We start from the raw sequence: 102,675 nt of genomic DNA, 5'->3' as shown, positions 1-102,675 counted from the left end.
TCCCAGATTAGGAAATGTTCCATGTACGTGTAATCGCAGATTCACAGTGGGAAATTCAACAGTCGGGTAAATGCAATTAAATGCTTGAAGGACATGGCCCTCTGAAAAGGTTTAAAGAGGATTACGACAGACAGTGATACGATGTAAATCTGGTTGGTATTATTCTCATTTGATTGCCTAAGGTTGTTCTTGGGTGCAAGAGAGGACGAATAGTGTATTATTTCTCAATCATTAGGTTTTCTATGAGAAAACAGTAAAAGAATAGTAAAATGACAAACTGTTCATCGTGATATTTTTTACCACTGGTATGTAATCCCTGTATGTAAACCTATGCATCTTCCATGAGGTCTTGACCATCATGGCACAGAAGGTGCATTTGTTTGCCCTGTGGCCTCAGGTTGCAGGTTCAAGACCCACTTGTTATGTAATGCAGTAACAACAAAGAATAAACATCAGAGCTCGCCTAAGTGGATAACCAAACTTCAAAAACATTGATCACAAGTTTCAATGAAAATTAACATTTTAATATAGTTCAAATGAATATATAAAAATAACATAAACACATGAACAGGGTTAAAATAAAACGAATTTACATTGTGACAACACAGAATGGCATCACATACATATGCGATTATCCACTACCCGACAACAGTATGCAGTAGGACACAGTCTGCAGTCATTTCTCTTGTTGTGTGTTGCCCACCACTCATACCCTCTCATGCTTTCAAAACACTCCCTTTTGAGACAAATATGCTGCTCACATGAAATCTCAAAATGGAAAATGGTTTACGAAAAAAACACCTGACAAAATACTGTATATAATGTACAGAGTAAACACGGCTTTACTCCAAAATAAAATAAAGGCCAGTTTCCGTCCATAGGTTAGAAGAATGTAAAATGTTAAAGCATAATGTAACAGGAGAAATGTTTCATCTTTCTGTGATCTACTTTATGTAAGTACGCAGTTATACAACAAATACTGCAATCCACAGTGGGAAAGTATCATGAATTGCTATCGATTAATTACTCTCAATTGTATATGTACACATAGATGTATTGTGGACTACTTTGAGTGTAAAGGGAATTCAACAGTTAAGATACTATCCACAATAAAGTAAAATGCTTTTCAATATCTGAGGTTCAAACACATACTGTATCCCAACAATATCCTTTATAAGACATTTTCTCTGAGTTGCACTGGCGCATGACACAATTTGTGAAACTTGCTGCTATTCTACAGCTGTAAATCATTGTGTCAGTGACATTGAACAGCGATTACACACTTAAATGTTTAAACAACAAAAGGCCCCATATATTAAGTTTATATATGTCCATATTAAATGATAAACACTAGTTTGACTCATTCATTTTGAATGGAATAGGTATTTATATACAAACTAAATGAACTTATACAATGTATATAGTCTTAAAGTATATTTATATTTCTGTCAATGAAATTTTAAGACTTCCAAAGTCTTATCAAAAACATAAAATATATTAAGTCAGTTGCTGACATTCCCGTGAACTACAGTATCAATCAAAAGTGGACACACCTCCTCATTCAAGGATGTTTCTTTAGCTGGGCTATGTTCTACTTTGTAGAATAATAGTGAAGACATCAAAACTATGAAATAACACATATGGAATCAAGTAGTAACCAAAAAAGTGTTAAACAAATCAAAAAATATTTTATATTTGAGATTCCTCAAAGTACCCACTCTTTGCCTTGACAACTTTGCACACTCTAATATTGTACAATGTAGAAAATAGTAAAAATAATCAAAAACCCTTGAACGAGTAGGTGTGTCCAAACTTTTGACTGGTACTGTAGATGATACTTAAATCAATGATTTTACAATCTAGTTCTTATCGAAAGTAACATCAACCTATTTCTGAGGTATTCACCTCACTCAATCTTGGCACTTGTTTACACATTACACAAACCCAACTGCTCAGTCTTCTCTTTCAGCCAGAGAGAAAAGCAAGTCTCACACACAGCCAATCATCCTGCACTCACACAAACATCACAACTGGAGCTTAAATATAACATAATCGCTGTGCTTTCATATGACACACAAAACAAGCATAAGGCCAAACATGATGAACAGAGAGAACTCAAACTCGGTCTATTTCAGAGAGATGACATTCAGTGCTTCAGTGGTCTGATTCAGTAAGGCTTTCATCAGCCCCCCTCTTTTGTGGACACCCACGCATGCTGACGAACACACACACGCGTTCTCCATTAGAATGACTCTGCCCCCCCCCCCCCCCCCCCCACACAGTCTTGCATAACAACAACAATGTCCCTTGAGGCTTGTGTTGTTTTTTTCTCCTACATTCCAGTAATAATTTCAGCAGTATTTTCTTAAGAAGAAAAAACCTTCTACATCATCATCCAATTATACTGTATATCAGACCCAGATGAATGCTGAGTTGAAGTGTTCTGGGGTTATCTTACTGGGAAAAACATTAGAAAGCTGGACTCTTTAGCACCGTTCATACCAAACCAGACCCTGTAATACCCCAGGTCATACACAGACCTGGGTCCGTTCCTGGGTCAGATAACCCACAAAGTCTCCCCTCAGTCCTCAACTATAACCCAAGACACCGAACAACAATATCCTTGGTTTGTTATGAAAACGGCTTGTTGCTGTGACTACTTGAGACTACCCAGTTTCTTGGGTGTGCCCAGTTTCTTGGTCTGCCACAGGTGGGGGGCGATGGTGATGGCGTCTACACTAGCCGACATGGTCTTGGCTGGGATGTGGCTGAACTGCTTCCTGTCCGAGTTGTACTTGTACAGTCCCTCAATCATCTTGGCCGTGATGCTCTTTGGCCCGATGCCCGCCAGCTTGGTGATCTCCTCCGTCTCTGGACAGTAGGAGTACACCGAGCGGAACTGGCAACCCGTGTCCCGGAATAGAACCAGGAAGTTGTTGGCCCCCGACCTCTCCATTTCCTGAAAGAGACCGGGAAGGCAAACAAAGGAACAAAACGTGAAGTGAAAGAGTGAAGTAAAATGAGAGAAAGTAGCAGAGTGTACATCAAACGGCCTACATCTATTATCTTGTTCTTCTGCTCTTCGTTGACCTTGCCTGCCAGGCAGCAGTGGGCCAGTGCATTCTGGATGATATGCTTGTTGGACTTGGCACTGGGCTCCTTGTACAGCTTTGGGCCTGAGGGAAAAAGCAGATACCAACATAAGGTATGCAGTGACATACTAAGAGAAAGTCAGAACACAGCCTGTTCTACACATGGACCAGAGAGCTCCAGTATACTGCAGTAGTTTGGTCTCCTTTTGAAAGCAGAATACTGTGATTGTAGTGGAGCTGTCCGTACCTGTGTACTCTTGGTTGGAGGGAGTGGAGGAGGTTGTGGAGTCGTTCTCCCAGTCCTTCTCTCCGTTACGAGACGGGCAGGATGACAGATTGCCCTCTGCAGAGTCTGGCCTCGCAGAGTCTGGTCTGGCCTCGCAGAGTCTGGTCTCGCAGAGTCTGGCCTCGCAGAGTCTGGCCTCGCAGAGTCTGGTCTTGCAGAGTCTGGCCTCGCAGAGTCTGGCCTAGGGATTTACACACACACATAAACAGTACATTGACACACACACACACACACACAGACACACACACACACAGGAACAAGAAAACACACATGCCAGAACACACAGAATAACAGACACACGCAGACACGTTCACAAAAAACAGAGACCGACAGAGACAGACAGACATAGAGACAGCACAGAGACAAAAACACAGACATATACAGAGACAAACACAGACAGACAAAGAGAAACAGGGTCAGACACTGTGACACAGTTCTCCCAGGCAGCCCTCCCTGTTCCCTCCTATTAGATCCTGCACAGTGATGTCTCCGTGGCTGGGATCAGATCATAAGCATGTGCAGTGGAGCAAAGCAAAGCTACAGTTCAGTCCTACATTCTGTCTGCTAGGATATTGAGGAGAGACTGCAGTAGGCTACAGCAGCTTTAGGCAACAGTACAGTAACAAGACCCACAGTATCCCACTGCAGCAGGCAGCCTCATGTCCCAGGCCCAGGCTTAGTCATGTCCTGGTTGGGGTTAAGGACTTCGCATGCTTTCCTGATGAAACAGTTCTGTAGAGTTTTGTGACGTTTTTGGACTTCGGTGAGTTTTTTCCCGGCTGTCTGGGCAAACAAAACATTTTCTGGAGGCAAGCCGAAGTTCGGAGCCGAAGTCTATGCTGCTTTGTCGGCGATTGGTTAACAGTAGGGATTCTTCAACAACGTTTTTGTTGTCATTCGACAAGAGATGACTCGTTTTCATTGAAAAATATTGCAACAAACATTAGTTAGATGTAAAATTGCGTGACTAAGATCTCCTTGGAAAAAACGCCAAAATGAATGACAGATTTATTGAGTTCTTAGATTCATTCTGACTATTTTCAGGAAATGTATGGCTATGGCGTCTCAAAATGGACAAACAGTACTATTGCCGTTTTTCTATCATTTTTCAAGTGAATGTCTTTTAAGAGAGTATGCGAGCACACTCGTTCGGTTAGGCTAGGCGCCAGCCGAACTGAGGCATGCTGACGCCTTTAGTGTGTAACCTAGCTTGAAGTCTCTGCATACAAAACAAAGGGACTGTGATCATTGTGATGTGATTCTGGGGGACAGCTGTGATTCAGAATGAGCCTGGCTGTGGGAGTCAGTGCCTTGGATGGGAAAGCGTCTGCCTGCTGCAGCTTGGATGGCTCTGGGTTTAGTATATAGAGGCAACAAGAACACACATCAGCTAAATCATGGAGCAGCTAGTCTGGAGCAGTCATCATGGAGCAGCTAGTCTGGAGCAGTCATCATGGAGCAGCTAGTCTGGAGCAGCTAGTCTGGAGCAGTCATCATGGAGCAGCTAGTCTGGAGCAGCTAGTCTGGAGCAGTCAGTCTGGAGCAGTCATCATGGAGCAGCTAGTCTGGAGCAGCTAGTCTGGAGCAGTCAGTCTGGAGCAGTCATCATGGAGCAGCTAGTCTGGAGCAGTCATCATGGAGCAGCTAGTCTGGAGCAGCTAGTCTGGAGCAGTCATCATGGAGCAACTAGTCTGGAGCAGCTATCATGGAGCAGCTAGTCTGGAGCAGTCAGTCTGGAGCAGTCATCATGGAGCAGCTAGTCTGGAGCAGTCAGTCTGGAGCAGTCATCATGGAGCAGCTAGTCTGGAGCAGTCATCATGGAGCAGCTAGTCTGGAGCAGCTAGTCTGGAGCAGTCATCATGGAGCAACTAGTCTGGAGAAGTCATCATGGAGCAGCTAGTCTGGAGCAGCTAGTCTGGAGTCTGCAGTCATCATGGAGCAGCTAGTCTGGAGCAGCTAGTCTGGAGCAGTCATCATGGAGCAAGTCTGGAGCAGTCTGGAGCAGTCATCATGGAGCAGCTAGTCTGGAGCAGCTAGTCTGGAGCAGTCATCATGGAGCAGCAAGTCTGGAGCAGTCATCATGGAGCAACTAGTCTGGAGCAGCTAGTCTGGAGCAGTCATCATGGAGCAACTAGTCTGGAGCAGCTATCATGGAGCAGCTAGTCTGGAGCAGTCAGTCTGGAGCAGTCATCATGGAGCAGCTAGTCTGGAGCAGCTAGTCTGGAGCAGCTAGTCTGGAGCAGTCATCATGGAGCAGCTAGTCTGGAGCAGCTAGTCTGGAGCAGTCATTATGGAGCAGCTAGTCTGGAGCAGGTATCATGGGGCAGCTAGTCTGGAGCAGCTAGTCTGGCGCAGTCATCATGGAGCAGCTAGTCTGGAGCAGTCATCATGGAGCAGCTAGTCTGGAGCAGTCATCATGGAGCAGCTAGTCTGGAGCAGGTATCATGGGGCAGCTAGTCTGGAGCAGCTAGTCTGGCGCAGTCATCATGGAGCAGCTAGTCTGGAGCAGGTATCATGGGGCAGCTAGTCTGGAGCAGTCATCATGGAGCAGCTAGTCTGGAGCAGGTATTATGGAGCAGCTAGTCTGGAGCAGTCAGTCTGGAGCAGCTATCATGGAGCAGCTAGTCTGGAGCAGTCATCATGGAGCAGCTAGTCTGGAGCAGCCACTGTGGAGCAGCTAGTCTGGAGCAGTCCTCATGGAGCAGCTAGTCTGGAGCAGGTATTATGGAGCAGCTAGTCTGGAGCAGTCAGTCTGGAGCAGTCATCATGGAGCAGCTATCATGGAGCAGCTAGTCTGGAGCAGTCATCATGGAGCAGCTAGTCTGGAGCAGTTATCAATTAAGTAGCTAGTCTGGAGCAGGTATTATGGAGCAGCTAGTTTGGAGCACTTATTATAGACAGCTATCATGGAGCAGCTAGTCTGGATTAGTTATCATGGAGCAGCTATCATGGAGCAGCTAGTCTGGAGCAGTTATCATGGAGCAGCTAGTCTGGATTAGTTATCATGGAGCAGCTATCATGGAGCAGCTAGTCTGGATTAGTTATCATGGAGCAGCCTCAGAGCAGTGAGTGCTACAGCAGATAAAGAGCAAGGTCGGTGAGGCATAAAGCAGAGCGGAGGCAGGAAGCTAAAGTACTGAGGGGAATGATTCTGCTGTTTTAAAGTAGGTAATTGGTCATCACTCAACTGATACAGCGTGAACGTGAAATAACATATATTATCAATCAATCAAATGTATTTTATATAGCTCTTTTTACATTAAACACATGTGTTCTCTATGGCACAGTTCATACTTAGAATTGATGTTGGTATACTGTATGTGTCTTGCTCAAACATTATCAAAACATATATGTGAGTTCTTTAAATATTCTGTCTGATGGGTTTTTTTTTTGCAAAGATATTACCTCAAGTAAAAATGGCATTGATTGATCAATCTGGTCTGTGCAGTAGCAGAAACATAAAAGCTAGATAAAAGTCTAGGCCCTCAGCTGATCTAGGGAGGCAGGGGATTTACTAACCTTCCCTTTCTCTCTTTGGGAGAGCTTAAAAAGAAAGAGAGATGGCCTCTCACAGTGCCTAGTTTACTGCTTCTGGGGGGTCTGTGCAAAACAGAGGGGAAAACAGAGAGAGGAATAGAGCGAGGAGGAGGAGAGAGAGAGGAAGATTAAGATGCAGAGGTTAAGATGCAGAATGAAAACAATTTTGGTTGCATTACATAGAAAGGTCATAAGACACATTAATGTCCTCTTGAAGGAGTATTCAAGCTCTTGATGCTCTGTAAGGCCTTTGTTGTTTCGTAGCCAGCCTGGGTGCCAGTCTGCTTAACTCAACTCCTTTGAGATTGTCATGCCAAACGAGTTGGCTAAACCGGGAACGGGATAACTGTACTGTCTTTTTAATCAGCCAATAGCTGACCTCACCTGGGGGTCCTCTTATCTCCTGCATTGCTGTCGTTGTCTGCCAGGTTGAGGGAGGCCAGGGACATGCTGGAGACTGAGTACCCACGCGGTCGAGTGCCTGGACGATGTAAACACAGACATGTTTGAGTGTGTGTGTGTGTGTGTGTGTGTGTGTGTGTGTGTGTGTGTGTGTGTGTGTGTGTGTGCACTAAATACACATCTACAGTGCCTTTGAAAAGTATTCAGACCCTTTGACTTTTTCCAAATGTTGTTAGTTTACAGCCTTATTCTAAAATGTATTAAATGTTTTTTCCCCTCATTAATCTACACACAGACCCTTTACTCAGTACTTTGTTGAAGTACCTTTGGCAGCGATTACAGCCTCAAGTCTTCTTGGGTATGAGACCACAAGCTTGACACCTGTATTTGGAGAGTTTCTCCCATTCTTCTCTGCAGATCCTCTCAAGCTCTGTCAGGTTGGATGGGGAGTGTTGCTGCACAGCTATTTTCAGGTCTCTCCAGAGATGTTCGATCAGGTTATAGACCGGGCTCTGGCTGGGCCACTCAATGACATTCAGACACTCCCGTGTGGTCTTGGCTGTGTGCTTGGGTCGTTGTCCTGTTGGAAGGTGTACCTTTGCCCCAGTCTGAGGTCCTGAGAGTTTTGGAACAGGTTTTCATCAGGGAACTCTCTGTACTTTGCTCTGTTCATCTTTGCCTCGATCTTGACCAGTCTCCAAGTCCCTGCCGCTGAAAAACATCCCCACAGAATGTTGCCACAACCATGCTTCATCGTAGGGTTGGTGCTCTTGGTTTCATTAGACCAGAGAATCTTGTTTCTCATGGTCTGAGAGTCTGTAGATGCCTTTTGACAAACTCCAAGCGGGCTGACATGTGCCTTTTACTGAGGAGTGGCTTCCGTCTGGCCACTCTACCATAAAGGCCTGATTGGTGGACTGCTGCAGAGATGGTTGTCCTTCTGGAAGGTTCTCCCATCTCCACAGAGGAACTCTAGAGCGCTGTCAGAGAGACCATCGGGTTCTTGGGCACCTCCCTGACCAAGGCCTTTCTCCCCCTGATTGCTCAGTTTGGCCAGGCGGCCAGCTCTAGGATAAGTCTTGGTGGTTCCAAACTTCTTCCATTTAAGAATGATGGAGGCCAATGTGTTCTTTGGGACCTTCAATGATGCAGACCTTTTTCTGTACCCTTCCCCAAGTCTGTGCCTTGACACAATCCTGTCTCGGAGCTCTACGGACAATTCCTTCAACCTCATGGCTTGGTTTTTGCTCTGACATGCACTGTCAACGGTGGCACCTTATATAGACAGGTGTGTGCCTTTCCAAATCATGTACAATCAATTTGTAGAAACGTCTCAAGGATGATCAATGGAAACAGGATGCACCTGAGCTCAATTTCGCATCTCATAGCAAAGGATCTGAATACTTCTGTAAATAAGGTGTTTCTGTTTTTTTTTTGTTTAAATACATACAAAAAAAATGTAAAAATCTATTTTTGCTTTGTCTTTGCCCTTAAGAAAGGTGGACTCCAATCCAGTTGTAGAAACATCTCAAGGATGATCAATGGAAACAGGTTGAACCTGAGCTCAATCTTGCATCTCATAGCAAAGGGTCTGAATACTTATGTAAATAAGGTATCGGTTGTTTTGTTTGAATACATTCTTTATTTATATAAAAAATATATATATTTTCACTTTGTCTGTGCCCTTGAGAAAGACACTTAACCTAATTAGCTCCAGGGGTGCCGCACTACTATTGCTGACCCTGTAAAACAACACATTTCCCTGCACCTGTCCTGTGAATGTAACAACACAAAAATGTATTAGTCCCCACAAGGAAAAAGGCTATTTTAGAGTTAGGGGTTACATTTAGGGTTACAATTAGGGATAGTTTTAGTGTAAAGGAAAATAGGATTTTGAATGGGAATACATTTTTGGGTCCCCACAAGGATAGTAAAACAAACACTTGTGTGTGTGAGAATCTATTTGTATACTATTTGTAGTATGTGTGTGTTACCCGTGGCTCTGACGGGGGGCTTGGGTGACTCCATGACGTCCCTGTGGATGGATTTGGGGCGGGGCTTCTTTTTGAGACTTCCATGACGGGGCCTGACATCCATATCCTCCACCTGCTTCAAATGCTTCCTCCTCATGTACTCGTTCTTTATGTAATCTTTCCTCTGCTTGTCGTCCTCTCGCTTCTGCTGCTCCTCCTCCGCTTTCAGCCTAGGGAAAAGGGAGCAAAGAGATGAAGCTTCAATACTTCTGTGGGATTAAATAAGAGAAGTTACTAAGGTGTGGATTTTCACTGACTACAGTGAAGTGGAAGTTAAGATTTTTTATTTAACGAGGCAAGTCAGTTAAGAACAAATTCTTATTTTCAATGACTGCCTGTTCAAATCAAATGTATTTGTCACATACACATGGTTAGCAGATGACAGATTTTGTACCTTGTCAGCTCGGGGATTTGAACTTGCAACCTTCTGGTTACTAGTCCAACGCTCTAACCTACCCCTCAGTGAACAGTGGGTTAACTGCCTGTTCAAATCAAATGTACACATGGTTAGCAGATGTTAATGTTCAGGGGCAGAACGACAGATTTTGTACCTTGTCAGCTCGGGGATTTGAACTTGCAACCTTCCGGTTACTAGTCCAACGCTCTAACCACAAGGCTACCCTGCTGCCCCGAGATTCACCCCTCAATGAATAATGGAGGGTCTGGTTTTCAGACTCCCTAATAGCAGTTTTCAGTCCCCTTATTAAAGGTAGTTTTCAGACTCCCTAATAGCAGTTTTCAGTCCCTTAATAGCAGTTTTCAGTCCCCTTAAAGATAGTTTTTCAGACATCCTAAAGGTAGTTTTCAGACATTCTAAGGGTAGTTTTCAGACATTCTAAGGGTAGTTTTCAGACATTCTAAGGGTAGTTTTCAGACATTCTAAGGGTAGTTTTCAGACATTCTAAGGGTAGTTTTCAGACATTCTAATGGTAGTTTTCAGACATTCTAAAGGTAGTTTTCAGACATTCTAAGGGTAGTTTTCAGACATTCTAAAGGTAGTTTTCAGACATTCTAAGGGTAGTTTTCAGACATTCTAAAGGTAGTTTTCAGACATCCTCAGGGTAGTTTTCAGACATTCTAAAGGTAGTTTTCAGACATTCTAAGGGTAGTTTTCAGACATTCTAAAGGTAGTTTTCAGACATTCTAAGGGTAGTTTTCAGACATTCTAAAGGTAGTTTTCAGACATTCTAAGGGTAGTTTTCAGACATTCTAAGGGTAGTTTTCAGACATCCTCAGGGTAGTTTTCAGACATTCTAAAGGTAGTTTTCAGACATTCTAAGGGTAGTTTTCAGACATTCTAAGGGTAGTTTTCAGACATTCTAAAGGTAGTTTTCAGACATTCTAAGGGTAGTTTTCAGACATTCTAAGGGTAGTTTTCAGACATTCTAAGGGTAGTTTTCAGACATCCTCAGGGTAGTTTTCAGACATTCTAAGGGTAGTTTTCAGACATTCTAAGGGTAGTTTTCAGACATTCTAAGGGTAGTTTTCAGACATTCTCAGACAAAGGTAGTTTTCAGACATTCTAAGGTTTTCAGACATTCTAGTTTTCAGACATTCTAAAGTTTTCAGTAGTTTTCAGACATTCTAAGGGTAGTTTTCAGACATTCTAAAGGTAGTTTTCAGACATTCTAAGGGTAGTTTTCAGACATTCTAAGGGTAGTTTTCAGACATTCTAAGTTTCAGGTAGTTTTCAGACATTCTAAGGGTAGTTTTCAGACATCCTCAGGGTAGTTTTCAGACATTCTAAGGGTAGTTTTCAGACATTCTAAGGGTAGTTTTCAGACATTCTAAAGGTAGTTTTCAGACATCCTAAGGGTAGTTTTCAGACATTCTAAAGGTAGTTTTCAGACATCCTAAGGGTAGTTTTCAGACATTCTAAGGGTAGTTTTCAGACATTCTAAGGGTAGTTTTCAGACATTCTAAAGGTAGTTTTCAGACATTCTAAGGGTAATTTTCAGACATTCTAAGGGTAGTTTTCAGACATTCTAAGGGTAGTTTTCAGACATTCTAAGGGTAGTTTTCAGACATTCTAAGGGTAGTTTTCAGACATTCTAAGGGTAGTTTTCAGACATTCTAAGGGTAGTTTTCAGACATTCTAAGGGTAGTTTTCAGACATTCTAAGGGTAGTTTTCAGACCGGGCATAAGAGTAGAAAGGATACAAGGCCTTGAAGGTGCAGACTGACCGTGCTTCCTCCTTCCTCTGCTCCTGCTCCAGCTCCTGCTGCTGTTTCTTCTCCTGTTTCTCCTTCTCTCTCCTCAGCCTCTTCTCCAGCAGAGCAGCCCTCTTCACCGCCATGTCCTCCTCTCCCTTCCCATCGTCCTGGAGGGGTACGGGGTGGACACAGAGTCAGAAATAGGTTAGAAAACATTTCAGAATTTAAATGGCTGCCATGTTGACACCAAAGTTCAACTTAGAGTGGAAATTGTAATCTTCTTTTCATGGAACGTTCGGTGCCAACATGAAGGCTAGTTTACTTTGTTTTTTTGTTGCTCCAGAGACTAAATGAGATCAGACAGCATTGTCACATCCTCTCACTTCAAAGATCCCTCATTAAGATCAGTCAAATGTTTGTCAGGGGGAATTCAGGCATCCATTCCATCATGTCAGATGCATATGACCAATTTGAACCAGTTATAACATGTTGTGCAGTTGTGACTAAATATTTTGTTTTCTGGGATAAGGACATGTGTGCTTCTACATCTGCAGTGCTCTCTGGGTTTTACGCTGGGTATCTGTATAGCACTTTGACAACTGCTCATGTAAAAAGGACTTTAGAAAATAAATGTGATTGATTGAGTTGTGTCTGTTGAAAGTTGATGGTAGCTTCCAGAAAATACACTGAGTAGCTGTTAGCTAACCCATCTGCAGTGGTATACTGTACAGTAGCTCAGTTGGCTCCATTCTCGTAGCATAGCTCTGCTGACTCCATTATCCTACAGTAGCATAGCTCTGTTGGCTCCATTATCCTACAGTAGCATAGTTCAGTTGGCTCCATTCTCCTACAGTAGCATAGTTCAGTTGGCTCCATTCTCCTACAGTAGCATAGTTCAGTTGGCTCCATTCTCCTAGCATAGCTCTGTTGGCTCCATTCTCCTACAGTAGCATAGCTCTGTTGGCTCCATTATCCTACAGTAGCATAGCTCTGTTGGCTCCATTATCCTACAGTAGCATAGTTCAGTTGGATCCATTCTCCTACAGTAGCATAGCTCTGTTGGCTCCATTATTCTACAGTAGCATAGCTCTGTTGGCTCCATTATCCTACAGTAGCATAGTTCAGTTGGCTCCATTCTCCTACAGTAGCATAGTTCAGTTGGCTCCATTCTCCTACAGTAGCATAGTTCAGTTGGCTCCATTCTCCTACAGTAGCATAGTTCAGTTGGCTCCATTCTCCTACAGTAGCATAGTTCAGTTGGCTCCATTCTCCTACGGTTCCGGGTTGGAGCGAGCGGTCGCATCTACACTTCGGTCCGCATCTACACTTCGGTCCGCAGGTAGTATAACTTTTCATTACATTTTCATTACATTTCATTATAGTACAACGGTTTGATTTGTCTAATCTTAGCAATTTCTTCTTAGCTAGCTACATAGGCGTCTTTGTATCAAAGATAATTGCGTAATTATCGTATTTCGTCGTCCTAACGTCCTAACGTAGTCTACACTGCTATCTGCCCAGCAGCTAGCTAATCGTCCACCGTCTACCAGCACTGTAGAAACTATTACACTCAACTGAACGACTCGATTAGTGTAGTGTTAGCTAGCTACATAGTTGTCTTTGCTGTCTTCGTATCCAAGATAATTGTGTAGTTTAGAGTGTGTAGACTTAGAGTGATTATCTTAATTTACCGAGGTTAGCTAGCCAGCTATTTGTCGTCCTTAACGTAGGAGATACTGCTAGCTAGCTAGCCAACAGCTAGCCAACAGCTAGCCAACAGCTAGCCAACATCTACCGAATAGAACTTCAACAACCCGGTCAACATTCCGCTCCGCTCCACAGGTAGTATCACATTTTCATTTCACTTCATTACAGTACAACGGTTTGATTTGATCGTAGCTAGCTAGCTACATAGTCGTCTTTGTATCTATGACAATTGTGTAGTCTAGAGCGATTTTCTAGGTTAGCTAGCCAGCTATTGTCGTTCTTTTAACATAACGTAACATAATCAACACTGCTAGCTAGCCAGCTAGCCCCCAAATAGCAGCACTGTAGAAACTATTACACTCGACGGAACGACTTGATTAGTGTAGTGTCAACAACGCAGCCACTGCCAGCTAGCCTACAAAGTCAACAACGCAGCCACTGCCAGCTAGCCTACTCCAGCAGTACTGTATCATTTCAATCATTTTAGTCAATATGATTCTTGCTACGTAAGCTTAACTTTCTGAACATTCGAGACGTGTAGTCCACTTGTCATTCCAATCTCCTTTGCATTAGCGTAGCCTCTTCTGTAGCCTGTCAACTATGTGTCTATCTATCCCTGTTCTCTCCTCTCTGCACAGACCATACAAACACTCCACACCGCGTGGCCGCGGCCACCCTAATCTGGTGGTCCCAGCGCGCACGACCCACGTGGAGTTCCAGGTCTCCGGTAGCCTCTGGAACTGCCGATCTGCGGCCAACAAGGCAGAGTTCATCTCAGCCTATGCCTCCCTCCAGTCCCTCGACTTCTTGGCACTGACGGAAACATGGATCACCACAGATAACACTGCTACTCCTACTGCTCTCTCTTCGTCCGCCCACGTGTTCTCGCACACCCCGAGAGCTTCTGGTCAGCGGGGTGGTGGCACACCGGGATCCTCATCTCTCCCAAGTGGTCATTCTCTCTTTCTCCCCTTACCCATCTGTCTACCACCTCCTTTGAATTCCATGCTGTCACAGTTACCAGCCCTTTCAAGCTTAACATCCTTATCATTTATCACCCTCCAGGTTCCCTCGGAGAGTTCATCAATGAGCTTGATGCCTTGATAAGCTCCTTTCCTGAGGACGGCTCACCTCTCACAGTCCTGGGCGACTTTAACCTCCCCACGTCTACCTTTGACTCATTCCTCTCTGCCTCCTTCTTTCCACTCCTCTCCTCTTTTGACCTCACCCTCTCACCTTCCCCCCCTACTCACAAGGCAGGCAATACGCTCGACCTCATCTTTACTAGATGCTGTTCTTCCACTAACCTCATTGCAACTCCGCTCAAGGCTTCGACCACTACCTTGTATCCTTTACCCTCTCGCTCTCATCCAACACTTCCCACACTGCCCCTACTCGGATGGTATCGCGCCGTCCCAACCTCCGCTCTCTCTCCCCTGCTACTCTCTCCTCTTCCATCCTATCATCTCTTCTCTCTGCTCAAACCTTCTCCAACCTATCTCCTGATTCTGCCTCCTCAACCCTCCTCTCTTCCCTTTCTGCATCCTTTGACTCTCTATGTCCCCTATCCTCCAGGCCGGCTCGGTCCTCCCCTCCCGCTCCGTGGCTCGACGACTCATTGCGAGCTCACAGAACAGGGCTCCGGGCAGCCGAGCGGAAATGGAGGAAAACTCACCTCCCTGCGGACCTGGCATCCTTTCACTCCCTCCTCTCTACATTTTCCTCCTCTGTCTCTGCTGCTAAAGCCACTTTCTACCACTCTAAATTCCAACCATCTGCCTCTAACCCTAGGAAGCTCTTTGCCACCTTCTCCTCCCTCCTGAATCCTCCTCCCCCTCCCCCCCTCCTCCCTCTCTGCAGATGACTTCGTCAACCATTTTGAAAAGAAGGTCGACGACATCCGATCCTCGTTTGCTAAGTCAAACGACACCGCTGGTTCTGCTCACACTGCCCTACCCTGTGCTCTGACCTCTTTCTCCCCTCTCTCTCCAGATGAAATCTCGCTTCTTGTGACGGCCGGCCGCCCAACAACCTTCCTGCTTGACCCTATCCCCTCCTCTCTTCTCCAGACCATTTCCGGAGACCTTCTCCCTTACCTCACCTCGCTCATCAACTCATCCCTGACCGCTGGCTACGTCCCTTCCGTCTTCAAGAGAGCGAGAGTTGCACCCCTTCTGAAAAAACCTACACTCGATCCCTCCGATGTCAACAACTACAGACCAGTATCCCTTCTTTCTTTTCTCTCCAAAACTCTTGAACGTGCTGTCCTTGGCCAGCTCTCCCGCTATCTCTCTCAGAATGACCTTCTTGATCCAAATCAGTCAGGTTTCAAGACTAGTCATTCAACTGAGACTGCTCTTCCCTGTATCACGGAGGCGCTCCGCACTGCTAAAGCTAACTCTCTCTCCTCTGCTCTCATCCTTCTAGACCTATTGGCTGCCTTCGATATTGTGAACCATCAGATCCTCCTCTCCACCCTCTCCGAGTTGGGCATCTCCGGCGCGGCCCACGCTTGGATTGCGTCCTACCTGACAGGTCACTCCTACCAGGTGGCGTGGCGAGAATCTGTCTCCTCGCCACGCGCTCTCACCACTGGTGTCCCCCAGGGCTCTGTTCTAGGCCCTCTCCTATTCTCGCTATACACCAAGTCACTTGGCTCTGTCATAACCTCACATGGTCTCTCCTATCATTGCTATGCAGACGACACACAATTAATCTTCTCCTTTCCCCCTTCTGATGACCAGGTGGCGAATCGCATCTCTGCATGTCTGGCAGACATATCAGTGTGGATGACGGATCACCACCTCAAGCTGAACCTCGGCAAGACGGAGCTGCTCTTCCTCCCGGGGAAGGACTGCCCGTTCCATGATCTCGCCATCACGGTTGACAACTCCATTGTGTCCTCCTCCCAGAGCGCTAAGAACCTTGGCGTGATCCTGGACAACACCCTGTCGTTCTCAACTAACATCAAGGCGGTGGCCCATTCCTGTAGGTTCATGCTCTACAACATCCGCAGAGTACGACCCTGCCTCACACAGGAAGCGGCGCAGGTCCTAATCCAGGCACTTGTCATCTCCCGTCTGGATTACTGCAACTCGCTGTTGGCTGGGCTCCCTGCCTGTGCCATTAAACCCCTACAACTCATCCAAAACGCCGCAGCCCGTCTGGTGTTCAACCTTCCCAAGTTCTCTCACGTCACCCCGCCCCTCCGCTCTCTCCACTGGCTTCCAGTTGAAGCTCGCATCCGCTACAAGACCATGGTGCTTGCCTACGGAGCTGTGAGGGGAACGGCACCACAGTACCTCCAGGCTCTGATCAGGCCCTACACCCAAACAAGGGCACTGCGTTCATCCACTTCTGGCCTGCTCGCCTCCCTACCACTGAGGAAGTATAGTTCCCGCTCAGCCCAGTCAAAACTGTTCGCTGCTCTGGCCCCCCAATGGTGGAACAAACTCCCTCACGACGCCAGGACAGCGGAGTCAATCACCACCTTCCGGAGACACCTGAAACCCCACCTCTTTAAGGAATACCTAGGATAGGATAAAGTAATCCTTCTCACCCCCCCTTAAATGATTTAGATGCACTATTGTAAAGTGGCTGTTCCACTGGATGTCATAAGGTGAATTCACCAATTTGTAAGTCGCTCTGGATAAGAGCGTCTGCCAAATGACTTAAATGTAAATGTAGAATAGTTTAGTTGGCTCCATTCTCCTACAGTAGCATAGGTCAGTTGGCTCCATTCTCCTACAGTATAATAGTTCAGTTGGCTCCATTCTCCTAGCATAGTTCAGTTGGCTCCATTCTCCTACAGTAGAATAGATCAGTTGGCTCCATTCTCCTACAGTAGAATAGATCATTTGGCTCCATTCTCCTACAGTAGAATAGTTCAGTTGGCTCCATTCTCCTACAGTAGCATAGTTCAGTTGGCTCCATTCTCCTACAGTAGAATAGTTCAGTTGGCTCCATTCTCCAACAGTAGAATAGATCATTTGGCTCCATTCTCCTACAGTAGAATAGTTCAGTTGGCTCCATTCTCCTAGCATAGTTCAGTTGGCTCCATTCTCCTACAGTAGAATAGATCATTTGGCTCCATTCTCCTACAGTAGAATAGTTCAGTTGGCTCCATTCTCCTACAGTAGCATAGTTCAGTTGGCTCCATTCTCCTACAGTAGCATAGTTCAGTTGGCTCCATTCTAGCATCGCTCAGCGGTTTACTACTCTAGCAGTACACACAATTACTGTCCCAGACCCAGAAGAAGTCATGGTTCATGAGTCATCCCATAGTTCATGTTGTGCCAGACACACAGTTCTGCATGAACATTATTCTGTCCTGTTGCTTTTACATTGCTTACACTGTACATGTAACTTTAATATTTTATGATTATAACAAAAATGGATCAATGAACGCATTCAACATTTTAGAGTCGTAACATGCTAAATACAGTACTTGTACCGTCATCTCACAATTCTGAAATTCCTACCTTGTAGAAGAACCCACAGCATATTTTCTGGTCCTCTCCGTACAGCTCTCCACTCAACTCCAGACCCTGTCCTCCCAGAGGCTTCAGTGCGGACATTGGTACTTCTATCAGATCTCTACTGGGCTGGGACAGCACCTCTGCCAACTTCTCCGTCCTTCCATCTCTCCTCTCCTCCTTCCCTTCCTGCTCTCTCCCTTTAGTGGGCGAGGAGGGATGCGCGCCTGCACTCCTTATTCCCGCCTCTGCTACCTCTGGCTGTGTCTCAGGCTGCTCATTTTGGTTCTGGGGCTCCTCTGCTCCCCCTGGGGCCCCTCCCTCCTTGCCCTCTTCTGTGGCCCCAGGACCCTCATCATGTCCCAGGTAGGCAAAGGAGGTGACCTGGGTCTGGCTCGGGGAGAAGCGTCTCAGCCTGGGCAGACTGTCCACGGACGTGGGGGTGTTGAGCATCCGTCTTAAGGGAGTTACCTTGAGCTCGCTGGGGCGTGGGGTACGGGGGGTGTGAGGGGTGCTGGCGTGGAAGGAGGCTGGTCGGCGTTTGAGGCCGCCAGGGGAACGGTGGGGGGCGCGGGGGGAACCACCGGCAGAGGACAGGATGGGGGACAGGGACCCCACGGACCCCCGGCCGGCTACGCTGTTTCGCCGGAGCTCCCGTAGCTGCCTGTAGAGAGAGTAGAAATGTGGATTTACATTTTTGCAATGATAACTAACCAAGCGATAATAGTATTGCGATAATTGATACCACAATTAATGAATGATGAAAACACATGGTTTTAGTCTAAATATCATGCCATTCTAATGCACAATTAATGTGTATTGATTACTATACCTGTATGTGGGTGTGTGTGTCTGTGTCAGTGGTACCTGTGTGGTGAGGGCGCTGGAGGAGGTATGACCCAGGACTGTTGCTGTTCCCTCATGGACATGATCCTGTCCTGCTGCTGAGCCAGCCGCTGCATCTCTGTCTGCAGGAACCCCAGGGACGTGTTCAGCCTCTCGATGGAGCTCGTGTACTCAGCCACGTCCACCTCTCCAGCCACTAACCCTGGAGCAAGACACAGCGGACACGCCTACTTTATAAGGTGGGTATCACACATGTTTACAACGGTACACATACTGAAGTACGACTGCTCTCTAGCCTGGCCCTCTATCATTTTGTAATAATGGTCAATGGTCAATGTCGAGACAAAATTGGCAACAGAACAAACAGAGCTGGGACCAGGCTAGATTTTATTGAACATTTATTTTTATTTTGAGTCAAAGATGAGACTAAGATGTATTTTTCAGATGCTCCAAAGAGTGGAAAATCAAAGTACATGGCAAAGGTTTTGATTTGATCAGGAGCTATAGTGGCGACCCACCTGCACCCTCCTCGCAGGGGGACTTGGGAGCGGCTCCATCGGGCTTGCACCTCTCCGCCTGGCCCAGACTGCCTGACGGGGTGAGCAGGGGGTCTGGGGAGGATTTGTCCAGGTCTGGGCCCCCAGGGAGGGGGCTGGTGGGAGAGGGGGTTATCCCTTTCCGTCTCACCACGTTGAGGAAGGCTGTCCTCCCCATCTTCTGACGATGCCGGGTGAACGCTGCCTCCACCTGAAACAGTGACAAAAATGGTTGATTATTTCAGCACATTTTTAATAGCCAATGAACATGCTGGCTTGGCATGCTAAATTATCCAACAAGATGATGGTTCAAATGAAGTGATTTCTGACTGATAACTAACTCTAATCATTTGATTGGACTGCTCATTTAAAAAATCTAGTAGACTGTTGTTTTGTTCTTTGTCTGACACAATACCCAGTCACCTAAGTAAATGGTGCACTACTTTTGAACAGAGCCCTATGGAAATAGGGAATAGGAACCGTTAGGGAATAGGATGCCAGATGCCGGAGGGAAGACGCTCTCGGAAGCTGAACTAGCCTATACCTTCTTCTTCTGGGCCTCGATGGCTCTGCGTTTCTCCTCCAACTTCATCTTCAGGTGCACCATCTCTGACGACAGCAGGTGGGTGTGGTCTTTGGTAGAGGGTGTGGCCGGGCTCTGGGCTGGGTGGGCGGGGCTTGAGCCCTGTAAGGGGCAGAGAGAGAGAGAAACACAGAGTAGGAAAAGGGACGTTGAGAGAGAAAGAAAGGGAACAGAGTAATAGATCAGAGAAACAGTTTCTCTACTGACCTCAGGTGTGGCAGTTTGTGCGGGGGGCGTGTTCGGAACATTGAGCTCCGAGCTCTCGGGGGTGGTCCCTCCACTGCTCCGTCCCTCAAGCTTACGAAACTTCTGCTCGGCGAAGCTGGTCATGCGAACCACGCCTCCGCCTGAACCGCCAGAGGACGAGGCAGGGCTGGGCACATGGGACAGGGGGGCGGGGGGCACCGAGCTGGGGCATGGGCTGCTCCTCTCTCCCCTGCCTCCGTTCCTCACCCCCCTCTCTCCATCCCCCTCTGGTAGGGGACAGGATCGGGTCATAGCCTCATAGTCAGGGTCTATATCAGAGTAGTCCCTGAGGGAAGAGTTGTCCTCCTCCAAACTCTCCTGGATGTCCTCCGTCCTCACGTGGATCCCTGTGTCCACCTCATCCGTAGAGGCTGAGTTGAGGTCGGCCTCGTCCGCCCGGGCCTTAGCCGATCCTGGGTAGTCGTCAGGGTCGTCGCCTGGGTCTGGAGGTTCGGCTCCATCATGTAGGAAGAAGCCGTTGGCCCCGGGCCCCAGGCTGCCGTGGGGCCTCTCTGTGTCGTGGATGATCTTCAGGGCCTCCTCGATGCTGGGCGGGGTTGACGGGCTGACCGGGCCACTGCCGCCCTTGCCGTTCTCTGGGAGAACGCCATTGGAATATCTAGATTACCAGACATGTATGATAATTTATTAGACACTTATTCATAGCATCTAACAGTTAACATGTATGTAACATATTTACATTCAATATGTGTCCCCCATGCAGACATTAAAACCTGCAACAGATCCATCAGACGTACCTGCTCTGGCTCCTGTGTGGCTGAGTCTGCCCACGCCCCAGTGCTTTATGGGAGTTGTAGTTACGTGAGTCTCTGTCGTAGTCCTCCTCAGGTATGTGTCCAGCACTGCAACCCTGACCGTTAACGCTGACCAGCTGAAAGGGAAGTTGGTGCCTCATGCCCCCCCGAGGTGTGTGGTGAACTTTGAACCCCCCCAGGCCCTCTGTGCTGGCAGAGCGGGTCATGCCTCGGAGGGAAGGACCCCGACAGGGAGGGGCGCTTGGGTCCCCGTCCAGAGGAATCTCAAAGGAGATGCCCCGAGACCGTCTCTCCTTAGGCCACGTCCCAACACAGCCGTCCACATAGCACATGGACGCTGACCTCTTGATCACACCTGCCAGGAACAAGGAAAATGATTCGCTTGGTTCACACAGAGTACCAGTAGTAGTTCAGAGTCGTCAGCCAGATATGATGAAGGAGTGTTTGTGATTCTGAGGAAAGGGGTAGGTAGTTCCTGTGTTCTTACCTGCAGCAGCAGAGTCTGGTTGAAGCCTGAGAGAGCAAGGGTGAGAATTTTACCATAAAGCTCAAGAGCATATACCTCCTGTAACTGCTAAGTTGAACTATGCTGGACCTTTCACAACATTGTTCAATACGAGAAAATTAAATAACTACAGGTGATTATATTAATTCAATATTAATTCATACCTGTCGTGTTTTGGGCTGTCAGGTCTGTCCCCAAAGTCCTTTTTGGCTGGGCTACACATAGGACCCATAGTCCTGGATGAATGGGCAGGATCACAGGCTGGGTACAAACAAACACTAATCATTCTTCAGGATCCTCAAGTCAATAAAGGTACGTGACGTGATCTGAGTTCTGGTGAAAACTGAAATATAATGTGATATGCAAATGAAGTTGATTTATCTTCATAATGCCAACCATCATCATCCTTTTTGGCTTTCAAACACCAATATCCTTACCTTGTGGGTCAAAGACTCTGGGCTGTACAAACGTAGGCTTCACCACTTCAAACCACCAGAACAGCTCTGCCATAAACACCAGGTAGTTGTTCTGCAACAGGACAAAACACAGCATAAACACCAGGTAGTTGTTCTGCAACAGAACAAAACACAGCATAAACACCAGGTAGTTGTTCTGCAACAGAACAAAACACAGCATAAACACCAGGTAGTTGTTCTGCAACAGAACAAAACACAGCATAAACACCAGGTAGTTGTTCTGCAACAAGACAAAACACAACATAAACACCAGGTAGTTGTTCTGCAACAGGACAAAACACAGCATAAACACCAGGTAGTTGTTCTGCAACAGAACAAAACACAGCATAAACACCAGGTAGTTGTTCTGCAACAGGACAAAAAGACATAAAACACAACATAAACACAGCATAAAGGTAGTTGTTCTGCAACAGAACAAAACACAGCATAAACACCAGGTAGTTGTTCTGCAACAGGACAAAACACAGCATAAACACCAGGTAATTGTTCTGCAACAAGACAAAAACAAAACAACATAAACACCAGGTAGTTGTTCTGCAACAGAACAAAACACAGCATAAACACCAGGTAGTTGTTCTGCAACAAGACAAAACACAACATAAACACCAGGTAGTTGTTCTGCAACAGAACAAAACACAGCATAAACACCAGGTAGTTGTTCTGCAACAGGACAAAACACAACATAAACACCAGGTAGTTGTTCTGCAACAGGACAAAACACAACATAAACACCAGGTAGTTGTTCTGCAACAGGACAAAACACAGCATAAACACCAGGTAGTTGTTCTGCAACAGGACAAAACACAGCATAAACACCAGGTAGTTGTTCTGCAACAAGACAAAACACAACATAAACACCAGGTAGTTGTTCTGCAACAGGACAAAACACACACACAAGTTAAATAGGGGGAAAGGAAATGTAATACATCCAAATAAATGCATTTGTCCAGAAGGTGTCTCTGTTGAGACAAGTCACAGACGAGGCAACATACTGTATAGTGGCTGGTAGATCAATGATGAGGTCAGGGATAGCAGGTAAAGCTGCCTCCAAGCTACCCTGGTTGCTAAGTAACTGAGTGTGGGTGTGTGTGTTATTGGCAGCCTCAGATTTCTCCGTTACCTCAACATCTAGTGTATAGTGGAGAAAACTGATAAATATTAGAGTGTGCCATAGACACACACAACAGAGTATAATATGGCTTCATTCATTTAATGATTCATCCATTTCTTCAGACTGGGCCTCTGTCTCTATGGAATGGAGGGTCTTCATTGACCACAACCTCCCCGCAAACTAAGACTGGACTGAAGATTTCAAAACATTGTTGCTTGGATATTCCCCTTTGGATTGTCAAGAGCTTTTAGACATTGAGTTTAGAGTGTAGGACACCCACCCACACTGTGGTGGTCTGGTTAGGGGTTTTGGAGAAAGTTGGGCCAGTAGTGAGTTGGCTCCATGCCAGGGTCTTTAGCTGCTCTTCAGGACACGTTCTGTCACTATCTGCCCCTCCGAGACGCTTGTTGCACTGTGACCAGTCTATACACACCCAGTGGTGCATGGTGTGTGTGTATACACGACAGGCCAAAGAGGGCCATGTGCCCCCTATTGGTTGTGTTTGTCTCACTAAATAGGAGGTTGGTACAAACACACACACACACACACACACACACAGTCTAAGGAAAGGACATAGTGTGCCAACAGGCAGGACCAGAATCCCAATTGGTTCTGACTAATGTTCCTATACTACATGTTACGTATTCTAGCAGTCTATAACCACATTGCATGGTTATATTACATGGTTACATTGCATGGTTACATTACATGGTTACATTACATGGTTACATTACATTACATGTTTACATTACATGTTTACATTACATGGTTTACATGATTACATGTTTACATTACATGTTACATTACATTACATCACATGGTTACATTACATAGGTACATTACATTACATTACATGGTTACATTACATGTTTACATTACATTACATGTTTACATTACATGGTTACATCACATAGTTACATTACATTACATTTTACATTACATAGTTACATTACATTACATGTTTACATTACAAAGTTACATTACATGGTTACATAACACATTCTGTATGAATGAGCAGTAAATCAGAACTCATTATGTATTATTTGTAGCACATAAATAATCAACAGTTCTGTCATCCTCTGATAGAAAAGGGCAAAACAACAGAGAGGCTGTGAGACAGTGAGAGGCAGGGAAAGACAGGGAGAGACAGGCATTACAGACATTAGATAGTTTACATTACATGGTTACATTACAGGTTTACATTACATGTTTACTCTGTTACATTACAGGTTTACTTACATGTTTACTTGGTTACAAAGGTTTCATTCTGTTTTTGGTTTAATTACATGTTTACATTACATAGTTACATTACATGTTTACATTACATTACATGTTTACATTACATGGTTACATTACAGGTTTACATTACATGTTTACATTACAGGTTTACATTACATGTTTATTTGACTTTGCGGAACAGTTTCAGTATGGCAAAATTTACCCCTGTTTACACACATGGTTTACACACATGTTTACATTACAGTTTACATTAAGGTTTCATTACTAACTCTAACAGGTTTCATTATGTTTCATTACCAACATGTTTCATTATGTTTATCATTACTAACTCTATGTTTCATTACCAACTCTATGTATTCATTACCAACTATATGCATCATTACATATCTCATTACATGTATCATTACTAATGTTTCTACATGTTATCATTACATGTTTAATTCTATGTATCATTACATTAACTCATTATGTATTCATTACTAAGGTTTCTATGTATCATTACCAACATTCATGTTTATCATTACCAATTATATGTTTACATCATTACTAATTCTATGTTATTCATTACATTAATGTTTACTATGTTTCATTACAGGTTTAACTCTATGTATCATTACTAACTCTATGTATCATTACTAACAGGTTTACTATGTATCATTACCAACTCTATGCATCATTACCAACTCTATGCATCATTACTAACATTCTATGCATCATTACATTAACTCTATGCATCATTACTAAGGTTTCTATGCATCATTACTAACTCTATGCATCATTACTAACTCTATGCAGCATTACTAACTCTATGCAGCATTACTAAGGTTTACATACAGCATTACTAACATTCTATGTACAGCATTACATGGTTAACAGGTTTCTATGCAGCATTACATTAAGGTTTCTATGCATGCATTACAGGTTTAACTACTATGCAGTTACATTACATGTTTATTACTCTAACTACATTATGTTTACATTCATTACTAATGGTTACATTAACTACATTATGTTTCATTACAGGTTTAATTACATGTATCATTACTAATTCTATGTTTCATTACTAACATTCATGCATTCATTACATGTTTAATTCTATGCATCATTACATTCTATGTATCATTACTATCTCTATGCATCATTACTATCTCTACATGTTTACATCATTACTATTTACTACATGCATCATTACTAATGTTTTACATTATGCAGCATTACATTAACTTCTATGCAGCATTACATGTTTAACTCTATGCAGCATTACTAAGGTTTATGCATGCATTACTAACTCTATGCAGCATTACTAACTCTATGCAGCATTACCAACTCTATGCAGCATTACTAATGTTTAACTCTATGTATCATTACTAACTCTATGTATCATTACTAACTCTATGTATCATTACATATGGTTACATCATTACTATCTCTATGTATCATTACTATCTCTATGTATCATTACTATCTCTATGCATCATTACTACATCTCTATGCATCATTACTAACTCTATGCATCATTACTAACTCTATGCATCATTACTAACCTATGTCAGCATTATTTAAACTCTATGTTCATCTGTGTTTTATGTTAGCACCCTGCCCTATGCAGCATTACTTGTGGTAACTGTTTTTTGTTTTTGTTTATTTTTGGTGCAGCTTTTTGTGTTTTACCTAACCTTTATTTGCCATTTTTTGTATTTTAGCATTACTAACTCTAACTCTATGTATCATTTCTGGGTTAACTCTATGCAGCATTACTAACTCTATGGAGACCCATTACTAACTCTATGCATGTTTACATTACTAACATTACATTATATGCATTCTGCATTACTAACTCTAACTCTATGTATCATTACTAACTCTATGCATCATTACTAACTCTATGCAGCATTACTAACTCTATGCAGCATTACTAACTCTATGCATCATTACTAACTCTATGCATCATTACTAACTCTATGCATCATTACTAACTCTATGCATCATTACTAACTCTATGCATCATTACTAACTCTATGCAGCATTACTAACTCTATGCAGCATTACTAACTCTAACTCTATGCATCATTACTAACTCTAACTCTATGTATCATTACTAACTCTATGTATCATTACTATCTCTATGCATCATTACTATCTCTATGCATCATTACTAACTCTATGCATCATTACTAACTCTATGCATCATTACTAACTCTATGCAGCATTACTAACTCTATGCATCATTACTAACTCTATGCAGCATTACTAACTCTATGCAGCATTACTAACTCTAACTCTATGTATCATTACTAACTCTATGCATCATTACTAACTCTATGCATCATTACTAACTCTATGCATCATTACTAACTCTATGCATCATTACTAACTCTATGCATCATTACTAACTCTATGCATCATTACTAACTCTATGCATCATTACTAACTCTATGTATCATTACTAACTCTATGCATCATTACTAACTCTATGCATCATTACTAACTCTATGTATCATTACTAACTCTATGTATCATTACTAACTATATGCATCATTACCAACTCTATGCATCATTACTAACTCTATGCATCATTACTAACTCTATGCAGCATTACTAACTCTATGCAGCATTACTAACTCTATGCAGCATTACTAACTCTATGCAGCATTACTAACTCTATGCATCATTACTAACTCTATGCATCATTACTAACTCTATGCATCATTACTAACTCTATGCATCATTACTAACTCTATACAGCATTACTAACTCTATGCAGCATTACTAACTCTAACTCTATGCATCATTACTAACTCTATGCAGCATTACTAACTCTATGCAGCATTACTAACTCTATGCAGCATTACTAACTCTATGCATCATTACTAACTATGCATCATTACTAACTCTATGCATCATTACTAACTCTATGTATCATTACTAACTCTATGCATCATTACTAACTCTATGCATCATTACTAACTCTATGCATCATTACATTACTAACTCTATGCATCATTACTAACTCTTTGTATCATTACTAACTCTATGCATCATTACTAACTCTATGCATCATTACTAACTCTATGCATCATTACTAACTCTAACTCTATGCATCATTACTAACTCTATGCATCATTACATTCTATGTATGCATCATTCTATCTCTATGCATCATTACTAACTCTATGCATCATTTACTAACATTACTAACTCTATGCATCATTACTAACTCTATGTATCATTACTAACTCTATGCATCATTACTAACTCTATGCATCATTACTAACTCTATGCATCATTACTAACTCTAACTCTATGCATCATTACTAACTCTATGCATCATTACTAACTCTAACTCTATGCATCATTACTAACTCTATGCATCATTACTAACTCTATGCATCATTACTAACTCTATGCATCATTACTAACTCTATGCATCATTACTAACTCTATGCATCATTACTAACTCTATGCATCATTACTAACTCTATGCATCATTACTAACTCTAACTCTATGCATCATTGCTAACTCTATGTATCATTACTAACTCTATGTATCATTACTAACTCTATGCATCATTACTAACTCTATGCATCATTACTAACTCTATGTATCATTACTAACTCTATGCATCATTACTAACTCTATGCATCATTACTAACTCTATGTATCATTACTAACTCTATGCATCATTACTAACTCTATGTATCATTACTAACTCTATGTATCATTACTAACTCTATGCATCATTACTAACTCTATGTATCATTACTAACTCTATGTATCATTACTAACTCTATGTATCATTACTAACTCTATGTATCATTACTAACTCTATGCATCATTCCTAACTCTATGTATCATTCCTAACTCTATGTATCATTCCTAACTCTATAAAGGTTCAATTCACAATACCCCCTTTCAGCCATTTGTCCACACATACCCCTCAACGAGATCTATAGCATCACTCTACCTCCAATGTCAACCCTCCATATCCCTCCCTACCTAACCCAGGCCATGACCCCCCCGGGTCCCTCGTTGTTACCCCTGCCCCCCTCCTGTCTCCCCAGCCCCCTTCCTGTCCCCCCAGACCTCCTCCCTAGTCCACAGCCTCCCTCTCTGTCCTGTTCCCCTGGTTCTACCTTGATGGAAGAGTGGGCATAGAGCCTACCTTGTTGGAAGAGTGGGCATAGAGCCTACCTTGATGGAAGAGTGGGCATAGAGCCTACCTTGATGGAAGAGTGGGCATAGAGCCTACGTTGATGGAAGAGTGGGCATAGAGCCTACCTTGATGGAAGAGTGGGCATAGAGCATGTCCTCCAGGGAGAAGTGGCAGCAGTGGTTGAGGTTGTCCCTACAGAACTCCTGCACCAGCTGCAGATTGTACAGACTGTCAGCCATCGACATGGTCTCCTTCAGACAGATATCTGGAGGGTGGGGAGAGGAGAGAGCACAGGGGCGGAGTTAGAGTTTAAGGGTTTGTTTTCAAATATATCCGAAAAGCTTCAGCAATGCATCAATGGCTTGCTTGTTTGGGGTCACTTAGAAATGTCCTTGTTTTTGAAAGAAAAGCACACAAAAAATGTCCATTAAAATAACATCAAATTGATCAGAAATACAGTGTAGACATTGTTAATGTTGTAAATGACTGTTGTAGCTGGAAACGGCTGATTTTTTAAATGGAATATCTACATAGGTGTACAGAGGCCCATTATCAGCAACCATCACTCCTGTGTTCCAATGCCACGTTGTGTTAGCTAATCCAAGTTAATCATTTTAAAAGGCTAATTGATCATTAGAAAACCCTTTTGCAATTATGTTAAAGCAATAAAACTGGCCTTCTTTAGACGAGTTGAGTATCTGGAGAATCAGCATTTGTGGGTTCGATTACAGGCTCAAAATGGCCATAAACAAATACCTTTCTTCTGAAACCCGTCAGTCTATTCTTGTTCTGAGAAATGAAGGCTATTCCATGCGAGAAATTGCCAAGAAACTGAAGATCTCGTACAGCGCTGTGTGCTACTCCCTTCACATAACAGCTCAAACTTAGCTATTCTCTCTCTTCTCTGTGTGTGTGTTAGCTATTCTCTCTCTTCTCTCTGTGTGTGTGTTAGCTATTCTCTCTCTGTGTGTGTGTGTTAGCTATTCTCTCTCTTCTCTGTGTGTGTAATAGCTATTCTATCTCTTCTCTCTGTGTTAGCTATTCTCTCTCTCTCTGTGTGTGTTAGCTATTCTCTCTTCTGTGTGTGTGTGTTAGCTACTCTCTCTCTTCTCTGTGTGTGTTAGCTATTCTCTTCTCTGTGTGTGTTAGCTATTCTCTCTCTTCTCTCTGTGTGTGTTAGCTATTCTCTCTGTGTGTGTTAGCTATTCTCTCTCTTCTCTGTGTGTGTTAGCTATTCTCTCTGTGTGTGTTAGCTATTCTCTCTCTTCTCTGTGTGTGTGTTAGCTATTCTCTCTCTTCTCTCTGTGTGTGTGTTAGCTATTCTCTCTCTTCTCTCTGTGTGTGTGTTAGCTATTCTCTCTCTTCTCTCTGTGTGTGTGTTAGCTATACTCTCTCTTCTCTGTGTGTGTGTGTTAGCTATACTCTCTCTTCTCTCTGTGTGTGTGTTAGCTATTCTCTCTCTTCTCTCTGTGTGTGTGTTAGCTATACTCTCTCTTCTCTCTGTGTGTGTGTTAGCTATTCTCTCTCTTCTCTGTGTGTGTGTTAGCTATTCTCTCTCTTCTCTCTGTGTGTGTTAGCTATTCTCTCTCTTCTCTCTGTGTGTGTGTTAGCTATACTCTCTCTTCTCTCTGTGTGTGTGTTAGCTATTCTCTCTCTGTGTGTGTGTGTTAGCTATTCTCTCTCTTCTCTGTGTGTGTGTTAGCTATTCTCTCTTCTCTCTGTGTGTGTGTTAGCTATTCTCTCTCTTCTCTGTGTGTGTTAGCTATTCTCTCTCTTCTCTGTGTGTTAGCTATTCTCTGTAAGACTGAGATCATGGTGATAATGGAGGTTCCTGTCAGCTGACAGGAATTTCAAGGTCAGGGGTCACTGTCACTGTTGTCTGCATGTCTAATGAAAAAAACAATATTGCTGTTGATGGTACTTTGACAACATCAATGATTTTAATTAATAAATGCAACGAGTCCATTTGGAATCCCTTTACAGCTGTTATCTGAATACATGGACACAACAGTTGGCTGTAAATTATTTTTCTATTTTAAATAAATGTTGTGATTTTCAAAGGGGAAAAACACATGTGGTTGTGTAATGTCAGGGTCAGGGGAAAGTTCATACCGTGGGGAAATTCCCTCTTCAGTTGTCTGTGAGTCTAATGGTTGAAACAATGTAGCTATTGATGCTACTAGTACTATTGATGCTACTGCTACTGGTATCTTTTTCATTTACAAGTAATCATTTTCTTGAGCCCTGAGGTAATTCTGTTCCCAAACAGTCCCTCTCTAATACTTCAACAGCTGTTGGATGCATACTGTCACCTTATAGCTATCATATTGTCCAGCAAATATATTGTTTGCTGTGATTGAATGCCATATTTTCTAACTGTAAAGCAGACCAACTAGAGAAGGCTACAGGTATGAAGTGATAGAATTACCCTCCTGTATGGTACCTTCCAGTCTGATGGACGTTACTGTAAAGCAGACCAACTAGAGAAGGCTACAGGTATGAAGTGATAGAATTATCCTCCTGTATGGTACCTTCCAGTCTGATGGACGTTACTGTAAAGCAGACCAACTAGAGAAGGCTACAGGTATGAAGTGATAGAATTACCCTCCTGTATGGTACCTTCCAGTCTGATGGACGTTACTGTAAAGCAGACCAACTAGAGAAGGCTACAGGTATGAAGTGATAGAATTACCCTCCTGTATGGTACCTTCCAGTCTGATGGACGTTACTGTAAAGCAGACCAACTAGAGAAGGCTACAGGTATGAAGTGATAGAATTATCCTCCTGTATGGTACCTTCCAGTCTGATGGACGTTACTGTAAAGCAGACCAACTAGAGAAGGCTACAGGTATGAAGTGATAGAATTACCCTCCTGTATGGTACCTTCCAGTCTGATGGACGTTACTGTAAAGCAGACCAACTAGAGAAGGCTACAGGTATGAAGTGATAGAATTATCCTCCTGTATGGTACCTTCCAGTCTGATGGACGTTACTGTAAAGCAGACCAACTAGAGAAGGCTACAGGTATGAAGTGATAGAATTATCCTCCTGTATGGTACCTTCCAGTCTGATGGACGTTACTGTAAAGCAGACCAACTAGAGAAGGCTACAGGTATGAAGTGATAGAATTACCCTCCTGTATGGTACCTTCCAGTCTGATGGACGTTACTGTAAAGCAGACCAACTAGAGAAGGCTACAGGTATGAAGTGATAGAATTACCCTCCTGTACGGTACCTTCCAGTCTGATGGACGTTGTGCAGTAGAAGTGAAGGAGTGCAGCCAGGGCACAGCCGTCTGTGTTGTCCTTCAGCAGATTGTCCACCAGGGGGCGGGATGGAGCTGCCCTCTGCTGGGCATACTCCCTCCTGTAGCGCGCCTGCAGCCATCACAACAACAACACGGAGAGATGACGGTCAGTGACAGTTAATGTATGGAATCAGAGTAAGGAGAGGGACGTATGGATGTATATAAAGGATCCTCACACTCAAATGTACACAAGCACTCTTTGTCATGCACAGATGCACTGTCACAAACACACAGACGCACACACACACGCACGCACGCACGCACACGCACAAGCACACACAGAGTAGTTTGTAGAGACATTGACGGATCGACCAATACCATCTTTACTAGGCTACGATGCCATCATTACTAGGCTACGATGCCATCATTACCAACGATGCCATCATTACCAGGCTACGATGCCATCATTACTAGGCTACAATGCCATCATTACTAGGCTACGATGCCATCATTACTAGGCTACGATGCCATCTTTACTAGGCTACGATGCCATCTTTATTAGGCTACGATGCCATCTTCACTAGGCTACGATGCCATCATTACTAGGCTACAATGCCATGTTCACTAGGCTACGATGCCATCATTACTAGGCTACGATGCCATCATTACTAGGCTACGATGCCATCTTTACTAGGCTACGATGCCATCATTACTAGGCTACGATGCCATCTTTACGAGGCTACGATGCCATCTTTACTAGGCTACGGTGCCATCTTCACTAGGCTACTATACCATCTTTACTAGGCTACGGTGCCATCTTTACTAGGCTACGATGCCATCTTTACTAGGCTACAATACCATCTTTACTAGGCTACGATACCATCTTTACTAGGCTACGATGCCATCTTTACTAGGATACGATGCCATCTTTACTAGGCTACAATACCATCTCTACTAGGTTACTTGACATTGTCCTGTACGGCATAGATGCTGTATCGTTGTTGAATGCAAAAACAGTCAGGCAAACAGGCTACACATCCACTGGGATGTGAGAACACTGAGAACACGACCATAACCAGGATTAGATTCTGTACTGTAACTACACCAAGGTCTTACTGTTCATTGATTGACATATTGATCTACATGAACCATTAGCACCAGATCAATCTACTGTTCTACAGTACCCTACAGGTATAAATCTACTGTTCTACAGTATCCTACAGGTATAAATCTACTGTTCTACAGTACCCTACAGGTATAAATCTACTGTTCTACAGTATCCTACAGGTATAACTCTACTGTTCTACAGTACCCTACAGGTATAAATCTACTGTTCTACAGTATCCTACAGGTATAAATCTACTGTTCTACAGTACCCTACAGGTATAAATCTACTGTTCTACAGTATCCTACAGGTATAAATCTACTGTTCTACAGGTATAAATCTACTGTTCTACAGTATCCTAGAGGTATAAATCTACTGTTCTACAGTACCCTAGAGGTATAAATCTACTGTTCTACAGTACCCTAGAGGTATAAATCTACTGTTCTACAGTACCCTAGAGGTATAAATCTACTGTTCTACAGTATCCTAGAGGTATAAATCTACTGTTCTACAGTATCCTACAGGTATAAATCTACTGTTCTACAGGTATAACTCTACTGTTCTACAGTATCCTACAGGTATAAATCTACTGTTCTACAGTATCCTACAGGTATAACTCTACTGTTCTACAGTATCCTACAGGTATAACTCTACTGTTCTACAGTATCCTACAGGTATAAATCTACTGTTCTACAGTATCCTACAGGTATAACTCTACTGTTCTACAGTATCCTACAGGTATAAATCTACTGTTCTACAGTATCCTACAGGTATAAATCCACTGTTCTACAGGTATAAATCTACTGTTCTACAGTATCCTACAGGTATAAATCTACTGTTCTACAGGTATAAATCTACTGTTCTACAGGTATAAATCTACTGTTCGACAGGTATAAATCTACTGTTCTTCAGTATCCTACAGGTATAAATCTACTGTTCTACAGTATCCTACAGGTATAAATCTACTGTTCTACAGTATCCTACAGGTATAAATCTACTGTTCTACAGTATCCTACAGGTATAAATCTACTGTTCTACAGGTATAAATCTACTGTTCTACAGTATCCTACAGGTATAAATCTACTGTTCTACAGTATCCTACAGGTATATATCTACTGTTCTACAGTATCCTACAGGTATAAATCTACTGTTCTACAGGTATAACTCTACTGTTCTACAGGTATAAATCTACTGTTCTACAGTACCCTACAGGTATAAATCTACTGTTCTACAGTATCCTACACGTATATATCTACTGTTCTACAGTATCCTACAGGTATATATCTACTGTTCTACAGTATCCTACAGGTATATATCTACTGTTCTACAGTATCCTACAGGTATAAATCTACTGTTCTACAGTATCCTACAGGTATAACTCTACTGTTCTACAGTATCCTACAGGTATATATCTACTGTTCTACAGTATCCTACAGGTATATATCTACTGTTCTACAGTATCCTACAGGTATAAATCTACTGTTCTACAGTATCCTACAGGTATAACTCTACTGTTCTACAGTATCCTACAGGTATAACTCTACTGTTCTACAGTATCCTACAGGTATAAATCTACTGTTCTACAGTATCCTACAGGTATAAATCTACTTTTCGACAGGTATAAATCTACTGTTCTACAGTATCCTACAGGTATATATCTACTGTTCTACAGGTATAAATCTACTGTTCTACAGTACCCTACAGGTATAAATCTACTGTTCTACAGTATCCTACAGGTATAAATCTACTGTTCTACAGGTATAAATCTACTGTTCTACAGTATCCTACAGGTATAACTCTACTGTTCTACAGTATCCTACAGGTATAAATCTACTGTTCTACAGTATCCTACAGGTATATATCTACTGTTCTACAGTACCCTAGAGGTATAACTCTACTGTTCTACAGGTATAAATCTACTTTTCGACAGGTATAAATCTACTGTTCTACAGTACCCTAGAGGTATAAATCTACTGTTCTACAGTATCCTACAGGTATAAATCTACTGTTCTACAGTATCCTACAGGTATAACTCTACTGTTCTACAGTACCCTAGAGGTATAAATCTACTGTTCTACAGGTATAAATCTACTGTTCTACAGTACCCTAGAGGTATAAATCTACTGTTCTACAGGTATAAATCTATTGTTCTACAGTATCCTATAGGTATAAATCTATTGTTCTACAGTACCCTAGAGGTATAAATCTACTGTTCTACAGGTATAAATCTACTGTTCTACAGTATCCTACAGGTATAAATCTACTGTTCTACAGTACCCTACAGGTATAAATCTACTGTTCTACAGTACCCTACAGGTATAAATCTACTGTTCTACAGTACCCTACAGGTATAAATCTACTGTTCTACAGGTATAAATCTACTGTTCTACAGGTATAAATCTACTTTTCGACAGGTATAAATCTACTGTTCTACAGTACCCTACAGGTATAACTCTACTGTTCTACAGGTATAAATCTACTTTTCGACAGGTATAAATCTACTGTTCTACAGTACCCTACAGGTATAAATCTACTGTTCTACAGTACCCTACAGGTATAAATCTACTGTTCTACAGTACCCTACAGGTATAAATCTACTGTTCTACAGTACCCTACAGGTATAAATCTACTGTTCTACAGGTATAAATCTACTGTTCTACAGGTATAAATCTACTTTTCGACAGGTATAAATCTACTGTTCTACAGTACCCTACAGGTATAACTCTACTGTTCTACAGGTATAAATCTACTTTTCGACAGGTATAAATCTACTGTTCTACAGTACCCTACAGGTATAAATCTACTGTTCTACAGTACCCTACAGGTATAAATCTACTGTTCTACAGTACCCTACAGGTATAAATCTACTGTTCTACAGTACCCTACAGGTATAAATCTACTGTTCTACAGTACCCTACAGGTATAAATCTACTGTTCTACAGTACCCTACAGGTATAAATCTACTGTTCTACAGTACCCTACAGGTATAAATCTACTGTTCTACAGTATCCTACAGGTATAAATCTACTGTTCTACAGGTATAAATCTACTGTTCTACAGGTATAACTCTACTGTTCTACAGGTATAAATCTACTGTTCTACAGTATCCTACAGGTATAACTCTACTGTTCTACAGGTATAACTCTACTGTTCTACAGTACCCTAGAGGTATAACTCTACTGTTCTACAGTATCCTACAGGTATAAATCTACTGTTCTACAGTATCCTACAGGTATAACTCTACTGTTCTACAGTATCCTACAGGTATAAATCTACTGTTCGACAGGTATAAATCTACTGTTCTACAGTACCCTAGAGGTATAAATCTACTGTTCTACAGGTATAAATCTACTGTTCTACAGTATCCTAGAGGTATAAATCTACTGTTCTACAGTATCCTACAGGTATAACTCTACTGTTCTACAGTATCCTACAGGTATAACTCTACTGTTCTACAGTACCCTACAGGTATAAATCTACTGTTCTACAGTATCCTACAGGTATAAATCTACTGTTCGACAGGTATAAATCTACTGTTCTACAGTACCCTAGAGGTATAAATCTACTGTTCTACAGGTATAAATCTACTGTTCTACAGTATCCTATAGGTATAAATCTATTGTTCTACAGGTATAAATCTACTGTTCTACAGTATCCTACAGGTATAAATCTACTGTTCTACAGGTATAAATCTACTGTTCTACAGGTATAAATCTACTGTTCTACAGGTATAAATCTACTGTTCTACAGTACCCTAGAGGTATAAATCTACTGTTCTACAGGTATAAATCTACTGTTCTACAGTATCCTACAGGTATAAATCTACTGTTCTACAGGTATAAATCTACTGTTCTACAGTATCCTACAGGTATAAATCTACTGTTCTACAGGTATAAATCTACTGTTCTACAGGTATAAATCTACTGTTCTACAGTACCCTAGAGGTATAAATCTACTGTTCGACAGGTATAAATCTACTGTTCTACAGGTATAAATCTACTGTTCTACAGGTATAAATCTACTGTTCTACAGTACCCTAGAGGTATAAATCTACTGTTCTACAGGTATAAATCTACTGTTCTACAGTATCCTACAGGTATAAATCTACTGTTCTACAGGTATAAATCTACTGTTCTACAGTATCCTACAGGTATAAATCTACTGTTCTACAGGTATAAATCTACTGTTCTACAGGTATAAATCTACTGTTCTACAGTACCCTAGAGGTATAAATCTACTGTTCGACAGGTATAAATCTACTGTTCTACAGTACCCTACAGGTATAAATCTACTGTTCGACAGGTATAAATCTACTGTTCTACAGTATCCTACAGGTATAAATCTACTGTTCGACAGGTATAAATCTACTGTTCTACAGGTATAAATCTACTGTTCTACAGGTATAAATCTACTGTTCTACAGTACCCTAGAGGTATAAATCTACTGTTCTACAGGTATAAATCTACTGTTCTACAGTATCCTAGAGGTATAAATCTACTGTTCTACAGGTATAAATCTACTGTTCTACAGTATCCTAGAGGTATAAATCTACTGTTCTACAGGTATAAATCTACTGTTCTACAGTATCCTACAGGTATAAATCTACTGTTCTACAGGTATAAATCTACTGTTCTACAGGTATAAATCTACTGTTCTACAGTACCCTAGAGGTATAAATCTACTGTTCTACAGGTATAAATCTACTGTTCTACAGTATCCTACAGGTATAAATCTACTGTTCTACAGGTATAAATCTACTGTTCTACAGTATCCTACAGGTATAAATCTACTTTTCTACAGGTATAAATCTACTGTTCTACAGGTATAAATCTACTGTTCTACAGTACCCTAGAGGTATAAATCTACTGTTCTACAGGTATAAATCTACTGTTCTACAGTACCCTAGAGGTATAAATCTACTGTTCTACAGTACCCTAGAGGTATAAATCTACTGTTCTACAGGTATAAATCTACTGTTCTACAGTACCCTAGAGGTATAAATCTACTGGTCTACAGTACCCTAGAGGTATAAATCTACTGTTCTACAGTACCCTAGAGGTATAAATCTACTGGTCTACAGTACCCTAGAGGTATAAATCTACTGGTCTACAGTACCCTAGAGGTATAAATCTACTGGTCTACAGTACCCTAGAGGTATAAATCTACTGGTCTACAGTACCCTAGAGGTATAAATCTACTGGTCTACAGTACCCTAGAGGTATAAATCTACTGGTCTACAGTACCCTAGAGGTATAAATCTACTGGTCTACAGTACCCTAGAGGTATAAATCTACTGTTCTACAGTATCCTAGAGGTATAAATCTACTGTTCTACAGTACCCTAGAGGTATAAATCTACTGTTCTACAGTATCCTAGAGGTATAAATCTACTGGTCTACAGTACCCTAGAGGTATAAATCTACTGTTCTACAGTATCCTAGAGGTATAAATCTACTGTTCTACAGTACCCTAGAGGTATAAATCTACTGGTCTACAGTACCCTAGAGGTATAAATCTACTGTTCTACAGTATCCTACAGGTATAACTCTACTGTTCTACAGGTATAAATCTACTGTTCTACAGTACCCTACAGGTATAAATCTACTGTTCTACAGTATCCTACAGGTATAACTCTACTGTTCTACAGGTATAAATCTACTGTTCTACAGGTATAAATCTACTGTTCTACAGTACCCTACAGGTATAAATCTACTGTTCTACAGTATCCTACAGGTATAACTCTACTGTTCTACAGGTATAAATCTACTGTTCTACAGTATCCTACAGGTATAAATCTACTGTTCTACAGGTATAACTCTACTGTTCTACAGGTATAACTCTACTGTTCTACAGTATCCTACAGGTATAACTCTACTGTTCTACAGGTATAACTCTACTGTTCTACAGTATCCTACAGGTATAACTCTACTGTTCTACAGTATCCTACAGGTATAACTCTACTGTTCTACAGTATCCTACAGGTATAAATCTACTGTTCTACAGGTATAAATCTACTGTTCTACAGGTATAACTCTACTGTTCTACAGTATCCTACAGGTATAACTCTACTGTTCTACAGGTATAACTCTACTGTTCTACAGTATCCTACAGGTATAACTCTACTGTTCTACAGTATCCTACAGGTATAAATCTACTGTTCTACAGGTATAACTCTACTGTTCTACAGTATCCTAGAGGTATAAATCTACTGTTCTACAGTATCCTATAGGTATAAATCTATTGTTCTACAGTACCCTACAGGTATAAATCTACTGTTCTACAGTATCCTACAGGTATAAATCTACTGTTCTACAGTACCCTACAGGTATAAATCTACTGTTCTACAGTATCCTACAGGTATAAATCTACTGTTCTACAGTATCCTACAGGTATAAATCTACTGTTCTACAGTACCCTACAGGTATAAATCTATTGTTCTACAGTACCCTACAGGTATAAATCTACTGTTCTACAGTATCCTACAGGTATAAATCTACTGTTCTACAGTATCCTACAGGTATAAATCTACTGTTCTACAGTATCCTACAGGTATAAATCTACTGTTCTACAGTACCCTACAGGTATAACTCTACTGTTCTACAGTACCCTACAGGTATAAATCTACTGTTCTACAGTATCCTACAGGTATAAATCTACTGTTCTACAGTATCCTACAGGTATAACTCTACTGTTCTACAGTATCCTACAGGTATAAATCTACTGTTCTACAGGTATAAATCTACTGTTCTACAGTATCCTAGAGGTATAAATCTACTGTTCTACAGTATCCTACAGGTATAACTCTACTGTTCTACAGTATCCTACAGGTATAAATCTACTGTTCTACAGGTATAAATCTACTGTTCTACAGTATCCTACAGGTATAACTCTACTGTTCTACAGTATCCTACAGGTATAAATCTACTGTTCTACAGGTATAAATCTACTGTTCTACAGTATCCTAGAGGTATAAATCTACTGTTCTACAGTATCCTACAGGTATAACTCTACTGTTCTACAGTATCCTACAGGTATAAATCTACTGTTCTACAGGTATAAATCTACTGTTCTACAGTATCCTAGAGGTATAAATCTACTGTTCTACAGTATCCTACAGGTATAACTCTACTGTTCTACAGTATCCTACAGGTATAAATCTACTGTTCTACAGGTATAAATCTACTGTTCTACAGTACCCTACAGGTATAAATCTACTGTTCTACAGTATCCTACAGGTATAAATCTACTGTTCTACAGTATCCTACAGGTATAAATCTACTGTTCTACAGTATCCTACAGGTATAAATCTACTGTTCTACAGTACCCTACAGGTATAACTCTACTGTTCTACAGTACCCTACAGGTATAAATCTACTGTTCTACAGTATCCTACAGGTATAAATCTACTGTTCTACAGTATCCTACAGGTATAAATCTACTGTTCTACAGTATCCTACAGGTATAAATCTACTGTTCGACAGGTATAAATCTACTGTTCTACAGTATCCTACAGGTATAAATCTACTGTTCGACAGGTATAAATCTACTGTTCTACAGTACCCTACAGGTATAAATCTACTGTTCTACAGGTATAAATCTACTGTTCTACAGGTATAAATCTACTGTTCTACAGGTATAAATCTACTGTTCTACAGGTATAAATCTACTGTTCTACAGGTATAAATCTACTGTTCTACAGTATCCTACAGGTATAAATCTACTGTTCTACAGGTATAAATCTACTGTTCTACAGTATCCTACAGGTATAAATCTACTGTTCTACAGGTATAAATCTACTGTTCTACAGTACCCTACAGGTATAACTCTACTGTTCTACAGTATCCTACAGGTATAACTCTACTGTTCTACAGTACCCTACAGGTATAAATCTACTGTTCTACAGTATCCTACAGGTATAACTCTACTGTTCTACAGTACCCTACAGGTATAAATCTACTGTTCTACAGTACCCTACAGGTATAAATCTACTGTTCTACAGTATCCTACAGGTATAAATCTACTGTTCTACAGGTATAAATCTACTGTTCTACAGTATCCTACAGGTATAACTCTACTGTTCTACAGTATCCTACAGGTATAACTCTACTGTTCTACAGTATCCTACAGGTATAAATCTACTGTTCTACAGTACCCTACAGGTATAAATCTACTGTTCTACAGTACCCTACAGGTATAAATCTACTGTTCTACAGTATCCTACAGGTATAAATCTACTGTTCTACAGTATCCTACAGGTATAAATCTACTGTTCTACAGTATCCTACAGGTATAAATCTACTGTTCTACAGTATCCTACAGGTATAAATCTACTGTTCTACAGTACCCTACAGGTATAAATCTACTGTTCTACAGGTATAAATCTACTGTTCTACAGTACCCTACAGGTACACATGTGGTGTCCTGCAGACGGAGATACACTGAGTGTAAAAAACATGAAGAACACCTGCTCTTTCCATGACATAAACTGACAGAAACTGAACAAAAGGACTCAAATGACAAACAAGATTCTCTGGTCTGATGAAACCAACATTGAAGTCTTTGGCCTGAATGCCAAGCGTCACATCTGGAAGAAACCTGGCACCATCCCTACGGTGACGCATGGTGGTGGCAGCATCATGCTGTGTGGATGTTTTTCAGCAGCAGGACTGGGAGACTAGTCAGGATCGAGAGAAAGGTGACTGGAGCAAAGTACAGAGAGATCCTTGATGAAAACCTGCTCCAGAGCGCTCAGGACCTCAGACTCAGGACCTCAACCCAATCCAACATCTCTGGAGAGACCTGAAAATAGCTGCGCAGGGAACACTCCCCATCCAACCGGACAGAGCTTGAGAGGATCTTCGGAGAAGAATGGGAGAAACTCTCCAAATACAGGTGAGCCAAGCTTGTAACGTCATACCCAAGAAGATGTGAGGCTGTAATCACAGTCAAACGTGCTCTCAAGAAAGTACTGAGTGAAGGGTCTGAATAATTATGTAAATATGATATCAGTTTTTACTTGTAATAAATGTGCAAAAAAAATGACAAAAAAAAATGATTTTCTCTTTGGCATTATGGGGTATTGTGTGTAGACAGATGAGGAAAAAATACTATTTAATCAACTTTAGGATAAGGCTGTAACGTAACAAAATGTCAAGGGGTCAGAATACTTTCCCAGTAATGCTAGTTCGTGCTAGTTTGACCACCAGGGGGCATCTTTGAGAAGCATTTGATAGCCTTCAATCGTGGCTGTACTAGAGATTTTAAAACCTTTTTTTGTAAGAACATAGTATATGGGACTGATTTTAAGAAATTTTGCTTAATTACTTGGCTTAATATTATGGTGTTTCTATTCCAAGAAAAACGGCGTGGCGGTCGGGAGTAGGCTTGACTATTAAGCTAAAGAATCCCCGTGTCATGTGGGCACGCAGGAGACCGGGGTTCAATTCTCCAACGGGGAGGAAGGAGTAGGCTGTCCTTGTCAGTAAGAATTTGTTCTTAACTGAATTTCCTACTTAAATAAAGGTTACACTAAGAGCATAACATTTCTAATTGTAGTCTAACCAATACCCAAACAGATATTCAGTGAAAATAAAATCTCATTGATTTTTCAAGACCAGTCCCCATGCTTGTCTCAGAGAAGTGCGAAACGGTGCTAAAATAGTTGTAGGCTTCTGCTTCAAATCCTATTGTTTCTAACTTCAATATGCTCTTTAAATAAATAAGACCGACACCACATTTAACAGCACATTACTCAACACTAGTGACTCATGTCGCCTTCGGTAGGCCTACAGTATATCGAAAAATATGACGTGACTCTCCGCCAATAATTACATATAGAGGATTCTAAATTAAAACCAAAAGCCGCCTCATGGGTCTCCCGGTGGCGGCCGACACGGGTATCTGTAGCAACGCATTTTTTGCGGTGACTTAGATACATCCACAAATTATCAAAATACAGAGAGGTGTTGGTAAAGGTATATTGTCCTGCTAATAGCCCATAATGGGCTATTATAATACTGTACATGGTGTCCAGGTCAGGATAACCAAAACATTTCTTTATTAAAGACTATCAGAAAGAATGTTGGTACTTATTATTTTGATGCAAAGCCATGAATGCGTGAGTCACTCAGCTTTATGTAGGTGCCACTATATGACTGTGCCATCAACTTGATAATATATAATGATATTTTGGAAGTTATTTCGTTAAAAAAAAATGAAAGTGAGCGATTGTAATCTGAATAAAGGCCAAAATAATATTTGTAAAGGCCAAAACATTTATTTCTGTTTTTAGAGGGAGAGAAACCTGGGCCAATTGTGTACCACCCTATGAGACTCCCAATCACAGTCAGATGTGATACATAATAACACTTTTTGTGGTATTATTTGTTTTGTCTTTTCTGGTAGATTAAACTAAATTGCAACCAATCAAGGCAAGTAAGACAGCCAACCCTAACTTAGAAATACATTTGATGATAGAACTCTTACCCTACCCTCCTTCCAGGCAAGTCTATTGTCCAGCTACCTGCTAATAGCCATAATGGCGCTGTACAACGTGACCGTGTGTGTTTGAAAGAGTATTTTCTACAATTTGTTTACCTTCATTAGACAACTTTGTTCCAATATTTCTGTAATTCAGTGATATTCATTCCCATAGAAATTCGTTATGGATCAATAACTAAATAAACATTGGCATTGTGAAAGAGTATTTTTATAATTATTTTATTAACGAAAGCATAAAGATGCCATTATTAGTTACATTGTTTTAGTTTGAACGTGCAAACTGGCACTAAGAACAGGGGAAACATTTCCCTAGTCAGCGCCAATTTTAGTGCAATGCCCCTTAAAGTGTTGCTATGTCATATCCAGTGTGGCAGGGTGGGGTTCCACCCCCCTCCCCCATGGGCTAGGTCTGTCTTCTGTGCGCGGCGCTGCGGCCCATCCCGTGCCCCCTGCCCTCAGGCCTAGGAAGGCACAGGTCTACAGAGAGGAGAGAACCATCAGGCCTACAGAGAGGAGAGAACCATCAGGTCTACAGAGAGGAGAGAACCATCAGGCCTACAGAGAGGAGAGAACCATCAGGTCTAGGAAGGGTCAGGCCTACAGAGAGGAGAGAACCATCAGGCCTACAGAGAGGAGAGAAGCATCAGGCCTACAGAGAGGAGAGAACCATCAGGCCTACAGAGAGGAGAGAACCATCAGGCCTACAGAGAGGAGAGAACCATCAGGTCTACAGAGAGGAGAGAACCATCAGGCCTACAGAGAGGAGAGAACCATCAGGCCTACAGAGAGGAGAGAACCATCAGGCCTACAGAGAGGAGAGAACCATCAGGTCTACAGAGAGGAGAGAACCATCAGGCCTACAGAGAGGAGAGAACCATCAGGTCTACAGAGAGGAGAGAACCATCAGGCCTATGAAGGCTCAGGCCTAGGAAGGCTCAGGCCTACAGAGAGGAGAGAACCATCAGATCTACAGAGAGGAGAGAACTATCAGGTCTACAGAGAGGAGAGAACCATCAGGTCTACAGAGAGGAGAGAACCATCAGGTCTACAGAGAGGAGAGAACCATCAGGCCTATGAAGGCTCAGGCCTAGGAAGGCTCAGGCCTACAGAGAGGAGAGAACCATCAGGTCTATGAAGGCTCAGGCCTAGGAAGGCTCAGGCCTACAGAGAGGAGAGAACCATCAGATCTACAGAGAGGAGAGAACTATCAGGTCTACAGAGAGGAGAGAACCATCAGGTCTACAGAGAGGAGAGAACCATCAGGCCTACAGAGAGGAGAGAACCATCAGGTCTACAGAGAGGAGAGAACCATCAGGTCTACAGAGAGGAGAGAACCATCAGGTCTACAGAGAGGAGAGAACCATCAGGCCTATGAAGGCTCAGGTCTATGAAGGCTCAGGCCTACAGAGAGGAGAGAACCATCAGGTCTACAGAGAGGAGAGAACCATCAGGCCTACAGAGAGGAGAGAACCATCAGATCTACATAGAGGAGAGAACCATCAGGTCTACAGAGAGGAGAGAACCATCAGGTCTACAGAGAGGAGAGAACCATCAGGTCTACAGAGAGGAGAGAACCATCAGGCCTATGAAGGCTCAGGCCTAGGAAGGCTCAGGCCTACAGAGAGGAGAGAACCATCAGGTCTATGAAGGCTCAGGCCTAGGAAGGCTCAGGCCTACAGGTCTACAGAGAGGAGAGAACCATCAGATCTACATAGAGGAGAGAACCATCAGGCCTACAGAGAGGAGAGAACCATCAGGTCTACAGAGAGGAGAGAACCATCAGATCTACATAGAGGAGAGAACCATCAGGCCTATGAAGGCTCAGGCCTAGGAAGGCTCAGGCCTACAGAGAGGAGAGAACCATCAGGTCTAGGAAGGCTCAGGTGGATCAAAATGGGGCTTAGGTGGTGGGCTTTGCTGGGGCCGTGGTCTTGGGTGTGGACAATGGTGCGGTCGCCGACCAAACATTTTTTGAAATGTAGATTTTCCCTGACTGTCTAGCTTTTATTTAGGTGATTGTTAAATCTCGAACATGATCTTTGTAGAAAATATATATGTTTATTATCGTTTCTACATACTTTAAATCTGGTTTTAGTCATGTAAGTTAACACTGAAAATGTTTCTCCATCCTGAATACTAATACGGACACAGACGGACTGGCCAAGACTTTCCTAAGTGAAACAGCCCTGCATCCAGAACAGTGGGCGGTGAGAAGCTGCTGGAATCCTCCCTTCATGTCCTATTCAATCTGAAACGACTCAGTGGCTACTGTGACTGTCTCCTGTCTCCTGTCCAAAAGGGTTCTACAGCTACCCCCATAGGAGAACCATTTTTGGTTCCAGGTAGAAACCTCTTGAGTTCCATTCCACAGAGGGTTCTACATGGAAGCCCAAACATGTTTTTTCTAAGAATGTAGGCCTTACATAAATGCCTGCAGTGCAGTCTCTCATAGCGTAGCAGTGTCTCTCTATACAGCTGGCATGAGACTGAGTTCCTGTTTTCTGTTAGCAGGAGGAAGGTCTGTACTCACCCTCTGAGCTCCTGTAGCTGTGGTCTCAAGACAAGAGCTCTCTCTCAACCTCTGCTCCTCCACCAGAATCTCTCTGAGGTGCTCATTTACCTAGACAGACGGACAGGACAAGAAAGAAAGACAAGAAAGACAAGAAAGACAGACAGACAGACAGACAGAGACAGACAGAGACAGACAGACAGACAGACAGACAGACAGAGACAGACAGACAGAGACAGACAGACAGACAGACAGACAGACAGACAGACAGACAGACAGACAGACAGACAGACAGACAGACAGACAACAGAGATTACAGAGACAGACAGAGGAGATATTACAGTTTCCACAATGTAGGTGAGATTACAGTTACTGCTACCATAATGAGGGGGAATGTTTCCACAATGTGGTGAGATTTTTGTTTTTGTGGTCGATAACAGTTTCACAATGTGGTGAGATTACAGTTATTCTGAGTGGTGAGATTACAGTTACTGAGATTACAGTTACCACAATAATGTAGGGGGTCATAATGAGGTGAGATTACAGTTTCCACAATGTAGGTGAGATTACAGTTACTGCTACCATAATGTAGGTCGATATTACAGTTTCCACAATGTAGGTGAGATTACAGTTACTGCTACCATAATGTAGGTCGATATTACAGTTTCCACAATGTAGGTGAGATTACAGTTACCACAATGTAGGGGAGATTACAGCTTCCATAATGTAGGGGAGATTACAGCTACCATAATGTAGGTGAGATTACAGCTTCCATAATGTAGGTCGATATTACAGTTTACACAATGTAGGGGAGATTACAGTTTCCATAATGTAGGTGAGATTACAGCTACCATAATGTAGGTGAGATTACAGCTACCATAATGTAGGTGAGATTACAGCTTCCATAATGTAGGTCGATATTACAGTTTCCACAATGTAGGGGAGATTACAGTTTCCATAATGTAGGTGAGATTACACCTTCCATAATGTAGGTGAGATTACAGCTTCCATAATGTAGGTGAGATTACAGCTACCATAATGTAGGTGAGATTACACCTTCCATAATGTAGGTGAGATTACAGCTTCCATAATGTAGGTCGATATTACAGTTTCCACAATGTAGGGGAGATTACAGTTTCCATAATGTAGGTGAGATTACACCTTCCATAATGTAGGTGAGATTACAGCTTCCATAATGTAGGTGAGATTACAGCTACCATAATGTAGGTGAGATTACACCTTCCATAATGTAGGTGAGATTACAGCTTCCATAATGTAGGTGAGATTACAGCTACCATAATGTAGGTGAGATTACACCTTCCATAATGTAGGTGAGATTACAGCTTCCATAATGTAGGTGAGATTACAGCTTCCATAATGTAGGTGAGATTACAGCTACCATAATGTAGGTCGATATTACAGCTACCATAATGTAGGTGAGATTACAGCTACCATAATGTAGGTTGATATTACAGCTACCATAATGTAGGTGAGATTACAGCTACCATAATGTAGGTGAGATTACAGTTTCCATAATGTAGGTGAGATTACAGCTACCATAATGTAGGTCGATATTACAGCTACCATAATGTAGGTCGATATTACCGCTACCATAATGTAGGTGAGATTACAGCTACCATAATGTAGGTCGATATTACAGCTACCATAATGTAGGTGAGATTACAGCTACCATAATGTAGGTGAGATTACAGTTTCCATAATGTAGGTGAGATTACAGCTACCATAATGTAGGTGAGATTACACCTTCCATAATGTAGGTGAGATTACACCTTCCATAATGTAGGTGAGATTACACCTTCCATAATGTAGCTAGCTACTTCAGTCAAACTTCAAAGCACTACTATGACTTCATCATTCCGCACATGAAAACATCTCTCATAGGCTCATAAACGTTCCAGCTCTAAGCCTTGTTGTGTACGAGTGTAACAAACATCATGGGGAAGTAGAAGGAGTCCATTGTCTGATAGATTTTAATGAGAAAGTCCTAATCTTGTTTTTCTAGGGATGTTGTCTCTTCAAAGGGCTCCAGTGCCTGTGATGTAACACACACACACACACACAACACACACACACACACACACACACACACGAACTGAGACTCACTATCGTACACTACTGTATGCCTGCGAGCTGCTGTGTGTGAGAATGTGTGAGGCCATCCACAAGTAAGTGATCGTGTGTGTTTCCTGAGTGTGTGTGTATTCATGTTAATATTTGTGTTCATCCATCATATCTCCGCATGAATGTGCATTTTTCCATGCGTGGCTCAATATGTGTACGTGTGTGTGTATGTGTGTGTGTCTGTGTGTACATTTTGGTATCCGTCTGGCCTTGGCCTGCAGCAGGGAGCAGGAAACACATCGGCTTCTGCAGAGAGGAATGTAAACAAGCTCAATGGCACAGAGCCAGACTTGATTTAATGGGATGTTATGAGGATTTCAACAGTGGGGATGCATTATCCAAATATTAGCAGCTAACAGGAACTATCTTTTAGGGCTAAGACTCTGACTGTACGTACATTTGGTTCCTGGTTAAACCTCCCAGTCCTGTGTAAACAGACGTTAAAATGAGAACAAGTTTATTCTGACCGGGGTCTCTCTCAGTAATCTGATTTGACACGTTGCCACGTCCGTTTGCAATATTACAACAGAGACGTTACTTAAAACAGCAAACATATTTTCTTCCTCCGACATCATTGCATGCACCATAGAACAGCTGAGTTCTACTAGGTTTTTACCCACAATGCTGGCTGCTCATTTCCTCTAATCAAAGACAATTACAAATGTGCCAGGAGCGGCCGTTTCACCTTTCTGGGATCTCAGCTTTAAGAATATACAGTGGGGCCTAATATGTCATATCTCTGGTATTAGAGTGTGTGTGTATCTCAGTACCCTACCTTGTTGATCCATGTGGTGACTGCGTCCTCAGTGTCGTAGGGCAGATCTCTGATGTGTCCGTCGGGGTGGGAGGAGGGGTCGTTGAGAGGGGAGGAGCATCTGTGGACACACGCCATCACCCGCTCCACACTCACCATCTCCACCGTGTACGCCAACATCAGAGTGTCTATCAGGGCCAGGTGGGAACTCTGGGGAAAAGAGATGGAGAGGTGTTAGAGTGGTTCCTCTCAGAGAACATGGACTAGAGATGGTTGCTAGACTAGATGGTCAGAGAGGACACAATCATCAATGTTTCACAGAGAACATTAGTTCCCATTCCCTCTTCATGTCAACCAGAACAAACAGGTGAGGCAGAGGGTCAAAGATACCCATCTAAGGTCAAATGTAGGTCACATAAAAACATTGGGCATGTTTGGTACAAAACTGGTACTTCAGTACTTAGATGGGCGTCACTTAAGTTCTAAATGGGGAACTCAAATGTGTGTGTGTGTGTGTGTGTGTTGGTTTGAGCGTATGGTTGAGTGTGTGTTGGTCTGAGTGTAAATGTGTGTGTGAGTGTGTGTTGGTCTGAGTGTAATGTAATGTGTGTGTGAGTGTGTGTTGGTCTGAGTGTAAATGTGTGTGTGAGTGTGTGTTGGTCTGAGTGTAATGTGTGTTGGTCTGAGTGTGTGTTGGTCTGAGTGTAATGTGTGTGTGAGTGTGTGTTGGTCTGAGTGTAAATGTGTGTGAGGGTGTGTTGGTCTGAGTGTAATGTGTGTGTGAGTGTGTGTTGGTCTGAGTGTAAATGTGTGTGAGGGTGTGTTGGTCTGAGTGTAATGTGTGTGTGAGTGTGTGTTGGTCTGAGTGTAAATGTGTGTGTGAGTGTGTGTTGGTCTGAGTGTAAATGTGTGTGTGAGTGTGTGTTGGTCTGAGTGTAAATGTGTGTGTGTGAGTGTGTGTTGATCTGAGTGTAAATGTGTGTGAGTGTCTGTTGGTCTGAGTGTAAATGTGTGTGTGAGTGTGTGTTGGTCTGAGTGTAAATGTGTGTGTGAGTGTGTGTTGGTCTGAGTGTAATGTGTGTGTGTTGGTCTGAGTGTAATGTGTGTGAGTGTGTGTTGGTCTGAGTGTAATGTGTGTGTGAGTGTGTGTTGGTTTGAGTGTAATGTGTGTGAGTGTGTGTTGGTCTGAGTGTAATGTGTGTGAGTGTGTGTTGGTCTGAGTAGAACAGTACAAAGCATGACATTCTGCTGGCCTTTCCATTCCAGGGGAGGAGAACAGAACAGCTGCTATTTCTGCCTCTTCATGGGTCTGCTCCACTCTAACATTTCTAGTGTGTGTTTACTTCCTGCTTGGGACGCAGGTCAGCGCTGCTGTTCAGATTCAGATGGATTCAGAAGGTCACTAGTGTGGTAGGACAGCTGATCTACAATCAGTTGATTCAAGCTGAAATGACTGCATGTTACATTACCTGGTACTACATTATGTAGTTTTCACAGTAGGCAGGCAGCCCAGCAGTTAAGAGTGTTGGGCCAGTAACCAGAAGGTTTCTGGTTCGTATCCTCACACAGGTGAAAAATAATCTATTGACGTGCCCTTGATAAAGTCATTTAACCCTAATTGCTCCTGTAAACCGCTCTGGATTAGAGCGTCTGCTAAATGACGTCAATGTAAAAATAACTTATATACACTGAACAAAAATGTAAACGTAACATGAACAATTTCAAAGATTTTACTGAGTTACAGTTCATAGGGAAATCAGTCAATTGAAATAAATGAATTAGGCCCTAATCTATGGGTTTCACATGACTGGGAATACAGATATGCATCTGTTGGTCAAAGATACCTTTAAAAAACCAGTTAGTATCTGGTGTGACCACCCTTTTGCCTCATGCAGCGTGACACATCTCCTTTATATAGAGTTGATTAGGCTGTTGCATGGCTGTGCGAAGTTTTTGGATATTGGCGGTAGCTGGAACACGCTGTCATAAGCATCGATTTAGAGCATCCCAAACATGCTCAATGGGTGACATGTCTGGTGAGTATGCAGGTCATGACAGAACTGGGACATTTTCAGCTTCCAGAAATTGTGTACAGATCCTTGTGACAAGGGGCCGATCGTTATCATGCTGGATTTTACTGGATCTCATGCTGGATCTGTGCATTCAAATTGCCATTGATAAAATGCAATTGTGTTTGTTGTAGCTTATGCCTGCTCGTACCATAACCTCACCATGGGATACATCAGCAAACCGCTCACCAGCATGACGACATACACATTTTCTGCCTTTGGCCCGGTACAGTTAGACTCGAGATTCATCCGTGAAGAGCCCACTTCTCCAGTGTGCCAGTGGCCATTGAATGTGAGCATTTGCCCACTGAAGTCGCTTACGACACCGAACTGCTGTCAGGTCAAGATCCTGGTGAGGATCAGTTGTCCAAACCCACAGTTTTATCATCATCACCTCCTCAGGTGGCTGGTCTCAGACGGTCCCGCAGATGAAGAAGCCGGATGTGGAGGTTCTGTGTTGGCGTGGTTACACGTGGTCTGCGGTTGTGAGGCCGGTTGGACATACTGCCAAATTCGCTAAAACGGTAGAGAAATTAACATTCAATTCAACAGTTCTGGTGGACATTCCTGCAATCAGCATGCCAATTGCACGCTCCCTCAAAACTTGAGACATCTGTGGCATTGTGTTGTGTCACAAAACTGCAAGTGGCCTATTATAAAGACAATCTATAGGAAACCTAGCAATGAACTGAGTCTGTTATTCCAATAAAACTACTGAAGTAAAACCAACAGCACTAAGCAGCAAAACTAACACCTAGCAACAAAACCAACAGCACCAAGCAGCAAAACTAACACCTAGCAACAAAACCAACAGCACCAAGCAGCAAAACTAACACCTAGCAACAAAACCAACAGCACCAAGCAGCAAAACTAACACCTAGCAACAAAACTAACAGTATCAAGGAACAAAACCAAAAGCGCAAAGGAACAGCACCTAGCAACAAAATCAACAGCACCTGGCAACAAAACTAACACCTAGCAACAAAAGTAACAGTATCAAGGAAAAAAAAACGAACAGCACAAAGGAACAGCACCTAGCAACAAAATCAACAGCACCAAGCAGCACAACCAACAGCACCTATCAGCAAAACCAACAGCACCTATCAGCAAAATCAACAGCACCTATCAGCAAAACCAACAGCATCAAGCAGCAAAACCAACAGCACCTATCAGCAAAACCAACAGCACCTAGCAGCAAAATCAACAGCATCAAGCAGCAAAACCAACAGCACCTATCAGCAAAATCAACAGCACCAAGCAACAAAACCAACAGCACCAAGCAGCAAAACCAACAGCACCTATCAGCAAAACAGGGATACACAAAACAGCAAAGAATTGTTCATCATGACCCACAAACCTCTGTTCATCATGACCCCATAGAGACACATTTATAAGAGACTGTTTACACACAGTGGGACCCTGGGTTTCGCAAAGAGGGAGGCAGATGGAGGAAAGGGCGAGACAAACAGACAGAAGGAAGAAAAGGGGAGACAAACAGACAGAAGGAGGAAAGGGGGGAGACAAACAGACAGAAGGAGGAAAGGGGGAGACAAACAGACAGAAGGAGGAAAGGGGGGAGACAAACAGACAGAAGGAGGAAAGGGGGAGACAAACAGACAGAAGGAGGAAAGGGGGAGACAAACAGACAGAAGGAGGAAAGGGGGAGACAAACAGACAGAAGGAGGAAAGGGGGAGACAAACAGACAGAAGGAGGAAAGGGGGAGACAAACAGACAGAAGGAGGAAAGGGGGAGACAAACAGACAGAAGGAGGAAAGGGGGGAGACAAACAGACAGAAGGAGGAAAGGGGGAGACAAACAGACAGAAGGAGGAAAGGGGGGAGACAAACAGACAGAAGGGGGGAGACAGAAGGAGGGGGGAGACAAACAGACAGAAGGAGGAAAGGGGGAAGACAAACAGACAGAAACGAGGAAAGGGGGGAGACAAACAGACAGGAGGAAAGGGGGGAGACAAACAGCCAGAAGGAGGAAAGGGGAAGACAAACAGACAGAAGGAGAGTGAGAGAGAGAGAGAGAGGCACGGATACCAACTAACCAATGTTTCCATGCTTTCCCTCCCAGATATTTAAAGTCAGTCCCAGTTCCTCTACTCCCCTGCCAGTAAATATAGTAGGTTAGTACAGAGTGTCGCTACAGACTACAGTGGTAAAACATTAAACAGTTAGGATTCTCATTTACAGCAACAACCTGGGGAATAGTTACAGGGGAGAGGAGGGGGGATGAATGAGACAATTGTAAACGGGGGATTATTAGGTGGCTATGATGGTATGAGGGTCAGATTAAGGGAATTTACTCAGGACACCGGGGTTATCACCCCTACGTTTACAATAAGTGCCATGGGATCATTTAGTTACCACAGAGAGTAAGGACACCCGTTTAACATCCCATCTGAAAGACGGCACCTACACAGGGAAATGTCTGCAATCACACCCTGGGGCATTGGGATTTTTTTTTAGACCGGAGGAAAGAGTGCCTCTTACCAGCCCTCCAACACTACTTCCTGCAGCATCTGGTCTCCCATCCAGGGACCAACCAGGACCAACCCTGCTTAGCTTCAGAAGCAAGCCAGCAGTGGGATGCAGGGTGGTATGCTGCTGGCAAAAGTAGCCACCCTTTGCCTTTATGACAGCTTTGCACACTCCTGACATTCTCTCAACCAGCTTCACCTGTAATGCTTTTCCAACAGTCTTGAAAGTGTTCTCACATATGCTGAGCACTTGTTAGCTGCTTTTCCTTCTCTCTGTGGTCCAAATCATCCCAAACCATCTCAATTGGTTTGAGGTGGGGTGATTGTGGTCATCTGATGCAGCACTCCATCACTCTCGTTCTTGGTCAAATAGCCTTTACACAGCCTGGAGGTGTGCTGGGCCATTGTCCTGTTCAAAAACAAATGATAGTCCCACTAAGTGCAAACCAGATGGGATGGCGTATCGATGCAGAATGCTGTGGTAGCCATGCTGGTTAATAAATCAGAGTGTCACCAGAAAAGCACCCCCACACCATCACACCTCCTCCATGCTTCATGGTGGGAACCACACATGCGGAGATCATCTGTTCACCACCTCTGCATCTCACAAAGACACAGTGGTTGGAACCAAAAATCTCAAATTTGGACTCATCAGACCAAAGGACAAATTTCCACAAGTCTAATGTCCATTGCTTGTGTTTCTTGGCACAAGCAAGTCTCTCATTATCATTGGTGTCCTTGAGTAGTGGTTTCTTTGCAGCAATTCAACCATGAAGGCATGATTCACACAGTCTCCTCTGAACAGTTGATGTTGAGATGTGTCTGTGACTTGAACTCTGTGAAGCATTCATTTGGGCTGCAATTTCTGAGGCTGGTAACTAATGAACTTATCCTCTGCAGCAGAGGTAACTCTGGGTCTTCCTTTCCTGTGGCGGTCGTCATGAGAGCCAGTTTCATCATAGCGCTTGATGGTTTGTGTGACTGCACTTGAAGGAAGTTCTTGAAATATTCCAGATTGACTGACCTTCATGTCTTAAAGTAATGATGGACTGTCATTTCTCTTTGATTATTTTAGCTGTTCTCGCCATAATATGGACTTGGTCTTCTACCAAATAGGGGTATCTTCTGTATACCACCCCAAACCCCTACCTACCTAATGCAACCTCAGTCCAGAATTAGGGAGTGCACTCTGACGTAACTTTGTGTCCGTGTTGATAAGTGCACTCTGACGTAACTTCGTGTCCGTGTTGATAAGTGCACTCTGACGTAACTTCGTGTCCGTGTTGATAAGTGCACTCTGACGTAATAGCAGAGACAGACAGTCACTTTGTGTCCGTGTTGATAAAGTTGCTTGCTATAATATGCTATGAGAAAATATAGAAATATTTTGATATTTTACCTTTGTGTACTATTGAAAAACTAATTTCAAAGTGTTGTTTTGGAGCCTTTTTTATATTGAAAATATATAAATATTCTAATATTTTACTTTTCTGTACTATTGAAAAACTATTTAAAAGTGTTGTTTTAGAGGCTTTTTTTTTACATTGTTGCTCATAGGGGAAAAAAAGGTGCTATCTAGAACCTAAAAGGGTTCTTCAGCTGTCTCCATAGAAGAACCCTTTGAATAACCATTTTATTTATTTTTATTTTACCTTTAACTCAGAAAGTCAGTTAAGAACAAATTCCTATTTACAATGATGGCCTACCAGGTCTAACAGTGGGTTAATTGCCTTGTTCAGGGGCAGAACAAATTTTTTTTGACCTTGTCAGCTTGGTGATTCGATCCAGCAACCTTCCGGTTACTGGCCCAACGCTATAACCATTAGGCTCCCTGCCGCCCCCATTGTTGGTTACAGGTAGAATCCTTTCGGTTCCAAGTAGAACCCTTTCCACAGAAGGTTCTACTTGGCACCCAAAATGGTTTTACCTGGAACCAAAAAGGGGTTCACCTGAAACCAAAAAGAGTTATCCTTTGGGGACAACCCTTTAGGAACACTTTTTTTCTAAGAGTGTAGGGAAAGATACTGTCATGCTAGATAGCTGAGTTGGGGTGAGCTATAACTGATCAAGCTGCTTACAGTTGCTGGAATAAAATCAGTACTGGTGTTGACAGTAAACATGGATTAAAAAGACATGCCCTAGCTTTCACTAATCCTCTCATAAAGATATCTGCTGTGTGTGTGTGTGTGTCTGCAGAACCATTCCTAATGGGACTTGGTTGGTGACAGTAGCACCTTCTAAGGCGGTGGTTTTACCAGATAACGTATGACAGCTGTACTCCTCTCCTCTCACAGTGAAAACAATGACAATTGCATGAAGAGAACACATATTGACGTCCCATCCTCTCTCATTAGGTCATCAAACACGGCAGTAAAGCTGTTATTAGTGTGGGGTAAAGCATAAATCCTGCTTATGTTGCGCGTTATTTAGCAATAAAGGTGTGTGTGTGTGTGTGTGTGTGTGTGTGTGTGTGTGTGTGTGTGTGAGAGACATGATATTTTACTGCTGTAACATTCATAGTTGACTCCACTTGTAAATGTACATTTTATAATACAGTAGAGTAGCTTACATGCTTGTTATAGGCTACAAGCAAACGAGGTCACCAGCTGTCTAATACGGACTGATCAAAGGGTGACTGGCCCAGCTGTCTAATACTAACTGATCAAAGGGTGACTGGCCCAGCTGTCTAATACTAACTGATCAAAGGGTGACTGGCCCAGCTGTCTAATACTAACTGATCAAAGGGTGACTGGCCCAGCTGTCTAATACGGACGGATCAAAGGGTGACTGACCAAGCTGTCTAATACTAACTGATCAAAGGGTGACTGACCCAGCTGTCTAATACTAACTGATCAAAGGGGACAGCTGATCAAAGGGTGACTGGCCCAGCTGTCTAATACTAACTGATCAAAGGGTGACTGACTGGCCCAGCTGTCTAATCAAAGGGTGACTGGCCCATACTAACTGATCAAAGGGTGTGACTGGCCCAGCTGTACTAACTGATCAAAGGGTGACTGGCCCAGCTGTCTAATACTAACTGATCAAAGGGTGACTGACCCAGCTGTCTAATACGGACGGATCAAAGGGTGACTGGCCCAGCTGTCTAATCAAAGGGTGACTGGCCCAGCTGTCTAATCAAAGGGTGACTGGCCCAGCTGTCTAATACGGACTGATCAAAGGGTGACTGGCCCAGCTGTCTAATACTAACTGATCAAAGGGTGACTGGCCCAGCTGTCTAATACGGACGGATCAAAGGGTGACTGACCCAGCTGTCTAATACTAACTGATCAAAGGGTGACTGGCCCAGCTGTCTAATACTAACTGATCAAAGGGTGACTGACCCAGCTGTCTAATACTAACTGATCAAAGGGTGACTGGCCCAGCTGTCTAATCAAAGGGTGACTGGCCCAGCTGTCTAATACGGACTGATCAAAGGGTGACTGGCCCAGCTGTCTAATACTAACTGATCAAAGGGTGACTGGCCCAGCTGTCTAATCAAAGGGTGACTGGCCCAGCTGTCTAATACGGACTGATCAAAGGGTGACTGGCCCAGCTGTCTAATACGGACGGATCAAAGGGTGACTGGCCCAGCTGTCTAATCAAAGGGTGACTGGCCCAGCTGTCTAATACTAACTGATCAAAGGGTGACTGGCCCAGCTGTCTAATACTAACTGATCAAAGGGTGACTGGCCCAGCTGTCTAATCAAAGGGTGACTGGCCCAGCTGTCTAATACGGACTGATCAAAGGGTGACTGGCCCAGCTGTCTAATACGGACGGATCAAAGGGTGACTGGCCCAGCTGTCTAATCAAAGGGTGACTGGCCCAGCTGTCTAATACGGACTGATCAAAGGGTGACTGGCCCGGCTGTCTAATACTGACTGATCAAAGGGTGACTGGCCCAGCTGTCTAATACGGACTGATCAAATGGTGACTGGCCCAGCTGTCTAATACGGACGGATCAAAGGGTGACTGGCCCAGCTGTCTAATCAAAGGGTGACTGGCCCAGCTGTCTAATACGGACTGATCAAAGGGTGACTGACCCAGCTGTCTAATACTAACTGATCAAAGGGTGACTGGCCCGGCTGTCTGATCAAAGGGTGACTGGCCCAGCTGTCTAATCAAAGGGTGACTGGCCCAGCTGTCTAATCAAAGGGTGACTGGCCCAGCTGTCTAATACGGACTGATCAAAGGGTGACTGGCCCAGCTGTCTAATCAAAGGGTGACTGGCCCAGCTGTCTAATACGGACTGATCAAAGGGTGACTGGCCCCAGCTGTACTACTGATCAAAGGGTGACTGGCCCAGCTGTCTAATACGGACTGATCAAATGGTGACTGGCCCAGCTGTCTAATCAAAGGGTGACTGGCCCAGCTGTCTAATCAAAGGGTGACGGACCAGCTGTCTAATACGGACTGATCAAAGGGTGACTGGACCCAGCTGTCTAATACTAACTGATCAAAACTGGCTCTGTCTAATCAAAGGGTGACTGGCCCAGCTGTCTAATCAGGGTGACTGGCCCAGGTTTGGGTGACTGGCCCAGCTGTCTAATACGGACTGATCAAAGGGTGACTGACCCAGCTGTCTAATACGGACTGATCAAAGGGTGACTGGCCCAGCTGTCTAATCAAAGGGTGACTGGCCCAGCTGTCTAATACGGACTGATCAAAGGGTGACTGGCCCAGCTGTCTAATCAAAGGGTGACTGGCCCAGCTGTCTAATACGGACTAATCAAAGGGTGACTGGCCAAGCTGCCACTTGAAAACTCTCTGATCACATTATGACGTCTCACCTGGGTTTGTTTACACGACGTGACGTCTCACCTGGGTTAGTTTACACGACGTCTCGCCTGGGTTAGTTTACAGGACGTCTCACCTGGGTTAGTTTACAGGACGTCTCGCCTGGGTTAGTTTACACGACGTCTTGCCTGGGTTAGTTTACACGACGTCTCGCCTGGGTTAGTTTACACGACGTCTCGCCTGGGTTAGTTTACACGACGTCTCGCCTGGGTTTGTTTACACAACGTCTCGCCTGGGTTTGTTTACACAACGTCTCGCCTGTGTTAGTTTACATTACATCTTGCATGGGTTTCTTTTGTCACCCCGAGAGTTTGATATTTCAGAAATACAAATGAGACTTCCTGAGTCTGGCTTAAAAATATTTTCGTCAAATCAACTACTCACCACATTTTATGCACCGTGGTTCTAGCTAGCTGTAGCTTATGCTTTCAGTACTAGATTAATTCTTTGATCCTTTGATTGAATGAACAACATGTTAGTTCATTCTGCAAGAGCTCTGATCGGTTGGAGGACGTCCTCCGGAAGTTGTCATAATTACTATGTAAGTCTATGGAAGGAGGTGAGAACAATGAGCCTCCTAGGTTTTGAATTCAAGTCAATGTACCAAGAGGAGGACAGAAACTAGCTGTCCTCCAGTGACAACATGGTGCTACCCTACAGAGTGCTGTTGCAAAACAGTGTGTTTTAATCAATTATTTGGTTTCGTGAATATAATTAGTATAGTTTTATCAATTTAAAAAAAAATGTTTTTAATGTTTCACAAGTATGAAATTCACTGAGTATGATGGTCCTTTTCTTCCTCCTCTAAGGAGTCTCCACTGGAATACACTGATTAGAATAAAGCTGGACATGTGAAAGATTATTCAAAGTAGACATTCATAAGAGATGAGGGAGACAGGAAAAGAGAGATAAAGCACATTAGAGAAAGAGAGAAAGCACATGGGAGGTGGGAGGATGAGAGGGAAAGAGAGAGAGAGAGAAAGAAAAAGAGAGAAAGAGAAAAAAGAGAGAGAAAAAGAGAGAGAGAAAGAGAGAGAGAGAGAGAGAGAGAGAGAGAGAGAGAGAGAGAGAGAGAGAGAGAGAGAGAGAGAGAGAGAGAGAGAGAGAGAGAGAGAAAGAGAGAGAGAGATTCATAGCTCCTTTCTGCTGGATGTCTGACAACTGTAATATTGGGCAGTGTGGTCGAGCGTGCATGTGCTATAAAGACTGACATGCTCCATACGTACCTAGACTTGCTCTGAGACCCCACCCTCTTACTGCAGACTTGCTCTGAGACCCCACCCTCTATGGTACTGCAGTGGAGCACCGGCACGTATTCCCTCTCTCCTCCTATACCACATACCCATCCCCCCTTTCCTCTCCTCCTATACCACATACCCATCCCCCCTTTCCTCTCCTCCTATACCACATACCCATTCCCCTTTCCTCTTCTCCTATACCACATACCCATTCCCCCTTTCCTCTCCTCCTATACCACATACCCATTCCCCTTTCCTCTCCTCCTATACCACATACCCATTCCCCCTTTCCTCTCCTCCTATACCACATACCCATCCCCCTTTCCTCTCCTCCTATACCACATACCCATTCCCCCTTTCCTCTCCTCCTATACCACATACCCATTCCCCCTTTCCTCTCCTCCTATACCACATACCCATTCCCCCTTTCCTCTCCTCCTATACCACATACCCATTCCCTCTTTCCTCTCCTCCTATACCACATACCCATTCCCCCTTTCCTCTCCTCCTATACCACATACCCATCCCCCTTTCCTCTCCTCCTATACCACATACCCATACCCCTTTCCTCTCCTCCTATACCACATACCCATTCCCCCTTTCCTCTCCTCCTATACCACATACCCATCCCCCTTTCCTCTCCTCCTATACCACATACCCATCCCCCCTTTCCTCTCCTCCTATACCACATACCCATTCCCCTTTCCTCTCCTCCTATACCACATACCCATTCCCCCTTTCCTCTCCTCCTATACCACATACCCATCCCCCCTTTCCTCTCCTTCTCTGGAGCATGGATATAATCCTTCCCTCTTCTCTTCTTCCTACACAGATATATTCCCTCTCTTCTCTTCTTCCTACACATATATATTCCTTCCCTCTCTTCCCACAGATATATTCCCTCTCTTCTCTTCTTCCTACAGATATATTCCCTCTCTTCTCTTCTTCCTACACATATATTCCCTCTCTTCCCTTCTTCCTACAGATATATTCCCTCTCTTCTCTTCTTCCTACACATATATTCCCTCTCTTCCCTTCTTCCTACAGATATATTCCCTCTCTTCTCTTCTTCCTACACATATATTCCCTCTCTTCCCCTCTTCCTACAGATATATTCCCTCTCTTCTCTTCTTCCAACATATATATTCCCCCTCTTCTCCTCCTCTGATACCATAAGATAGCCCCCACCCCCTTTCCTCTCCTCTTTCCCCCCTCTCTTTAAACCGTCCTTGTCGGCCGCTCCCCCACTGCACTCCCTCCTCCTGCTGTCATCCTCAACCCTCCTCCTGACCTGGACCCAGGCCAAGTAGCGGTGTGTGAAAAACCATGAGGTCATCATAAACCCAACACTGCAACAACCACGTATCTGCACTAAACTACACAAACTGCTGAGTGTACATAGACACACCGTCTCAACTCCTATGGGGAGCGACACTCTGCAGCTGCCTATCCTGAAGAGATTGTGCATGTTTAAAGGACAAAGAGGCGTGGGCGTGTATATAGTGTGTGTGTGTGTATATAGTGTGTGTGTGTGTGTATATAGTGTGTGTGTGTATATATAGTGTGTGTGTGTGTGTGTGTGTGTGTGTATATAGTGTGTGTGTGTGTGTGTGTGTGTGTGTCAGGGAGGATATACAGGCCAGTAAATTAACTGGCTGTAGGCTTTGTCGCCAATTAAGGTCAATTCCCTGTTACACCCCAGGGACCAACACTAACGATGGCCCGCTGGCCCGGGGCCAGTAAAAACCTGTCTCACCAGTGGTCCTCGACCGGGCCAGTAACTTTTCCACGCATTTTTGTATTCCAGTTCAACATTTACTTGCTCCGTCGCAGTCGACCACAGGAAAACAACACAGAAGACTACACACGGCAAAGTCATGCTATTTGTATTTCAGCAATAGGATTGGCCGTTCATTCAAGCATTACTATGCCCCAACGAGTCCCAACTTCACGAGCACTGGAGCAGTACAGACGTTGACACGTTCACACAGCACACATACACATCCTGAGCAAAAAGAACCACCCATCAATCTACTCGCTGAGCTTATTCATTTTAGGGAAAGTGATTTACAAAAGGAAACCGTCAATAGAGAACATGCTAGCAATACGCTGGCTACTGTTGATCGTCTGCTAAAAGAAAGATCAATAGAGACAGCTAGCATTGGTCTTGTAGCCAGCATACAGCCATGACGATCTCTCTTTAGGAACATTGGTCTTGTAGCCAGCATACAGCCATGACGATCTCTCTTTAGGAACATTGGTCTTTCCAGCATACAGCCATCCTGACGATCTTTAGGAACATTGGTCTTGTAGCCAGCATACAGCCATGACGATCTCTCTTTAGGAACATTGGTCTTGTAGCCAGCATACAGCCATGACGATCTCTCTTTAGGAACATTGGTCTTGTAGCCAGCATACAGCCATGACGATCTCTCTTTAGGAACATTGGTCTTGTAGCCAGCATACAGCCATGACGATCTCTCTTTAGGAACATTGGTCTTGTAGCCAGCATACAGCCATGACGATCTCTCTTTAGGAACATTGGTCTTGTAGCCAGCATACAGCCATGACGATCTCTATTTAGGAACATTGGTCTTGTAGCCAGCATACAGCCATGACGATCTCTCTTTAGGAACATTGGTCTTGTAGCCAGCATACAGCCATGACGATCTCTCTTTAGGAACATTGGTCTTGTAGCCAGCATACAGCCATGACGATCTCTCTTTAGGAACATTGGTCTTGTAGCCAGCATACAGCCATGACGATCACTCTTTAGGAACATTGGTCTTGTAGCCAGCATACAGCCATGACGACTCTTTAGGAACATTGGTCTTGTAGGAAGATTGGTCTTGTAGCCAGCATACAGCCATGACGATCTCTCTTTAGGAACATTGGTCTTGTAGCCAGCATACAGCCATGACGATCTCTCTTTAGGAACATTGGTCTTGTAGCCTGCATACAGCCATGACGATCTCTCTTTAGGAACATTGGTCTTGTAGCCAGCATACAGCCATGACGATCTCTCTTTAGGAACATTGGTCTTGTAGCCAGCATACAGCCATGACGATCACTCTTTAGGAACATTGGTCTTGTAGCCAGCATACAGCCATGACGATCTCTCTTTAGGAACATTGGTCTTGTAGCCAGCATACAGCCATGACGATCTCTCTTTAGGAACATTGGTCTTGTAGCCAGCATACAGACAGATGACGATCTCTTTAGGAACATTGGTCTTGTAGCCAGCATACAGCCATGACGATCTCTCTTTAGGAACATTGGTCTTGTAGCCAGCATACAGCCATGACGATCACTCTTTAGGAACATTGGTCTTGTAGCCAGCATACAGCCATGACGATCTCTCTTTAGGAACATTGGTCTTGTAGCCAGCATACAGCCATGACGATTTCTTTAGGAACATTGGTCTTGTAGCCAGCATACAGCCATGACAATCTCTCTTTAGGAACATTGGTCTTGTAGCCAGCATACAGCCATGACGATCTCTCTTTAGGAACATTGGTCTTGTAGCCAGCATACAGCCATGACGATCTCTCTTTAGGAACATTGGTCTTGTAGCCAGCATACAGCCATGACGATCTCTCTTTAGGAACATTGGTCTTGTAGCCAGCATACAGCCATGACGATCTCTTTAGGAACATTGGTCTTGTAGCCAGCATACAGAGCAAAAATGACGATCTCTCTTTAGGAACATTGGTCTTGTAGCCAGCATACAGCCATGACGATCTCTCTTTAGGAACATTGGTCTTGTAGCCAGCATACAGCCATGACGATCTCTCTTTAGGAACATTGGTCTTGTAGCCAGCATACAGCCATGACGATCTCTCTTTAGGAACATTGGTCTTGTAGCCAGCATACAGCCATGACGATCTCTTTAGGAACATTGGTCTTGTAGCCAGCATACAGCCATGACGATCTCTCTTTAGGAACATTGGTCTTGTAGCCAGCATACAGCCATGACGATCTCTCTTTAGGAACATTGGTCTTGTAGCCAGCATACAGCCATGACGATCTCTCTTTAGGAACATTGGTCTTGTAGCCAGCATACAGCCATGACGATCTCTCTTTAGGAACATTGGTCTTGTAGCCAGCATACAGCCATGACGATCTCTCTTTAGGAACATTGGTCTTGTAGCCAGCATACAGCCATGACGATCTCTCTTTAGGAACATTGGTCTTGTAGCCAGCATACAGCCATGACGATCTCTCTTTAGGAACATTGGTCTTGTAGCCAGCATACAGCCATGACGATCTCTCTTTAGGAACATTGGTCTTGTAGCCAGCATACAGCCATGACGATCTCTCTTTAGGAACATTGGTCTTGTAGCCAGCATACAGCCATGACGATCTCTCTTTAGGAACATTGGTCTTGTAGCCAGCATACAGCCATGACGATCTCTTTAGGAACATTGGTCTTGTAGCCAGCATACAGCCATGACGATCTCTCTTTAGGAACATTGGTCTTGTAGCCAGCATACAGCCATGACGATCTCTCTTTAGGAACATTGGTCTTGTAGCCAGCATACAGCCATGACGATCTCTCTTTAGGAACATTGGTCTTGTAGCCAGCATACAGCCATGACGATCTCTCTTTAGGAACATTGGTCTTGTAGCCAGCATACAGCCATGACGATCTCTCTTTAGGAACATTGGTCTTGTAGCCAGCATACAGCCATGACGATCTCTTTAGGAACATTGGTCTTGTAGCCAGCATACAGCCATGACGATCTCTCTTTAGGAACATTGGTCTTGTAGCCAGCATACAGCCATGACGATCTCTCTTTAGGAACATTGGTCTTGTAGCCAGCATACAGCCATGACGATCTCTCTTTAGGAACATTGGTCTTGTAGCCAGCATACAGCCATGACGATCTCTCTTTAGGAACATTGGTCTTGTAGCCAGCATTAGGAACAGCCATACAGCCACGATCTCTCTTTAGGAACATTGGTCTTGTAGCCAGCATACAGCCATGACGATCTCTCTTTAGGAACATTGGTCTTGTAGCCAGCATACAGCCATGACGATCTCTCTTTAGGAACATTGGTCTTGTAGCCAGCATACAGCCATGACGATCTCTCTTTAGGAACATTGGTCTTGTAGCCAGCATACAGCCATGACGATCTCTCTTTAGGAACATTGGTCTTGTAGCCAGCATACAGCCATGACGATCTCTCTTTAGGAACATTGGTCTTAAAGAGGCAGCGTCTTATTTTTAGATGTACATTTATTTTCTCTAAATGACATCCACTGTACTTTATAAACCAACATGTATGCAATTAGTACAATTCTAAATAATAGAGTATACTTATATTCTATTAAACAGCTTTTTAACACACATCATAATAACCAAATGTAGCCTATTAAGAGAAAAGCATGCCAACCCCAATGCATTTAAAACCTACACCAGTAGAAATTCTGTCTCCCACCCACCCCGTCATCACACCTGTGAAAAAACAACTTCCATTGATCAATCTTTAACATACTGAACTTTATTTTATCCACTATAGATGTTTTAGAGAGAGGGGGAGAGAGCAATAGAGGGGAGAGAGATATGAAAGAGGAGGAGAGAGGAGAGAGAGCAAGAGACGAGAGAGAGAGAGATGAAAGAGGGGGAGAGAGAGCAAGAGACGGGAGAGAGAGATGAAAGAAGGGGGAGACAGAGGAGAGAGAGACAGAGGGGGGAGAGAGAGAGATGAAAGAGAGGGAGAGAGGAGAGAAAGGGGGAGAGAGAGAGGGGATAGAGACAGACAGAAATAACTGATGAGGAGATATGGAGGGAAGGAAAGAGATTCTATGTCTGCCACAGCAGATGGGGCAGATGAATTGTGGTCTCTGTGTCGAGCAGCCATTAAATATTCAAAAGAGAAAAATGGTTTGGTCTTATTATAAACACACTGGTTAGAATGTGGGCATTGGAGGGTGGGAGGATGAGAGAGAGAGAGGGAGAGAGAGAGAGAATGAGAGAGAGAGAGAAGGGAGAGAAGAGAGAGAGAGAGAATGAGAGAGAGAGAGAGAGAGAAAGCACTGCAATGCAGCCTGCCATTTTGTCGGCAGTTACAGTGCATTCAAAAAGTATCCTACACTTTTTTCACATTTTGTTACGTTACAGCCTTATTCTAAAATGTATTAAATACAAATTGTTACTCATCAATCTACACAGATTACCCCATAATGATAAAGCAAAAACAGGTTTTTAGAAATGTTTGCAAAACAAAAAACTGAAATATCACATTTACATCTTGACTCTTTACTCAGTACTTTGTTGAAGCACCTTTGGCAGTGATTACAGCATTGGGTCTTCTTGGGTATGACGCTACAAGCTTGACACACCTGTATTTGGGGAGTTTCTCCCATTCTTCTCTGCAGATCCTCTCAAACTGTAAGGTTGGATGATGAGCGTTGCTGCACAACTATTTTCAGGTCTCTCCAGAGATGTTCGATCGGGTTCAAGTCAGGGTTTTGGCTGAGCCATTCAAGGACATTCATAAACTTGTCTCGTAGCCACTCCTGCGTTGTCTTGGCTGTGTGCTTAGGGTCGTTGTCCTGTCAGAAGGTGTACCCTCACCCCAGTCTGAGGTCCTGAGAGCTCTGGAGCAGTTTTTAATCAGTGATCTTTCTGTACTCGATCCTGACTAGTGTCCCAGTCCCTTCCGCTGAAAAACATCTCCAAAGTAGGATTCTGCCACCACCATGCTTCACTGTAGGGTTGGTATTGGCCAGGTGATGAGCAGTACCTGGATTCCTCCAGATGTCACCCTTGGCATTCAGGCCAATAAGTTCAATCATCAGACCAGAGGATCTTGTTTCTCATGGTCAGAGAGGTGCCTTTTGGCAAACTCCAAGCAGGTTGTCATATGTCTTTTACTGAGGAGTGGCTTCTGTCTGGCCACTCTACCATAATGGCCTGATTGGTGGAGTGCTGCAGAGAAGGTTGTCCTTCTGGAAGGTTCTCCCATCTCCACAGAAGACCTCTGGGGCTCTGTCAGAGTGACCATCGGGTTCTTTGTCACCTCCCAGACGGAGGCCCTTCTCCCCTGATTGCTCAGTTTGGTCAGGCGGCCAGCTCTAGGAAGAGTCTTGGTGGTTCCAAACTTCTTCCATTTAATAATGATGGAGGCCACTGTGTTCTTGGGGACCTTCAATGCTGCAGAAATATTTTGGTACCTTTCCCCAGATCTGTGCATCGACACAATCCTGTCTCAGAGCTCTACAGACAATTCCAGCCACCTCATGACTTTTTGACTCATGACTCATGGTTTTTGCTCTGACATGCACTGACAACTGTGGAACCTTATATAGACAGGTGTGTGCCTTTCCAAATAATGTCCAATACATTGAATTTACCACAGGTGGACTCCAATGAAGTTGTAGAAACATCGAGGATGATCAAAGGAAACAGGATGCACCTGAGCTCAATTTAGAGTTTCATAGCAAAGAGTCTGAATACTTATGTAAATAAGATATTACTGTTTTTCATTATGGGGTATTGTTTGTAGATTGATGAGGACATTTTTCAAGTTGATCCATTTAAGAATAAGGCTGTAACGTAACAAAATGTGTAAAAAGTGAAGGGGTTTGAATACTTTCTGAAGGCCCTGTATATACAGTCTAACTATGCATGAGATTGTGGCTGGATTTAAACTCATGGTTCTCAAACACACATAATCAGATTAGAATAAATATCTCTGTAATGATATCAAGTCTATGAAATACCTCATATCAAGCTACTCTACATTCTTCAATAGAAAATCAACTGAAAAGGATTGTAGATTTAAAAGGACTGCTTAAAACCTCAGTTTGTGACCAAAGGCTTGAGGTTTTACTAATTGGGGCAGACTAAATAACTGGAAGCTTTCTGCTGTACATGTTATAGTGAGGAGTAGCCCGTGACCATGACTCTCCGTTCCATTCCCTTCCACTACACACAGAAAAACAATATTCTGCTTTATTTGCTTTTTCCTAAGAAAGGCATTTTTACCTTGTACTGTGTGACATAACAGTACTGTCTGTCTGTCTGTCTGTCTGTCTGTCTGTCTGTCTGTCTGTCTGCCTGCCTGCCTGCCTGCCTGCCTGACTGTCTGTCTGCCTGCCTGTCTGCCTGTCTGCCTGCCTGTCTGCCTGTCTGCCTGCCTGCCTGTCTGCCTGCCTGTCTGCCTGTCTGTCTGCCTGTCTGTCTGCCTGTCTGTCTGCCTGCCTGCCTGCCTGCCTGCCTGACTGTCTGTCTGTCTGCCTGCCTGCCTGCCTGCCTGCCTGTCTGCCTGCCTGTCTGCCTGTCTGTCTGCCTGTCTGTCCGTCCGTCTGCCTGCCTGTCTGTTGTTGCTAGTGGAAACCTGTCATTAGGCTTGTTTTTGTCCTTTCAGGAGACAATGCTGAGAAAACGGTCCACAGAGCCCTACCTTAGAGCAGAGTTTCCCCAACTCAGTCCTGGGGACCCCAAGGGGTCTGGGTTTTTGCCCCAGCACTACTAGTGGTGCAATGGATCACAAAACTCACGGATCGAATCGCATTTTGAGTCCCGGATCGGATCGCGTTTTGAGTCACGGATCGGATCATTATTCGGATGAGCAAAAAAAAGGAAGACGAATATAACTTTGCCTTCCATTTATTAGTTAAAGAACACTTAAAGCATGGAACTTTTCAATCTTTAAATACAATCTGGACATAAAATACTCAATACTCAATTGTTAAATTAATATGAGGTATGATACCTTCTTCCTTTGAACAATAGTGAATTAAAAAATAGCCTGTGTCCACATCATCAAACAAAATAAAGAAAGCAAAGCAGACCTGAACTTATCAAAAAGATGAGGATGTCTACATTGTCTGGGGAGAGGGGAGACCTCTCATTGCTTTTCAACCACGCCAGTAGATCACCATGTCAGTGGATCACCATCCAGTGGATCACCATCCAGTGGATCACCATCCAGTGGAACACCATCCAGTGGATCACCATCCAGTGGAACACCATGCCAGTGGAACACCATCCAGTGGAACACCATCCAGTGGAACACCATGCCAGTGGAACACCATCCAGTGGAACACCATCCAGTGGATCACCATCCAGTGGATCACCATCCAGTGGAACACCATGCCAGTGGATCACCATCCAGTGGAACACCATGCCAGTGGAACACCATCCAGTGGAACACCATGCCAGTGGATCACCATCCAGTGGAACACCATGCCAGTGGATCACCACCCAGTGGATCACCATCCAGTGGAACACCATGCCAGTGGATCACCATCCAGTGGATCACCATCAGGTGGAACACCATCCAGTGGATCACCATGCCAGTGGATCACCATCAGGTGGAACACCATCCAGTGGATCACCATCCAGTGGAACACCATCCAGTGGATCACCATCCAGTGGAACACCATCCAGTGGAACACCATGCCAGTGGATCACCATCCAGTGGAACACCATGCCAGTGGATCACCATCCAGTGGATCACCATCAGGTGGAACACCATCCAGTGGATCACCATGCCAGTGGATCACCATCAGGTGGAACACCATCCAGTGGATCACCATCCAGTGGAACACCATCCAGTGGATCACCATCCAGTGGAACACCATCCAGTGGAACACCATCCAGTGGATCACCATCAGGTGGAACACCATCCAGTGGATCACCATCCAGTGGAATGCCGCCTGCTGCCTTGTAGGATGCCACCTCCTCTTTGATGGCGTTGGCAAACATTTTCCTGTGTCCTTGCTCATTAGGCTTTGCTCATAAAGCCCCCCCCCCCGAAAAGCTCCTTCATGGCCAAATGATTTTGTGGAGGAGATGCCTCTGAGTCTGCTCCAGTCGACTCTGTGGCTTGACCCTGCAGAAAAAAATGACGTGATCTATTAAACTAACAAATTATCTATTTTCATATTTCATAGAACTATAATCGTGGCAACAACATTTAATAAAAGCCATTATTCCAAATCAGAAATGGATGATTCTAATAGCAATAGCATAGACTATGATTAGACTGCAGTATATTTATTATACAAGTAATTCACTCTTTTTTTTACCTCTTCAGTGGCCACAGTCTCAGTGGTGAGATCACTGTATGCCCTCCGGTGTAGGGCAGGGTCTAGGTGAGGGTCTAGGTGAGGGTCTAGGTGAGGGTCTAGGTGAGGGTCTAGGTGAGACAGGGACTTGAACCTTGGATCCAGTGCAGTAGATCTATGAAGGCAGTCTGGGCTTCAGGTCCTCTCTAATGGCAGCCTGGAACTCTCTAGTGATGGTGCTGTCTTCCTCACTTAGGGCCATGGATTGTAGAATCCTTGTTTTCAGAGGTAGGATCATGGACACAGAAGGTACAGATTCAGTGGTCAGTAGGGTTGTAACCATTTTCAGGGGTTTGAACACCTGGAGGACCTCCTCTGACGATGTCTTTATGTTTTTCCAGGGTCTTGTCTGTCAGTGCAGAGTGTACAGCTGCCTGCTGCTCAAGATAGCTCTCCAACATGTCATAAGTGGAGTTTCATGTTGTTGTGACATGGTGTATGAGCTTGTGGGTCGGTAGCTGGAACATTTCTTGCTTGGATTTAAGCACATGAGCGGCTGTTGTGCTTCGGTGGAAAAAGGAAACCATCTTCCTGAACCTCCCAAGGAGGCGGTCCATCTGGTTACCTGAGGTCCATCTGGTTACCTGAGGTCCATCTGGTTACCTGAGGTCCATCTGGTTACCTGAGGTCCATCTGGTTACCTGAGGTCCATCTGGTTACCTGAGGTCCATCTGGTTACCTGAGGTCCATCTGGTTACCTGAGGTCCATCTGGTTACCTGAGGTCCATCTGGTTACCTGAGGTCCATCTGGTTACCTGAGGTTCATCTGGTTACCTGAGGTCCATCTGGTTACCTGAGGTCCATCTGGTTACCTGAGGTCCATCTGGTTACCTGAGGTCCATCTGGTTACCTGAGGTCCATCTGGTTACCTGAGGTCCATCTGGTTACCTGAGGTTCATCTGGTTACCTGAGGTCCATCTGGTTACCTGAGGTCCATCTGGTTACCTGAGGTCCATCTGGTTACCTGAGGTCCATCTGGTTACCTGAGGTCCATCTGGTTACCTGAGGTCCATCTGGTTACCTGAGGTCCATCTGGTTACCTGAGGTCCATCTGGTTACCTGAGATTCCCCTTTGAGATGTTAATCACATGTGCAAAGCAAGCTATCTGTGGCCCCAGTCCAGCCTCTATCACTGCATTTACTTGGTTCTTGGCATTATCTGTGTTGATTGGGATATTGCTATTGGGCCTCTAGCTTCCACTCTGCTACTGCTCCTAGCAGAGTACCTGCACCAGATGTGTGCCTGTGCAACTCTCATAGGGGGGGCGTGTCTGTAGCACCGGACTTCACATCTCCCACTCCTCTGTGGTGTAGTCAACAGTCACATAGCTTTCTGTTACCCTGGAGGTCCACTCCTCTGTGGTGTAGTGAACAGTCACGTAGCTTTCTGTTACCCTGGAGGTCCACTCCTCTGTGGTGTAGTGAACAGTCACAGTCACGTAGCTTTCTGTTACCCTGGAGGTCCACTCCTCTGTGGTGTAGTGAACAGTCATGTAGCTTTCTGTTACCCTGGAGGTCCACTCCTCTGTGGTGTAGTGAACATTCACAGTCACGTAGCTTTCTGTTACCCTGGAGGTCCACTCCTCTGTGGTGTAGTGAACAGTCACAGTCACATAGCTTTCTGTTACCCTGGAGGTCCACTCCTCTGTGGTGTAGTCAACAGTCACAGTCACATAGCTTTCTGTTACCCTGGAGGTCCACTCCTCTGTGGTGTAGTGAACAGTCACGTAGCTTTCTGTTACCCTGAAGGTCCACTCCTCTGTGGTGTAGTGAACAGTCACAGTCACGTAGCTTTCTGTTACCTTGGAGGTCCACTCCTCTGTGGTGTAGTGAACAGTCACGTAGCTTTCTGTTACCCTGGAGGTCCACTCCTCTGTGGTGTAGTGAACAGTCACAGTCACGTAGCTTTCTGTTACCCTGGAGGTCCACTCCTCTGTGGTGTAGTGAACAGTCACAGTCACGTAGCTTTCTGTTACCCTGGAGGTCCACCCGTCTGTGGTGTAGTGAACAGTCACGTAGCTTTCTGTTACCCTGGAGGTCCACTCCTCTGTGGTGTAGTGAACAGTCACGTAGTTTTCCGTTACCCTGGAGGTCCACCCGTCTGTGGTGTAGTGATCAGTCACAGTCACATAGCTTTCCGTTACCCTGGAGGTCCACCCGTCTGTGGTGTAGTGAACAGTCACAGTCACATAGCTTTCCGTTACCTTGGAGGACCACCCGTCTGTGGTGTAGTGAACAGTCACAATCACGTAGCTTTCCGTTACCCTGGAGGTCCACTCCTCTGTGGTGTAGTGAGCAGTCACAGTCACGTAGCTTTCCGTTACCCTGGAGGTCCACTCCTCTGTGGTGTAGTGAACAGTCACAGTCACGTAGTTTTCCGTTACCCTGGAGGTCCACCCGTCTGTGGTGTAGTGAACAGTCACAGTCACGTAGCTTTCTGTTACCCTGGAGGTCCACTCCTATGTGGTGTAGTGAACAGTCACGTAGCTTTCTGTTACCCTAGAGGTCCACCCGTCTGAGGTGTAGTGAACAGTCACATAGCTTTCCGTTACCCTGGAGGTCCACCCGTCTGAGGTGTAGTCAACAGTCACAGTCACGTAGCTTTCTGTTACCCTGGAGGTCCACCCGTCTGTGGTGTAGTGAACAGTCACGTAGCTTTCTGTTACCCTGGAGGTCCACTCCTCTGTGGTGTAGTGAACAGTCACGTAGCTTTCTGTTACCCTGGAGGTCCACCCGTCTGAGGTGTAGTGAACAGTCACATAGCTTTCCGTTACCCTGGAGGTCCACCCGTCTGAGGTGTAGTGAACAGTCACATAGCTTTCCGTTACCCTGGAGGTCCACCCGTCTGAGGTGTAGTGAACAGTCACAGTCACGTAGCTTTCTGTTACCCTGGAGGTCCACCCGTCTGTGGTGTAGTGAACAGTCACGTAGCTTTCCGTTACCCTGGAAGTCCACCCGTCTGAGGTGTAGTGAACAGTCACAGTCACGTAGCTTTCTGTTACCCTGGAGGTCCACCCGTCTGTGGTGTAGTGAACAGTCACGTAGCTTTCCGTTACCCTGGAAGTCCACTCCTCTGTGGTGTAGTGAGCAGTCACAGTCACGTAGCTTTCTGTTACCCTGGAGGTCCACCCGTCTGTGGTGTAGTGAACAGTCACGTAGCTTTCTGTTACCCTGGAGGTCCACTCCTCTGTGGTGTAGTGAACAGTCACGTAGCTTTCCGTTACCCTGGAGGTCCACCCATCTGAGGTGTAGTGAACAGTCACAGTCACGTAGCTTTCTGTTACCCTGGAGGTCCACTCCTCTGTGGTGTAGTGAACAGTCACAGTCACGTAGCTTTCTGTTACCCTGGAGGTCCACCCGTCTGTGGTGTAGTGAACAGTCACGTAGCTTTCTGTTACCCTGGAGGTCCACTCCTCTGTGGTGTAGTGAACAGTCACAGTCACGTAGCTTTCTGTTACCCTGGAGGTCCACCCGTCTGTGGTGTAGTGAACAGTCACGTAGCTTTCTGTTACCCTGAAGGTCCACCCGTCTGAGGTGTAGTGAACAGTCACAGTCACGTAGCTTTCTGTTACCCTGGAGGTCCACCCGTCTGAGGTGTAGTGAACAGTCACAGTCACGTAGCTTTCTGTTACCTTGGAGGTCCACCCGTCTGTGGTGAGGGAAATGCCTTGGATAATGCCTTGGATAATGCCGTGGATAATGCCTTGGATAATGCCTTGGATAATTCATCGACAATTTTGATATGTTCCTGTTCATAAATCCCTGCCACGATCTCCATACTGAAGTGGGTGCGCCAGGGGGTTTCGTAGCGTGACTCAAGCACTTTCACCATAGTCTTAAACCCTTTGTTTTCCACAACAGACTATGGCCTGATGCCTGCAGCGATAAACATCCCAATAGATTTGGTGATGGCTTTAGTCCAGTCTGACTCTGCAGCAACGGGCTTAAACGTCTCGGTGAGAAGTTGTCTGCCTGAGTTGGCTCCCGTCACTGACACACCAGGTTGATGACGCTCTAAATGTGTGGCCACGCTCCATGTATTTCCATCATGATCATATGGCTTTCTTGTGACACAATGCCATCACACCGTAGTGGTGTTGTCCACCACCCTGCTTCCGACATCATATTTGACAGGGAAGCCAAAATGCTCCCATACATGCTCCCATACATGAGACTTCAATGAAGCGGGAGGCTTTTCCAGTTCTTCAGCTCTGTGTTTATTCTTTGCTTTTTGCAACGCGAGCATCCAGGATTGATTCGTTGGGATTCAACAGGCCCCGTTCACGTGAACAGAACACACAACTGCTTTAAAAGAAATCATCAAATCAACCTTCAGGCTTCAGAGTAAAACACAGCATCTGTCTTGTCTTTATCTTTTCACTACTTCTTTATCGAGACGTAGGGAATTATAACCGCGGCAGTACAACTGTATTTCACACTATGATGGTTAAACTTTGCAATTGATCTGCGGTTCACATGCGTGCCGAACCATGGGGGTAATCCGTACGGATCACAGATCAACTACGGTCCGTTACAACACTAAGCTGATTCAAATAACCAACTTATCATCAAACCTTACCTTAGAGCACACACACAAAGAGACTGAGGATGAGTGTGTGAGTGAAAGAGAGAGAAGGAATAGAGATTAAAGGGGGATGAAAGAAAGAGGAGGTGTGTGTGTATGACAGACAGCTCTCCATCCTCACCATGCATATAGGAGTGCTGGTCAGGTCCCCCTCGGTGACCAGTCGGTCCTGGTCGGTGACGTACAGTCCCTTCTGTGCCAGGGCCTGGATGACGGTGTTGTGTCCCAGCAGGGGTTTGACGGCATCGCTGCGGAGGACAAGACTACCCGCCCGGCAGTAGAGCTCTGCCGACAGCAGCAGGGACACCACGGGGGGCTTCAGGTGCTCCTGGCTGTACTGGTCCCTGTAGAAGGGGTCAGAAAGCTCCTCAGGGACCGCATCTTTGGAGGGAGAGAGGAAGGGATGGGTTAGTTTGGGGATACGATGAACATAGTAAGACCCCAGCTCCTCTGGGAGCGCATCTAGGGAGGGAGAGGAGGGTTTAGTGTGAGGATAGCTACAAAAAAGTTGCTATCTAAAACCTAAAAGGGTTCCTTGGCTGTCCCCATAGGAGAACCCTTTGAAGAACCCTTTTTGATTACAGGTAGAACCCTTTTGGAGTGTAGGCTACATAACTGACAGCTCCTCTGGGACCGTGTCTGTAGATGGAGAGAGGAACAGGTTAGTTTGGTCACACAATAACTGACACTACAGTCAGCTCCTCTGGGACCGTGTCTGTAGATGGAGAGAGGAACAGGTTAGTTTGGTCACACAATAACTGACACTACAGTCAGCTCCTCTGGGACTGTGCCTGTAGATGGAGAGAGGAACAGGTTAGTTTGGTCACACAATAACTGACACTACAGTCAGCTCCTCTAGGACTGTGTCTCTTGATGGAGTGTGGGCCACTTAGTCTCTGTGAGGTGTGTAGGACAGGCCCAAGCCCTGGGCCACTTATAAAGTCTCTGTGAGGTGTGTAGGACAGGCCCAAGCCCTGGGCCACTTATAAAGTCTCTGTGAGGTGTGTAGGACAGGCCCAAGCCCTGGGCCACTTATAAAGTCTCTGTGAGGTGTGTAGGACAGGCCCAAGCCCTGGGCCACTTATAAAGTCTCTGTGAGGTGTGTAGGACAGGCCCAAGCCCTGGGCCACTTAGTCTCTGTGAGGTGTGTAGGACAGGCCCAAGCCCTGGGCCACTTAGTCTCTGTGAGGTGTGTAGGACAGGCCCAAACCCTGGGCCACTTAGTCTCTGTGAGGTGTGTAGGACAGGCCCAAGCCCTGGGCCACTTAGTCTCTGTGAGGTGTGTAGGACAGGCCCAAGCCCTGGGCCACTTAGTCTCTGTGAGGTGTGTAGGACAGGCCCAAGCCCTGGGCCTTAGTCTCTTAGGACAGGCCCAAGTCTTCTGTGAGGTGTGTAGGACAGGCCCAAGCCCTGGGCCACTTAGTCTCTGTGAGGTGTGTAAGTGCATTAATCCTGTTGATTTAAATGGGATTTACTCTTCAACAAAGTCAACATACTGTACTGCAGTCTGCCCTCAGGGACTACACTACTTCCTGCTCTTCTCTCACATGATGAGTCAGGGGGTCCTGTGAGTGTTTTTGAGTCGGAGGGGCAGTTGGGTTGAAAGGGCGCGTATGGGGCAAGGGCGGTGTTCCTGGCCTGTGTGTGTGTGTTTGTGCATGTGTGAGTTTGAGTGTGTGTGCCTGTATGTGTTTAGGTCTGTTGGGGTGACCGTGACAGTGGTTGCTAGTGGAAACCTGTCATTAGGCTTGTTTTTGTCCTTTCAGGAAACAACGCTGAGGAAACTGTCCACAGAGCCCTACCTTAGAGCAGAGTTTGGGCATGTATGAGTTCAGGTGAGTGTGTATGTTTAGGTCTGTTGCGGTGACCGTATGACCACCACACCGGCAGTCAAAGTCCACGTGACCGTTTAGTCAAGGTCATTAGGCTTCTCCAAGCTCTGATGCTGCTGATGGTCATTAGTAGCCTACCAAACTTGCTAACTGCCTGGTACTCAGCACTCTATTGTCCCTCTAATCACTCTGACATCAATGCAAATGTTTTCTAAAATCTAATCAAACACTTCATGAGAGCCCATGAGCTCAGGTTGCGCAACATTTCTATAGGCTGTGCAATTGCTGGAAAAAAAAAAAGGATCCCTTCAGCTTTCTATGGGCATATTAGAGGTTAGCCGATTAATCAGGGACGATTTCAAGTTTTCATAACAATCAGTAATTGGCCTTTTTGGATGCTGATTATGGTCGATTACATTACAATCCACGAGGAGACTGTGTGGCAGGCTGACTATCGGTTATGTGAGAGCAGCACCAAAAGGACCTGTGGCTGCAATATTGCACTTTTACTTTCTTCTCCAACACTGTGTTTTTGCATTATTTAAACCAAACCAAATTGAATGTTTCATTATTTATTTGAGACTAAATAGATTTTTATTTATGTATTATATTAAGTTAAAATTAAAGTTTTCGTTGTTCATTCAGTATTGTTGCGATTGTCATTATTACACATACACACAAAAATTGGCCGTTTAATCGGTCTCTGCTTTTTTTTGGGGTCCTCCAATAATCGGCATCGGCGTTTCAAATTCATAATCGGTCGACCACTACTTACTACATTTATTTCTCAACTTTCCTAATACTAAGCACATTGCTTCTCTTTACAACCGGAGTATAGCATAGCATAGAGTATTGTATACCTGGCTGGCATGAACATAAACCACGGGGAAAAGTGTCCCTCATTTGCTATTTAAGTGCATAGATGACATGTATTATTCCCTGCCCCCGTTTCCAGACCAGCACATGATAATGGTCCATTCTAAATCAAAATAAATGTCAAGGATACATTATTTAGTATATGTAAAAACAAGATTAAATGGAGAATAGTCTGTGTCAATATTAGCCTGTCACTTGTGAAGTATACAGTGGGGAGAACAAGTATTTGATAACCTGCAAAATCGGCAGTGTTTCCTACTTACAAAGCAAGTAAAGGTCTGTAATTTTTATCTTAGGTACACTTCAACTGTGAGAGACGGAATCGAAAACAAAAATCCAGAAAATCACATTGTGTGATTTTTAAGTAATTAATTAGCATGGTGATGGGACAAATAAATAATGAAACATGTTCAATTTGGTTTAAATAATGCAAAAACAAAATGTTGGAGAAGAAAGTAAAAGTGCAATATGTGCCATGTAAAAAAGCTAACGTTTAAGTTCCTTGCTCAGAACATGAAAACATATGAAAACTGGTGGTTCCTTTTAACATGAGTCTTCAATATTTCCAGGTAATAAGTTTTAGGTTGTAGTTATTATAGGAATTATAGGACTATTTCTCTCCGGGTTAGGGAGGGTTTGGCCGGTGGGGATATCCTTGTCTCATCGCGCACCAGCGACTCCTGTGGCGGGCCGGGCGCAGTGCGCGCTAACCAAGGTTGCCAGGTGCACGGTGTTTCCTCCGACACATTGGTGCGGCTGTGTTAAGAAGCAGTGCGGCTTGGTTGGGTTGTGTATCGGAGGACGCATGACTTTCAACCTTCGTCTCTCCCGAGCCCGTATGGGAGTTGTAGCGATGAGACAAGATAGTAACTACTAAACAATTGGATACCACGAAATTGGGGAGAAAACGGGGGAAAAAATAAAAAATAAAACATTATCAGCCAACAGTAATGTTACATTGGCAAATGTGCCCTTCTGCTGCATGACAGGCAGACCCCACAAAGGATGGGAAATAACCTAAACTACTCATACCTGTCAGGTATAGTTCACTTTATTTTATATCACTCAAATATCCAATTAATGGTGGCCAATATGGAGAGATATGAGGCTACCCTGACGTATCTGAATTGAGGTGATCAATGGAGGTTTACTGATCATGAAAAGCATGCAGTTCCTTGCTGTAGGTCTAGATCTCTGATGATAGAGCTCAATGTGAGCAACTGTTTTTCATGGAATAATCTGAAATGTGTAGTTCTGATTAGGCTCTTCAAGAGGTGATGATATTACAACCAAATAGTTTTAGTGGAGCTGCGGGTCTCCTTGCCCCCAGGCAGCCAAATCCAATGCTCTGCACCTTAAAAGGGCTTTATAAATCAATTTGATTGATTGATATTGTGATGTTTTATTGATAACGACCTATATAAATGGTCAATAGTATGGTCAACAGTATGGTCAACAGTATGGTCAACAGTATGGTCAACAGAATGGTCAACAGAATGGTCAATAGTATGGATTAATTTCCTGCAGTGGCAAACTGGCTCAAATTAAGTTCCTACATCTATACATCCACTTAGTAATACCCATTCTTCAGAGGGGGAGGTCAGAAGCAAACCTAATCTTTGCTGTGTTCCCACCCAGAGAGATGAAGGGGGCTATTTCAGACAACAGGCATTTACCACTCAACAGCCAGACCTAGCCACTTCAGCATCTAGTCACAACAACAACTGTCTGCCCTCAATTTAAAACCACCTCATAACCCCGAGAGGATAGACAAAAGCTCCTATGATCTCAAATCAAATCTAATTTTATTTGTCACATGCACAGAATACAACGGGTCTAGACTTTACCGTGAAATGCTTACTTACGAGCCCTTTCCCAACAACGCAGAGATAAAAAGTAAGACAAATTTGCAAATAGGGAAATAGTAACACAATAAAATAACAATAACGAGGCTATATCCAAGGAGTACCGGTATCAAGTCAATGTGCAGGGTTACGAGGTAGTTGAGGTAACATGTACATGTAGGTAGGGCTAGAAGTGACTAGGCAATAAGGATAGGCAATAAACAGAGTAGCAGCAGCGTATGTGAAGAGTGAGAAAGTGTGTCTATATGTGAATTTGTGTGTGTGTGTGGCGTCAGTATGCATGTGTTTGGTGTGTGTGAGCACAAGTAGTGTGCATGTATGTTGGAGTGCCAGTATTGAGTGTGTGTGTGTGTGTGTGTGTGTGTGTGTGTGTGTTTGTGTGTGAGCACATGTAGTGTGTGTGTATGTTGGAGTGCCAGTATAGTATGTGTGTGTGTGTGTGTGTGTGTGTGTGTGTGGGGGGGGGGGGGGGGGTAGAGTCCAGTGAGTTTGTGTGTGTGTGTGTGGGTAGAGTCCAGTGTGTGCGTGTGTGTGTGGGTAGAGTTTAGTGAGTTTGTGCATGTGTGTGTGGGTAGAGTCCAGTGAGTGTGTGTGTGTGGGTAGAGTCCAGTGAGTTTGTGCGTGTGTGTGGGTAGAGTCCAGTGAGTGTGTGTGGGTAGAGTCCAGTGAGTTTGTGTGTGTGGGTAGAGTCCAGTGAGTGTGTGTGGGTAGAGTCCAGTGAGTGTGTGTGGGTAGAGTCCAGTGAGTGTGTGTGGGTAGAGTCCAGTGAGTGTGTGTGGGTAGAGTCCAGTGAGTGTGCACAGAGCCAGTGCAAGAATGTGAAGAAAAAATGGCACCACACTGCCAGCTCTCTGACTTTTTCCCTCTAGGCCTCCTCGAGCAGCAACAATACTACACACCTTTAAGTGGATGGAACATTAGGCTTTACAATGTTAACACAGTCTTGCTAACAACAGCCATACAAGTGCTGCTAGAAATAAATGGAGCAATAAAGAACCAAACAGGGGTTATAGGGCTCAGTTCATAGTTGTTCTTAACTAACTTGCCTAGTTAAATAAAGGTTCAATTTAAAAATTAAATAAATAAATATGGCCATCAAAAAGGTTCTATTAGACCAATAAAGCAGGCTTGTTTGTAACAGTGTGGAGTGCAGATCACCCTTTACAGAGTGAGCAGGATTTAGTTTTCCATCAGTTCATCAAAAGCTGCCGCGTCAAGGACAACCAATCAAACAGGAAGTACACAGGAAGTAGTGTTACAGGAAGTCCACGGGACCTGGAATATCCACCCTTACTATGCCGACCTTAGGAAGTCATCCAATTGGAGCACAGCACAGCAAGGGAACATTAAAACATGTACAGCTGTCAGCAACATTAATTTTCGGTTACTATGCAGTTATTGCATTCTTAGAAACTTGTAGCTTATAGCAGCAATTCACAATGTCTGATTCAAAGCACTGGACTACAATGTTGAGAAATAACTAGATGTATTTTAGCTGTGGTTTTCAAAAGGCAACATTTTTGTTCAGTTGCTCACTATGTAAACTAACGTCAGACTACTTATTCTCCAATGCAGTACGAACATCCATGTAGTCAGACCATAGAAACGGTCCGAGCTGTTGTCACTCACATTGATTGTGGCTAATAAGTACACACAAGATGAGACTAATGTCGGTTAACGTTCAGGGTAGGGACATCCCAAGGATCCCACCGGCAGGCCCCTGTGTTGTGATGTAATGGAGACAAATGTTGTCACCGACTGGGTCTCCAAAATGCCAACACCACAGATGTTACAGAGACAGGAGAGGGCTGTCTGTATAGAGCACATTCTAGAACAGCTGCTCGCAAAGCATTTGTGCACACACACGCACACACACACACACACACACACACACACACACACACACACACACACACACACACACACAGAGAGAGCAGTCAGTCACCTCGTCAATGATCCAGTGCCACACAGGAGAGCAACAACCACAGATGCCTCTGGAATCAGTCATAAGAGGAAAACATTTTGTGTAATTGTAACAATATAACTTTAAACCATCCCCTCGCCGGGCTCAAACCAGGGACCCTCTGCACACATCAACAACTGACACCCACGAAGCATCAGAACAACTTCTCCAAGGTCTCAGAGCGAGTGACGTCACCGATTGAACCGCTATTAGCACACACCCTGCTAACTTGCTCGCCATTTCACATCGGTTACACATACATGCACATGTTCAGCATTTTGTGGGTCAAAATACTGTCACAGCCATAGTAACTAGGCCAAACATAGCTGTGTGTGTAGACTGTACTGATGAATTGGGCCACAGTTCTCTGTATTGGTGCAGGAAGGGAGCAGTAATATGTGTCACCGGGAGGGACAGGAAGAAATCAAATCTGCCCAGTCCTGCTATGCTATGAGCGTGTAATTCTCTAGGAATAAGTCATGAGGTGAGGCCTGCAGTTTGTTTTTTTTACCTTTCTTTCACTATGCAAGTCAGTTAAGAACAAATTCTTATTTTCAATGACGGCCTAGGAACGGTGGGTTAACTGCCTGTTCAGGGGCAGAACGGGGGTTTGAACTTGCAACCTTCCGGTTACTAGTCCAATGCTCTAACCACTAGGCTACCCTACCGCCCCAGTTAACGCCATGCGCTTCTAGTGAGGGTTTTCCACCAATTTATACACTTGAGAAAAGCTTAGTTTACAAACATCATGCTGGAAACTACATGAAGAGCTTTCTAGTCATGTTCAGTTGCCTTAGTCGATGGTAGTTAGCGTGTAGCCCAGTAAAAAACATGAATTAAAGAGCTGGAGTCAGTCCCCCTCCAACCAACCCCAGAGCCACTGGGCCAGTTAGGGCTGCTCTGGCTACAGTCTGCAGACCAAGGCTTTCCCCAGCCACACTGGAGGCCCATCGAAAGCCTTTAATATAGCTTAAGTGCTGCCTCTTCACCCAGTGAAGTGACAACTGTGTCATTGTCAATGGTCAAATCACATGGAATGCTCTTTCTAATACTGTTCAGATGGTCCAACAACCTGTAGGGCATGGGGCCATTGCTGTGAACACCAGGAACCAGCTGCAATAGCTAATCAATCAAATGTAACAGACACCCATGCAGATGCGAGAGGGTAGGTAAACAACGCCCCCTGCCATGTTGAGAACAGAAAAGGCAGAGGTATTGGAATGAGCAACAGTTAGTCATCCCACACGTGTGCCTCCCCTCAGACACAACGTCAATTAGAGCGCCCAGATGTGACTAATAAAATGACTAATTTGCGTGTTTCATGGTCGCATTCGCGCGTGGTGAAGTCTCGATGATGTTTCATCAAGGACCTTGGAGCCGAATAACAAATTCTTAACACATATATATGCTCTATAGGCCCCTCAGAAATATCGCGGTTACCAATCATGATTGGCCCTATTATGATGATGTGCACACTGACACAATTTGTCAACATTTTGCATAAAATGTTACACATTTCCACACCAATATTGAGAAGACAACAATAGGCGCCACCTACCTGAGCCAAAGGCTTTGGCCACAAGCCATGTGAAGCTACAGGATATTTTAGCCCTTGTGAAATCATAGTGATCAAACGCCTTGATCGAGGGTACGATAAAGGTTCGTCTCAACCGCTTGGTATGTGCCGCATCACCCATCTTTACGCCTGGCTCGCTCGGCCTCCGTTACCGAGAGGCAGATGGTCAGTTAACTCGTGGAATTCTGTCCGCGGCAGATGACATCCCGTGAAAAGGAATTCAATGCAGCAAAGTCTCTTTACGTTCAAACTTTGAATGCGTTTCCGAACCGAAGACCGACTGGAATTCCTCACACCCAGATGTGTTGTGGATCCTTCCCACGGTTACAAGCTAACCGTTTTTATTTCCATGTGTCCGATATTTTCAGTAGGAGAATGGAATTCCAGCCAGGCAACTGCAGTAGACGAGTTTGGGGATTTTCAGCCTGACATTATCTTCAAGCATAGACGAAACGTTAGTCTACTGGAGGCTATCTACGAAACTGCTCGCCCATTTACCCGACTTCTATTTACAGGGATCGCTAAATTCATATTTTGAGGATGGTGTTAAGTAAACGGAAGCAATTGTCCTTTTTTTCCATTATAACTGTTTTGCTCTCCGAACCCTCAATCTCCACGACGTATCCTCTAGCTTTTCCTGCCGCACTGGACTCAAAGGCGATCTCCCTAGTGCGCCTGCGCGGTCCTTCAGAAATTCCACAGATAGTGTACAGAGCAGGGTTCCCCAACTGGCGGCCCACGAGCCGAATGGGGGCCAAATATAGCCAAAAAGTGTTCTGAACAAAACAAAAAACTTTTACATAAAAGACTGTAAAAACACCAGGAAATCAGCTTCAAGTGATTTTATTTTAAGAAATCTGTTCACAAGTATTCCCACGCATAATAGATACGTGATGGTATACATATGTAAGCAAGGTTTGAAATGGTTGTTTTAAGCAAACATATCTGTTTGGGCTTCTTGCGGTCAATTTGCAGATGACTAATTATTTGTAATTATGTTCCGGCCCCCCACCCAAGAAAAAAAATCACCCTTCAACTGAATCTGGTTGATGATCCCTGGTATAGAGTATGCAATTCCCACAGCACACATTTTCTCTCCACGTAGAATTCGGGTAGGCCTAAACTCATGCGTGCATATATTTTACATATGGGTGCCACCAGAAATCAAACCTACAGTCTCAATGTTGCAAGGTCCATGTTCTACCAACTGAGCCACACAGGACCAGGGATGAGGTGTTTGATCCTGAATCAGTGGTTTGGGTTTAGGACAGAGGAGCTTTGGGGTGAAGACCGAGTTAAGACAATCAATATTATTATTATGAATAAAGCATCTCAGAGTAGGAGTGCTGATCTGGGATCAGGTCCATATAATCTTATTCATTATGATCTAAAATACCAAATGGATGCTAGATCAGCCCTCCTACTGAGTAGCTTTAGAGGCTGCTGCCCTATATACAGTACCAGTCAAAAGTTTAGAAACTCCTACTGAGTAGCTTTAGAGGCTGCTGCCCTATATACAGTACCAGGCAAAAGTTTAGAAACTCCTACTGAGTAGCTTTAGAGGCTGCTGCCCTATATACAGTACCAGTCAAAAGTGTAGACACTCCTACTGAGTAGCTTTAGAGGCTGCTGCCCTATATACAGTACCAGTCAAAAGTTTACACACACCTACTCATTCAAGGGTTTTTCTTTATTTTGACAATTTTCTACATTGTGGAATAACAGTGAAGACATCAAAACTATGAAAAACACATATGGAATCATGTAGTGACCAAAAAAGTGTTAAACAAATCAAAATATATTCTATGTTTTAGATTCTTCAAAGTAGCCACCCTTTGCCTTGATGACAACTTTGCACGCTCTTGGTATTCTCTCAACCAGCTTCACCTGGAATGCTTTTCTAACAGTCTTGAAGGAGTTCCCACATATGCTGAACACTTGTTGGCTGCTTTTCCTTCGCTCTGCGGTCCAACTCATCCCAACAGATTTCCACCGGTCTAATATCCATAGCTCGTGTTTCTTGGCCCAATCAAGTCTTTTATTCTTATTGGTGTCCTTTAGTAGTAGTTTCTTTGCAGCAATTCAACCATGAAGGCCTGATTCACTCAGTCTCCTCTGAACAGTTGATGTTGTTTCTTGAACTCTGTGAAGCATTTATTTGGGCTACAATTTCTGAGGCTGGTAACTCTAATGAACTTATCAAATCAAATCAAATCAAATTTTATTTGTCACATACACATGGTTAGCAGATGTTAATGCGAGTGTAGCAAAATGCTTGTGCTTCTAGCTTGTGCTTCTTGTGCTTCTAGTTCCGACAATGCAGTAATAACCAACATACTTACTCATCTAACTAACAATTCCTAAACTACTGTCTTATACACAGTGTAAGGGGATAAAGAATATGTACATAAGGATATATGAATGAGTGATGGTACAGAGCAGCATAGGCAAGATACAGTAGATGGTATCGAGTACAGTATATACATATGAGATGAGTATGTAAACAAAGTGGCATAGTTAAAGTGGCTAGTGATACATGTATTACATAAGGATGCAGTCGATGATATAGAGTACAGTATATACATATGCATATGAGATGAATAATGTAGGGTAAGTAACACTATATAAGGTAGCATTGTTTAAAGTGGCTAGTGATACATGTATTACATAAGGATGCAGTCGATGATATAGAGTACAGTATATACATATGCATATGAGATGAATAATGTAGGGTAAGTAACATTATATAAGGTAGCATTGTTTAAAGTGGCTAGTGATACATGTATTACATAAGGATGCAGTCGATGATATAGAGTACAGTATATACATATGCATATGAGATGAATAATGTAGGGTAAGTAACATTATATAAGGTAGCATTGTTTAAAGTGGCTAGTGATACATGTATTACATAAGGATGCAGTCGATGATATAGAGTACAGTATATACATATGCATATGTGATGAATAATGTAGGGTAAGTAACATTATATAAGGTAGCATTGTTTAAAGTGGCTAGTGATACATGTATTACATAAGGATGCAGTCGATGATATAGAGTACAGTATATACATATGCATATGTGATGAATAATGTAGGGTAAGTAACATTATATAAGGTAGCATTGTTTAAAGTGGCTAGTGATACATGTATTACATAAGGATGCAGTCGATGATATAGAGTACAGTATATACATATGCATATGAGATGAATAATGTAGGGTAAGTAACATTATATAAGGTAGCATTGTTTAAAGTGGGATCCTCTGCAGCAGTGGTAACTCTGGGTCTTCCTTTCCTGTGGTGGTCCTCATGAGAGCCAGTTTGGATTGACTGACCTTCATGTCTTAAAGTAATGATGGACTGTCATTTCTCTTTGCTTATTTGAGCTGTTCTTGCCATAATATGGACATGGTCTTTTACCAAATAGGGCTGTCTTCTGTATACCACCCCTACCTGGTCAAAACACAAGTGATTGGCTCAAATGCATTAAGAAGGAAAGAAATTCCACAAATTAACTTTTAACAAGGCACACCTGTTAATTAAAATGCATTCCAGGTAACTACCTTATGAAGCTGGTTAAGAGAATGCCAAGCGTGTGCAAACCTTCATCAAGGCAAAGGGTGGCTACTTTGAAGAATCTCAAATATAAAATATATTTTGATTTGTTTAACAGTTTTTTAGTTACTACATGATTCCATATGTGTTTTTCATAGTTTTGATGTCTTCACTATTATTCTACAATGTGTGGTGATGACAGAGCTCAGACAACGAGGCATGTCGGAGTCAGACAGGAAGGAGTGGGGTCTCTGTGGCGTGTTCACCCCAGTGTCGGCTTGGTAATGAATGCACCGTCCTCTCCCTTTTAAGACCCTTCACACCGCCTTTTATCCAGAGAAAACTCTAGCCACACCTCTCTTTCTCTCTCTCTCAGAATTCACTTTGAATTCAATTTAAAGGCTTTATTTGCAATGGTCACATATGTTCACTTTGCCAAAGCAAGTGAACTAGATAATAAACAATAAAAGTCTGTCTGTCTGTCTGTCTGTCTGTCTGTCTGTCTGTCTGTCTCTCTGTCTGTCTCTCTGTCTCTGTCTCTGTCTCTCTGCCTCTGTCTCTGTCTCTGTCTCTCTGCCTCTGTCTCTGTCTCTCTTTCTCTCTGTCTCTCTGCCTCTGCCTCTGTCTCTGTCTCTCTGTCTCTCTCTCTCTCTCTCTCTCTCTCAATCTCAATTCAATTCAATTCAATTCAATTCAATTCAATTCAATTCAAGGGCTTTATTGGCATGGGAAACATGTGTTAACATTGCCAAAGCAAGTAAGGTAGATAATATATAAAGTGAAATAAACAATCTCTCTCTCTCCTCTCTCTCTCTCTCTCTCTCTCTCTCTCCTCTCTCTCTCTCCCCTCTGACTCAAATGGAAGTAATTTACTGTGCTTTCCCATAAAGGCTTCTCCTACTCCTTACACACACACACACACACACACACACACACACACACACACACACACACACACACACACACACACACACACACACACACACACACACACACACACACACACACACGCACTCACACACACACACAGGATTTTATTGGTTTTATTGCATGTATTACAGTGACATATTCTGTACTACAGTGAAATATTTAAATCATGCTTGTCCACCATAGTCTATGAGATATAGTGGTGTGACCTGGATGACTGTGCAGTTTGCAGTGATTTTCCACAATACTCACACTGACATGTTAAATTATCGCCACGCAGTGGTCAGTGTTGGTACAAGAAGCAAATAATGTTGATGGAACAATTTTATTCAATGCCCAGTAGATGGCAGTCCTTAGCTACTTAATTACATCAAAACTTCCACATCAGTGATCCTACCGAACCCAGTTTGGATATCTTCCACAACAGTGATCCTACCGAACCCAGTTTGGATATCTTCCACAACAGTGATCCTACCGAACCCAGTTTGGATATCTTCCACAACAGTGATCCTACCGAACCCAGTTTGGATATCTTCCACAACAGTGATCCTACCGAACCCAGTTTGGATATCTTCCACATCAGTGATCCTACCGAACCCAGTTTGGATATCTTCCACAACAGTGATCCTACCGAACCCAGTTTGGATATCTTCCACAACAGTGATCCTACCGAACCCAGTTTGGATATCTGTTCCAGAATGCTCAACACTGACTGAAAGGCTTCAACAACGCCAAAGGGAATTATGTATTGTATTGAACATGGTGCATTTACACAGTGGCGCAGCAGTCTAAGTTGCTACAGACCCTGGTTTGATTCCAGCCTGTATCACAACTGGCTGTGATTGAAAGTCCCATAGGGCCGCACACAATTAGCCCAGGATCATCTGGGTTAGGGTTTTGCCGGGGTAGGCCGTCATTGTAAATAAGAATTTGTTCTTAACTGACTTGCCTAGTTAAATAAAGGTTAAATAAAAATAAATAAATACATGTCTATGCATGTTGTGTTGTGTTGGGTGAAGTACTTTCAGAGAGTGATGTATCCACTGCAGATGAAATGTGGGTACAATGTGATGGAATAATAGGACAGACTTTCTATGGAATCAAATGAAGAAAACTGCTAACAAGAACCAAACGAGAGAGAGACCTGAGCGACTGCAACCCTACAGTAGCTACATTAACTAACTCCTCATATAACAACCCAGCAATGGGTATTTTTGAACATGGAGAACATGTATTTTTGAACATCCAAGCCTGTATTTACCAGGGGTGGGCCTACTGGGTCACACAGGACAGAGCTACCACCAGCTCTCTGGCAGATGTACACATTCCTCTTCTTCATTTTATTTATTTAACTAGGCAAGTCAGTTATTAAGAACAAATTCTTACTTAGAATGACGGCCTACCAGGGAACAGTGGGATACCTGTCTTGTTCAGAGCAACAGATTTTTACTTTGTCAGCTCAGGGATTGAATCCAACAACCTTTCAGTTACTAACCCAATGCTCTGACCACTAGAATAGCTGCCACCTCTTGATATGGTGAGGATTGTTCAGAAGCACGCTTCAACCACGTAATAGAGATTTGATTCCTTTGGGACAGTGGTTAGTGCATGTTTTTATCGTGTGTTAACCTCTGGACTCTTCACTTTTTGACCGTACACCTTTTTACACCAAAGATAAATCATATAAATCGTGATATTTATAGGGGCAAGAGGAGGCTGATGGGAGGAGCTATAGGAGGATGGACTGGAATAAATGGAACGGAGTCTAACTGTAAAAAAGGCCGTCTTGCTCCTCTCCTCTCTACCTAACTTCCCCTTTATAGTCCCTTCAGTTTCTCTTGTTACCTTAGTTATCCCTCACCCATCATAGCCCTGCCATTCCCAACCAATCAGAGCGCTTGGAAATGCACCCGCCCACTCAGGTCAGAGTGTTATCGTCATCTGAATGGAGAAGACATTATGTTTCTGATGACTTTTTATTGTCGACAGTAACAGGAATGTCTGGACGTTGTGCGTGCATTGAAATAACCACAACAATAAGGTTCCAAGTCATTCAGATGACCAAAATCATAGAAATGTCTTCAAATGGAAACAGCTGTGTCTGTTTGTGTGCGTGTGTGTGTGTGGTGGTGACTATCAAGAGTACAGAGATGAGCCTCAACATCATGTTCTAACCGGACAGCACTGTAGTGGGCAGAACCTGACAAATCAGTTATAAGTATATAGCGGGTGACGGTATTCACAGCCGACCGCTCAGATGGATGAGGTCATACCAACCAACTGCTCAGATGGGTGAGGTCATACCAGCCAACCTCTCAGATGGGTGAGGGCATACCAGACAACCGCTCAGATGGATGAGGTCATACCAGACAACCTCTCAGATGGGTGAGGTCATACCAGCCAACCGCTCAGACGGGTGAGGTCATACCACCCAACCGCTCAGACGTGTGAGGGCATACCAGACAACTGCTCAGATGGGTGAGATCATACCAGCCAACCGCTCAGATGGGTGAGGGCATACCAGAAAACCGCTCAGATGGGTGAGGGCATACCAGACAACCGCTCAGATGGGTGAGGGCATACCACCCAACCGCTCAGACGGGTGAGGTCATACCACCCAACCGCTCAGACGTGTGAGGGCATACCAGACAACCGCTCAGATGGGTGAGATCATACCAGCCAACCGCTCAGATGGGTGAGGTCATACCAGACAACCGCTCAGATGGGTGAGGGCATACCAGACAACCGCTCAGATGGGTGAGATCATACCAGCCAACCGCTCAGATGGGTGAGGTCATACCAGCCAACCGCTCAGATGGGTGAGGTCATACCAGACAACCGCTCAAAAGGGTGAGGTCATACCACCCAACCGCTCAGACGGGTGAGGGCATACCAGCCAACCGCTCAGACGGGTGAGGGCATACCAGCCAACCGCTCAGACGGGTGAGGGCATACCAGCCAACCGCTCAGACAGGTGAGGTCATACCACCCAACCGCTCAGACGGGTGAGGTCATACCACCCGACCACTCAGACGGGTGAAGTCATACCAGCCAACCGCTCAGACGGGTGAGGGCATACCAGCCAACCGCTCAGACAGGTGAGGTCATACCACCCAACCGCTCAGACGGGTGAGGTCATACCACCCGACCGCTCAGACGGGTGAAGTCATACCAGCCAACCGCTCAGAGGGGTGAGGGCATACCAGCCAACCGCTCAGACAGGTGAGGTCATACCAGCCAACCGCTCAGACGGGTGAGGTCATACCAGCCAACCGCTCAGACGGGTGAAGTCATACCAGCCAACCGCTCAGACTGCTGAGGTCATACCAGCCAACCGCTCAGACAGGTGAGGTCATACCAGCCGACCGCTCAGACGGGTGAGGTCATACCAGCCAACCGCTCAGACGGGTGAGGGCATACCAGCCAACCGCTCAGACGGGTGAGGGCATACCAGCCAACCGCTCAGACGGGTGAGGTCATACCAGCCGACCGCTCAGACGGGTGAGGTCATACCAGCCAACCGCTCAGACAGGTGAGGTCATACCAGCCAACCGCTCAGACGGGTGAGGTCATACCAGCCGACCGCTCAGACAGGTGAGGTCATACCAGCCAACCGCTCAGACAGGTGAGGTCATACCAGCCAACCGCTCAGACGGGTGAGGTCATACCAGCCGACCGCTCAGACGGGTGAGGGAATACCAGCCGACCGCTCAGACGGGTGAGGGAATACCAGCTGACCGTTTCAACATGGTCTGTCTAGACGGATTTATTGACCAATAGTTCTTTACATGGTCTGTAATTTCTCCGGATTTAGCGACCAATAGTTTCTACACAAACACATTAAACATAAGGAAACCACTTATTTGACTAGGTTTCATCCATTCCATTCCAGACATTACAATTAAATGTATTTGTAAAGCCCTTTTTACATAAGCAGATGTCACAAAGTGCTTCTACAGAAACATAGCCTAAAACCCCAAACAACAAGAACCCTTATTGACTGCAGATAGCACAAAGTACAATACTGAAATGGCTGCAGAAAAGGCTGTCAAACTCTCACCAGCCTCCTCTGTAGGGAGTATATAGGGATGCTAGTGTGACCCAAGCCACACACACACACACTCTCTCTAGCTCTCTCTCACACACACACACACACACACACACACACACACACACACACACACACACACACACACACACACACACACACACACACACACACACACACACACACACACACACACACACACACACACACACACACTTACAGTATGACTTCAGCTTCAGGATCCTCCTCACAGTAATACAGCCTTACATAAAATGCCAACTCGTCAGTTTTTATTAGGGTCAGTCCCATTACAAAGTGACACGCTCTCTGAACAGATACCGTATATTAGTCAGCCTTTCAGTCAGGTGGTCTTAAGCCTGGGGCACAATACCATGGCTCTAGCCACTTGTGCAGTTTCACAGTCTCTTCTGCAGCCACTTCAGCACTGCACACTATTAGACAAAAAGGTGCTGTCTACAGTCAATAAGGGCTCTTTGGCGGTCTATAAGGGCTCTTCGGCGGTCTATAAGGGCTCTTTGGCGGTCTATAAGGGCTCTTTGGCGGTCTATAAGGGCTCTTTGGCGGTCTATAAGGGCTCTTCGGCGGTCTATAAGGGCTCTTTGGCGGTCTATAAGGGCTCTTTGGCGGTCTATAAGGGCTCTTCGGCGGTCTATAAGGGCTCTTCGGCGGTCTATAAGGGCTCTTCGGCGGTCTATAAGGGCTCTTCGGCGGTCTATAAGGGCTCTTCGGCGGTCTATAAGGGCTCTTCGGCGGTCTATAAGGGCTCTTTGGCGGTCTATAAGGGCTCTTCGGCGGTCTATAAGGGCTCTTTGGCGGTCTCCGTGGTAGAACCCTTTGAAGAACTCTTTTTGTTTCCATGTAGAACCCTTTTGGTTCCAGGTAGAAACCTTTTCAAATAAAATCAGATTGTATTAGTCACATGCGTCGAATACAAAATATACATTACAGTGAAATGCTTGCTTACGAGCCCTTAACCAACAATGCAGTTAAATAAATACAGATAAGAATAAGAAATAAATGCAAATAGTCTCGGTAGGCGTTTGATTAGGTGTTCAGGAGTCTTATGGCTTGGGGGTAGAAGCTGTTGAGAAACCTCTTGGACCTGGTGCTTCGGTACTGCTTGCCATGCGGTAGCAGAGAGAACAGTCTATGACAGGGGTGGCTGGAGTCTTTGACAATTTTAGGGCCTTCCTCTGACACTGCCTGTTATAGAGGTCCTGGATGGCAGGAAGCTTGGCCCCAGTGATGTACTGGGCCGTACACACTACCCTCTGTAGTGCCTTGCGGTTGGAGGCCGAGCAGTTGCCATACCCGGCAGTGATGCAACCAGTCAGGATGCTCTCGATGGTGCAGCTGTAGAACCTTTTGAGGATCTGAGTATACCAAATATTTTCAGTCTCCTGAGGGGGAATAGGTTTTGCCGTGTCCTCTTCATGACTGTCTTGATGTGCTTGGACCATGTTAGTTTGTTGTTGATGTGAACACCAAGGATCTTGAAGCTCTCAACCTGCTCCAATGCAGCACCCTCGATGAGAATGAGGGCGTGCTCGGTCCTCTTTTTCCTGTAGTCCACAATCATCTCCTTTGTCTTGATCACGTTGAGGGAGAGGTTGTTGTCCTGGCATCACATGGCCAGGTCGCTGACCTGCTCCCTATAGGCTGTCAATTGCAGAGGGAGGTGTTTGGACCTAGGGTCCTTCAGTCCTTAGCTTATTGATGAGTTTTGAGGGCACTATGGTTTTGAACGCTGAGCTGTAGTCAATGAATAGCATTCTCACATACAGTAGGTGTTCCTTTTGTCCATGTGGTAAAGGGCAGTGTGGAGTGCAATAGAGAATGCATCATCTGTGGATCTGTTGGGGCGGTATGCAAATTGGAGTGGGTCTAGTGTTTCTGGGATAATGGTGTTGATGTGAGCCATGACCAGCCTTTCAAAGCACTTCATGGCTACAGACGTGAGTGCAATGGGTCAGTAGTCATCTAGGCAGGTTACCTTTGTGTTCTTGGGCACAGGCACTATGGTGGTCTGCTTAAAACATGTTGGTATTACAGGTTGAAAATGTCAGTGAAGACACTTGCCTGTTGGTCAGCGCATGCTCGCAGTACACTTCCTGGTAATCCGCCTGGCCCTGCGGCCTTGTGAATGTTGACCTGTTTAAAGGTCTTACTCACATCGGCTGCGGAGAGTGTGATCACACAGTCTTCCGGAACAGCTGATGCTCTCATGCATGTTTCAGTGTTATTTGCTTCGAAGCGAGCATAGAAGTAGTTTAGTCGTCTGGGGAAAGGGTTTCATGTAGAATCCTCTGGGGAAAGAGTTCTAGCTGGAGCCAAAAAGGGTTCTCCTATGGGGAAAGTCAAAGAATCCTTTTGGAACCCTTATAGCTTGGGCTATAACAGGTTATAATAGCTTAGGCTATAACAGATCACCACAGCTTAGGCTATAACAGGTCATCATAGCTTAGGCTATAACCGGTTATAATATGCAACAACACCTCTATTATTAAATTAACTATAATTTCACACACACACACACACACACACACACACACACACACACACACACACACACACACACACACACACACACACACACACACACACACACACAACCGCTCAGACGGGTGAGATCATACCAGCCAACCGCTCAGACGGGTGAGATCATACCAGACAACCGCTCAGATGGGTGAGATCATACCAGCCAACCGCTCAGACGGGTGAGGGCATACCAGACAACCGCTCAGATGGGTGAGATCATACCAGCCAACCGCTCAGATGGGTGAGGGCATACCAGCCAACCTCTCAGATGGGTGAGGGCATACCAGACAACCTCTCAGACGGGTGAGATCATACCAGCCAACCGCTCAGACGGGTGAGGGCATACCAGACAACCGCTCAGACGGGTGAGGTCACACACGCACAAACAAACATATACAGTGCCTTGCGAAAGTATTCGGCCCTCTTGAACATTGCAACCTTTTTCCACATTTCAGGCTTCAAACATAAAGATATAAAACTGTATTTTGTGGGACACAATCATGAAGTGGAACGACATTTATTGGATATTTCAAACTTTTTTAACAAATCAAAAACTGAAAAATTGGGCGTGCAAAATTATTCAGCCCCTTTACTTTCAGTGCAGCAAACTCTCTCCAGAAGTTCAGTGAGGATCTCTGAATGATCCAATGTTGACCTAAATGACTAATGATGATAAATACAATCCACCCGTGTGTAATCAAGTCTCCATATAAATGCACCTGCACTGTGATAGTCTCAGAGGTCCGTTAAAAGCGCAGAGAGCATCATGAAGAACAAGGAACACACCAGGCAGGTCCGAGATACTGTTGTGAAGAAGTTTAAAGCCGGATTTGGATACAAAAAGATTTCCCAAGCTTTAAACATCCCAAGGAGCACTGTGCAAGCGATAATATTGAAATGGAAGGAGTATCAGACCACTGTAAATCTACCAAGACCTGGCCGTCCCTTTAAACTTTCAGCTCATACAAGGAGAAGACTGATCAGAGATGCAGCCAAGAGGCCCATGATCACTCTGGATGAACTGCAGAGATCTACAGCTGAGGTGGGAGACTCTGTCCATAGGACAACAATCAGTCGTATATTGCACAAATCTGGCCTTTTTAGAAGAGTGGCAAGAAGAAAGCCATTTCTTAAAGATATCCATAAAAAGTGTCGTTTAAAGTTTGCCATAAGCCACCTGGGAGACACACCAAACATGTGGAAGAAGGTGCTCTGGTCAGATGATACCAAAATTGAACTTTTTGGCAACAATGCAAAACGTTATGTTTGGCATACAAGCAACACAGCTCATCACACTGAACACACCATCCCCATTGTCAAACATGGTGGTGGCAGCATCATGGTTTGGGCCTGCTTTTCTTCGGCAGGGACAGGGAAGATGGTTAAAATTGATGGGAAGATGGATGGAGCCAAATACAGGACCATTCTGGAAGAAAACCTGATGGAGTCTGCAAAAGACCTGAGACTGGGACGGAGATTTGTCATCCAACAAGACAATGATCCAAAACATAAAGCAAAATCTACAATGGAATGGTTCAACAATAAACATATCCAGGTGTTAGAATGGCCAAGTCAAAGTCCAGACCTGAATCCAATCGAGAATCTGTGGAAAGAACTGAAAACTGCTGTTCACAAATGCTCTCCATCCAACCTCACTGAGCTCGAGCTGTTTTGCAAGGAGGAATGGGAAAAAATTTAGTCTCTCGATGTGCAAAACTGATAGAGACATACCCCAAGCGACTTACAGCTGGAATCGCAGCAAAAGGTGGCGCTACAAAGTATTAACTTAAGGGGGCTGAATAATTTTGCACGCCCAATTTTTCAGTTTTTGATTTGTTAAAAAAGTTTGAAATATCCAATAAATGTCGTTCCACTTCATGATTGTGTCCCACTTGTTGTTGATTCTTCACAAAAAAATACAGTTTTATATCTTTATGTTTGAAGCCTGAAATGTGGCAAAAGGTCGCAAAGTTCAAGGGGGCCGAATACTTTCGCAAGGCACTGTATACACACACGTAATGGACATACAATGCACTCACACCATGCATGTGATAAAAAACACACTCAGTGAATCCTCCATAACACTTTTTGAATTTGTCAAATTTACAATGCACACACATTGCCCTTTGTGAAACAGGTTCCATGTTAATACCTTGCAAAGATTCTAAAATGACCAAATTAAGCATGCATGGTCCTATATAGTAGATTGTGACATTGTGCTGTGTGGTGTGTCTGTTCTGAGTGTTGGAGAGAGACTGGGGGTGGGTACAACAAGGGATCACGTATAAAAGGCTTCGCAGAGACACGTGAAAAGGGGGCCCCTTTCTCTGGAAGACACTATGGAAAAGAGAGGTATAAGCGGGGATGTTCTCTTTCTTTATCTGTCTCTCTCGCTCTCTCCATCTCCCCTACAGTCTCTGCCTCATCCCCATTCAACACCAAATAGAGTGAAAGAAAGATACAAACATAGAAAGATAGAGAGAGATACAAAGAAAGAGAGAGAGTGAAATGAAGATGTCTGTAGTAAATGTATTGTAGTTGTGTCCTTGAGCTGTTCTTGCCTAGTTCTGTATTATGTTTCATGTTTTGTGTGGACCCCTGGAAGAGTAGCTGCTGCTTTTGCAACAGTTGATGGGGATTCTAATAAAATACCAAATACCAAATGCCAAAGTGAGAGAGAGGGCAGTGTTGAGAACACGTCCGATTGATATATTGCCTCTTTAGAATGCAGTGTGAGAGACAGGCCACTGACGAACCTACTCTTTCACAGGTCATCCATTTGTCACAAATGCTAAGAGAATTTAACACACTCACTCCTGACACCATCACACACCATCACACAAACAAGCTCATGTATTCACACTCATATACACTGAGTATACAAAACATTAAGAACACCTCCTCTTTCCATGAGATAAACTGACCAGGTAAATCCAGGTGAAAGATATGATCCTTTATTGATGTAACTTGTTAAATCCACTTCAATCAGTGTAGATGAAGGGGAGGAGACTGGTTAAAGAAGGATTTTTAAGCCTTGAGACAATTGAGACATGGATAAGTTTATGTGTGCCATTCAGAAGGTGAATGGGCAAGACAAAATATTGCCTTTGAACGGGGTATGGTAGTAGGTGCCATGCGCACCGGTTTGTGTCAAGAACTGCTAAGCTGCTGGGTTTTTCATGTCACCATTTTCCCGAGTGTATCAAGAATGGTCCACCATCCAAAGGACATCCAGCCAACTTGACACGATAGCTAGTGATTTCAGAATGCTAAAATGCCTCATTCCTGTAACCACCAATTGATTGCTTTTGTCACTTCTAGGTTAGACTACTGCAATGCTCTACTTTCCGGCTACCCGGATAAAGCACTAAATAAACTTCAGTTAGTGCTAAATACGGCTGCTAGAATCCTGACTAGAACCAAAAAAATTGATCATATTACTCCAGTGCTAGCCTCCCTACACTGGCTTCCTGTCAAAGCAAGGGCTGATTTCAAGGTTTTACTGCTAACCTACAAAGCATTACATGGGCTTGCTCCTACCTATCTCTCTGATTTGGTCCTGCCGTACATACCTACACGTACGCTACGGTCACAAGACGCAGGCCTCCTAATTGTCCCTAGAATTTCTAAGCAAACAGCTGGAGGCAGGGCTTTCTCCTATAGAGCTCCATTTTTATGGAACGGTCTGCCTACCCATGTCAGAGACGCAAACTCAGTCTCAACCTTTAAGTCTTTACTGAAGACTCATCTCTTCAGTGGGTCATATGATTGAGTGTAGTCTGACCCAGGAGTGGGAAGGTGAACGGAAAGGCTCTGGAGCAACGAACCGCCCTTGCTGTCTCTGCCTGGCCGGTTCCCCTCTTTCCACTGGGATTCTCTGCCTCTAACCCTATTACAGGGGCTGAGTCACTGGCTTACTGGGGCTCTCTCATGCCGTCCCTGGAAGGGGTGTGTCATCTGAGTGGGTTGATTCACTGATGTGGTCATCCTGTCTGGGTTGGCGCCCCCCCTTGGGTTGTGCCATGGCGGAGATCTTTGTGGGCTATACTCAGCTTTGTCTCAGGATGGTAAGTTGGTGGTTGAAGATATCCCTCTAGTGGTGTGGGGGCTGTGCTTTGGCAAAGTGGGTGGGGTTATATCCTTCCTGTTTGGCCCTGTCCGGGGGTGTCCTCGGATGGGGCCACAGTGTCTCTTGACCCTCCTGTCTCAGCCTCCAGTGTTTATGCTGCAGTAGTTTATGTGTCGGGGGCTCGGGTCAGTTTGTTATATCTGGAGTACTTCTCCTGTCCAATTCAGTGTCCTGTGTGAATCTAAGTGTGCGTTCTCTAATTCTCTCCTTCTCTCTCTCTTTCTCTCTCTCGGAGGACCTGAGCCCTAGGACCATGCCCCAGGACTACCTGACATGATGACTCCTTGCTGTCCCCAGTCCACCTGGCCGTGCTGCTGCTCCAGTTTCAACTGTTCTGCCTTATTATTATTCGACCATGCTGGTCATTTATGAACATTTGAACATCTTGGCCATGTTCTGTTATAATCTCTACCCGTCACAGCCAGAAGAGGACTGGCCACCCCACATAACCTGGTTCCTCTCTAGGTTTCTTCCTAGGTTTTGGCCTTTCTAGGGAGTTTTTCCAAACCACCGTGCTTCTACACCTGCATTGCTTGCTGTTTGGGGTTTTAGGCTGTACAGCACTTTGAGATATCAGCTGATGTACGAAGGGCTATATAAATAAATTTGATTTGATTGTTACTGAAACATAAAACAAATAATGTGAATGATTTCTAAGAATGTATTCCAGCAAATAGCTTAGGACATAGCTTTCTAAACAGAACACTGCAGTGTAATTGTCATTTGGGCTTATTACTACACATAAATTTGGTCTGCTAATGACATTATATCTACCATTGGTTCTGATAGTGACATTAGAACTACCATTGGGTCTGATAGTGACATAAACTGTTGTTAATTTGACGTTGTCTGCATCTGGGTCTTACCTGAAATGTGATATATCTATCATTGGGTCTGCTAGTGACATTACATCTACCATTGGGTCTGCTACAGTAGTGACATTACATCTACCATTGGGTCTGCTACAGTAGTGACATTACATCTACCATTGGGTCTGCTACAGTAGTGACATTACATCTACCATTGGGTCTGCTACAGTAGTGACATTACATCTACCATTGGGTCTGACAGTAGTGACATTACATCTACCATTGGGTCTGCTACAGTAGTGACATTACATCTACCATTGGGTCTGCTACAGTAGTGACATTACATCTACCATTGGGTCTGCTACAGTAGTGACATTACATCTACCATTGGGTATGCTACAGTAGTGACATTACATCTACCATTGGGTCTGCTAGTGACATGACATCTACCATTGGGTCTGCTACAGTAGTGACATTACATCTACCATTGGGTCTGCTACAGTAGTGACATTATGTGTACGATTTCAGGGTAGGACAGTAGAAATCCACACGCTTAGTGGGTGAGTGGCAAATCCTGTATGTTTGGGCCCTATTTTACAATGAATGAGATATAAAGACATGTATGATCATATGTAAGGTACTGTTAAAACATGCACTCCAATTGAATTAATAATGTTTATTTACGTGTGTTTATAAATGAACTAGAAATAACCGCGTAAAGCATTAAAGCTAGATTGTAGTGTAGACAAAAAAAGGGCTGCAGATAATGAATCAGTGTGACAGCAAACTAACATTAAATCAACAGCAAACACAAATGAAGCAGCCTGGAGACCGATGGGAGGGGAAGACGTGCGTTCTGTACCACACTACGCCATGCTTGGATGAGCATGTAGGCCAAGCCAACAACAATGCATAATACACCCTCCGGTGATAGGGCATGGACACACCAATTCACAAACTTGCGCAGGCACACGCACGCACGCACACCAGCACATACACACTTGGCGATGGGGCGATGGGGCGATGGGGTGTGGAATGGTTTCTGCTCATATCTAGTCAATGTACATGCTACAGCTCCATCTGAAACCAAACCATTTTCATAGAGTACATTTATTTAGTAATCAATTAATCATGATCTTTAAATGAATCAACGGTTATTTGAATCAGGTGTATGTTAATGCTGGGCTGAAACAAAAGCCTGCACTTTAAGGCTCTCCAGGATCGGAGTTAGTGGCTGCCATCCCCAACACACATTTAAGATCTTATTCCCGTTCCCCATCCATCACTCTGGTCTCTCTCCAAGCACTCTGGATGTCACTCTACAGCAGATGCATAAACCAAAGGATGTCAAGGAATGAACACTGAAAAGCGAGAGGAAAGTCATCACATATTCCTATATCCTACCCCCTCAGTTCAACATGATCACCACAATTAGAAGACATCTGCTGTGAATCCAGATATATGTGTGTGTGTGTGTGTGTGTGTGTGTGTGTGTGTGTGTGTGTGTGTGTGTGTGTGTGTGTGTGTGTGTGTGTGTGTGTGTGTGTGTGTGTGTGTGTGTGTGTGTGTGTGTGTGTGTGTGTGTGTGCGTGCGTGTGTGTGTGTGTGTGTGTGTGTGTGTGTGTGTGTGTGTGTGTGTGTGTGTGTGTGTGTGTGTGTGTGTGTGTGTGTGTGCATATGTAATCAGGCGGTTACTAGCAGCATTAACCGGGTCCCCCTCTGTGTTGGGTCTCCTCCTGACGGGAAACATTCCATTACAATAGAGTGAAACCCAACAGGAAGTAGCCATCTTGGTAAGGATCCGAGGGATTCTGTGCTCTCAGTACATCTACACCAAGTGCACCAAACATTAGGAATACTGTGAAGAATGTGGCAAAGCAATTCACTTTTTGGCCTGAAGACAAAGTGTTATGTTTCGGGCCAATCCAATACAACACATTACTGAGTAACACTCTCCATATTTTCAAGCATAGTGGTGGCTGCATCATGTTATATGTATTTTTTTATTTTTTATTTCACCTTTATTTAACCAGGTAGGCAGGTTGAGAACAAGTTCTCATTTACAACTGCGACCTGGCCAAGATAAAGCAAAGCAGTTCGACACATACAACAACACAGAGTTACACATGGAATAAACAAACATACAGTCAATAATACAGTAGAAAAAAGTATATATACAGTGTGTGCAAATGAGGTAAGATAAGGGAAGTAAGGCAATAAATAGGCCATGGTGGCGAAGTAATTACAATATGTAATTACAATATATAATTACAATAAAACACTGGAATGGTAGATGTGCAGAAGGTGAATGTGCAAGTAGAGATACTGGGGTGCAAAGGAGCAAGATAAATAAATAAATACAGTATGGGGATGAGGTAGTTGGATGGGCTATTTACAGATGGGCTATGTACAGGTGCAGTGATCTGTAAGCTGCTGTGACAGCTGGTGCTTAAAGCTAGTGAGAGAGCTTGTGTTGCGAAATAGAAAGCCGATTCTAGATTTAATTTTGGATTGGAGATGCTTAATGTGAGCCTGGAAGGAGAGTTCACAGTCTAACCAGACACCTAGGTATTTGTAGTTGTCCACATATTCTAAGTCAGAACCGTCCAGAGTAGTGATGCTGGACGGGCAGGTGTGGGCAGCGATCAGTTGAATAGCATGTATTCAGTTTTACTTGCATTTAAGAGCAGTTGGCATTGAAGCTCGTCTGGAGGTTAGTTAACAAAGTGTCCAAAGAAGGGCCAGATGTATACAGAATGGTGTCGTCTGCGTAGACGTGGATCAGAGAATCACCAGCAGCAAGAGTGGCATCATTGATGTATACAGAGAAGAGAGTCAGCCCGAGAATTGAGCCCTGTGGCACCCCCATAGAGACTGCCAGAGGTCCGGACAACAGGCCCTCCGATTTGACACACTGAACTCTATCAGAGAAGTAGTTGATGAACCAGGTGAGGCAATCATTTGAGAAACCAAGGCTGTTGAGTCTGCCAATAAGAATGTGGTGATTGACAGAGTCGAAAGCCATGGCCAGGTCGATGAATACGGCTTCACAGTAATGTCTCTTATTGATGGCAGTTATGATATCATTTAGGACCTTGAGCGTGGCTGAGGTGCACCCATGACCAGCTCTGAAACCAGATTGCATAGCGGAGAAGCTACGGTGGGATTTGAAATGGTCGGTAATCTGTTTGTTAACTTGGCTTTCGAAGACCTTAGAAAGGCAGGGTAGGATAGATATAGGTCTCTAGCAGTTTGGGTCTAGAGTGTCTCCACCTTTGAAGAGGGGGACGACAGTGGCAGCTTTCCAATCTTTGGGAATCTCAGACGATACAAAAGAGAGGTTGAACAGGCTAGTAATAGGGGTTGCAACACTTTCGGCAGATAATTTTAGAAAGAGAGGGACCAGATTGTCTAGCCCGGATGATTTGTAGGGGTCCAGATTTTGCAGCTCTTTCAGAATATCAGCTATCTGGATTTGGGTGAAGGAGAAATGGGGGAGGCTTGGACGAGTTGCTGTGGGGGGTGCAGTGCTGTTGATTGGGGTAGGGGTAGCCAGGTGGAAAGCATGGCCAGCCGTAGAAAAATGCTTATTGAAATTCTCAATTATAGTGGATTTATCGATGGTAACAGTGTTTCCTAGCCTCAGTGCAGTGGACAGCTGGGAGAAGGTGCTCTTATTCTCCATGGACTTTACAGTGTCCCAGAACTTTTTTGAGTTTGTGCTACAGGATGAAAAATCTGCTTGAAAATGCTAGCCTTAACTTTCCTACCTTCCTATGTATATTGGTTCCTGACTTCCCTGGAAAGTTGCATATCGCAGGGGCTATTCGATGCTAATGCAGAACGCCACAGGATGTTTTGTGCTGGTCAAGGGCAGTCAGGTCTGGAGAAAACCAAGGGCTATATCTGTTCCTGGTTCTACATTTTTTGAACGGGACATGCTTATTTAAGATGGTGAGGAAGGCACTTTTAAAGAATAACCAGGCATCCTCTACTGACGGTATGAGGTCAATATCCTTCCAGGATACCCAGGCCAGGTCGATTAGAAAGGCCTGCTCGCTGAAGTGTTTTAGGGAGCGTTTGACAATGATGAGGGGTGGTAGTTTGACCACAGACCCATGACAGATGATCGCTGAGATCTTGGTTGACAACAGCAGAGTTGTATTTGGAGGGCAAGTTGGTTAGGATGATATCTATGAGGGTATATCTACGTTTACGGATTTGGGGTATGGGTTATAGGTATGCTAATTGTTAAGGAATGGGTTGTTTTTCGTCAGATGGGGCCACAGTGTCTCCTGACCCCTCCTGTCTCAGCCTCTAGTATTTATGCTGCAGTAGTTTATGTGTCTGGGGGCTAGGGTCATTCTGTTATATCTGGTGTATTTCTCCTGTATTATGCGGTGTCCTGTGTGAATTTAAGTATGCTCTCTCTAATTCTCTCTCTATTTCTCTCTCTCTTTCTCTCTCTCTTTCTTTCTTTCTTTCTTTCTTTCTTTCTTTCTTTCTCTCTCAGAGGACCTGAGCCCTAGGACCATGCCCCAGGACTACCTGGCATGATGACTCCATGCTGTCCCCAGTCTACCTGGCTGTGCTGCTGCTCCAGTTTCAACTGTTCTGCCTGTGGCTATGGAACACTGACCTGTTCACCGGACGTGCTCCCTGTCCCAGACCTGCTGTTTTCAACTCTCTAGAGACAACAGGAGCGGTAGAGATACACTGAATGATCGGCTATAAAATAGCCAACTGACATTTACGCCTGTGGTGCTGAGTTGTTGCCCCCTTGACATCCACTCTGATTATTATTATTTGACCCTGCTGGTCATCTATGAACATTTGAACATCTTGGCCATGTTCTGTTATAATCTCC

At 44.0% G+C, this 102,675-nt stretch overlaps 1 protein-coding gene across 7 annotated transcripts; it reads right to left on the bottom strand.

Annotated features, from left to right (window-relative positions):
• Positions 1–2,261: 2,261 nt before the first annotated feature.
• On the bottom strand, positions 2,262–82,436 carry LOC135510152 (calmodulin-regulated spectrin-associated protein 2-like). 7 transcript variants are annotated; one of them, XM_064930974.1, is made up of 22 exons: positions 81,763–82,436; positions 73,790–74,049; positions 48,436–48,624; positions 45,540–45,629; positions 31,394–31,535; positions 28,284–28,423; positions 21,616–21,706; positions 21,343–21,439; positions 21,161–21,186; positions 20,656–21,028; positions 19,859–20,516; positions 19,613–19,753; positions 19,051–19,279; positions 18,554–18,734; positions 17,693–18,350; positions 11,535–11,671; positions 9,312–9,520; positions 7,300–7,396; positions 6,898–6,969; positions 3,340–3,449; positions 3,058–3,176; positions 2,262–2,959 (listed from the first exon to the last, which is right to left on the bottom strand). In XM_064930974.1, the coding sequence occupies exons 1-22, from the start codon at positions 81,899–81,901 to the stop codon at positions 2,657–2,659; spliced, it is 4,461 nt and encodes a 1,486-aa protein (XP_064787046.1). In that variant the 5' UTR covers positions 81,902–82,436; the 3' UTR covers positions 2,262–2,656. The 7 variants fall into 7 exon arrangements, 6 of the variants coding, with proteins under 6 accessions (XP_064787046.1, XP_064787007.1, XP_064787015.1 ...); XM_064930935.1 differs by having other exon boundaries at positions 2,869–2,959; positions 3,340–3,559; positions 6,898–6,978; XM_064930943.1 differs by having other exon boundaries at positions 2,869–2,959; positions 3,340–3,514; positions 6,898–6,978.
• Positions 82,437–102,675: the final 20,239 nt, after the last annotated feature.

Source organism: Oncorhynchus masou, chromosome 3 (genome assembly GCF_036934945.1).
Source record: "Oncorhynchus masou masou isolate Uvic2021 chromosome 3, UVic_Omas_1.1, whole genome shotgun sequence".
In the NCBI taxonomy this organism is placed as follows: Eukaryota; Metazoa; Chordata; class Actinopteri; order Salmoniformes; family Salmonidae; genus Oncorhynchus; species Oncorhynchus masou.
The sequence above is the reverse complement of the archived record's forward strand: the minus strand, read 5'-3'. Positions and strand labels throughout refer to the sequence as shown.

Excerpts from the sequence above, each read along its gene's own strand:
- LOC135510152 (XM_064930974.1), bottom strand. The coding sequence starts at position 81,901 with ATGGGTGATGCGGCACATACCAAGCGGTTGAGACGAACCTTTATCGTA. Across the intron at positions 74,050-81,762 it reads GGCCAAAGCCTTTGGCTCAG|ATGCGGTCCCTGAGGAGCTT; the intron begins GTAGGTGGCGCC and ends CTCCCTCCAAAG. Across the intron at positions 3,177-3,339 it reads CTCCAACCAAGAGTACACAG|GCCCAAAGCTGTACAAGGAG; the intron begins GTACGGACAGCT and ends TTTTTCCCTCAG.